Source organism: Podarcis vaucheri (assembly GCF_965113315.1).
Source record: "Podarcis vaucheri genome assembly, chromosome: 14".
Taxonomy (NCBI): Eukaryota; Metazoa; Chordata; class Lepidosauria; order Squamata; family Lacertidae; genus Podarcis; species Podarcis vaucheri.
The window spans coordinates 27249214-27380730 of NC_138752.1; the positions used below are offsets into that span (position 1 = coordinate 27249214).

The 131517-nt window shown below is 46.2% G+C and overlaps 2 protein-coding genes across 2 annotated transcripts in view; one reads left to right on the forward strand and one right to left on the reverse strand.

The window, feature by feature from the left end:
• The first annotated feature begins 59012 nt into the window (after positions 1-59012).
• On the forward strand, positions 59013-121147 carry SMAD3 (SMAD family member 3). Its single transcript, XM_082198701.1, has 9 exons — positions 59013-59604; positions 108054-108247; positions 108427-108561; positions 109576-109650; positions 112599-112649; positions 113646-113858; positions 114765-114902; positions 117647-117791; positions 120424-121147. The coding sequence occupies exons 1-9, from the start codon at positions 59399-59401 to the stop codon at positions 120545-120547; spliced, it is 1281 nt and encodes a 426-aa protein (XP_082054827.1). The 5' UTR covers positions 59013-59398; the 3' UTR covers positions 120548-121147.
• Positions 121148-130451: 9304 nt separating this feature from the next.
• Positions 130452-131517, reverse strand: part of AAGAB (alpha and gamma adaptin binding protein) — a 26391-nt gene continuing 25325 nt past the window's right edge. Inside the window, exon 10 of the mRNA XM_082198814.1 lies at positions 130452-131219. Coding sequence (XP_082054940.1) covers positions 131142-131219 — 78 coding nt within the window. The 3' untranslated portion in view covers positions 130452-131141. The remainder of the gene's footprint in view (positions 131220-131517) is intronic.

Below are 131517 nucleotides of genomic sequence, written 5' to 3' on the forward strand. Positions count from 1 at the left end.
CCTCCCAAATGGGTGGACTCGTGGTAATTCTTTACAATTGTGCTGGCCAGATGTTGGGGCACAAAAACATGGCTGTCTGGTCCTTCCTGGAGCGTTGCTCCTTCTTGGCTGGTCCACTGCTGTTCATCAAGGGTGTAACGTGGTTCCACATCATCTGGAGTGAGTTCTGGTACCAATATCAAAAGTTCTGGTGGTGCCTCTAAATTGGCTGGAGAACAAATGTCTACGTTGGGGGCGCTGCCTGCGGGCGCCCCTCCCATCCAATTCTTCACTGTGCGTAGAGATATCAGCCTCTGGAGTGATATCAGCAAGGCAGTCGTCACTGGAGGGGATCCTCAGGATGCTGAGACACAGTCCAATCTGAAGCAGCTTTCCTCCTTGAATGTAGTGGACCCAAGGGGTGGTGCCAGTGATCTTCACAGCTGTGGGTGTGGAGAGCAGATGGGCCCTTCCAGCACGGTTGCAGTGGTGCCTGGGACCAGTCTTATCCACACCTCGTCACTTGGCTCAAACTGGTCACGCAAGGAGTTCGGGCCTGGGTTGAGAGAGAGAATCTCGAGAGAGAGACTGTACATAATTGTTCAATTCCACATCTTGAGCAGGGATAGGTGAAAGCATGCACACATAAGGAACCGGTCTCCCAAACATCACTTCAAAAGGGTGACAAGTGAATACGTTTCAATGGGAGGCTACAGACTCTAAGCAAAGCCAAGGGCAACATGAACACCCAATTAGACCCTGTTTCTTGGGTCAGTGGTTTTTCAAAGTCCTTTTCATCCTTTCTTTTTTTTTTTCCAGAACTTTGGGGCCTATATGCAGTGCCTACCATCGTCCTTCTTCACTGGCAACAGTGGGGTGTTTCACTGTGATTGGCATTGTTTCAAGATTCCATGTTGAATCAATCGCTTCAAATGCACCCACTCCTTCAGCTGCCTGTCGTGGGATGGGGCATTGGTTTTTATCCTCTGCCCATAGTCCAGGGTCAACATCATGAAGCAGGCTAACAGGGAGGATTCCCTCCTCTTCTTTTACCATCATCAAGCACCAATGGTCTCTCAGGGGTATTTCTAAAGAAAACTCTCCTGCTGGTCCAGTTGTCATCATTACTTCCCCCATTGGTTGGAAGGAAATCTGGGCTTGTAATTTTGTTAACAAGTCTCGGCCCAATAAGGAATGGGACACTCTGGTATATACAAAAAAATTGTGCTGGACTACTTAGCCACCTAGAAACGGGGCCTTTTGTGATTTACCTGTGGCTCCAATTATATTAACCACTTGGTTTGTGGGTTTTGTTACAGGCACAGGTAAGACTGAGTGGGCAGCTCCCTTGTTCACCTTCTCCTACCTGTAATAAGGTAGCTAGGTTAAGGGCTGTGGTAACCTGAAACTTCAGGCGTGAATGTAATAACAGCATCTGGCACTTCCTCTTGGAGTTACACAGCTGGTGTCCTGTCCAAACGTGAATTTATCTGCCTTTGTGAATAGGGTGGCCACTGCCACAATCACTCTCATACGGGGGGGGGGGCAACCTCTGTTCTGTTGGGGTTTGCTTCTCTGACAAGTATTCGACAGGTTGCTGCCAATTTTCCAGTTTCTGGCATGAGGCTCCCTTGGCTACCCCCTGGTCTTCATCTGTAAACAGGGTAAAAGGCTTCTCGGGGTTTGGATGCCAAGCACTGGGGCTTGTTATAATGCCACTTTGAAATCCTGAAAAGCCTGTTGCTGTTCCCTCTCTATTCCCCTAGTTGACTCATGCAGGGGCCAAGCAATGCTTCTGTAGTTAGTAGTGAGTCCAGGGGATATTGTTCATCATCATAAGTGGGATTATAGGTTTTAAAAAAATCCCTTCAAACAATTTTACAATCTTTGCTGGATTCTCCTCAAAAGAGGGGTTCTGATTTCTTCAATTACAAACATCTGCACTTGAAAAGGGTATATGGTGTCTGTGGTGCCTTCGCTTGTCCAGCTGGGACAGGGGCTGGTGGATCATAAACTCTCCGAAGGGGCATTACTCCAGCTGCCTGATCCTTCCTGGTTTTCTCATACTGTCTGTGAGACATACTTTCTTCGCCGCCTGTCCCCTCTTCCTCTTCTTCCGTCTCACTATCTTCCTTCGCAGGTCCTCCTCCCCCTACACCAGCACCTCCCTGTGCTTCTTGATCTTGGCCTGGGGGGGTTGGAGGGGGCTGTTGGTGGAGTGTAAGGTGGTGGCTTAATCACTCCCCTCTCCTCATCTTCTGGGTCTTCTGACACCAGAGGCTTCACTGTACAAATCCTGTTCTGTGTGTTGCTGTCACAGTAAGACTTTAGCCATGGTAGATTCTTTTCTTTTACATTGGTCTTCCATGTAGAGATATAGGGGATCTGGTTTGGGTGGACATTTAATATATTTTGCCACAGGGGGTTGATTTGCCACAGGGGGTTGATTAATTGCAAATCAAAGCCACGCAGTTCCCTGGGTTGGCAAGTCCACCTCACATAAAGTTCTGAGTCTCTGTTCTTTTCAATTTGAATCCCCAAATCATCACTCTTCTCGTTCCTCCCTTTCTCCATCTTCGCCCAGGTCTAACAATGCATTGTCCACGGGATTGGGGGCTGGGCCATCTGTTCCCTGTGGCGGGGGTGGTGCCAGGGCTGTTGCCGGGGCATAAGGCGGTGGGGGCATTAAAACTTTATCTTCTTCCTTCTCTGAATCCTGGAGGACTGGGGGTTGTCCTCCTGTCTTCCTGACTGAGCAGATACGGCTGCCTGAGACTTTTGGCAGCATGACTTTAGCCAAGGGGGGGGGGTTCTTTTCCACATTGGTGTTCCACGTGGAAATGTAGGGGATTTGATCAGAACGGTCATTCAAAATGTCCTGATATTATGGATTAATGAGTTGCAAATCTAGATGGACGGCCAATTTATTCCTTTGGGTAGGCCAGTCTAATTCACAATGTCCTCATCTTCCCCTCATCAGCTTGAATCCCCAAAAGCCTTCCAAGTATCTGACATGCAACATAGCAATAAAGCCTTCCAAGTATCTGACATGCAACATAGCAATAAAGCCTTCCAAGTATCTGACATGCAACATAGCAACATACAACATACAAATCACATCAATATAATTTCAACATGTAACACACTAAACACACCAAATTAACTTCAGCATGCAATACACCAAAATAATTCTGACATGCAACGTGCCAAAAAAACACACACACAATTCCCTCTGCCCCATTCCCTTTCCCAAACCTTACTGGCGCCCCATTCCCTCTTCTGTTCCCAACTTCTGCTGGTGGCACTCTCCTGCACAAGCAGTCCCCTTTTATTCCTGGTGGCTGGCACTCTACTGCGCAACCAATCCCCTTATTCCTGGTGGCATTTTATTGCCTGTGGCACTGTACTGCCAACTACCAGGTGAGGCTGATCAGGCCCCTTCGCCCTTTCCATCGGGCCCCCTAGCCCTTTCCCTCGGGCTTACCTTTTTCCGCTGCGGACCTGTCCCCTCGGCGCCGTTCTGTCCTCTTATTCTCCCTCAACTAGATGTCTCCGCTCCAGGACGGTGTGGCAATCTCCCCCTACAAACTGGCAGGGTGTGCACCGGAAATGCGAACGCCGACTGGAGCTGTTCACCTTGTTGAGCCTGGCCCTCCGGTCCGTATTGGGGAGGGGGCTTATCCCGGACGAGCCCCCAGAAAGATGAAGCCTTATTTACCTAGGGATCCATCAGCCACGCCATCCCCTGGACCTCGGAGGGAACAAAAGTACCAGGAAATAAATCTTCTTTGGAGAAAAGAGTTTTATTTCAAATCTGTGCACAGAGACAATCTGTACCCAGAGACAACCAGCTGGATAGCTCCTGAGAATATTCTGGCTGTAAAGCAAGTCACTTCTGCACACTTTCTTATACCCGCAGACTTCCCCAAATCGGCTAGCAAATATTGCTTGCTAAGAACAAAATATTGCCTGCTAGACATTCCTGTCTTTCTTCCACCTCCTTGTACACGTGTCCTCTTTTGCTAGTTAAGCATTTCCTTCGTATCTCTTCCTTAAAAGCAGAAGTGAAGCAGGAAACATCTTGCTTGTGGTTTTTTAGTTAACAGCAGTTTCTGGCTAGGCAGGAAGCGACCTTCTGACCTGTAGCTAGCATCAGCAGTTCCAAATAGCTGATTAGGCAGGAAGTGGCCTCATGACCTGTCTGTTTTAGACTTTTGCAAATAACTGCAATTTTTGGGTTTGAGCTGTGTAACCATCCTAGCAGAGTGCAGGAATTTACTATGTGTAAATAATATCAACAGAATAAAATATTGAGAGAAACCTATCTCCCTTTAATAGTGAGTTAAATCAGTGGTCTGTCTAGCCCTGGATTATCCGCACTGTCTGGAAGCGGCTCTCCAGGATTGCAGACATAGATGCTGGGAATTGAAACTGGGACCTTCAGCAGGCAAGGCAGATGCTCTACCACTGAGCTATGGGCCTTCCTCCTTGGCAAACACCCACTGAGCTCCACCACCCTTCCAATTAGAAAGAAAACGGAGACATATTGACTGTTGCTGACACCCAGTGTGACAAAAGTCCAAGTGTTGGTTTTTAGCCGCACCAGATGTCTAAAGGGCTCTTTCCTCAAACTGTGTTTGTGACTCCCACCCACCCACCGTGATGCGTGCACTCTCTCTCTCTCTCGCTCTCTCGCTCTCTCTCTCCCCCCCCCCCCACTTTGCTTACCATGCTAATTTGATGCTCTGTTATTCTCTGGGGTGACATGGAGACAAATTTGACTCCAGCGTTACAATAACAAGTCATAAAAATTATGATTGCCAATATCTCGCAGGCACTGCCTCCTGAATAGTAAGATGAAGTGAATTAACAGCTTGAAAAATTGCCGGCGAGGGGAAGAGAGCAATGCTGTAAATGTTCGGATTATTTCCTCCGTGACAGGGCCGTGGTTTGTGGGCAGGCGGCTCAGAAAAGGGAGAGGGCTCCTGCTGAGCACCCACAAGAAACTTGGCTCCTGCTTCCATCTCTCAGCAAAAACGAGTGAAGTCCAAATCTCTTTGCTGTGAGGCAAGGGGGCAGGTGGAATCTCAGGCCCAGGGGACCTTTCAGACATGGCTACCTGGCGTTCAGAACACTTTCTAGGCCACAACCTTCACTGGTGCTTTTTTGCTGCTTTTGCCTGACTGAAATGCGTCCTTGAACTCCCAAATGCCTCTGGTTACATGGATGGAAGATAGAGAGGGATGTGTGAGTGCCTGTAGAAATCAGTCTGCTGTACAATTTTGCATACTTTGCCCCCACTTTTGCCTCTGGGCCTACCAACCACTGCTGCATGGCCTTCAGAAGTTTCCCAGAAGGGAAGGTGGCCCCCCCAAGCTGAAAGAGTTCTAGAAGAATTGGAGGCATTTCCTTGGCCCATTCTAGAAGAATTGGAGGCATTTCCTTGGCCCATCACCACCACTGCATCCTGCTGAACATTTGTTAAGCCCTTTCAAGTGTCCAGAGCATTATTTATTTTCTGTCCACACAACAACTCCATAAGGCAAGTCAGTATTATTATCCCCATGTTGCAGGTGGGAGAATGAGGGCTGAGGGAAGAGTGACTTGCTCAAAACCAGCAAGTGATTGGGTGGGCTGTAATACCTTGCAAGGTTCTTGAGCAGATCAAATGGGAGAAGTGAAAAGAAGGACCAACCATGCATTATTATTATTATTATTATTATTATTATTATTATTATTATTATTATTTATTAAATTTGTATACTGCCCTATACCTGTGGATCTCAGCAGGGTTCACATGCATGATGCCAGAGATCCTTGGATAAAGGTTGTGTTATATACTAGAGTAAGCAAATATCTCAGGGTGCATTCAGACTGTCACCATTTTCAGGTAGGATTCGATCGCAGACTGGCAAGTTCAGGTTGTGCAGTTAAAGTTGATTTGGTGCTCCTGCACAAAAATATCCACTCCCCTGCAAAACTGGTATTTTTTTTATGATAAGGTTAGTAATGGGAAAATGCACCGGAAAGTGTGGAATAACCCTTGCTTTGTCACAACCACCATCTAACCTCCCTGCAAACAAATCAGAATGAATGCTCAATAAATAGCTGGTGTCAGCAAACGGCTGTGTGCAAACTTTGTACAGACGAATCAGGTCGAATGCTCAATAAACAGGTTGTCTGGGAGGGAGTTTGGCCTGGTAGTCGATTTAGGAATATCAGTGCCAGAGCAGTGCAGGTCAGAGCATAAGAGGAGCCCTTCTAGGCACAGTCAGTGGCCCGTCTAGCCCAATAACTTGTTCTCACAATGGCCAACCAGATTCCCCAAAGGGAAGCCCGCAAGCAGGACCTGAGCGTAAGAGCACTTTCCCATTCTGTGGTTTGCAGTAACTGATATTCAGAAGCACATTGACGGTGGAGGGAGGACATAGGTATCATGACCAGCAGCCATTGATAGCCTTCGCCTCCATGAATTTGTCTTACCCTCATCCAAGATGGCGGCCATCGCTGCCTCTTGCAAGAGCAAGCTAACAGTGGAAACTTATATGTAAGCCAGCTGCTAGCTCAGTCCACAGCTCTCAAACCTTGTGCCTCTTGCTTACAGGACAAAAGCTGTGTGCCTTGTGCTGAGAGCCAAGAGACACCTTCCCTCTGTTTCCACATGAATTCACCCCCAGGATCATTCTGGGAGTTATCCTGGGCTTGCAGAACATTACATGTCAACAGAGCTGAACTTGAAAATAGGGAATACAATATAAAGGCATAAAATATTCATTCAGAAATTACAGATAACCACAAATTTTCTTGACTTTCTTTTTTTTTTAATATGGTACAGCCAATATTGGCCATCCTTCAGTCAGGATGTCAGTGTTCACAGCAGGTCCTCGAGTCAGGTATTCGGAAAGCATGGCTTGGTATCAACTTGAGTTGCCCCCCCCCCTTTTACTGCACTTGCTTCTGTGGGGTTGTCCCCACCCAGAGCCAGGCGAGGGTCTTGCCTGCTGCTGCTGCTCAACTACAATTCCTATGTGTGTGTGTGCCATTTTATCATTTTGCCTCAGGTGGCAAAATGCCTTGGGCCAGCCCTGGATGAACCAGTAGTCTGACTTGGTACAAGTTACCGTATTTTTGTCCCATAGGACGCTCCGTCCCATAGGATGCACCTAGTTTTTTGGGGGGGAAATAAAGGGATTTTTTTCCCTTTCCCCCCAAAAAAAACCAGGTCGGGAAACAGCGGGATGGTGGCGCTGTGCCTCCCCGCTGTCCCCCGAGCTTGTGGGGCTGGCCGATGTCTGCCCGAAGCGCGGGGAGCTCTATCTGCAGGCAGGCAGTGTGGGGAGCCCTGCGGGAACTCCCGCGGGCTCCCCAGGCTTGCTGATAGCTTCCTGAAGCCTGGAGAGCGAGAGGGGTCGGTGCGCACCGATCCCTCTCGCTCTCCAAGCTTTAGCGAAAGGACACACACAAATTTCCCCTTCATTTTTGGAGGGGGAAAAGTGCGTCCTATAGGGCGAAAAATACGGTAGTTCCCTATATTCCTATTTGCACTGATACTGCATACATGGAGCGGAAGGAGGGAGGCACGTGCTGCGATGCAGTTTTTGTTGCAGATGCTTTAATCTCTTCCACTGCTGCTTCCTTCCTGGAGCTGAGTCAGGTTCTGTTCAGTTGCACCTGTGCGACTTTGCAGTAACTTGCAAACTCTTCATTTCAGCAAATTACTCCGGCTAGAGCAATAGAAAAATACAGCTAACATGGGGGAAATAGAGTCTGCCTTAATTAAGTAGTTTTGCAATTAGTATTTGAGAGATGAGTTATGGACCTTTTGCCATCCTTGGAATCAAGCCACCAAGAAGATTCGCAAGAGCAAAGAAAAAATGTTAATGTGAGTGGCTGCTTGCTTGGGTTTCTTTTGCTTACACCCCTTGCTCCCAACCTGCATGGTGTCTGTGACAAATGGCAACATAAAAAGGATGGTCTCTTGAGAACCCAAGCCTCCACTCCCAAAAAAGGAGGCTGCTCAGTGCCTCTCTGTATGATTTACTGCTCTGGCTTGGCCTCCTTCCAGCCTGCCTCTGCAGCGGGGTTGTGCTCCAGCCATCTCTTTGCATCAAGGAAGAATTGATACCTCCTGAGATGGAAGCAAAATTACCTGTTCCTGGAAAAGCCTACCCTGCTGTCTCTCTGTATGAGTCACTGCTGTGGGCTGGCCTCCTTCTAGTCAGAACACTGACCCACAAGGGGTAAAACAGACTCCTCAAGGGGCAGATACCCTTCAACACTCTTGTCATAAAATGTTTTGCATCTAAATGTAGAATGCTTTCCCTTCATTTTTAAGAACGTTCTGACCAAATGATGTTTCTGGGCCTCCTTCAAAGTGCTGGATTTAACAATCTCTATATATCTAAAAGATATCCCCTTATATAGCCTGAGATCCTCTTCAGAGGTTTCCTGCTAAGTGAAGTGAAAAGGTTTATTACCATGGACAGCGCCTGCCCTGCAGTGGCCCCTCAGGTTATAGACCATCCCCCATAGAGAGGCCCTCCTGGAGCCTTCTTTAGGGTCGCTTCAGCACCTAGTGAACACTTTTCTTCTGCAAGTCCTTTTTTAAAAATTGCTACTTTCAGTGTTGTGAACCGCTGTTTCAAGCATATTTGCTACCTGCCCTTATTCTTCACTTTGACGGGAAACTTTTATGTTAGAATGTTGTGGTTTTAATGGCATTTAATTGTTTTATGCTGTGAACTGAGCAGAGAAGAATGCTATCATTATCAAACGCTCAATATAAATGAGGGAAAGGGCCTTCTTGGTGGCTGCTCCCAGACTATGGAGAAACTAGACTGGCTGCCTTCTGACATTCAGGAAACACTGGTTTAAAGTGACCAGGGGACGCCACCTCTCCTTCCACACTTAGCCATGTAGAAAAGGAAGCTCTGGTATCTGTAGCTGACGTTGTGGGGCAGAAACAAACTTATAACACACCCACAAAAACACAATAAGAACATAATTTGAACACAATGCGAACTTTAACTCGGATGCCTTTGCTCAAGAGACATTGCTGAGAGGAGGAGGCCAGCCAGTATCTGAGTTATGGCTTGTGTCGTTATGGCAGACCTGGCTGGCCTTGCTTGTGGAAGCAGATCTGAGGAAGACCAAGAGCCTTCCATAGGAGGATTTATTTTATTTTATTTTTTGCAAAACACGCCCAAGAGCCTTTCTTCCCAGAAAGCCTGTGTTTGTTCTACACATTTCTTGAATTTCTTGGCACTGATACTCAGTGGGCATGTACTATGCGGCATTGCATTGCAAGCTTAATCTCAAGGAGTGTTTAATGGCCCTCCATTAGAAATCATTTCATGCCTTGAGGGACTTCCGGGGTTGGCGCGATCTGGGAATGGCGGATTCCCTCCGAGCTCCGGAGGGAATCGGCTCAGCGGGGGACGGGTCTTTGCCGTGCCGGCGACACGGGGACCCTTAAAACCGCAGGCACGAAAGCCTGCGGACTGAAGACTCGGTGGGTGCCTTAAGCGCCCCCCCTGATTCGCAAAGAGCCTTTTTAAAGGCTGCGGAGGGGATACGGGGGGTGGCGTGGCACCGAGAGTCCATCGCTACCTCTGCTGAGCGAAGCCGCGAGCCATGACCGGAGAGCGCTGACTTCCTTCCTTGAAATTCGGCTGAGAAAAAGAACCCGTGAGTTAACTGAATTTGGATTCTAAGAATTTCACCTATTGAATTTGAGACGATCGGGGGATGTGTTAAAAGGAAGTCCGCACCCCCCCCTTGCAGACGATCCAGAGCAACGATAAAAGAACTAAGCTGGAGTGCCTACCCTGTAAAGGGTGAGTTTAAAAAGACAGTAACTTCCAAGATTTGGAAAAGAAATCTTTTTTTTTTTGAGCAGGAAAGAGGAGTGTTGGAAGGGGTATATTTCTGTTGTAAGCAACCCCCCCTCCCGGGCTCGGGAGTGTCCTACTTTGGAGCTGGGATAAGAAGAGCAGAGTTTGACAGCTGTCAAAGCTGTCAAACGGACTGTTAATAGTAGAAAAATTGCTACTTAAGACCCCTCTGGATTAAAAGGAGTTATAATTGAACTAAAATTGTTGGAAACAAAGAATCAATAATAAGACAGAGGACTGTTGGAGAAAAGAACACTAAGTAACCAGATTCCCTCTAGGGGGAAATCTGTGGAATTACAATGGCTGTGGATGGAAAGATACTGGGAGAAATCGAAAGGATGTTTTATTTGGTTGGAATCTTACAGGAACAGACTACGGCTATGAGTGAACAATTGATGACCTTGAATCCTGAAATAAGTAGTTCTGTTCAATGTAATGAGAACCTGGCTGAGAAAGAATCCACAGCTGAGCCGGAAATGATAACTAAAGAAGAGGAGAAGACAAAACAAGAAAGAGAAGAACTGAAATGGGAAAATATTGTCCAGAAGCTGACATCTGTGGAATATAAACAAGGAGACTATTGGACTGAACCTACCACAAATCTACGAAAGATCCAGAAGATGAAAGTGGAGGCCCTGGGAATTTATGAAATCAAGGAATTTAAAATAAAGAAGTATAATTGGAGCCTCCACATAGACTCTGACTTTGATTATGTTCAAAATTCATGCCTTGTGGAAATTCCTCAGCAGTTGCTTGCAAATATGGGAAGAGATTTTGGACTGATTGTGAAAGAACTCTTTCGAGACGTGAAGACCGACATAAAGGATTGCCAACTAGGCCGGCGGAGAGGGACTGAAAGAGATTTGAGAGCCTCGGACGTAAGGAATCCGGGCTAATAATCGCTATTTTGGACATGTTTTCGGAAGGGACACAAACCGGGGAAGGGAGGGAGGGAAGAATCTAGTTTCAACAACACTTAAGACTATGGGATTTAGCTAACAAGATTATTATTTAAGACAAAATGGGAAATCGTTGGAAGGGAACTGAGGTCCAACTTAGAATAAATTTAATCTTGCTTTTTATATATATATATATAAAGGACTAATATTAAGATGGATAAGGAAATGCCAATTTGCTGATACAAATTTGGGAATAGGGATGCAAGGGAGGGGGTGGGGGGGAAGTCAATGACCAGGGTTAGAAAATAAGTTTTTTCTGGAAACTATATATGTTTGTTGTTTTACTTTTCTGTTTGTTTGTTTTTATGTTTTTTGTGGTTTTTGTCTTTGTCTTTGTCTATATAAAATGTGAAAACCCAATAAAAATTTTATAAAAAAAAAAAAAAGAAATCATTTCATGCCTTGAGATGTGCCAGCTTTTAAGATTACAGCTACGGAAGACCCCGTCGTAATGGTGGAACGCAACTTGCTTGGGCAGCTGTGGGCCATCCATCAATTGCTGTTGTTTTGCTTCTGATGAAAAAGCGGGGTAAGTTCTTGATGGGCTTCCTGTCTAACCTTGAGTGTTGCTGGGTAAAACTATAATCCTTGGAGCCTAGACTCATGATGACTCCCCAGGAGTTTGCATGGCAAATCTTGGAAATCCTAGCAGGTGGGGAGGTGGTGTTATGGAGTCTACACAGTTTGGAAAAAAGCTCAACGCCTTCCTCACCTCTGGGAGATATAACACACACACACACAAACAAACACCACCACCATTCCTTTTCAGCCGTGTTTGATGCCCATCAGGACTGGTAGGGTGGAAAGGAGGGAAGCCAACAGTAGATGACACCAGAGCCAATGGCAGACAGAGCCAACTCAGTCTAGTTTTGTCCCCAACCTCTTCTGTGCTAAGTTTATACAGTGGTAGCAATGAGTCTAAGGTGGAGGAAGCTAACGGCCCCTGCCACCACCCTCTGGACAGGCAGGCAGATGATGGCTGGATGAGGGCAGGCTGTGAGTAATATGGCAGTGACCCATTCATTCAAATGGACCATCCTCCTTGTTCCTTTTTTGCTTTCTTCTGCATCCTGCTAGTGTTGCAAGTGGTCAGTTATACATGACATCTGCCTCCTGTAAATCTTCTTAAATGGGGAAGGGTTGTGGAGTACCTGTTTGCATGCAAAAGGTCCCAGGTTCAATCCCCAGCATATAGGGCTGGGGAAAACCCCTGTAGAGTTGCTGCAAGTCAGTGTAGACACTACTTACGTGCATGGACCAATGGTGCAACTCAGTATAAGGTAGCTTTCGATGTTCTCAGTAGCTGCATGGGATCTCGGCTGCTCCTGACAACTTCTGCAGCTTCCTAGTGTCATCTGCCAAATTTCCACCAGGGTAAGATAGAGATAACCATTGACTGCTTGGATGAGCAGATTTCAGACTCTACACAATTTTCTTTGTTTAAATAAGAACCTTAGGTCAGGGATGGGCAATCTGTGGCCCTTCAGATACTGCTGAACTACAGCTCCCATCAGCCTCAGCCAACATGGCCAGTGGACAAAGCAGATGGAAGTTGTAGTTCAGGAACATCTGGAAGGCCACCTAGTCTAGGTCCAAGTGTGAAACAGTGACATCCACAAGCAGACCTAAGCTTAGAATCAAAGAACAATGTGTCCCTGATCTCACACAGTTCTTCCACACAAAAATCCACACCTGGCCCCCCACTCCCATAAGTTTTATTTACTTCACAAGTGGGGGAACCTTTTTAGTTGTTGCACTCCAGTATCAGGGTGTCTTGAGCCGTACTGTTCTGAGCACAGAAGTTCCATTTTTATCTGCCATGGCTAGACCTACCCTCCACGAATGTGTCTCTGATCCTTTCTTTTCTGTATGATGGGTGTTCCTTTGCTGTGCAAATGGTCGCCACTTGCAAATACAGTGATGATTAATCTTATTTTTAATAAATTTGTATACCACCCTGTACCTGCAGGTTTCAAGGCAGTTTACAGGATAAAATCAGAAGATAAAACCACAAAATACATAATCAAAATAAAAACAAAACCAACCCAATAACCCCCTCCCCCAAACACATTCTAAAAGGGCATTAGATGTCAATCAGCCAAAGGCCTGGTTAAAGAAGAATGTTTTTGCCTGGTGCCTAAAGGTGTATAATGAGCACTGGAGGAGGAAGAGGAGTGTGGGGGAGCACACTGCCCCCAGCAGCGTGATCCCCAGGGTGCCATCGCGGCTGCCCCTGCCCCACCCATGCTGCTGGGCGCCCCACCCCCGGGATGCACTCCAGCCCCGCCCCCGCCTGCTCTCCACCCCACCCCCCGGTGTCGGAGCATGAAGCTCCACCACTGCAGGTGAGCTTCCCTGGAGAGCATTCTACAAATGGAGAGCCACTGCGGAGAAGACCCGTTCTTGTGCTGCCACCTTCCGGACCTCATGTGAAGCAGGCACACAAAGAAGGGCCTCAGAAGATGATCTCAGGGTCCAGGTAGGTTCATATGGAAGGAGGTGGTCCTTGAGGAGGTGATGGTCATGGATAGTGATGGCCCTTCTGTCATTATTGGCCATATCTGGCCAAGGCTACAAAAAATACAGTGTGTCTGGCAAGACCATTTTTGGATCAGATGTGTTGATGCAGGCAGTGAGCTTTTGATTAGCCACAGACTCACCTTCTTCTGTTAAAAATGGAACACTGATATTCGTGTGATTTCTACTCAGCCTGCCAGGTTCCCCGTCAAGGACGCACCTCCCAAATGCCTTGTCTCTGTTCTCGCCAATATCCAGGGATTGAAATGGCAGCATTCTTCAGTGTCTTCCTTGGGTTAGGCTGGATTTTGTTCCAACCTTATCGTTACTTAAACGAAGGCTGAGTGTTTGTGCGCGTTGTTAGCAATGGGTGATAGATGCCTTTGGGGAACCACGCATTCAATAACAACACTCCCCCTCCTTTCCTCCCAAAAAAAATTGGGCAAAAAGGAGGGTTGTTGTTGTTGTTTTTTAATGGGAGAGAGCATAACTGTTTGCAATTTGGCTATTCATTGTGTCTTTGGCATTTTATGTACTGCATTAGCCAAGGCAATTTCATGCATATGGATATAATGCATTAAGTAGAGGCATTTAAATATAGTGAAACTAATTTTATGATGATTAGTTGAAGGAAATCATTGCACTCGTATCATCTATATAGGAGCCAATTTGCATGAAAATGCCCAAAGTTGCTATGCCAACATTTTCGGCGCAGTCGGTCGGGGTCGTCTTCGTGTCAGGACTTTGTATTAAAAATCGGTCTCCAGTGCCAGTGTCTTTTAATTCATTGCAGGCTGTAGGCCATTTGCTCACAAAACGCTTGCAGTAAAACAAATGAATAGCTAAGATACTCATTTGCATGATTCCCATTTGAAAACCATTCCCCTGAAATTAAAGGAAGCCTGCGACTTTCGGTGGGGAAGATGGATGGGCAGACCAACCGTGCAATTAATATTTCTTTCGGCGTTCTCTTTTAAAGCCCTCCAAAGACTCGGAGCAACACATGCTGCCTCCCAGACAAATTGGGTCCCGTAACACTTCTAACGCGCTCCGTGGCAGCAGCAGCTTGCTCCAACACTCTTCCCCTTTATTGTCTCACTTACATTATGCAGTAATTAAAACTATTTACCATTCCTACTTATCTGCCATCTGCTGCTATTGAAGCTTCCCTTTCTCTATAAAGCCATCTTCAAAAGCAACAAGGAAAAGAGCAGATTCGGAAACAATTGGGACAGGAGGGGGACCGGGCGGGGGAGGGAGAAAAGAGGCTGCCCGGATCCTGGCGGCTTTTCAAAATAGGGAGGGGGGCTGGCTGCAGTGGCGCAAGCTGAGGCCTCATTCGACGCAGACCTGCTGGAGGAGGAGCTCCCACTGCAGCCCAGCTTATAAAGGGTCCACAAGGAGATGTTTCAAGCTTCTAATGAGCTCCTTTGCATCCAGCAGAGGTTTGGAAATTCAAGCCCAGGAGCCAAATGCAGCCTCTTTCCCTGGCCCTCCTCTCACAAGGCCACACCCCTGGCCAGAAATTGGCTTCTCTGGGTGGAGGATGGAGAGGGGCATTGCAAGGGCATTTCAGAACTAACCTGCTGGACAAAGGCAACGTTTGCATTGGTTGCTCTGCCCACTTTTGCCCCTGGTCCTGCCAATCACTGGCAGGTGGCCCCCAGAAAGTTGTTCGGAAGGTCATGTGGCCCTCAAGCCACAAAAAGGTCCATGCCGTATAGTGTGCTTGCTTTGTGTAGAATCATGGCAACAAGCTTGGTTCTGTAGCCCTTGGCAAAACTCTTTCTGAAACAGAATTTAACCATTGGATGAAGGGCAGTATAGATCTTTTTGAGATATCTATCATCTATCTCTATCTATCTATCTATCTATCTATCTATCTATCTATCTATCATCTATCTATCTATCTATCATCTATCTATCTATCTATCTATCTATCTATCTATCTATCTATCTATCATCTATCTATCTATCTATCTATCTATCTATCATCTATCTATCATCTATCTATCTATATCTATCATCTATCTATCTATCATCTATCTCTGGGCCACCCCCTGGTTTTAAGTAAAAAGGCAGGCAGCTGGTAGCTGGCTGAGGGCAGGCTGTGGAGAGTGAAACAGTGCCCCATCTGCCCAAATGGAACAGTGCCCACTACTGCTTTGCCCAATCTCTCCTACTTCAGATAGTTCTGGGGAGGAGCAAGAGCTGTGCATAGAATCATAGAATTGTAGAACTGGAAGGGACCCGAAGAGTCTTGCAGTGCAGGAAGCACAACTAAAGAAGCCCTAAGAGATGGCCACCCAACTGCTCTTTAAAAACCTCCAGTGAGGGAGAGCATGCAAGCCCTGGCTCCAAGTCCATGGGAGGTCTTGCTGCCCATATATTTTATATGCTTCTTCACCACGCCCAAGAAGGCTAGAAACCTGTTGGTTCAGTTGTTGATTCACAAAACATATTTAAAAATTATATCAAGCGGGGTCTGAGAGTCTCAGGGTGCTGACTTCTGTGGCTGATACCAAGCTGAACCAGCACGGAGAATATCAAGCAAACTTGATTTTTATTATTTCTTTTCTTTCTGCAGTGGAGAGCAGCACCTATATTGGTTGTTGCTCAGGTGTGTATACATTGTTGTGAGATGGGGGGGGGTTGGTCTGAATGACCTTGCAGAGTCCCTTTCAACCTAATCCCATTTGAATTCTAGGAGGGAGAGTTGAAACCTAGCCAGCAGGTTCCACCCAAGTACATCCATTGGCAGGCCTCTTTTTATTATTATCATTAAAAAATTATACACTGCTTGATTTCTTCTTCAAAACAAAAACCTCAAAAAAGTTTACAAAAAAGAATAAAGCAGTTAAATTTTCAGTAAAGGGTGTTTAAAACAACCATTTAAAACATTCAAAAAAATAATTAAAATCAGCAATGAGCTAAAAACCATGTCGACATTCTCCATACCTGGATAGGTTTGCCTAAACAAAAATGTTTTTAGCAGGGGCCAAAAAAAAGTACAGTGAAGGCACCTGCCTTATGTCATGGGGCATGGAGTTCCAAAGTGTAGGTGCTGTCACATTAAAATATTGAGTTCCTACAAGTACAGAACAAATGTTACATGGTACCTATAACAGTGCCAGTTCCTTTTGCGGGGTGGGTGTGGGTATGCTTTGTGTTTTACTTTTTATGGCGGGGGTTAGGAAGTGACTAATAAATATACAGTGGTACCTTGGGTTAAGTACTTAATTCGTTCCAGACGTCCATACTTAACCTGAAACTGTTCTTAACCTGAAGCACCACTTTAGCTAATGGGGCCTCCTGCTGCTGCCGCACTGCCGGAACACGATTTCTGTTCTCATCCTGAAGCAAAGTTCTTAACCTGAAACACTATTTCTGGGTTAGCGGAGTCTGTAACCTGAAGTGTATGTAACCCAAGGTACCACTGTAATAGGATAAATAACATAAGTATAGTAAACTGATGGCCAGCAAACCTCTGAACAGGAGGCCTCTTTTCCCTCCGTGCTAAATAGCCTTGCAATCCAAGGCCTAGGTGTAACACTCGGGCTTCAGTTTAGATTGGAACCAGACTGGGAAATACACATGCAATTTGCAAGAGTCAGATGGCACCAGTTTCTCACCCCCCACTCCTCAAAATCTGTTGAGGGGAGTGGTGAACTAAGGGACATCTGTGACTGTGTGACACTGCGTACCTCTTGCCTATGCTCAGCCTGTTTGTAAATAAACAGGGATCTTGCAAAAATGCCTGTAAATCTCCAGGAACCTAGAAGACCCTGCTGGATCAGGCCCATGGCCCATCTCATCCACCATCCTGTTCTCACAGGGGCCAACCCTGGATGTTTTGCCATCCTGAGGGTCGTTTCCAAAAGATCCTGCCTGAGAAATGTCTTTGCCCCTGTGGAGATGGTAGCACCGAAACAGCGGCACACGCCCTCCTGCCTTGTACTCTCTACAAAGACCTAAGGAACGAGATCATCACCCCACTCGTACTAACCATCCCAGGGCGCTCAATGGACCACTGCCACGATGTCCTTTCTTCTATTAGATCAAAATGAACAGATAACAGCAAAGGTTGCTAGCTTCATAGCAGGGGCAATCAGAATAAGGGCCACTAACTGACGACAGGGGCCAACCAGATGCCTGTAGCAAAGGAGCAAGCAGGTCCAGAGCACAAGAGCACCGGCCCCTCTTGCAGTTTCCAGAAACTGGTATTCAGAAGAAGAAGGGAAGAAGAAGAGTTTGGATTTGATATCCCGTCTTTCACTCCCCTTCAGGAGTCTCAAAGCGGCTAACATTCTCCTTTCCCTTCCTCCCCCACAACAAACACTCTGTGAGGTGAGACTGTGGGGCTGAGAGACTTCACAGAAGTGTGACTGGCCCAAGGTCACCCAGCAGCTGCATGTGGAGGAGCGGAGACGCGAACCCGGTTCCCCAGATTACCAGACTACCGCTCTTAACCACTACACCACACTGGCTCTCAAGAAGCATTGCTGCCTCTGGCAGTGAAGGCACAGCATGGTCGTCATGGCTACAAGCCATGGGTAGCCCTCTCCTCCATGAATTTGCCCAATCCTCTTTCAAATCCATCCAAGTTGCTGGCCACCACTGGCCTCCTGTGTTAGCAAATTCCATAGTTTCACTCTGTGCTGAATGAAGAAGTCTTTTCTTCTAGCTGTCCTGAATCTCCCAACATTCAGCCTCCTTGGGTGCTCACAAGTTCTTCTAGCTGTCCTGAATCTCCCAACATTCAGCCTCCTTGGGTGCTCACAAGTTCTAATGTTATGAGAGAGGGAGAAAAACATTTCTCTAGCCAGTTTCTCCATGCCAGGCATAATTCTGTAATCCTCTATCATTTCACCTCTTCCTCACTTTTTCTCAAAACTAGAAAGTCCCAAGCGCTGCAACTTTTCTTCGTGGGGGAGTTGCTCCAGCACCTTTATCATTTCAGTTGCCCTTTTCTGAACTTCTGAATCCAACCCTACAATATCCTTGTTGAGGTGATTCAAATGAATTTTGAAACCTGCCTACACCCTGCACCCCTGAATCCTCATTGCTGAGAGAAACAGGGTGAAGGTATGTTTCAGTCCATGCTAGGCCAAGGGGTAGTTCCCTTAGGAAGCTTCTGCTGAACCCAAAATTGCAGCTTTGTGAGGTGGCATGATATAATATATCCTGAACGTTTCCTGGAAAAAACCAGGACATCCCATTTTTTTATTGAGAGAGAATGGCAGCCATTTTGGTTGCTGTGATCTTGCACGATTCCTCGATTTGATTCCTCCCTGAGAAAGCATTTTTTTCAGAGCGGTGAGTTCACATGGTGCCCAAAATACATGTTTTTAGGTACCTGATTAAAAAGTGCTTTTGGGAGGCGGGGAACCGCATTGCGAAATTGCGTGAGGTCATGGAAGCTAAAATGGCCGTTGTGCTCTCGCAGTAGCAAACGGGAAGATGGTGTCCCAGATTTTGGCTTCAAAGTATTGGAGGGCATGTGTATACGTGTTTGAAATTATGCCTGGCACAGAGAAAAGTGAATAGAGACAAGTTTTTTCTTCCTCTCTCCTAATTCTAGAACTCCATTAAGCTGAATGGTGGAAGACTCAGGGCAGAGAAAAGAAACTCGCTCCCACAGAAAACAGAGATGGCCACCAACTTGGATGGCTTTAAAGGACAAATTCATGAAGGAGAAGGTGATCCATGATGATTGTGCTCTGCCTCTCAGGAGGCAGGAATGCTTCTGACTATAGTACCAGTTGCTGGAAAACATGTGAGGAGAAACTGCTCTTGTGTATTGCTCCTGTTTGTGGGTTTCCCACAGGCATCTGGTTGGCCACTGTGAGAACAGGATGCTGGCCTAGATGGGCCACTGGCCTGATCCAGCAGGCTCATCTTACGTTCTTATGTCTGTTTTCCAGACCACATGGAAATGTTGGCCAATATTTTGAGAGACATTAAGCACCCTTTCACTAACGGACTTTGTATCTGCTGTGAGGGGAGTGGGGTTGGAATTCTTAATACAAAGATCCCATTTAAAGTAAGCGGTGAGAATTATATGTAAAAAGAAATATTTTAGGTAGGAATCGAGTAGCAAATGATTTTTGGTCTCTGCGGGGAGAAATGAGCCATAACAAGTGCTCAATTCTATATGCATGTAATATTACCCTATGGTTCAAAAAGCTTTTAAATCACATAAATGCAGTTATGGGCCATTGTACAAAATAAACATTCCACTTGCGCTCTGGACTGTTTTTTAGTTCTTTGATCGAAAGTGATGCTTGTGGATTTTATTGCTCCGTAAATTAAAGCTGCTTTTTTGATTTGATTGAACTAAATTAAGCCTTCTGCTGCATTGGAAAATGACAATTACAAGGATATTTTTTGGCTGTGCTGCAGATAAGCAAATGGATTGGTCCCCTTTTAACAATCCTGCTAGAGCTGCGTCGAGGATTTCAATACCTATTTTAATTAAAACAAAGGCCTATGTAGCAGTAATGTATTCCTTTAAAGAGAGAAAACGCATGTCTTTTAAATCCGCTTTAATATGTCTTAAGGACTGCGTGATGGATATTCAAAGAGCTGGATTCTGACAAGGTATTTGGCGATTTCTGGATGCCTTCTGAATCTCCTTATTGCACATCTGACAGTCGTTCCATGCAGCCTCAGTCACATTTTTAAATAATAATTCGCAGACAGAAATGGGAGTGATCATTCAGACTCCCTTAAAGGCACTAGAAGCCTTTACTGCTTCCTCCAATCAAGTCTGAGAAACCTCAGTTGGTCATTGCAGGGCACAGCCCCCTCCGCTTGGTGGTTTTTTAATAGCAAGGACTGGTACAGTTTCTCCTATCACGAGAGAAGGGGCATCAGCAGCCTCTTCCCTTTGGTACAACTATTATCAAATGTAGCTTTGCTGTCCAATATTGAATCGGGCACTACTTCATACACCTCTTTGGAAGATGCTGTTCTTATAAAAAAAAGAATAAAGGGCATGACCTTGCCAATGTTAAGCTTTTTAAAATCCCATTAATTCTGGACATAAAAGTGTTCAAGGACAGCCCCAGATTAAAGCTTAATATTGTTATGTGTTTGGTGGGCAGGCTGTATGCAGAAGCCTTCTAACCCCTGGAGCGAGTGTTAAAATATAAGCCAGGCTAGCTTCCTATGTTGAGGTGATCACCTGGGTGATGGGCCATTAGGAGAATGAAGGAAAGGGTACTCTTTGTGAGACGACAGCTCAGAGGTAGTTAGAAGGACGAAACCTGAGTTTACACTTAGGATTTGGCAATGATGTAACCTAGAGGAAAAAGCAGCAAGCTGGAGAGAGATTCAGAGAGCCTCTAGCCGTGGCCCCCAGAAGGTTGGAATGTGGCCCTTGGGTAGATTAAGGTTCCCTGCAGCTGGCTTAGATCATCATACCCAGTGGCTTCCTTACCTACCCTCCCCTTCCTAACCTGAGGATGCTTCACCCAGCTAGGATTGTGTGTGTTCAGGCTTCAGAGACCTCTTCTGGTATAGAATCGGGTGTGTGGGTGTGTGCTGGGTGTGTGGTTTTCTTTTGGGGGGGGGTACAACATTGGCAAGCAGGATGGGCTAAAATTATTTTTTCTACTTTACTTCCCATCCAAAGCCTCAAGCAACTATTATATGGAACCCAAAAACAAAAATGTGGATTCTGGTATATTAGTATTAGTAATAATAGTATTATCACGATTACTATTACTATGGCCCCGGATCTTGAGTGAGTGAGAGGCTCCTCCTCTCAAAAACTGTGTCAGCTTTTAGAAGTTACATATAGCCCTCTTGGATTCTGGCCAGAGGTAAAACAAATGTCTGAGAAGGCAGGTACAGGAGGTTATATATTAGGCAAAGTGAAGAAGTCATCTCAGATAAAGGGCTCTTTAACCCCTTTCCAGCCTCAATAGGAACAGTAAAAGAGGCTCAGGCATAGTCACTCGAGCCCGGAGACTTTGGCTGCTCACTAATCCTTGGCTGCCCACTCCTTACCATTGCCTTGTATTCTGGCATATGCACAGGAATGAGCAGCCAAGCAAAGAATAAGGGCAAATGGCTCCACCAGTACCAGGGGTATATTTAAAGAGCCCCTTTCCTGTGTCCCAGCTTAGGAATCTTTTATTATTATTAATTTATTTATAAAAATTGCTTATGTACTGCTGTGTCATTAAATATATATATATAGCAAAGCAGTTTACAGCAATAAAAACATAAAACCACACAACAATAAAAACTATTAAAAGTTAACAATGGAGAGGAGCCGATGTGGGGGGGGGGGAAGGAGGCGGCACCCCACCAAAGGTGCCACGACAACAGCAGCAGCTGCCGCAGAAGGGGTGGTCAGTGTCCACCCCTCCACCTTGACCAGCTCCCCCAACTCGCCACCATGTCTGGGGTGCAATGTATGAAAGTGGCCAATGAGAGGCACATCAAGAGCATCACTCAGAGGGGGGCCTCCATCAGGCCCCGACACCCCAAGAGGAAAAAGCCGCCGTTGGCCCCTGGCTCCTGGCCCTCTTCATCTTCATGGTCTGCAGATCAGCCATCTTCCAGATTATCAAGAGCATTCGACTCAGAGGTTAATGGGGAGAAGATGGGATGCTTTTCCAACCACCGCCACCAATCCTCCTCTCAGGGAACTGTGGGATCTTTTCTGGACCTCCCAATTTACAGCCATGACAGTCTTCTTCTGCCTGCTGCCAAGAACCAGATCTCTCCCTCCCTGCCTGCTCTTGTGAGACCCCCCTAACCGATTCCCTCCCCACTCTCTATCCCTTGAGCTGTTGACCACTTCTGAGGGACGCTGGACTGAACAGGGGCGATCTGTCTTTTCTCCCCCTCACCTCGTGGAAGCGTGGGGCTTTTTCCTTTGGAACTGAAACAATGCATTGCAACAAGGAGGAAGGTCTACTGCCAGTTTGCAGTGTTTGGGGTTGGGGGACAGGCTGCAGAGTTGGGGAGGCTTGTTCCGGATCCCACATTCCTCTCAACCTGTTATCAACCTGCAGCTCATTCTCCCTCACCATTCCGGTTGAGCCGCTGAATAAATAAATAAAATCACCTTTGCCACACACACACACACACAAAAGTTAAAAATGGACATTAATTAACCATTGTGGAAGGATGCATTCTTAATAGCCCACACAGGCCTGGTAGACTAAAGAAAAAGTTCTCAGCAGGTGTTTAAAGTTGAAACAGAAGGTGGACGTGTTCAATCTCTCGTGGCAGAGTGTTCCACAAGATTTGGTCGATGACACTGAAGGCCCAGTTTCTTGTTGTCAGATGAACTTCACCAACTCAGGGAAGAAATACGTAAGAGTAACTCCCTGGCCTGATGGCAGTTGTAGTCCAAAACACTCCAAGGGCACTACATTGTAGAAGACTGTGTTAGGTTAGGGGCTTGAGTGGTTCAATCCTCTCCCTTCTTCTGCTTCCGAATTTCCTTTATTCCTACTCCCCACCCTCAAATGAAACCTTAGCATTCTCTGTGTCTCAACTACTCTTCCCCATAGAGATTTACAGACTCCACCCGATTTCTGGTCCCTGCTTATTTTCTCACTGCAGGGCAGAAAGGGAAACTGCCCACAGAAAACAGGAAGTTAATGAAAGATGTTAACACAGCTCTGAGCGGACAGAAGATTATCCCCCCTGCGCTACACACAAGCAGAACATCGTAGCAGAGCCAGGAGCCCCATGAACCTGGGAGCTCCATCTCCAGACAATGAGGTGAGTCACTCCAGCACTTCTTGTCTCTGGAACTTTGGAAAGTAATGGGAAAGGCATTGGATAGTGAGGGGTGAATGAATTACTAAGGGGAAGATGTGGAAGCAAATTAGGATCGATGCTTATTATCATGCAGCCATCCTGCTTAGTGAAGACAGGATATGAGCAGACCTCTGCATAAACTTTGTGCAAGCAAATCAGGATGAATGCTCAGTAAACAGGTCATCAGGAGTGTCCTTATGTCTTGCGATCTCACAGGTCTAGTTAGCCTATTTGAAAATTGATTCTTTTAATGTATAAAGTTACGGAACTTCAGCTACCTAGGGAATCTCCTGAACCTGTAAAAGCCATTAATTCTGGGTAGCTCCATTTCCCTCCAAACTGATTCCAAATGACCTCCCAAACTACAGTTCCCAGGATGCTCTGGGGTAAGCCGCGACTGCTAATGTGGTACAAAACTGGCAGGTGTTTGCAGTGCTGGGAGAGCAAAGGTGGCCTGCCATCCTGCCATCTCTGTAACTGAGAGACGCTGTTGGGAACAGATCAGGGACAATGGGGTTGCTACCTTTGCTCAGGTGGGGCGCGGGTGGCGCTTGCCAATCAGAAGGTCAGTGGTTCGAATCCCCGTGACGGGGTGAGCTCCCGTTGCTCGGTCCCTGCTCCAGCCAACCTAGCAGTTCAAAAGCACCTCAAAGTGCAAGTAGATAAATAGGTACCACTCCGGCGGGAAGGTAAATGGCGTTTCCATGCACTGCTCTGGTTCGCCAGAAGCGGCTTAGTCATGCTGGCCACATGACCGGAAGTTGTATGCTGGCTCCCTCGGCCAATAAAGCAAGATGAGCGCCGCAACTCCAGAGTCGGCCACAACTGGACCTAATGGTCAGGGGTCCCTTTACCTTTACCTTTGCTCATGACTCCTGCAGGAGCCTTCCCCAACCTAGTGCCCTCTCCAGCTGCTTCAAACTACAGCACCCGTCGTCCCCAACCAACACATCCAGCTCGGGTGCTGAGCTGGGACTGTGGGTCAGGACTTTCCTGCTGCTGAGCGAAGGAACTTGAGGAGCGAAGGAACCCAATCAAAACTCATTAAATGATTTCCAGAGATCATTTCCAGATATGCAGCTCCTTTACATCTCAGAGGTGGCAGGGAGGCCCTCAGGGCTTGTTATTAAATTAGAGCTATCAGATTCGCAGTAGGGTGTGGGGGGACATTGCTTGGGGGCGCCGTCTTCAATCTGCACACCCTCTCCAAGGGCTCCGGAAGGAAGGAGCACTACGGCTCACATGGAAGTTTTTCTGCTTGTTTGATTTATTTTGCACCTCTCTATTAAATAACTAATTATTTAACATCTTTTAAAGCAGGCAGGACACAAATGGCTGCTTTTAATAATATAGAAGCCCATTAGCTTCATTTACTGTTAATGTTAAAATAAACATGAGGCAATTTAGATATACTATTCCAATTTCACGGAAACTTTGATGTTTTTCTTCTTCCAGTCACATAATTAAAGGAAAAAACTACTAATGATATTAAGTTTGTACAGTGTTAATGACAGAAGGAAGCCACGGTCGAAATTGCAGCCATTAATATGGAAAAATAAAATATTTAACATGGGAGATGGATGAAAGCAATTTTAATAAACTAAAATGAGGAAAATTAATTTTGGAAACTTTCGTTGTTTGTAACATACTCCCGTTCGGTGACAAATCTTGTGTGTTTTTCCGCTCTAGGTTATTTATTGATGACCAGGAGATGCATCTTTAATGTTCTGCATTTATATTAAAGTCCAACCCATTTTCCATTTCATACTGGGTTTGGTGTGGGCCAAAACCTTTCCGGAGGACAAATTCATGTGTGGCTTCTGACATAACAAAGTTGCCCTGTCAGATTCTGGTGGTTGATATTCCTTTGATGACATCTCCATGTGCCCAGTTATTTACCATAAATGTCGGGGAACTTGTAAACTTTACAAACATAGATCTGGTGTGATAAGAAACTCAGCATCACCATGTGAGCAGCTAGTCAAAAGGAATATCTGTGATCTGAAATGATAAGGTGAAGCAAATATTACAATGATCAGGTGAGAGGGGCTCTCCAATAAGGAACTGACCATGGCTGGACTGGAGTCCTGGAGAGATTGCCTTGCCAAATTGAGTACAGTGGTACCTCAGGTTAAGAACTTAATTCGTTCTGGAGGTCCGTTCTTAACCTGAAACTGTTCTTAACCTGAGGTACCACTTTAGCTAATGGGGCCTCGCTATGCCGCAGCACGATTTCTGTTCTCATCCTGAAGCACAACAGCACTCTCCTCTCCTCCTGGTATTCAGACACATTCCTGCCTCTAAAAGTGGAGCCACAGCAAAGCCTTATTCTCCATGAATTTGTCTAATCCCCTTTTCAAGCCATCCAAGTTGGTGGCCATCACTACCTCCCATGGGAGCGAATTCCAGAATTCAGCAACATGTGAAAATGTTATTTCTTTCATCTGTCCTGAATCTGTCCAGCATTCAGGTTTGTTGGAAGCCCTGGCAGAAGAAAAATTTACCTATCTACTTCCTTCACGCCTTGCATAAATTTATACACAGCTTGCTCACTTTTTCTCTAAATCAAAAAGTCTCAAATGCTGCAACCTTTCTTCATAGGAGGGCTCACTGCATCCCCTTGATCATTTTTGTTGCCATTTCCTGAAACCTTTCCAACTCTACAATATCTTTTTTGAGGTGAGGCTCCAAACCAGAACACATGAGTGAAATTGCACGATAAATTGGCATAATGACATTATGATGTTGGCAGTTTTAATGTCAATTTATGTCCTGTGATCTCTAGTGTAGAATTCACTGGGTCAGCATCTTCATCGAGCTATCTGCTACGACTCCAAGGTCTTGTTCCTGGTTAGTCACTGCCAGCTGAGACCTCATGAGTATATATGCAAAATTAAAATTATTTTTGCCCTGGCATGCATCACTTTATACTTGTTTACACTGAGTTGCATTTACCAACTGTACGCCGGCTCCCTTTGCCAGTAAAGCGAAATGAGCGCCGCAACCCCAGAGTAGTCTGCGACTAGGACCTTACGGTCAGGGGTACCTTTACCTTTACAAAAGTAAAATTTACATGCATTACTCTGCCCGTGTTCTTCTCTGGCTCCGCCCACCAATGTCATGTGACTCCGGAAGGTTGCCCAAAGGGGAATGTTCCTCTTGGGCTGAAAATGGTTCCTCTACTTAGAACTAGTTATCTCTCTCTCTCTCTCTCTCTTTTTTTTTTTTTACCCCTCACCCCTGATCTGGGTTGGGGCTGCATTGGAAATGGAATGTGGTTTCTTCTTCTACCCCTTTCTTTACTTCCACCCAAAATTGCTTCACCACCCTGGCCTCCAGCAGCCATTTGCCCCGGAATGGGCTAGAGGACGGAGGAAGTGTGTCAAGGTCAAATGGAAGCCCTCTCCAAGCAGCGCGCAGGCATAGGTGTGCCTGTGTGCCGAGGGTGCGCTGTGCCACAGAGTCCAACAGACAGAAAGAAACCCCACAAGTGTGCATTTTTTTGCCTGGGATAATCTGCCCTCCAAGGCATTTTTGAAACATTACTAGAGGAACAGCTGCTGTCAGTTTAAAATGCAAATTTAATTTTCTTGTCTCAACGATCAATCGGAGATTGCCTGGAGCCTCAAGAGTTGGAAAAGGCCAGGTTCAGGTTCAGGCGCACAACTTGGAAACAGAGAGAGAGAGAGAGAGAGAGAGAGAGAGAGAGAGAGAGAGAGAGCACAATAGGCTGCTTCTAGAACTTACAAAAAACATTCTTTGCACTCAGAGCCCTCTTCTTCAGACAAACATTGCAAGCGGGTTTCTGTTGTCCAACTGCAGCAAGATCCTGGTGGAGGAACTGTAGGCCTGAACAGAGAGTTTCAAAATGAGGCCCCATTGGAACTTAGAATTCTGGTCTAACAATATTGGAGTTCCCGCAAAGTGTGTCATCCCAAAATCCACCCCACTCCACTGCTAAAGAGTTTTCACTTGATAAGTAATATTAATTTTATTGATTGATGGATTAAATATATATCTCACCCTTCCTCCCAAAGGAACCCAGGGCAGCAAACACTTCAGTGAAAAATCTATACAATTAAAAAGAAAAAACACAATTGAAAACATCTGAAAACATGTAAAGTGATGCTATATAGTCAACTGAATTTATTTATTTGTAAAAAGACTGAGGTGGTTTGGGGAATAATATATTCATATATTCACATATACAGATATACCTGTAAGTAATGGGGTCTTGGTGGACCACAAGCTTAACATGAGTCAACAGTGCTATGCAGCAGCAAAAAAAAGCTAATGCTATTCTAGGCTGCATCAACAGAAGCATAGTGTCCAGATCAAGGGAAGTAATGACACCACTCTATTCTGCCTTGGTCAGACCACACCTGGAATACTGTGTCCAATTCTGGGCACTTCAATATAAGAAGGATGCTGACAAGCTGGAATGTGTGCAGAAGAGGGCAACCAAGATGATCAAGGGTCTGGAAACTAGCCTGGAAAAGAGGAGACTGAGAGGATAGACATCTTCAGACATCTTAAGGGCTGTCACAAGGAAGAGGGAGCATGCTTGCTTTCTCCTACTGTTGAGGGTAGGACTAGAGGCAATGGCTTCAAGTTACAAGAAAGGAGATCCCGACTAAACATTTGGAAAAACTTTCTGGTGGTAAGAGCTGTTTGGCAGTGGAACAGACTCCCATGAAAGGTGGTAGACTTGGCTATTTTTTAAGCAGAGGTTGGATGGCCATCTGTCGTGGATGTTTTAGCTGAGATTCCTGCATTGCAGGGGTTGGACTAGATGACCCTTGGGTCCCTTCCAACTCTAAGATTCTGTTATTCTACCCCTTCAGCTTTTGACACCTTCCAGTCTGCTCCCTCTGACCACTCATCATTGTCCCACCACCAATCCCCAGGCTCTGAGCCTTCTTGCCTTGGTGCTTCCCCAGCCTGTTCTTCCCGCCGTTCAGTGGCGTAGCGTGGGTTGTCAGCACCCGGGGCAAGGCAAGTAATTTGCGCCCCCTAACCCGTGGATTTGCGCCCCCTAACCCATGGATTTGCGCCCCTAACCCTACCCCCCAGATGTTGCACCCGGTGCAGCCGGCCCCCCCTGCACCCCCCCACGCTACGCCACTGCCGCCGTTCCTCTACGTCCAACCAGTCCATGACATCATGCCACCTTGAGCTCCTTGGAGGAAGGGTGGGATGTTAAATCAATCAATCAATCATTTTGAAATGGGTCACTGGCCTACTTAGAATTTATCTTCACATTAAGCAGAATGGATGGCAGAATATAGGAACACATGATGTCAGAGCACAAGCAGTGGTCCACAGCAGCTTTCAGCAGCCTCCAGATGTTTTGGAATGCAGCTTCCATCAGCCCCACCTTCGTATGTTCTCACTGGTTCTCAAAGGCTACTGGATTAATGTCTTGATCGACTCAGGGTGACTTGATAATATAATATTATCTGGGCGGCTTCCAACAAAATATTAAAAAGAATACAGCGTCAGACATTAAAAACTTCCCTAAACAGGGCCGCCTTCAGTTGTCTTTTAAAAGTAAATTAGTTGTTTATTGCCTTGACATCTGCTGGGGGAGGGCGTTCCACAGGGCAGGTGCCACTACCGAGAAGGCCCTCTGCCTGGTTTCCTGTAATCTCACTTCTTGCAGCGAGGGAACCGCCAAAAGGCCCTTGGAGCTGGACCTCATCTTTACTTGTTTTGGAAGTTTTGAAGAGAATATCATGTCTTCGACATTCATATTTCCTCCAGCTCCTTTGTTATGCCAACATGTGGTGGGCCCCAGAGGGAGGGTGCCCCCATTTTTAGAAACAAACTGAATGGTTTGACTTTTTAATATGTAAAGTTTTTTTTAAATAAAAAAAAATCTCGATTCATTTATTTACAGGAAGTGATTAATTAATAAAATTATTCTCCCTGCTTTTATTCTCCCCACTATTAATTTGTGTCGCAGAGACAACCCTGGCGAGTTAATCGGAGCCTGCTGACAATAGCTAGCAATCAATTTTCCACACCCGAGTGCCATCAATGAATCACAGGCCCTACCTGGTGGGAGAGCCACCGCTGTTGTGCCACTGAGGCATTTAAGCGATAATCACGTCAAAGGGGGAAGAATATTAGGAGGGCCTTTCAGACAGGCCGGGAGATTGATAGGCGAACCAAAGGAAACACATTAAACAATTTAACTGTCTGGAAATCCACTATGATGAACATCCGGAGGTATCTTATTATCCGTTCAGTCTTGCTTGCCCTTAGTTAATTCTTAACATTTCTTTAATTTTGCTTAACTTACCAATATATATTTATATCTAGCAGTTCCACTAAAGGCTGTGGAGATCTTTGCCTACCACCTCTGAAGGTAGCAGCTCAGAACTCTTGGCTTTTGATAGAGCAGGTCTCAAGTTTAAATTCAAGAGGAGGCATCTCACAAAGCCCGTGTTCCAAATTCTCGTCCTTGTACAATATACAGGCTTGCTGGTCCTGTTTCAAAGTGAGAAACAATGCTCACTAAAGAAGTATCTAAAGCCGCTTCCAGAAGGCAAATAGCAGGTAGGAATGGTGAAGGAGTTGGGTTCAGTTCACAATTTCATGCAAACCTACCCGATTTGCTCTTGTGGCTAGCATTAGAAAGTTGCACTTCTCTGAATTTTGTCATACAATTTCCGCAACCAAATAATATGTACAAAAATGATATGTTAAAGGAAATTGCACATAAAATGCAATTATTTTGCATTTTGTAAGTTGCTTAGAAACTCCTTATACATCAGGTGATTCGTAGATATAAATAATAATATACTGAAAATTACATATTAAAAACACATTATATTGGGGAACACTATTTGCAATAATGTGTATATTAGGCAAAATCGCATACAAAAATCCGCATTTTATGAGAAAGCTGCACTAAAACATACTATGTAAACCACTTAGAGGTTTTGAGAATGAAGTGGTATATAAATCCTGTTAAAATAAATATATAAATCCAGTTTTCATGATGACTTTTTTAAAAAAGTAGATTGTTGTGGAAATGTGGCAAACTGAACACAAGACTAGAATAATGAGAGAGAAATCGAAACTGACAGATTCCCTAATGGGGTCAGCACACCTGATTGCCCATCCTTCATAATCATTTCACCCGGTTCCCTCCTTTGTTGATCCAAACCAACAGGCAAGATCAGCCAGCGCAGTCCAGAAACTGAGGTACAAAAATCACAGCAGTAGCATCAAACTGCCTTTGAAGGACATCCTGTTACGCTTCTGCTGCCAGTCTCTCCATCACTGGGAAATATCTACCATGAATGAGAAGTTAAGTAACTTCCTGCCTACATACAAATTTATAAAGTGCCTAAAATATTTCAGGTGCTGTACACAAATTTCAGAATTATAACTATAACTGTAAAACTTTGCAATAAAATTAAAGCACAAACGCATGACGCACGTTCAGCCTGCAAGCTTACAACCTACCTGATATGTTGCAAAAAGAAGGAAAGCAAATCCCAGGTATCAAAAGCTCCCAGTTACATCATGAGCCGATCACCAAGGAGGCAGGTTGTGACAGTTTGCTCCCAGTGCAACTGGAGCATTGGAGTGGGCCACCCTGTCCCACCTTTCCCACAAGGTGTCAGGTGGAGCAGGTACCAAAATTTGTCTCCTCGACCCTGAGACATGTTGCCAGTGCTGTATCCTGAGCATATTCCACAGCAATCGTTTCAAGTGTGGATGTGATGCATGTGTGCATTCCTGCATTGCAGGGGATCAGACTAGATGGCTTTTGGGGTATCCCTTCCAACTCTACAGTTTTGTGATTCTATGAAAATGTGACTTTAAAGGTTTCCCAGATGCATGGACACAGATGTTTAAAGAATGTGCTTTCAGGACAAGGGAGAAAAGTCACAGTTTAATGGGAACCTACCTAATTTGTAGGGACATGGGTGGTGCTGTGGGTTAAACCACTGTGCCGCTTGGGCTTGCCGATCGAAAGGCCGGCGGTTCGAATCCCCGCGGCAGGGTGAACTCCTGTTGTTCGGTCCCAGCTCCTGCCAACCTAGCAGTTCGAAAGCATGTCAAAGTGCAAGTAGATAAATAGGTACCACTCTGGCGAGAAGGTAAACAGCATTTCCATGCGCTGCTCTGGTTTGCCAGAAGCGGCTTAGTCATGCTGGCCACATGACCCGGAAAAACTGTCTGCAGATAAACTCCAGCTCCCTCGGCCTGTAAAGCAAGATGAGCGCCGCAACCCCAGAGTCATTCGTGGCTGGACTTAACTGTCAGGGGTCCCTTTACCTTTACCTTTTGCCTAATTTGTGCTTCTTGATGGGGCAGGGAATGCGCATTTGATTTTGTGAGGGCACTGTGTGTTTGTGTGCGTGTCCTTCATAGCTCTGCCTTTCTGTGTCCTTTGGCCAGCAGAAGAAATTTGCTTTTCTTTTTTTCCCCCTCTGTCAAAATCGCCCCCCGTTGACAGCTGTGTTTCCCCAACAAACAACTGTTCCCTTAAATATCTGAGGCTCCAAGTTAACAGTAATGAACTAACATCTGTCCAATCGGCAGCCTTTCCTGGCGCCGCCTCTGCCTCCGAACTGACTCTTCCCTAATGTTCACCAGATACTCGCAGCACCTGCTGCTCACAACCAGCCCAGCAACGCCACACTGGAAATCAAGAACAGATGTGCGGACGGGGTTTTGTTTTTTAAGAAAGGAAATAAATAGTCGATTGGTTTAATTGTGTTGGTAAGCAAACCGCTGCAGAGACACCTTTCTGGCACCCGTACTTAAGCATCCTCTTTCATGGCATCCAGAATTAACCCTTGCTTCCTGAGACATCTCCATTTGGGCTCCAAATAATTTAAACTGTAGCCAACATGGTGCCTGGTAGATGTTGCTGGAGCCTAAAGTCCATCAGCTCCAGCCAGCATGACCTACAATCCGGGATGATGGGAGCTGGAGTTCAGCAACATCTACTGGATTGGTCCCTCTGATTTAAACTAAGGTTGGCGCTCAAGGCAGGCTGTACCATTAGACAGAATGCACCACCTGTCTCAGATGCTGGGAGAAATGGCAATGAGTGGTTGGAAATCAGAGTTGTGGGGTGCCCTGAATCTCCTGAGCTAGCATACTGGCCTCAGGAACAGTGGAGGACACCATCCTTACATAGGAACAAAGGAATCTGTGTTACACTGAGTCAGACCATTAGCCCAACTACCTCAGTATTGTCTACACTGACTGGCAGCGGATCACCAGGATGTCCTACCTGGAGAGCCAGTGATTAAACCTGGGACCTTCAGCCTGCAAAGCAGATGCTCTAGCACTGAGCACTAGGCCTTCACCTTGCAATTCTTCCCATTGAAAGTGCTGAAACAAGGCAGCCACCAGTCTGGTTGGCTTCAGTACATGGAAAGTGGGTGGCCATCTCAGGCAGCAAAAGGTCTTGGGCCATTCCTGCTGGTGCTGCTCACACTTACAGCATCATTGGCTCCAGTCTGAGGGATATGGGCACCTCTTTTAAAAACGAAGGCATTCCTCTGCCCTGACGTTTCCGTGGGGAATGTTAGCAGAGTTTGTCCCTCATTTACTTTCCACAGATGAGGGAACACATCCTCTCTTAAAAGCAGAGCTGAAGAGACCTGTGGGACATCCCCACATGGCTGCACTAACGTCACTCCTCCTCGTGGGAAGGGTTGCCAACTGCCCAGAAAAAGATAGGCATGCTAGCTTGCTAATGTTTGCAGCTCAAGCTGCTGTTAAAGTCACAGGAGAAATGTCCCACAGAAAGCCCTGGGCGGGAAGAAAGGGGAAGCGGAGCAGAGCACAAGGGGTCTTGGTTTTATTTTATTTTATTATTTTTTAAAAGATATTTATTAAAGTTTTTAAAGTATAACAGTAAAAATGAAAAATAAAAAGAAACATACAAAATAAAAACAGTTAAAAAAACACATTGATTTTCCATAACATATCTTCCTTACACTTATTTCCCCGGACCTCCTCGTACCTCCCTTTTTTGTATTCCACTTCAGTTTGTTAGTTCAACAAATCCTTACCATTAAGCTTTTACCCTTTTGTAAACCTTTTTTCCTATCTCTCAAAGCATTACACCTGGAAACCACTTAGTTTCTATCCAACATCCTTCTAGCATTCATTAATTTTACAATATTTCTGTAAATAGTCTTTAAATTTCTTCCAGTCTTCTTTCACCGACTCTTCTCCCTGGTATCCCAGTCATTTCTGCCAATTCCTATTTTATTTTAATGCTTTGTTGCTCCCATGTCTAATCTTGCCACTTTCCAAAATTTATTTATTGGTGTGTGTTTTTTCTTTTTTATAAATCTATCAAAGAATAAGATAAAATCAGGATTTAAGGGTTTTCTGAGGACAGTGGGGGGCATGTGTGCTGTGTCCTGCTGGTGAGGTGGTGGTGGCACTCACCCCCCCACACATGCTTTGGGGGGATGGACCCAAAATGGGAGCATTGAGGAGGGTCAGTTGAGGGGTGGGAGTGAGCCTTGTCCCTATTTTCTCCTGAGGAATGTTGGAGAGTATGCAAGCTTACTTTTTTAAAACACACACATAGTCAAATAATTATGGTTGTGAAAGTGATACGCAATAACAAAATCAGACTTATAGACAGATGGCACTGTCTGTATAATAGTAGGAACATCAGAAGAGCCCGGCTGGATCAAGCCAATGGGCCGTCTAGCCCGGGATCCTGTTCTCACAGTGGCTCATTAGATGCCCATGGATAATCTGCAAGCCCAAGAGACCTCTCCCTCTAGTGGTTTCCAGCAACTGGTACCCAGAAACATTACTGCCTTTGACTGTGGAGGCAGAGCATCATGCCATCATGGCTAGTAGCCATCCATAGTCCTCTCCTCCATGAATTTGTCTAATCCTCTTTCAAAGCCATCCAAGTCGGTGACCATCACTGCCTCCTGTGGGAGCAAGTTTTATCGTTTATCTATGCACTGCGTGAAGAAGGACTTTGCTTTCTCCATCCTGAATCTTCCAGCCTTCAACTTCATAAGATGCAGATGAGTTCTAGTGTTATGAAAGAGGAACAAGAACTTTTCTCTACCCATTTTTTACATACCATCATGGGGATGTGTGTGGTACACAATCCATCAGGGTGGATGGTCTTTGTGTGTGAAGCTGCTGCTGCTGAAGAAGAACAAGGCTGTGCTCCCCACCCCACCGGCTCATCATAATGCCAGCCAGGCTTAATTTAACAATGGCTAGTAAATGCTCCTGTTCCAGCAATGAGACAGATGCTCAGAGGGCACTAAACCTCTTGCTGACACAAAGCAAATCTGAAAAAGTGGGGTTTTCATTGGGAAATGTGGCTTTCCTGCAAGAGAAGAGGTATGTGAGGGAAAGATGTCTGCATCTATCACAGTAAATACATGGCAATCAAGGGATGTTTGGATCCTGAGCAGCTACACAACCTTTTAGCGTTTTCGTATTGAAATGCATCTCAGCAATGTACTTCCATTGCCACAAGAGGGTGCACAAAGACTTAAAAGAACAAAAGCATCTGTTATTTTGGAAGGGTTTTTCCCCCGTTTGTTATTATGGTTATTTTTGGGGATGGAAGTTTGCACTGTTGCTGCTTTGCTTACAGATAACCATCCCAGCAAATTTTCCCAGGAGGGTAACTCACTCTTTGAAGTGATAGTAAGATGCTCACCTTACCGTTGAAACATACCTGTTGATATCTGTTCAGAAGTAGCTGTGTGTTCAGAGTGAATGGATAAATTGTAAATTTCAGTTTCTTTCAGTTCCTCATTTCTACCTCAGATTGCAATTTTAATTTCTGGAGTCCTCATGAAAATCCACTAGTGTTTAAATGTGCCTTTATCCTATTATACACATTTTTCTAAGCAATTTTACCAAACTCAGCTCAGCTTTGTATGCTGTTTTTCAATGTGTACATATTGAACATGCTTTTTCATAATATTTGCATTATTCTGCACATTTTCTGATTGAATAACTGTATCACAAAATTTGGAGAAGTGCAAGTTTCAAAGGATAGCTATGTTATTGGTTCCTGGGTCGGTTTGGGAAGCATGAATGAGGTAGGTCTCACATTGGTGTGAACCAAACCAAATTGGTCCTCCATCCATGCTTGCCAGTGTTGGAATCCACACTGAAACTGATGTCCGCCTGTCTTCTTGTTTTTCTCTTGGTTGACGCTGATCAATGGTGTTCAAACTATATCACATGTTGAGAGCAGTTAACTGGGGTGTAAGCATCCCTGGAACTCAGCTTACCCACCACGACCAATCTTCTCACAGTGCATAGAAAAGAGCAATCAAAATGATTAAAGGGATGGAGCGAATACGCTATGATGAAGGAAGGTTGCAGCATTTAGGAGTTTTCATTAAGAGAAAATGTGAGTAAGGGGTGACATGATAGAAGATTATAAAGTTATACACAGGGCCATCTTAAGCATATCCATCTTAAGCATATCCAGTGGTGCAAAGCTCCCTCCAGCGCCCTCCCCTTTTCCAGAGTTGTCGAACTTTTTTAGGGAGGCTGGAAGGCGACTCCTCCAGCATGGAAGAGGCGGAGGCTGGACATGGTTATTTGTGGGGCATAGGAATTCATTCATCTCCCCCCCCCAAAAAAAAATAATAATCCGGCCCACCACATGGTCTGAGGGATGGTGGACCGGCCCACGGCTGAAAAAGGTTGCTGACCCCTGGTGTAGAATCTACCCCATAGACAACATTGAGCCAGATGGAACAACGGTCTGACTCAATCCATTGCAGCTTCTGACTCTGCATAAGGCGTGTATCCTCCTTAACATCTCGGGTCTTGTCCCATGGGGAGGAAAGAAATGCCCAGCCAGTTGAAAATTGCTCATGAGACTGCCCACTTCTCGGCATCCACTTGGATGGAGAAGATAAGAAAGAGTGTGACGTGCAGGCTTGTTGCAAGCAAGATTCCGGCAGGACTCTCCACCCTGACGGCTTGTTTGATGGTCAGCCCCAGCTTGCGAAGACAGCGGGCTGTTCCTTCCTCCCTCCTTGGTCCAGCTCTGGGGTTTGCTTTTGCATGAAACATCCCCACTGCCCCAGCCTCCCACCGTTGCTCCTGCTGCTGCTTTGATCTCTTACCCAGGACCCCAGGAGGCAAAATATGCGGTTATCATTGGAGAGAATAATAAGGGAAGCCTTTGAGATGTAGGAAGTGTGTAGGGATGGCAGGGATAGGAGAGGAAGCCGGTGACTGAGGCCTTGTTTACACTGTCAGTTATCCTGAGCAAACACAATTGCTCACGCCTTGCCCCTCTCGGTGGAGTCCGTCATGAGGCATCGCCAGCTGAGGCCAAAGCCAGCTCAGAGCAGCAGAGTCCTCAGTTTATTAGAAGAGGCTTGACTCACTTCCGGTTTGTCTGTAGATGACTGGTAACAAAAGGTCCCCAACCTCTTTTTGTCTCTGGCACCTAAGATACATGTTTCTAAGACATTCTTCTTGTTGTTATCATTTGCTACCCTTCCTCCGAGGAGCTCGAGGTGGCATCCATGGTTCTCCTCATTATTATTATTTTATATTATAAATTTATGTATACCTCTCCTTTTTCCCTGACAAGACTAAGGTGGCTTACAGATAAAATTAAGAACTGCTAAAAACAGGGGTGAGGGGGAGAGAAACATTAAAAAACAAGTAAACTGGGATAAAATTTGAACTACATACATCTATAAAATCTATTAAAACCATACAAATGAATACCTTAAAAGCCAAGGTTCAAGGACAGAAATCTGGCTGAGTCTGGAATAACCTTGTGAAGTGAAAGGATAAGAAAGAGGGATTTATATCTAGATGCTAGGATAGAGATGATAAGGAAAACAGCAAAACAGGAAGACACAATGAGAGATAAAGAAGGTGCTGTGGGATTGGTGGAAGTCCATGTTTGTTTTTCTTTTTAATGTTTATATTATTAACTTGTAAGATATGGATTTGGGTTTGTTTTTTTGGTTTTTTGAATGATGGTTTTAGTGTTTTGTGTATTGTTATTTTTTGATATTTTTTGTGTTGTGTGGGAAAAACTAATAAAATTTATAATTAAAAAACACCCATACAAATAATTACAATAAAAACAACACAGCATCAGCCTTTGCATCAAAAGCAGTCAGTTCCCCAAAGCCTGTTAGAACAGGAAAGTGTTCACCTGCTGTCAGAAGGGCAGCAAGGAGGGAGACAGTCTAGCTTCTCTAGGGAGGGAGTTCCAACGTATGGGAGCAGCTCCCGAGAAGGCCCTCTCCTGTGTCCCTACCAAGCGTTTCCCACGTCACATTTCATTCTCACAATAACCCTGTGCGTAGATTCGATTGAGAATCAGTGACCAGCCTAAGGTCCCCTTTACCGAGTCAGTTTTGAACCATGGTTTTAGTGATTTTAAAGTTGCATTTTTACCTTGTTATACCCCTTTTGACTAAGCCGTGCCCCAATGGCCAGCACAGTCTAGTGGTTAGTGTCTGACTAGGACCTGGGAGACCAGGGTTCAAATCCCCATTGAATCATGTGGCTCTCTGGGTGACTTTGGGACAGTCAGGGCCTCTCCCAGGGTTGCTGGGAGAATTAAATGAGGAGCGGGAGAGCCTTAAGCTCTTTGGGGGGGGGGATTGGATCTAAAAGTAATAACAAATAAATAGATGGCATAGCACAGGTGTGGGGCAGGTACAAACCTAGCTCCACCTAAAGGCGTTTTCCAGACATTGCCAATCAGCTGATGGGTAGGGTCTGAAAACCCCTCTCCCTGAAAGCGCTCAGGTAATGCTGAGCAAGGTAATGCTGAGCTGGTTGTCGGGCCTTAATCAGCTGTCTTGCAGAGTGCTTCTCAAGTGGGTCTTGCAGAGTGCTTTTCAAGGGTCTTCTCAAGGAGGTCTTGCAGTTCTTCTCAAGGAGGTCTTGCAAGTGCTTCTCAAGGGGCATCTCAAGAGTGTCTTGCAGAGTGCTTTATAAGGGTTTTCTCAAGACAAGTTCAGGGATAAAGAGTCATCTGACATCATTGTGATGTCAAGCGATTGACAGGTGAACGGCCTGTCAAACTTCGCCAGCGAGGGATGGGGGAAATAGATCTTTCCTGCAGGTCAGATCCAGTGCGCCTGTGCCCTGCCTGCTGAAGAACCTTCCTCCATGTTTTGCCCCTTCATAGGAGCGACATGTGAAAAACGATATCTAAGGCTGAATTCACATGGCTGTTTATTCCATTTTCCTAAGTGTTGATTTCTGCATTAGTTTGAGCTTTCAGCTGACGTAAAAGTCACTTCTGGAAAACTAATGGAATTAGTTTAGAAGTTTAGAACTCGTTTCCACGTCATTTGGTTCCAGGAAAAAAATCCGTTTACAGACCTTTTTACCTGGAAAATTGTGGGAGTAAAGTGACAAAATCTGGAGCTGGATACTGACATGCAGTTCTTCCCTTCTGTTTTCCTAGGGGAATCATACTGGGAAACAGACGCAGGCACGTGCAGAAAGAGTTGGGGAATAGCAACCCTGTCCAATGATGTTCATTGCTGCATCACACCCCACCCCACTGGTGTGCATTAAATTTGATGCAACCTGCTGGTAGGTCAGCCCAAAAGCCACAGTTCCATAATGCAAAAGGTACTGCAGTGAGAAAGCAACAACAGGAAATGAGATAGTGGCACCAGTGTTATAATCGGGGAAACTAACACAATATTTCCCATGTCTGAATACACCTTCAGACTTAAGGCTCATCCAATGCATTTTGCTGCCCAATGCAAAGGGCGAGACGGCAACCCACCCACCCCTATTCCACCTACAGAAGTGAGCTGGACAGGCAGCAAAATCTTCCTTCCACACTTCTAGCTTAGTCGGTAGTGCATGGGACTCTTAATCACAGGGTTGTGGGTTCGATCCCCACATTGGGCAAAATATTGTTGCAGGGGGTTGGACAAGATGACCCTCAGGGTTCCTTCCAACTCTACAATTCTGAGATGCTACTAAAGTGGCCCAGGCACACCGTCCTCTCCTTCAGAATCTCTCTGCCACTCTCTTAGCAACGGCAGCCTGAGGAGTCTTGCTCACTTTGCCTAATGGCAGGACTGGCCCTGAAGCTAAAGGAGCATGAAAACGTGCTGCCCCCCCCTACCTGTAGCCTGCAGGCATGCCAGACAGGAACTTGGCTCTGGTGAGCCTATGGCCTGGCCTTTGTCCAGCCCAGCCTTTGCAAAGGAAAAAACAACTCTAGCCTCATAACTGAGCAAGGAAGTTGAAGCAGGGGTGCAGTGTCCTGATTTCAGGTGAATCATGGGGGCTGGTGTGTATCAGGTATTTTTCAGCAAAGGTGTGCCCCCCCTCCCCGTTCCGTCTGGTTCTTTCCCATGTGACTAATGGGAAACCTCTGATTTCTGCTATTAATAATGGTATTTGAGCCATATGTTCAGAGGCCCATCCGGCAGGTATTGTTGCAAAGAGCCACCTGTGACTCATTCTGGCTTCATCAGGTGGTGAGTAAAATCTGTTTGGCTGCGTGGGTGAGTTGCAGCACGGCTGCTGTAACAATTTGCATATGTCCGTGAGACAAACGGCCCTGGGATTCATCAGAGATCTCTTGGCGTTTCTCCCTCTTGCCTGCCAAACAGGAAAGAAGCAGCCAAGATAAATTCCAAGGAGTGGCTGATCCAAAATACATTAATTTGTCAACCCCTTCACCTCCCGCCCCCCTGCCCCCCCAACACTTGTACTTCCTGCAAAAGGAGGATATTACATGTAAATTAAATCAAACTTATTTTGACTCATAAATGTACATTTAATGCAACAGCTATGCATGAGCTCGGAGGCATTTTTCTGTTATATTTCTGCCTGTCAAACAAAGGAAGAATTTTTGCTGATCTCTTTATCTCTTTGCTGTTTGCTGCTTTAGTGAGATACGAGAACCAAAATACCCTCCAGAAATAAGCGCACATCCAACATTCTCAGTCTGCTAAAGCAGGACCCCTTGTGCTTAGTGGATGGAGGAGTTCAAACGTTGCACAACGAAGGGATACATTTAAAGCACATGACTCCCCCCCCCCGAATCCTGAGAACTGTAGTTTTCCCTTCACACACCTACCATTTCCAGCAGCCCTTAATGAACTACAGTTCCCATGCTTCTTTGAGGGGATTCATGTTCTTTAAATGTGTGTTGCATGCGCTTTAAATGTATATTGTGGATTTGCTCCTCCTGCCTCCATTGCAGCATCATTTCACACGCACAGGTCACATCCATGCTATGTGCATTTAAGCACATTTGAAGTAAATGACTGTAGTCTGTTAAGGATGCTGGGAATTGTAGCTCCGTGTGGGGTAAACTGTAGTTCCCAGGATCCATTGGGGAAGCTATTAAAGTGGCATCCATGTGCTTTAATTGTATGGTGTGGAAGTGGGGAACCGGCTTCAAGTCTAATGTCAGCATGTCGTAGTGACCTGGTCTGCTCCCAATCACCCTTTTTGCTCCAGTGTGGTGTAGTGGTTAAGAGCGGTAGTCTCGTAATCTGGGGAACCAGGTTTGCTTTCCCACTCCTCCACATGCAGCTGCTGGGTGACCTTGGGCCAGTCACACTTCTCTGAAGTCTCTCAGCCTCATTCACCTCACAGAGTGTTTGTTGTGGGGGAGGAAGGGAAAGGAGATTGTTAGCTGCTTTGAGACTCCTTAAGGGGAGTGAAAGGTGGGATATCAAGTCCAAACACCCCTCCTCCTCCTCCTCCTCCTCCTCCTTCTTCTTCTTCTTCTTCTTCTTCCAGGTATCTAGGAGATGCCATTTTAATCTCCCACACCATCCCCAACGTAGTGTGCATGTGATCATAGACACGTAAACACATGCATTTTCCAGCTGCAGCTCCATCGCACCCATACAAGAACACCAGTTGCAGCTTTGTTACACACACACACGCTCCACTGAAGATCCATTTTGCATGTGCACACACACACACACACACACACACACAATGTTTATTCCCTCATCATCAGGTGTTACTGTATTGGCCTGAATATGTCCTGCAGCCAATTGGAAACCGTGTAAGCCATGGCGGATGTTCAGCTTCCGAAAATTGTTCGAAAACCGGAACACCCACTTCTGGGTTTCGATCGTTCGGGAGCCGATTTGTTCAGGAGCCAAGGCATTTAAGATCCAAGATATGATTGTATAGCACTTTCAAAATATAAATGAAATCGACGGAATTTGAGAAGAAATATGCATAATACATTATATTCTGGGTATTATTTATTATCATCTTTATGCCTGGTCCCCACCCTCTTGCTGGGAGGTGTAGTTGGAGACGGGAAACTCCACTTTCACAGAGGCTGCTGGGATTTGTAGTTTCGGGTTGGCTGCGAGGTCTGCAGCTCCTGCGTTGCTCAGGAAAAGAATCAACTCTTTCTGGAGTCTGTGGGTTTTTTGCAGGGAGGTTGAGCTGCCTAAGGGAGGAGGCCAGCGGTGGCCATGGAGAGGCAATGGGATGTTCCTTTGCAGCAGCAGCCGCACTGGCTCATCCTCCTCCCTGAGCTCAGCAGTGCTCAGCTCCCCTCAGCAGGAGGGGAAATCGGGGCATTTGGGGGTCTAATCAGAAGGCAGCATGGCTTTTGTAATTCTGGGACCATCCCAGGAAAATCGGGGCAGTTGGAGGGTACATTGCTAATCTCTGGAATCGAACATTGGTTTTGCCAGCCTTGGCAATGCCGTTTAGTGAAACAGAGCAGCAGAGAAATGGGGAGGAAGGTATCCCTTGATAAGGGTGGGAGGATGATTTTGCTGCTTAAGGGCAGGATATCTGCTAGGGCTGCTCCAGTCTTCAGTCTCCCAGGCTGGGGATTATCCAACAGCTGCGGAAATGAAACCCAAGATGCAAGCATGGGCTGAATGGAGAATTTTGTGTCCTCATCCTTGAAGTAAAACAGATGTACATGGATATATGTACACATGCATATGTACAAAAGTGTGTGCACGCACATTTACTGCCTAGCCCATAGAGTGCAGATTAGCCTATTAGGGCAAAGGGTGCATTCCGCCAGCAATCTCTTATATTCCCAGAGGTGATGGAGCTAAGGGGAGCACTGCTGGATTTAAGAAGGCTGGTCTGGATAGTTCTGTAAACGTACCCAGCAGCTTTCTTGGGTTTTCAGGAGATTCTTCAAGGTTCCTGACAAGAGGCCCACACAGCGCCTATTGGAAGGTCTCCAGCTGAATTCTACTCCACAGGCATGTAAGCCTCCCTCAAGTTATCAGTTTCAGCTTCTCATTTTTCAAATCTTAAATTCACTTCTCCACATTTCCACATCAGTTTGCGCGTGCTCTCTCTTCATGAAAATTCTTCAGAATTTTAGGGCAAATTTCTCCTGATAAACACATTTGTAGGTGATTTTTCCTAATACGCACATTCACCACCCCCCAACCAATTTCCCTTAATATAACACATTTTTGTTACGTGTTTCTCACATATGCGTTTTTATGCACACTAACCCTAATATATGCATTCTGGTTCACATCACTTGGCAAAAGAAGTGCATTGCAAAATTTGGAGTAGTGCGAATTTTGAAGAATTGTTGTACTTTTGCTCACATGTTGTTTTGTGAAGTGCAAATTAGGAGGCTCGTCTTTAAATGTGGGTTGAATCTAAGGTGTTCCTCAGAGCAAAATCTGCACAAGGAGTCTTTTGATACTGCTTACAAGCAAGTGGGTGTTCTTGTTCCTTGACTGTCCCCTGAGCCCGAAGCTCCAGAAGGCAAGGTGTGTTAAACAAGGACCCCTTGAAAGCAACCTTCACTGAGGGAAATGCAAACAGGGGGACCTGTGTGGAGGGCAGAGGAGTGGAGGTTTCACACCTGGTGCCAGCAGAGACCACAAACGCAGCAAACAGCCATCCATGGGTGAGAAGGAGATACTTGGGACACGGTTTACGAGGGCTTAATATTGGCTATGTCCGGGAAATACTGGACATATGGCACCCCATCATAGAGAAACATTTTTGCCTGGTGCCTAAATGGAAGGTGTCCGATGAGCATCCCTGGGGAGAGCATTCCACAAAAGGGGAGCCACCACAGAAAAGGCCCATTCTCATGCTGCAACCCTTTGGGCCTCTCATGTAGGAGGCATGCAAAGAAGGGCTTCTGGTCCTGGCCCTTGAGGTATTGAGGTCCTGATACTTTAAGGCTTTGAAGGCCAAAGCAGGCACTTTGCTGGTAGTGCTATTATTTCTAAAAAATAAAAATGTTTAGGTGTGCTCTCATTTTGACGATTCACCGTGCTAGAGAAGAAACTAAAAATTCTTTAAAAAATAGTTTCTTCTCCCGATAGATTCACAAAATGTTCAGGGGTATGCGCCCCCCCTCCCCGAAAAAAAGCACTGGCTACATGTCACCTCCAGGATCAAAGATCGTTTGCCTCACAACCAGTCACTTGGAATACATTCCTAGAGTGGCTGGAGCTGCCCAGAGGAGCTGGGGAAACCCAGCCAGATGGGCAGGGTATAAATAATGAAGTTGTTGTTGTTGTTGTTGTTGTTATTTCACTTGTAAGCTTCCTGTAGGCTTCTGGTTGACCACTTTCAGGGTGATGAGAGAGAGAGAGAGAGAGAGAGAGAGAGAGAGAGAGAGAGAGAGAGAGAGTTTGGATTTGATATCCTGCTTTATCACTACCCGAAGGAGTCTCAAAGCAGCTAACATTCTCCTTTCCCTTCCTCCCCCACAACAAACACTCTGTGAGGTGAGTGGGGCTGAGAGACTTCAGAGAAGTGTGACTAGCCCAAGGTCACCCAGCAGCTGCATGTGGAGGAGCGGAGACGCGAGCCCGGTTCCCCAGATTGCGAGTCTATCGCTCTTAACCACTACACCAGATCATCACCCCTGTGTCATAACAAAAGGTCACTCTGATACTCTCCCTATTTCCAGGTTGCTAAGTTTAATCACATCACAGGAGTTTGTTTTGAGCTTGGGAACCATAGAGAGGTGGGTGAGGAAAACAAAAAAACCCAGTGTGTTTATTTTCTTAATTGTTTTTTTTTTTAAGGCAATTTCTGGAAGATTGAAATGTAATGTTGCTGTTGTTGGAAAGGCTCCAGGGTTTGGAAGCTTTTTTAAAAATAAAGAAAGGGGGGGTGGATTCGTTGCTCTAGGACAACTGGACGCTTTCATCTACACTGAATGCGGGAATACTAAAGTTATGGTACATACTTGAGCTCCCCGTGTAAAATAGCGACAGCCTGATGTTGCCCAGTGTGTATTTTTACATATGTATACCTCAGATCACCCCCCCCACGTAAGCAGTATAGAAATACCATTAAATAAGCAATTAAAAAATAATAAAATAGGTTTCACCCATGAAGAAACAGTGCAGTAACAGTGCACACCACTGCAGGATCTCAGCGCTATGGAAGGAGACTGCATTTGTCCGTTCAAGGAAAAAAGCTTCTTCATCATAGCAAAACACAAACTCTCTCTTTCCTTTTCTTTTTCTTTTTGGTGTGTCCGATGTATCCAACCACCCCCATTCCTGCATAGAAAGGCAATAACAAAAAGACTTCCCTTCTCACATCCTCTGCAATTGGGGGGATGGGTCCTGCCTCCCAACCACCCCCATGCCCCTGGCAGATCATTCTAACAAAAATAAGCATCCGATTTCAAAAGCACATCTGATTTTTAAAAGAATGCCCTTCTAACCTCCCATACTTCTTGTGAAATATAAACGAAAACACAGGCTGCCAAGTCCCGACTTGCACAGCCACAAACCTCGATTCCCCTTTGATGGCAAGGAAGGAAGAGCAGGACTTGTAAACCCAGCTCTGGGTCTCTGAGGGCCATGAGTAATGGAGGGCAGTGACATTCCCCACTGTTACCGGCCCTGCATGTGCCCCTGATCACATGTCATACTTTGACATGCGTGTAACATGCTTTATCATGCATGACGTCCTGAGATCTTGAGCCCAAAGTCTTGGCACATGCACTGTATTCCAAATACTAGGGAACTAGCAGGAACCACAGAGTTCTCAGGCTACGTCCACACTTTACATTTAAAGCACTATCCGGCCACTTTAAACAGCCATGTTTCCCTCAAACACCCCGAGAACTATAGTTTGTTAGAGGGGTAGACTTGTTAGGAGAACCCCCTTTTCCCTCAGAAAAATACAATTCCTAGAGTTTAACAATCAATCCCTCTCCTGAGGGAGCTCTGGAAATTGTAGCTCTGTGAGGGGAATTGGGGTCTCCTCACAAATCTTAGCTCCCTTAACAAACTACAGTTCCCATAATATTTTTTTTGGGGGGCATGACTTTTAAAGACATAGAATACGACTTTTAATGTAAGGTGTGGATGTGACCCCAGTTTGGGTCCAAGAGAAATCAATTTTAACTTAACAAGAGTCAAAATGGCTTCAGAGAGCAGAACAGAGCAGAGCCAAGGCATTTTCCTGCCTGAGGTGAAAGCCAAGATAGCGACCTTTCACATTCCATGTACAGAATCTGACCAGACTTGCAGTTGAATCTTACAATACTTGAATACCAGTGGTAGGGCAGTATACCCCAGTGTATCTGAGAGCAGCAAGCTAGCTTATGGGACACAACTGTGGGGGGGGGAGATAGTGGAGGTCAGATTACTGTCGACTGAGGCAGCAGGTTCACTCTCCCAAATAGTAGGGCTGGCTCTGTTGGAGAATATACAATAGTCATGCGGCTTGGATCACCACAATAAGATAATTACAGAGAGGGAAATGATTAGTGTGTGTCATAACCGTAGAAGGCTTTGCAAAAACAAAAAAAACAAAAACCACCTGCCTGGACCAACAGTTTCCACTTCACTTGTTTCTGAGTAGTGGTGCCTGGTGGGGTCTCTCAAGATTGGCTGGGTGAAGCGCAGGGAGACCCAACTGAAAGTGCAGGCAGCACCAATGCCAAGTAGAACCATCTAGAAGATCTCCATTGTCCTCTCTGCCGGGTTTTGCAAGGGCAGCCTTGTGTCCTGGGTCCCACTCAATGAAGAACTCAAACTCAAAGTGCATTCCCCCCCCCTTTTCATAATAACTTTTATTTGGTTTTACATATTTAAGTTTACAACCCTACCACCACACATCCAAAGTTGCAAGGTTCTCCCGAATCTCTGGACTTCCCATCTTCCCCTCGATGGCTTCTATCATTAAACCTTTTTCAACTGCATCTTTTTTTAAATAAACCAATTTTTTTTATATATAACTCCATTGTATCCATAGTTATTGTTACATTACAAGTGTCATTGCAATCTTGCTAATGTTTTCAGCTGCTTACAGTGGTCTTAAAGGTAAATTGTAAATTCCCCCCACTCCCTGTTAAAGTTTTGGTCTTCCTGGTTCTTGAGCTTTCCAGTCAGTTTTTGTCATTTCGGCATAATCCAACAGCCTCATTTGCCTTTCTTCTCTGGTAGATACTTTATCTTCTTTCCATCTCTGAGCTAACAAGCTCAAGGTGCATTTTCTACTGAACTCTTTAACGCTCTGGTAGGTACATAGGCAAAACACTGATCAAGGGCACAGCAGGTGCCCCACACGGCTACACGAATGAAGACGTTGAACGAACAACATTGATCCAGCAACAACATAGCCATTGCAACCCTGTTATAAAGGGAGAGGGTGGGCGACAGACGGTTTATACAGTGGTGCCTCGGGTTAAGTACTTAATTCGTTCCGTAAGTCTGTTCTTAACCTGAAACTGTTCTTAACCTGAGGCACCACTTTAGCTAATGGGGCCTCCTGCTGCCACCGCACCGCCAGAGCATGATTTCTGCTCTCATCCTGAAGCAAAGTTCTTAACCCGAGGTACTATTTCTGGGTTAGCAGAGTCTGTAACCTGAAGCGTATGTAACCTGAAGCGTATGCAACCCGAGGTACCACTGTATAACCTTTCCTCCAAGGAGTTCAGTGTGGTGTATATACTTCTCATTTTATCCTCACAACAAACCCTATGAGGTGGGTCAGGCTGAGAGGGAGTGATTGGCCCAAGGTCACCCAGTGAACTTCATGGCTGAGGGGGTTTGAACACTGGTCTCCCAGGTCCTAGTCCAAAACTCTAACCATTAGTGGAGCGTATACTACCGCCACTGGGGGTGGGTACATGAGGAGCCCCCCCCAAGGGGAGCAGGGCATGGAGGGAGCCCGGTGCACCCCTGCGTCATGCCTGACCTGGGAGTGGAGCTTCCACTCAGTGGCGTAGCGTGGGGGGTGCAGGGGGGGCCGGCCGCACCGGGCGCAACATCTGGGGGTTAGGGTTAGGGGGCGCAAATCCACGGGTTAGGGGGCGCAAATCCACGGGTTAGGGGGCGCAAATCCACGGGTTAGGGGGCGCAAATTACTTGCCTTGCCCCGGGTGCTGACAACCCACGCTACGCCACTGCTTCCACTGGCTGCGTTGGGCCGTCACAAGCAGAAGCTGTCTCTTGATGCAGTTTGCCCATGAAGGTGAACTTACCTGTCTATGAAAACTGCGTAGAGAGATCCTCCTTTTCTTACGGTATATTTTTCCGCAAGATGTTGGAGTACTAGGCCTTGGTCTAAAGTTGACTGATTTGCCCTGAAACCACTTTGTGCTTTTTTAAGGACATGTTCTCGCTCCATCCAATCCTCAAGTTTATTGCATAAGTGGGCAGCATATAGTTTACTGATAATGCTTAGGAGACTAACTGGCCTGTAATTAGCAGGGTCTGATCTGCTCCCTTTCTTGTATATCGGGATGATGATTGCTAGTCCCCAATCCTCTGGGATGGTAGCCGATTGATCTATGCTGGTGAACAGGGCAGCAAGCACTGGGGCCCACCAATCAACATTGGCCCTAAGAAGCTCGGGTGAAATATTGTCTGTCCCTGTTATAGGTAAAGGTAAAGGTAAAGGGAACCCTGACCATTAGGTCCAGTCGTGACCGAATCTGGGGTTGCAGCACTCAACTCGCTTTATTGGCCAAGGGAACCGGCTGTTATACCTAATTGCAAATTCAAATGTATCCCTATCGTGTTTTATGACTTCCTTGATATTGTATGCGGGCTGGAACTGGTCTGTGACTGAAATAATAAAATTCATTCATATCTGAAACTTTTCTGAAGCAAGATGTGAACCGAAATGCAGCCATCTTTCAAGATTTGTGCTTCTCTGAATTTTGCAATGCAGTTCTCCAACCAAGTAATGTTTACAAAAATGCATAGACTTGGGATAAAGTGTGCACCTAAATGAATAGATTAGTGAAAACAACATATGCAAAAAGCAACATACTGGGGACAATCCAAAACATGTACGTATCAGAAGAAATTTGCACTAAAATGCCAACGAATTTTCTTGGTAACCTCAACGACGACAAAAGATTCACAAACTGAGGAGGGAATGTGGAGAATGGAACTTAAGAATGGAAAAAGAAGGAACTGAAATTGCGAGATTTGCCCATCCCAAGATGCCAGTGAAAACAACCCCCTTGCAAATGTAACACACTCCATCCCCACCCTGCCTCTTCAAAGCTTCTGGAGGCTGACTCTGAAACTGTACCCCTCTGTGAGGCCTCTCTTTGTGCAAAGAGCAAGGCTGTGCACATGTGCAGAGAAGGGAGCGGCAATGCTCAGCCTACCTATGTTATCTCAAAGTCTCTGGCAAAGGCCGAAAGCAATGGCAAGATGAAAGCGCTGGATTTCAGGATTCAGTTTGAGCTGGACAAGACCAGCCCTTGCTCTTCTGCTGCCCTAAAAAGGCAAAGAGAAAGTGTCCCCGTGTGACCTGGGTGAGCCCCAGAAACTTCTGTGTACATGATTCTGCGAGGTATACTTTGCACTGGAACAGGGGGAGCTGCCTTAAACAGAGTCAGAACATAAGAACTGAAAAACAGCCTGGCTCCTGGCTCAGGCCAATGGCCTATCTAGTCCAGCATTCTGTCCTCCCAGTGCCCAACCAACTCCTCACAGAGCTACAGTTCCCAGCACCCTGAACAAACTACAACTCCCAGGATTCTCTGCGGGGAAAGCCACGTGCTTTAAATGTATAGGGTGTGCATGTTCCCTAGGTTGATTTTCTGCAGGAATGGGACCTGCAGGCATGTATGCCATGTTCTCCCTGCCCCATGCCACAAAGCAGGCTGCTTGCTCCTGGGGGAGCGACGGAGAGCACGCCAGGCTCTCTGGGCTGAGGCGAGAGCATCCGAATGTTTCTGAGAGCAGGATTTTCCACCCTCGAGGGGGCCTCTGCCTGCTTGGCATTTGAGAGAGCTCTGTCACATGCCCGGGGTTTGGATTTCAGCCTTCGCCCTTTTGGAAACAGCCATTTGCCGGCCTTGCAAGGCTCCCTTAGCCCCAGTGGTAGGGAAGGGAGATAATAACGCTCATTACTGAGCAGTCTGCTGCCTTACTCATGCAGAACTGGAATGGTGCAGTTGGAACGGAAAGATGATTAAGCCAAACCCCCACTGCTGGAGTCGCACAGCATCATCATAATTATTTTTGCAATGCTGATTGATTTGACAGGTTAACTTTTATGTAAAACCAGCCTTAGGGGCTCCAACCCCCCTCTTCTTTCTTTTTCTTTTAAAAATCCCACTGGGTGAATAACAGTGTTTTCCAGAGATTTGCATCTAGCAAAAGTGGAATATAGTTTACTTGAACCTTTTTCATTTATTTATTTTTTTGCTGGATTAAAAAAATAAAAATCTTTAGTGCATCCAAAAACAAAAGATCAGTTTGTGCATGCTCATTACCCCTTGCCACTTTTGAACCACCTTATCCTTATGCTTGTAAGAAGCTGCCTTTCAGAATCAGGCCAAAAGACCTGAAGTGAACATCTGGAAGCTAGCCAGAGTCTTCTGCAAAGCTCTAAAGCAGGGCATGAAAGCATTAGTCTAAGTAATCATCACAACAACTCTGTAAGGTAGGTTGGTTATGTTCATTCCCACAATTCCACATTTTGGGGATAGGAGAAACTGAAGCTGGCAGACAGAAACACAAGGTGCAGTCTTTTACAGAGTCAGGCCATTGACCAGTACTGTCTGCACTGACTGGCAGCAGCTCTATAGGGTTTCAGATAGGGGATATCCCTATCCTTACCTAGAGATGCCACCCATATTATTTACCCATAGGGGCTGTGTACATGCCATACATTTAAATCACACACCCCACCCCGAAAATAGAATAATGGGAACTGCAGTTTACTCCTCACAGCGCTACATTTCCCAGCACACCTAACAAACCATATTTCCCAGGATCTTTTGAGTGGCGTTTTAAATGTATAGTCTGCATGTGTTTAAACCTGGATTTATTATTTCAGCAGCAATTCTGATTAATAAATTAATTATGAGGAAGGAATCCATCTGGATTGAATTATGGGATGGCATTTTGGTGAGGACAGTGTCGTGCGGACATTTGCTGGCACGTGCAGGAAATCCACAATAAGCTTCCAGGTGCGTGCTATGCCAACTTTGTAAGTGTTTTAACTTTCCTTTGTTCCCCCTCAGAGCATATTGGGAATTGTAGTTTGCTGAGGGTGTGCTGGGAATTCTCTGGGAAAGATCCCTAGTCCCTCTCAGCAAGCTTCTGGTCTGGTGGTCCCTGAGGGAGATACAATGCTTTCTGAGAGTCTACAATGTAGATAAGCCTCGAGTCGCCACCATACTAGGACCACATAACAAGCAGGGCTTATTTGAGGCCTGGTCAATGCGTCAAGGTGATCTGTTGCTGACTCTGCTTCATAGAATCATAGAACTATAGAGTTGGAAGGGACCCTGAGGGTCATGTAGTTCAACTCCCTGCTGTGCAGGGAAAAAAGAAGAAGAGTAGAAGAGTTTGGATTTGATATCCCGCTTTATCACTACCCAAAGGAGTCTCAAAGCGGCTAACATTCTCCTTTCCCTTCCTCCCCCACAACAAACACTCTGTGAGGTGAGTGATCTGAGACTTCAGAGAAGTGTGACTGGCCCAAAGTCACCCAGCAGCTGCATGTGGAGGAGTGGGGAATCGAACCCGGTTCACCAGATTATGAGTCCACCACTCTTAACCACTACACCATGTTGGCTCCGCTCTTAATCACTACACCAGCTAAATAATCCCTCCTGCTCTGGGACTGGACAGAGGAGGATTGGTGGAGACCACCTCCCCAGCCTGACCCTTCCAGAGAAGAAGAAAACAGTACAGAATTACAACAGAGGCGTGAGGGAGATCACAGCTCAGAGGCAGATGAGGGGGAAAGATGGGAAATAATGGGAGAGAAGCACCAGAGGGAGGAAAGCTGATGGACCCAGTGTCTTTAGAAAGCATTTCAGACCCTCCTCTCCCAGAACCTGTTGAGCATTGAAAGTAGGAGAGCAGAGAGTTCAGAGGCAGAGGGAACTGCTCAGAACCCGTAGGGATGACACATGAAGGGAGAGAGGGAGGGGTGGAAACTCATTGGGGCAACACCATTTTTCCAAGAGGCTTCATTTCCGGGCCTCTCTCTGTGAATATTGAATAAAAAGCAGTTGGTAAGAACTTTTCCTTGTCTTATCCATTCCTGGTGACCTGCCGTGGGGATTGGATCCACTGCCACCTGACAGAGGGTAGGACTCGTATCAATGGCTTCAGGTCGCAAGAAAGGAGATTCCGACTAAACATTTGGAAAAACTTTCTGACAGCGAGAGCACTTCAGCAGTGGAACAGACTCCCACGAGAGATGGAGGACTCCCCTTCACTGGAGGTTTTTAAACAGAGGTTGGGTGGCCATCTGTCATATAATCATAGAATGGAATCTAGGTAGAATCTACACACATGTAAAAAAAATGCCGTGAAAATGCTTTATTTTAAAACGTTTTGAAGAATACATTGAATTTTTCATAGCTCACTGTCGCCATCTTGTGTCACATTTGTATATTGCACTTTGCAACACATTTAAAATGTTTTATTTGCAGCTGTGTAGCTTGAATCCCTAGTCCAACCCCCTGCAATGCAGGAATCTCAGCTAAAGCAGAGATGGCCATCCAACCTCTGTTTAAAAACCTCCAGTGAAGGAGAGTCCATCACCTCTTGTGGGAGTCTGTTCCACTGTCCAACAGCTCTTACTGTCAGAATGTTTTTCCTAAGGTTTAGTCAGAATCTCCTTTCTTGTCATTTGAATCCCTTGGTTTGGGTCTCACCCTCTGGGGCAGCAGAAAACAAGCTCCCTCCATCTACCATGTGGCAGCCATTCAGATATTGGAATTAATTATTATTATTATTATTTATATCCTGCTCTCCCCAGCCGAAGCCGGGCTCAGAGCGGCCAACAACAATAAAAGTAACACAGCATTCTAAATCAATTCATTTTAAAATCAAATCAGAATCAAATTAATGGCAAACATTAGGCCAGAGCTCTATGAGGACTACCAAAGGAAGGATTCAGACTGTGCCTTGGCCAAAGGCCTGGTGGAACAACTCTGTCCTATCACCTCTCAGTCTTCTCCAGGCTAAATATATACCCAACTCCCTTAAACGTTCCTCATAAGGCTTGGTTTCCAAACCATTAAAGCAAAACTAAGCACAAAATTCAGAATGACCACCTAAACTGCAACTCCGTCTAACATGTTCACAGCAGTGACTCTCTCCCTTCCTCAGAGCCTTCTGTCTCCATCCATACGGCCTCTTCATTCTCATTCCTCAGCCCCCTCAACCATTTCTCAGAAGGTTTGCTTTCAAGGCCCTTTATCACCTCAGTCGCCTTCCTCTGCACATGTTATCTCATGCATTTTTATTTTGCTTGGTGGGAGAAGAGGAGAGGGATAATTGAGGCTTCGGTAAATGATGATGGGAAGCATTCATCTAAGGTTTATTATGAGTGGGCCTGTTGAAATTAATGAACCTGACTAAGCTGGGTCTACTCTTGAGTAAAACTTCCGTTGAATACCTCCCATCACTACTGACCCAAGCCCCAATAACTCCTTCCCGATTCTCTCACCCAGTAAAATAAAAATGCAAAAATGTTCCTGGAATAGGAATACCCTTTTATCGGAGTCCAGCAGACTCAAGGAACAAAGAATCATTACAGACCAGTTTCGGGATAACAGGGCCCCATTCATAAAAATGAAAAGGGAAAAACCATATTTACTTGTTAAAATGCTTTGGGGCAGTTTGGTGGGTTGTGTGTGTGTTTCTTTAAACATTCGCTCGGATACGGAATGCCCAGTTCGAAAAGGAAAAGTGAAGATTTAAACAGATGTGTTCTGGCGAGGCAGTGGTGAGGACAAACATTAGAAGTACTCAGGAGGAACAGACAGTTGTGTGCGGAATTGGCTTGAGGGTTACGTAAGAGAACTCGGTGGCTGGGGAGCTGGGTGGGAGGAGACGACTGGCTGCCACCTTGCTTCTCCACCCCCTCTCGGCATCATCACCCTCTAGGTCACAGCTTTTTCCCTACCCACCACCTTTCGGTAAAAAAATAATAATATCCCATCAGCCGCTGGATCCAGCCTTGCCTGCCATTTCTTTCTTTTTTAAATAACTTTTTATTCAAAATTAAAACAAAACATATTATCCAGAAACATATCATCCTTATTCCCCCCATTTTTCCTCCCTCCCCCCACAGAACCCACCCCCCACCCCTGACTTCCCTCAGTTCCAGTCTTTGGTTTCTCTAAAAATGCTGTTTTCTGCATGTTACATAGTTGTATATATGCTCAAATTATTTAGCTGATTATTATCAATAAAAAGTTTGTGAATGTTTATTCAAAACCAGCCAAGGAGTCCAGTTCGCTTTGTTGTGTCTTCAAATACTTTGTAAAGGGTTCCCATTCATCTTTAAAATCACAGTTATCCTTGTCCCGTAGCTTGTATGTCAGTTTTGCTAGTTCTGCATAATCCATCAATTTTTCTTGCCATGATTATTTAGTTGGGGTTTCTTCAGTCTTCCATTCTTGTGCTATTAAAACTCTCGTGGCCGTTGTCGCATACAGGAAGATGTTTTTCAGCCGCTGGATCCAGCCTTCCCTGCCATTTCTAACAGAAGCCCTATTCCTTTTTCTCACCATTGGAAGGTGAGAAAACTCCCCGCCTCCTTTTCCCCCTGGGGAAGATGGTGTCCGGCCTGCATACACATCCTGAGTTTCTATGAATTTAGGAATGTTGACAGGGCCGACCCAGGACATTTTGCTGCTTGAAGCAGAACAGAAAATGGCGCACACCCCTGCCACCCCCTTCCTGCCACCTGAGGCAACTGGAGGCCGCCCAGAGGAAACCCCAGCACACTGAAAGAGGCGGATGGGGAAAAATGAGTCCGGAGAGGAGCGGGGGGGGGGGCAGAGGAGGAGGAGGAGGAAGAGGAGGTGGCAAACACAGGAAACAGTGAACGGTGTTGTTCCTTAGGGCCTAGATCTGCCACTCCTCCCAGCTGTCCCTAGCCTGCTGCCTGAGGCAACCGCTTCATGGAGCCTCAGGGGTGGGCCAGCTCCAAACATTGGGAGATGGCTTAAAACCGTCAGGAGGGCCCATCTAGCCCTCCTGTTTTATGCTGAGCAAGACCAATGGTCCCTCTAAGGGTGTGTCAGACAAGAGGACCTTTCCAGGCCTACCTGGAGATGCTGAGGATTGCACCTGGCACCTTGCGCCTGCAAAGCAGGTGCTCTCCCACTTTGCTATGGCCCTTCCCACTTGATAATACAGTTGTATATTTCTCTCAATTTTTGAGTTCTCTAAATCCTACCCATCAGCTTCCTCCATCCAGACAAGCAAGATGCATTACCAAGAGTTCAAGGACATATTCCAGCCAGGGTGTAATGCTGGACAGTGATGGGTGTGAGCTGGGGAGAGTTCCGGGGGCCAGATGGAAAGGCAGGGAGGGCCACATTTTACCCCCAGGCCTGAGCCCCCTCCCCAGGTATATAGAATTCAGTGTTCACTTGTGCCGCCCACATGTCTACCTTGTTTCAGTCGTTGCACTGGTGTATGGGGGGGGGGCGGATTTTGTTAGCTTAGTTGTTATGCCACTGGCATTGTGGGAACTCCATCAAATCCTAAAGCCTCTCAGCTGGCATAACTCTAGTATAGGATTGCCCCCAAGGAGGCTTTTAAAAATTAGCTAGACACATAAAAACATTTACTAGGATCTCATGGTTTTGTTATTACGGGACTGAGTGGCGCATGCTACCCATGAAAATATTATTATTTTTATTTCAATTGCTTTTCCAATACATAAACTATGGAGAATGGTGCACTTTCATCTCAACCTCCAGATCACAGACACTGACGCATATTAATATTTAACAAAAAATAAAATCTCTGGGTTAAAGAGCCTTCCTTCTAGTAGTTTGTTATTGGGGGTGTGTGCGCTGAAAAGCCATTCTCATCACTTAAAAGGGCACATTATTCGATTTACATAATCCTGAAGGAAGCTTGTAAGGCACCAGACTCTTATTGTGCCAGAAAAGGGATCCAGACCGTATAAAATTAGGACGACTCTGTCCTTTTCCTTTCGGTTATTTTTCCATTATGAGAATGTCCAAAACTCTTTGCCAGAAAGCAACCCTGTCTAGGGCTTTGGAGACAGATCTGTGGGTTTGCAGGTAGCCTTTGGAGTAATCCTAACACTCCCATAACCATAGAAAATTTACAAGCAAATTTTGTAGTTGAAATAGATTGGTGAGGAAGGTTCTGACCAGGCCAAAGCAAATGAATGAAAACAAGGTCAAAATCCAGTCTAATACATTGCGCAGTTATGGGAGCCACTCTTATCCATTAGCTGTACAATAAGGGTTGGCTACTAGAGGTTCAGCGGACCCCGTATGGCCACCAGGGGCTTAACCTCTATCGTCTAACATCGCCCTTGACCCCAAAGAAACTCACCCACCCAGTGCTATTTTTCTAGAAAAAGAGGGGCCAGAACTCACCATGAACGCCTCCCTCATTCTCTTATACAGTGGTACCTCGGGTTAAGTACTTAATTCATTCCGGAGGTCCATTCTTAACCTGAAACTGTTCTTAACCTGAAGCACCACTTTAGCTAAAGGGGCCTCCTGCTGCCGCTGTGCCGCCGGAGCACGATTTCTGTTCTCATCCTGAAGCAAAGTTCTTAACCTGAAGCACTATTTCTGGGTTAGCGGAGTCTGTAACCTGAAGCATATGTAACCCGAGGTACCACTGTAATGGCAATGGTGGCCACCTGAGAAATGTTGGAACTGAATTCTGGCAAGTTCTGGCTTTAAAAAAAGCCTTGCACCCACTCAAATCTGTGGGTTTGGAGTGAGCTTTCATCAGTATGCTCATGACACTCAGATTCTACTTCTCTTTTCCACCAGTTTCAAAAAGCTGTGCTGAATTGTTGAGAAGTGCTGAATTGTTGTTTGCGATCCGTAGTTGACTGGATGCAGGCCGAAAAAACAACAACTATCAACAACAACAAAGCTCAGTCCAGACAAGATGGAGGTGCTGCGGGTGGGCACATTATGCTATTGACTGGAGTCCTACTCTTTCTTAAGGTGAGGTTTGCAGTCACGGTGCTTTTACTGTAGATGCAACCAGATCTTCAGACACTCAATCGGCTTCTGTGGCGTAAACTACACCCCACCAGCTAAGACTATGTATATACCCGATACCTATAAAGCACATTTGAAGCACGTTCTTTCCCTCAAAGAATTCTGGGCCCTGTACAGTAGTTTGCAAAGGGTTGCCAGGAAATGGAACTCTGTGAGCTGCAAACTACAGTGCGCAGAATTCTTTGAGGGCAAGAATGTGCTTCAAATGTGCAGGGTGGGAATCACCCAATGAACCCCAAGAGCAGAAGGTTTGCATGAGGACTTCTGCTTAAGCAAAGGGGCTCCCACCCCTCTTTCTCCTATGCCTTCTACCTTCCAAAATTGGCTCTGGGTGGGTCGGGAGAACTCCCTCAGGTTCTTCCTCTGCCACTGACTGGCTGCGTGGCCTTGGTCATGTCACTCTCACCCGACCTTTCATCTGCTAAAATTGAAATAACAGAAGTCCCACCTCACAGGGTTGTCACAAGGGCAAATTGGCACGTGCTTTGCAAATACAAAGTATACATGCATCTATAAATGATAAATAGCATCAGGACTATTTCTTATCATTATTTATTTATATTTATTCATTACCTTTGTACCCTACCTTTCCTCCAACAAACTCGAAGTGGCACACATAGTACTTCCCCCTTTCATCCCCACAACAGTCCTGTGAGGTAGGCTAGGCTAGTGATTGGCTCAAGGTCACCAGGTAAGCTTCCTAGCTTAGTGGGGATTTGAATCCTGCTTTCCCAGGTCCTACTCTGACACTCTAACCATTGCACCGCTCTGTTTCTTTCCCTCTTCTTGCAATGAGTTCAGTGTAGCAAATAGGCTGGGTGTAGAATGAGCTATCCCAGCCAGCTGCAGTTTCCTTGAGTGCCCTGACTTTTCCGTTTGGAAAACCTGAGGGCAGGCAGGGCTACTCCATCTTTCTGTCCTTTTTTTAATTGATGTGAGCTGCTTGTCTGAAAAGCAGGATGAAAATATGGTAAAGAATGAAACAGTGAGCTATTAAGGCACCTTGCACACGCTCCAAGGCATGTTTGCTTATATTTAACACAACTCCAGCTCCCAGCTCTGGTATTCCACAGAGGCTTCAAGGCCAAAGGCCCTGGTGGGAAGAGGAATTTATTATTTTATCATAGATAATAATAATAATATTAATAATAATAATAATAATAATAATAATAATAATAATAATAGGCTTTGGTACTATTTATATTATTATTATTATTATTATTACCACCACCTCCTATTAGCACATCAGGCAGGTTCCTCTGTTATCTCTTCAGCACCTGTGAAAGACATTCCTCTAAAATATTTATCCTAGTTGGTCTCTGTCTTGGATCTGATTTAGCTTTATGTGTGTGCCATTTGCAGCTTTAAACTGTATGTATGTATGTATGTATGTATGTATGTATGTATGAAATGGTTTCGATATATGCTGTTGCTACATGTAACTGTTTTATATATATTTATTGATAAATAAATAAATATTGTATTGTAGATCACTTCCAGACACCTCATGGAAATGCGATTCATCAATGAAGTAAGTAAACATGACCTTTACACCTTAACTTTCCTCCAGAGCTGAAGGTGGCACAAACAGTTCTCTCCCCCCCCTCCTATCCCTTTAAACCTCAGAACAATCCTGTGAGGTAGATTTAGAGCTAGAGAGGTAGTGACTTACTAAAATGTCTCACCCAGTGAACTTTATGGCGGCGTGGGAATTTCTTGGAACTTAGGAGTCTCCTAGATACACTTTTAACTCGGTCGTTCCCAAAGTACTGTCCCCGTGGGAGGGGAGGGATTACTTGGGGAGAGCGCTAAGAGGCAAGGCGAAAGCTGCTATCCCTGGATCAAGTTCATCGATTTTGTTGAATTAGATGGCTTTAACTGGATTTTGAATAAATGTGCAACTGTTACTGTTTTGCCTTTCATTGTGTTACAATATTATCCTTCCATGGGCCGCGCAAAGCCAAATTCTGAATAATCCTTGTTATGGGGCAGGGGCGAGAGTTGATAGAACCAAGGGGGCTGACACCCCCCCCCCCGCAAAAAAAAGTTTGGGAGCCACCGCTCTAACCACTACGGCAACACTTTCTCTCCTGAATTTGTGGTTCTGAACAGCAGCCCAGGGAGGTTGAGACGCAGCAGGCAAAACCCCCGCCTCCGTCGGAACGGGGAGGTGGAAGGAAACTTTCCCCTGTTTGCTCCCCTTCCGCGCCGCCTGGCCTGTCCCGGGAGCGGCGTCCGGAGCGCCAGGGCCGCCGGCAAGCGGCCGCCCCCTCTTCCCGCCCCCTCGCTTCGCCTCCGGCGGGGGCGGCCCGCGTATTTGCATGAGACTCAGACGGGCTGCAGAGCGCGCGTTTTTACGCGCGCAAGAAAACGCAGCGAGGAGGAGGAGTTCGGGGAGGGCCCGGCCGACGCAGACGCTGCTCTCGCCGCCGCCAGAGGCGCCTTCGCGGAGGAGCTGGAGAAGAAGTCGGGAGAAAGTTTGAAGCAGCAGCAGCAGGAGGAGGTTGCTGCAGCAGCTGCGGCGCTCTCCTCGGCTTTGTCCCCGGGCCAAGCCGGCCAGCGGCCGCCCCTTGCAGCCTCGACCCCGACGCGCGCCGCCTTTGTGCAGCCGCTGCCGCCTGCTCTTCGCTGCTGCAGCCCGCGGGCCGCCGGAGCCAAGTTCGTCTGGTCGAGGGAAGTTGTTGGGTCTTTGGAGGCGCCTCTCTCGCTTTCTCTCCGTCGTTTTCCCGCCGGCTGGCCGGCGTCTCTCGCGTCTCCGTCTCTCCTCCTCCTCCCCGTCTGGGGCCGCCGGCGGCGCAGCCATGTCGTCCATCCTGCCCTTCACTCCCCCCATCGTCAAGCGCCTGCTGGGCTGGAAGAAAGGCGAGCAGAACGGGCAGGAGGAGAAGTGGTGCGAGAAGGCGGTCAAGAGCCTGGTGAAGAAGCTCAAGAAGACCGGGCAGCTGGACGAGCTGGAGAAGGCCATCACCACCCAGAGCGTCAACACCAAGTGCATCACCATCCCCAGGTGAGGAGAGGGCGTCTCTGGGCATGGGCAGAGTGCCGGCGTGCGGCCAAGGCGGGGAAGCAGGTGCCTCTGGGGTCCTGCCACACTTCCCGCTGCTTTTGCTTTTGGTTCCCCCTTTGAAACCTCTTCTGGTTAGGTTGGGGACCCCTTCCCCTCCTCGAACCACCTGGTGGCCCCACAGGAAACCACGCCGACCGGTTCTTCCGCAACGCGGCGAGGAAAGTGGGTTGCTAAGCGGGATCTCCGGCGTGTCGCTTGTAACCGTGCATTTGGACTTGGTCTTTTGCGGGGGTGGAACAATAGCAAAAAAGTGGGGGATCGGCTGTTTTTCCTCCTTGCCCCTGTGCAGCGCGTTAAGGCTGCGATCCGAGCACCCCATGCCTGGGAAGAAGCCCCATTGAATTCACTAGGTCCTCCTTCTGGGTAGACATGGTTAGGATTGTGCTGTGAGTTTTTAAAAAACTGGATCTGTCAGTCAGAATGAAAGGGTGGTGTAGTTCTTAGACCAGTGTAAAAGGCGTGGGATCTCTCCTTTATCCATTCAAGGTGCTGTGTATGCCACCTTTGCCAACCTGGTGCCCCCCAGTTTTAAACTACAACTCCCAAACACCTGGAGGGTGCCTGGTTGGGGGAGGCCGATGGAGCCTCTTGCGCACAGCTGGACACTTTGGGGACAACCTCTCCACACCTCGGAGCATTTACACATCCTTAAGGAGTTGGAAATGCAAGGAGAGTATCTACTGCTTTTTAACTTCAACCTGGGGCTCCCCATGCCAACTGCGGCTGGTGGGAATTGTAGTCCAAAACATTTAGTGGGCACCAGGTTGTGGAAAGCTGCTTTATAGTCTTGTCTTTGGAAGGTCAGCTCACCTGCTCAAAGTTCCATTTTGGCATTTTAGAAAGCCCAAGTGAGTGAGTGAGAGCGAGTGTTTTCATCCAGGCCTCCCAGAACACTTGCTGCAGCTGTATCCATGTATTGTTATTAATATTACCGTATTATTAATTATCTGCCCATCCCCATAAGGTCCAAGGGCAGCTTACAGCAGTTGAAGCACAGTGTTGAAAACAGTTCAAAGCAACTTGCAGTCGCAAGAGATAAGATGGGATGTACAGAATTGAAATGTCAATGAAGAGGCCAGATTCACATATATGGCAGTAGCTCAGCAGTAGAACATCTGTTTGCTTGGATGGCATCTCCAGGAATCACTGGGGAAAGTCCCCTGTCTGAAACCCTGCTCTTGATTGGCCGAGGGTCTGGACTGGTATAAGGCAGGTTTCTATGTTCCAAAACAAGGATGCAGAACTTGTGGGCCTCTGGGTAGGACTGAGGAGCGTGAAAGATCTGGTCTTCACTGGAAGCAGTTAGCAGTTACTTAAGCTCAGGCATATATATGAGGGAGGTACACCTTGATTTAGAAGCAGGTGTAAAGTGACTCATTTCTAGGTACAGTGGTACCTTGGGTTAAGAACTTAATTCATTCTGGAGGTCTGTTCTTAACCTGAAACTGTTCTTATCCTGAAGACCACTTTAGCTAATGGGGCCTCCTGCTGCTGCTGCATGATTTCTGTTCTCATCCTGAAGCAAAGTTCTTAACCCGAGGTAATATTTCTGGGTTAGTGGAGTCTGTAACCTGAAGCGTCTGTAACCTGAAGCGTGTAGGTACCACTGTATCTGTATGCAGGCAGCTAGACACTCTGATACAGGAAATCCCTCCCCTGTACTGGAAGTCAGGCTCATGCAGACCACCTCTGAGAAAGAAATAGAACCTCACTGTTGAGAAGTAGCATATCTTTAAGCATTCAATGTAGTGCTCCTCAGCAATGTCTGGATAAGTGATGGACAGTCTTGATCCATAGCAGCTCTTGTGTATCTCTTCCCTCACAACTCACAGAGGTACTGGTGGACTTGTGATTGCAGAATATTAATAATAATAAATTTTTATTTATATTCCTCCCTCCCCGGCCAAAGCCAGGCTCAGAGCGGCTAACAACAGTAAAAATAGCACAATTTACATAAAATCACAATTAATTAAAATACATTAAAAAATCAATTCAGAATCAAATTACTGTATTTTTTGCTCTATAAGACTCACTTTTTCCCTCCGAAAAAGTAAGGGGAAATGTGTGTGCGTCTTATGGAGCGAATGCAGGCTGTGCAGCTATCCCAGAAGCCAGAACAGCAAGAGGGATCGCTGCTTTCACTGTGCAGTGATCCCTCTTGCTGTTCTGGCTTCTGAGATTCAGAATATTTTTTTTCTTGCTTTCCTTCTCCAAAAACTAGGTGCGTCTTATGGTCTGGTGCATCTTATAGAGCGAAAAATACGGCAATGGCAACCGTTGGGCTCAAGAAGGTACTCGAGAACAGCCTCAGTCGTCTTGATGTCCTCTAGATGTCCTCTAGATGTCAGGGGCTTCAGCTTCTGCAGGCATGAGGCTGATGGGAAATCTAGCCCAAAACATTTGGAGGGCATCAGGTTGGCGAAGGTGCTGAAGAGCAAGGCCTTCCTTAACTTGCATTTGCAGAATACAGTAGGTGTGTTATGCAAACTGGGGAGCCTGCGGATATTCTGTTGGGGTCCGTGCATCCATATCTCGCTTACTTTCCTCTTCTGTTGGAAATAACAGCGTGAGTCTCTTGCTTTATTTCCGTTAGTGCCAAACGCTGGTGTTCCTTCCTCCTTCCACTTCTACGCAAAACACTTCACACGTAACTAACTGCGTTGAAACCAGCACAACTCTGTTTTCCAGGACTCTTGGTGGGCCCAGGCGACGGCAGCTCTTTCTTACGGGCAGTAACACCTAAGCTGAACAGGGTGGGGATTATTATATGGGCCAAGTAATTAATCATGGTTGTTATTTTGGCCATTCATTCTTTACATTCCGTGCGTGGCTGTCATTGCGTGTGCAGGCACACACCACTCATGTTTTGCACGCATGAGCTGGGAAGTTTGTAAAGTTTCAGAAGTGTCTTTGAGGGGTGGGAGCTGCTGTGCTTAGCGTTCTGTTATGAGGTTTTGCTGAACTGGAAAAACTGAGCTGTTTGGCAGCTTTGAAAATTTTCTTTTCTTTTGAGCTATAAGGCATGATCACTGCTTCTCCCTCTCTCTCATTAAAAAAAGGCTAAAGTTCATGCTATACAGTCCAGAAAGTCCTGAAATGGTGCTTTCTCTGTGTGTGTGTGTCTCTCCCCCTGTTTGTTTCCGTCCTTGCCTCCTGCTTTCCTAACGCTCTGTAAATGTGTGTCTTGGCTGTCAGAATGATTTAGTATGGAGTGGCTGGCTTGCACAAAGGGGCATCTGTTGCGCTTGGCCCCTCTGGGAAGATGGAGAGTATCGTGTAGGACTGAAATGTTTCTTTGTATGGGGCGGCGATTCCTGACATCCCCCATTGTTATTTCGCTTTATTTAATTGTTTTATGAAATGTAGGCCGCTTTTCCAGGATGTGAGTAAATCTGTTGTAAAATTTTAAGGAATCCAAATCAGTTTGTGGTGTCCTATGCCGGTAGGTTTCGGGAGGGACTACAGATGAGGCTGACCTCCTTCCTGCATCTTTTTGGGTAGGAAGTGTTCTCTGTGGAATTGCTTTGCTCTGGCCAGGGGTCTTGACTAACCACTTTATTTGTGGCTGAAATGGAATTGTCCCCTTTGTTCAAACTGGCCCATGACCTTGGTATGTGTGTGTTTTGCTCCCCTGTCAGGGATACTCTCTTTCTCTCTTGAGGTGTCTGGAGGTATTTGCAGTTCAGATGCTTTTCTCCAGAATACATACATTGCTCTGGATTGTAACTGGGAATCCAGCTGGGAGTGCCTCTGAGGCTTTCTGTAGTTGATCCCAGGGTGTGCCTAAGTTGCCACCGTGTGAAAAATGCTGTTGCTGCACCGCTTTTAACATGGGTGTACATGTATTATGCATTGTACGCTTCTGTGCCCAATTCAGAGTGCTGGTTTATTACAGTGTTTTACGGCTCATGACTCCAGTATTTTTCTGCAGTGCCTTTCCCAGTATGAACCTACCTGGTCCCTTAGATCTTCATCTGAGACACTTCTCCTGGTCCCTCTGAGGGAGGCTTGAAGGGAGGAGAAGACTTCTTCATTGGTGGTTCTCTGTCTGTGGAATGCTCTCCCCAGCAAGGTCCGCCTGCCATCTTTGTTGACATCCTTTTGTGTGGATGTGGGTGGCAGGGTGCTAATCTAGGACACAAGTCAGTCTGTGATATACAATTTGTAAGATACACTTTAAAGAACAAAAGCAAAACTAGAACCATGAGTTCCTCCAACCGTCACTGGAGTGCAAAAATAATTTTGAGCGCAAGAATTTGTTCTGAGGCCCAGAACTCAACTGGGCTCACATTTAAATTTTAAATTCTGGGTCTTCCTCCCTCTTCCCCTGGGACTTGACTTACTATGCTGCTGCCTTTGGAATAAAGGTAGAGCTTGTTTGTTACACTGAGACAAGGTATTTTTATCACACTACATGTGTTAAGTGGCTTATCTTTGCTACAGTATCTGTGTTATCTAAGCCAGTTTCGTCATGGGTGGTTTGTGCCCTCCTACAGTCAGTGCTCCACAATGCTGAGTTGTGCTCCACCAACCTGCTACTGTAGAAGATGTGCCTATTTGAACCTACATTTAGGCCCCAGTTACCACTGACTGTAATTGTTTGCATCTCATTGCCATTCAACTCCCACCTTAGGATTGTCTCTTGTATATACCTTCCAGCTAAGATTTCACTCCATGCATCTGGTGAATTGGGCTACAGCTGACAAAAGCTTCTTTGATTGTTTTTACTGCAAGAGACAAACCCAGCTGCCCCTCAGGAAATAATATAGACCAATAGCTGTCCGGCCTTTTCACATGCAGATCCACCTTTAATCCCAATATGCCCTGGTTACAGGCTGCAATGCACTTCCTTCTTACTGCTTCACTTTCTCATCTCTTTTTATCTCTGCCTGCTTTTTACCCACAGGGCCCAATGCCCTCTGAATTCTTGCAGTGGGCAGAAGGGCTGTGAATATGTAAGTACAGTCAAACTTCAGTTCCCAAACGCCTCCGTTTTGGAACGTTTCGGCTCCTGAATGACAAAAACCCGGAAGTAACTACTCCGGTTTTCAAACGATTTTCAGAAGCTGAACGGCTTCCAAGCCATGTTTTTCATTTCCCCCCCATTGACCAGCCCACTGATCCTCGGTTTTCAGACTTTCCAGAAGTCTTCTGGAACAGATTAAGTTTGAAAATCGAGGTTCCACTGTATTGTTGCAGGCTTCAAGAAAGCACCTTGATCTGTAGAGAGGTTGGGGAGGTGCCATAGCTCAGTGGCAGAGTATCTGCTTTGAATGCAGAAGGCCCTGGGTTCAAACCCTGGCAGCATCTCCAGGTAGGTCTGGGAAAGTCTCTTGTCTAGAACCCTGGACCTAGACGGATCAGTGGTCTTACTCTGAATAAAGACACTTCCTATATTCCTGCTTTTACAGTGTATGTGACGTTCAGTCTTGTAGCACCCTGAGACTTGTGGCGCTTCCAGACTGAGGGTTTTCCGAGTACTGCCTGCTCTTTGTTCTCCCACTGTAGAGGAGCATCCACACCATCCATAGTAATCAAATTGATTGATTGATTGATTGATTGATTGATTGATTGCCTGCCCTTCACTCTAAGGTCCCAGGATGGGTTACACAGCACTAAAAACAGTACAGGCGACTCTCCACTTAACGTGTGTTTGACTCGTGTGCGGCTGCATATATGCGCGGTGGCGGGAAATAAACAAATTGATTTCAAACTGCGGAAGGGCATGAAAAGGGTGTGAAAACTAGAATCATGAAAAGAGCGGGAGGAAATGGCTAGTAAGCGCTGCTGGTTTTTTAAAAGGCTTTTCAAGGGTTTCCAGAGGTTTACATGGTATGGACAGGCTTTTCAGATGGTGTTCCCCATTATATGCGTTTTCACATATATGCGCAGTACCTGGGGACATAACCCTTGTGTAAGTGAGTTGTCGACTGTATTAGAAACAGTTTAAAACAACGTATAAAGCACTCCCTATGCACATTTTAAGAACATGGCTTCTCCCCAAAGAATCATGGGAACTGCAGTTTCCCCCTTACACAGCTACAGTTCCCAGCACCCTTAACAGACTATAGCTGCCAGGTGTTTGGGGGGGGGAAGTCGTGTGCTTTAAATGTGTGTGGGAAGTGCTTTAAACGGTTGGTCTGGATCTGCCTAAAACTACATAGTTTTCCACGCAGGAAGAGGGTGGCGATGGCGGCTCCATCAGACGCACCGTTCGGATGGGGAGGTTGTGGTCAAGGTACAATATGGGCGAGGCAGTAAGTAAACCAGAAGAGAGCTAAATTTTCAGGGAATGTGGAGAATGCGTCCTGAGAGCCAGGCTAGGAAACGGTCACTGCAGGACGTACATTTGCTGGAGCCCTTTTGCCAAGTGGGTGGTGGTTCGCCTTGATTGAGAAACCGCTTCTCCAAAAATACAACGGAGTCTTGTGGAGTACCATTGAGTGTATTGCTAGGTATCAGTTTATAAATTTGGATTCTGCAGGTAGATGGGCTGAAACTGTACACACACCATACCGTTAAAGGACATTGAAAGCAGACACAGACACACACACAGAGAGAGAGACACACATATATGTCCCAGGAGTTGCTGTTTTTTAAATGTATGTTGTGTGCAGCCTTGCTACTAGGATCTGGAGAGTTTTGGCTTCTAGGGACAGCCTGATTAAAATGTGTTCTTGAACTTTCACCATAGTGATCTTGGCTTTTGGTCGAGAGTGGAGGGAGTCTGCAATTTAAAGAAATCTTGGGTATTGCTGCGACTGGCTCTTTTTGTTTCAAGAAACAAACATTCTCCAAAGAAATGGGTGTAGTTCTTCTATGAACACAATGGGCCTAGTGACTTAAAAATAAATCTCTGTGCTTTGGGAATTGCCCAGAGTGTTCTTTTGCTTCCTTTACGCCTTAGCTGAGTCCTCAGAGTCATTCTATTGACTTCTGTGGTTAGATAATTAAAGTGGGATAATGTGTAACAATGCAGGATTAATGATGCCTGATGAAGTCCTTACTGTCTGTGTTTAAATGTAGATACCTTGCAAGTGCCTTAGGAGAATGATAGTGGCTGCAAGCACAGGGTCACAGCAGATACTGTATATTAATTTCTGCAGTAAGAATGCAAGTTGGCAAAACCGTTCTTTTTTTATTCATGGTGAAGTATCAAAGAGTTGAAACATTTCCAGTGAGGGGAGTAATAAAAAACTGTGGTTAGGGAAATCTATAGAGCCTTGGATTTTGGATTTTGTAACCCCAGGGAATCATTTCTGTATTGACTAGGGCTGTTGTACACACCATCCATTGAAAGTACCACCCAAGAAATATGGGAACTATAGTTTACCCCCTCACAGAATGACAGTTCCTAGAACCCTTAACTACAGTTTGGATGATTGATTGGCAGGTGGAATGTATGGTGTGTATGGGGCCTTATACGCAATGGGATTTCTGCTCTACATTACAGAAGATTCTGGGGGTGTTTTAGGGAGCAAAATGTTCTGATTTTATTCTCCAATAATTATGTTGAGCCCAAATCAGCTCATGATAATAAAATAATAAAAAAGAGCATTAAAATGAGCATTTAAGATTTACATATCATATCTATAGGCACAATAGTATAACAATAATTCAGTAAACAAATAATGCAAACTAGTAATAATTCAACAACAATTAATCAGAAATGGCTCCTGATTTCCAGCCCCGTACCAGATGACATAACACTGAAATTCTTTTTAAAAAATCAAACCCAAACCCAAACTCTGTCTTCAGCAGTATAACTGCTAAGAGTCTGTTGGGCACAAACCCTTACGAAGGAGACAGGAGATAGGTCTAGACTTGCCTGTGCTCATCCACCTCTCTGCCCTGGTGGGACTTACAGCATTTCCACTGTGAAATTTTGCACAAAATCTGCAAGATAGATATAGATTGCAGGACTTCTGGATCGTCCAGATAAACAATTTGTCCTTGCCTGCTTTTATGTGTTGGATTAAAAATATAAAAAGGGAGAGGGGATTCCAGTTCAGAGGTGTTTGTGTTGATTGGCCGTGAAAAGCTGGAGACAGCAAAGAAGCATTAGAGCACTGGTAGAATGTGGGTGTCTGGATGAGGCTCTCCTCCCTTGAACTTTAGCAAATGCTTGCTATAATCACACTTTTGCTTAAGAACATAAGAAGAGTCCTGGTGGGTGAGACCAGAGACTCACCTAGTCCAGCATCCTGTTCATATTGGCCAACCAGATGCTTTATGGGAAATCTGTGAGCAGGACCAGAGAGCAACAGCAACACTTTCCCCTCTTGTAGTTTTCAGCAACCGGGATGCGGGTGGTGCTGTGGGTTAAACCACAGAGCCTAGGGCTTGCCGATCAGAAGGTCGGCGGTTCGAATCCCTGTGACGGGGTGAGCTCCCGTTGTTTGGTCCCTGCTCCTGCCAACCTAGCAGTTTGAAAGCACTTCAAAGTGCAAGTAGATAAATAGGTACCGCTCCGGCGGGAAGGTAAACGGCGTTTCCATGTGCTGCTCTGGTTCGCCAGAAGCGGCTTAGTCATGCTGGCCACATGACCTGGAAGCTGTACACTGGCTCCCTCGGCCAATAAAGCAAGATGAGTGCCGCAACCCCAGAGTCGGTCACGACTGGACCTAATGGTCAGGGGTCCCTTTACCTTTAATCACGTCATACATAGCCTTATCCTCCTTTGCAAGTTTGCCCAATTCTCTTTTAAAGCCATCTGAGTCAGTGGCCATCACTGCCTCTTCTGGGAGCCCCTTCCATAGTTCTGCTATGCGCTGTGTAAAGAAATTATTTCTTATGTCTCTCAGCGTTCCGTTTCATTGGATGTCCTCAATTTCTCGTTTTTATAAGACAAGGAGAAAAAGCTTTTCTCTACCCACTTCCTCAACTTCACGCATAATTTTAGACACTGCTATTGCGTTGCCTCTTCCTCTCCATTTCTCTGAATTAAACAGCCCCCAAAGTTGTAAACTTTCCTCTTAGGAAAGGTTGTGGATGCTGGACTCTTTGGCCTGCATTCTTCCAACCGGATTATGATCTCTTGGGGAATTGCAAACAGGAAGCCGAGAAGAGCAGGAGTCCATTGCTAACACCTGTGTGTCTTGCATCTCCTGGTAATATGTTGGGATGTTTTTGGCACCACACAGCTATTGGAGGCAAAGGGATGAGAGAAGGGCTGTGCACCATTTTAAAGATGGGAAGAAGGGCCTTCAGGGCACTTTGCAGTGGAAAGAGGGGCAAGGGGGGGTTTGATAAATTCACAGTAGCCTTTGTCCACATGGTGCCCTCCAGATGTTTCTGACTGGAGCTCCCATCAACCTGTGTTGCCTGGGGCAAATGGGAGTTGTAGTCCAGAATGTCTGGCGGGCAGCAGGCTGGCAAAGGCTGGTTTATAGCTTTGTAATGTTCATTGCAGGGTATAATTTTCCTAGTGTGACTCCCATAAACTATATTCAAAGATAATTACGGAGTTCATTCTTCCTTGTGCTGTAATATTACAGAGGACCTCTGCGTGCGCTATCTCAGTAATAACAACAGCCCTTTGAAGGTGGCTAGTATCTTTCCTCAAATTGAGATAAGGGGCAATGAGAGGGCAGTCCCTTGCTTGTGGGTTAGCTACTGCGCTCGTTTCAAGGTTTTGTTACTTGTGTAAAAAGCCCTGTATGATTAAGCACCAGAGAATCTGCAAAGCTGTATCTCCCCCTGGTTGCTCAGATCTGTGGCTGAAGATTTGTTGATGGGGTCCCTACAGTAAAGCATGCTGCTACTAGCTTATGGGCTTTTAGTGTTGTGGCAGCAGCCCTATGGAATGCGCTAGATGTGAAGTGATCCCCAGCACTGTGATCTTTTTGCCATTTGTTGAATATTTTTCTCTTCTCCTAAGTCTTCCTGGATTAGTCCACTCACGGAATCTTTTCTTTGATTCATAATGCATGACTGCTCACATGGTGATGAGATTCTTTGTAAGGGTATGAAATAAAGAGGGCTGGTGGTGCCTGTGAGTGTGAGGGCCTGGCTGTATCCTGATGATTGTGTCTTTGCTTATTAAGCCAAGATGCAAGCCTTTTGCCCATGCAATTAGCGCCTTCACTCCTCCCTTTACTGTGAGCCATGTTTAAGCTGGGAAGTCTGTAATTAATCATCAATTCCCTGAAAACTATGGCTACCAGCTTTGGAACATGCCATGAATAAAACAAAGTTTTGCTCCATGGCTTGTTCTGAATGGGCAATAGTAGTTTCCCTGTAGTTTCTCAATTCAGATGGAACAGTAAACTATGGCTAATTAGAGATTTGCTGGTTTAATGTTTTTCATGTGAGGGGAGGATCAAAGGAGCTGGTTCATATTTCAGCTTAATAAGGAAATACAGCCATACCTTGATTTTCGAACAGCTTGGTTCTCTAATGTTTTGACTCCCGAATGATCGAAACCCGGAAGCGACTATTCCGGTTTTTGAACGTTATTTTGGAAGCCGAACACCTGACAGGGCTTCCACAGCTTCTGATTGGCTGCAGGAGCTTCCTGCAGCCAATCAGAAGCCGCGCTTTGGAAGGCTAATGCTTTGGAAGTCGAAAGGACTTCCGTAACGGATTCCCTTTGACTTCCAAGGTACAACTGTACTGGCCATAGCAAACCATTGGCTAAGTCTCGCATGCTATAAAAATAATGTAAACAGCAGCAGCAGCAGCAACAACAACAACACCAACACCCAATGTAAAAAGGAAGTGAGATGACTCTTAATTGCTGGGAATCACAAGTGGGGAGAGCAGTGGTGTTGCACTCAGGTCCTGCTTCTTGTCAGGTTTCCCACGGGCATCTGGTTGGCCACTATGAAAACAGGACCCTGGGCTAGGTGTCCTCTGGCTTGATCCAGCAGGGCAGTTCCTGTGAGCCCCAATTGTGCCTGGTTCAAAGATCAGGATCTTCCCGAAGGGACTTAATATTTATTGCTTGTTTTCCAGATGCATCGTTTTAACAGTCTTTAAATGCAGGGAAGGCAGCTGACTTTGGCTTTTAGTTGAAAACATCCTTTTTATAGTTAGCTATGTGCCACCTCTGGGCACGCCTTAGCATTCCACAGATGTTTGGCGGTAAACCTTAACCAGTCTTCATAATACTGCAGCATTCATCTCTGTGGGCTCCTTGCATGCACACCCCATCTCCCAGGCCATTTTTGACGGATTGCTTATCCATCACTCAGCTGTGATCTGCTATGGAGCCGCTTTACCCTGGAGCAAGTCTACCCTCTCTGATATTTTCTGCTTCCTTTATTTCTCTCTCGTGGTTATGTCTTATCCTTCCTCTAAGAAACTCAGGGTGGTATTAACAGCGTTATCCAACTTATGCACTCACCTGTCCTGCAAGGCAGGAGAGACACTGGCCGACCCAGTGTTGCTTACTGAACTTCATGGAATCTGGATGGTTGGAAGAAGAGTTTGGATTTGATATCCCGCCTTTCACTCCCTTTAAGGAGTCTCAAAGCAGCTAGCAATCTCCTTTCCCTTCCTCCCCTACAACAAACACTCTGTGAGGTGAGTGGGGCTGAGAGACTTCAAAGAAGTGACTGGCCCAAGGTCACCCAGCAACTGCATGTGGAGGAGCGGAGACGCGAACCCGGTTCCCCAGATTACGAGACTACCGCTCTTAACCACCACACCACACCTGTCCCAAGGTTCCCATTTTGCCTGTTGCTCCTGAACATCCACAGTTGGTTGCAAATGCAGGGGAGAGGAATTTGGCTTTGCTCGCAGGGCATAGGGCAGTGATGCACAAATATAGGATGGGCAATACCTGGCTTGACAGCAGTACATGTGAAAAGCAGCTACGGTTTTTCTTTCTTTCTGCGTGGACCCTGAGCTGAAAGTGAGCCCCCACAGTGTGATGCGGCTGCTAAAAAGGCCAGTGCAATTCTTGGCTGTATCAACAGAAATATAGTGTCCAGATTAGCTTTTGTCATCCTGGTTGGTTCAAGTGCTTAGATCTACAACTTCCATCATCCCTAACACTTCACCATGCTGCCTGGAGTCATGGGAATTATAGTCCAAAATGTATGGAGGACACCAGATTGGGGAGGTCGGATCCAGATCCTAAGAAACACTTTTCTACTTTGGTAAAACCTTACCTGGAGTACTGTGCCCTGTTCTGGACATAGCAGTCTAAGAAGGATCGTCATCTCTCAAGGAAGGAGGTCATGCTCGCCAAAGGGCAATGTCATACTTGCCATGGTGAGTGGTTGAAATCCCTCCTTCCCTCCTTGTGTCAACTGAGTGTGCTGTAAAACATAGTCTCTGACTCCTCTTCTGCCGATTGCAGAGGTTCCTCAATGGACACAGAGGGCTTAAAACCCTTCCTTGAACATTTTTGGTTTGTTCTTGTTGCTAAGCTCTTGTTAGCTCGGAAGCTGTGGCTCCTGCATATTGGATATGGGGAATATTTCTCTCCAGAGGAGTACAGCTGTTGCACATGTGGAACACGATGTGAAGCCAAGAAGGATGAAACCCGACTCCTTCCCCCACCTCTTTCTCCTCACCCTTAATGAATTTTCTGGGCAAAAGGTATCCCATTTCCAGTAAGTTCCTGCCCACTTACTTGAATTCCTTCTTTTTTTATTAAAAAAATAATAATGTATACTCTCTTTATACCCCCACCCCACTTCAGCAATCCATGTGGTTTACTGTTCTGCCTTACAGTCAGATCTCCAATCCCAAGACCTTGGAAGTCACAGGTTGAAATGTTGAGTTTTGTAACTTTTTGCCTTCTATGTCCAGTTTTTGTTTTAACCTTGGTTGTAGCAGTTGCTGTGGAACAGTGATCAAAACAGAAGCCTAGAAAGCTGTAGGTTTTATTTATTTTATTTCGAAAAGGGCTTTGTTTATATTATTATTGGCTATATCACTTTTAAAGTTAACACACACTCACATAGTTGGTTTTTTCTCCCTCTGCTCCCCTCTCCTTTTTATTATTTATTTATTTATTTATTTCATAAAATTTATCCCTTAAATGCTCAACAGTGGAACTGACTACTTCAGAAGGTGATGGGCTCTCCTTTGATGGAGGTTTTTAAGCAGAGGTCAGATGGCCATCTGACAGGTATTCTTTAGCTGTCATTCCTGCATTTCGGGGTTAGACTAGATGACTCTTAGGAGCCCCTTCCACTTCTACAATTCTGTGTTTCTGGGCCCTGAGCTGCCTTGATGGGGGCTGTTTTGGCCTGATGGGTCGTATAAAACTTGATAAGCAAATGAATAAATGTCTAGGCAGGTAATTCACGCGTCGTCCTTAACAAATTACCTAGTGTGAGGTTTGCTTTTCCTTGGCATCCTGAGCCAGCTCTGAGCCTTTTTCCAGAGGCTTCCCCGTCTTACCTACCCACTTTGAGCGCTGCCGTTTTGTAAGAAGAAGTAGAGAGTTGGGTGTGCCACACTTCCGTCCATGCACACGCTCCTGCACACAGTCACAGATTACAAGCCACACTTAGGGTGTGGCTCTGGTCTGCAGAAACACCTTGCCTTCAGGGTTTGCCTTTGTTAAACAACTGCGCTTTCTAAGCCTCCTGGATCCGGATCTTGGAAAAAGCCCAGATTTTGCAAGTTGCAAGGGCCCTCTGGCCCTTGTTTGTTTGTCAAGTGATTCACTTTCTGATATCTGGGAGAACTTCCCATCAGTGATGTGGGAAGCTTTTATTAAGGGGCTGAGTCACTTTGCTGCTTTTTGCTGAGTGTTCAGGCTTTTGAGTCACGGCTTGGCTCGCTGATGGATGGATCAGCCCTTCTTGAGCTAAGCAAAGTGCAAGTAATATCAGCCTTTTGAAGGGACTTTGAAACAGTAAAACCTTTTGCTGGCCAAAGAGGGCAATTTTATCTTGGGGTGGGGGGAATGATGTTTCTTAGCCACTTTTGCTTTGGCTGAAAGGGGGAGAAATGAATAAACAAATTTGCAGAAGTTAATACAGTATCGGCAGACAGATGCAAACTTTAAAATAATTATTATAATGTAACAACTTGCAGAATTGCCTTATGCCATATGTTGCGCACTTGACCACTTTGATCTGTGAAACTGACATTGTTACAGCTGCCACACAATACTCAGGTTGTAGTTTTAAGAAATTGTTATTTTGATGTGGCAGCAGCTATACTTTGCAACATCTTCAGTGTACTCTTTTTGACACCTGCTTAAAACATTTCAGAGACTTAGATATCGACAAGTTTTAATCTCCTTTCCTGTTAATTTTAATGACCTTTTAAACATTTTTAATTACTTGTTTTTGGCTGTTATTTTAAGTGACAGTATTAATATTTCTTGCAAACTGCTTAGAGGTGTTGTTGTTGTTATTGTTGTTTTACAACGAAGCTGTGTAATTTAAATAGAAATATACAACATTCCAGGGAGCAAGACAGTGAGCAAGTGACCTAAATAGACCTTCTTGGTCTGCTATGCAGGTTTTTCTAAGTGTTGATGGGCAGCTTCAAGGGTCTCCCTTCTCAGGGGTCTTTATCTTTAAACTGGACAGCCCTTCAGTGCGGGGCTGCTTTCTGCAAAATAGGATATGTTGGTGCTTCATTCCTGAGTCATTTTGAAAACCACTTATTAGTTTTGTTTCCAAACTTCTTATATCCCTTTGTAAGCCACCCTCATCCTGCATGATGGGATTGCATGTAAAATCTGAATAAATAAGTCACCCAAGAGTAGCTACAGTGTTAGACTCTGTTGGGGTGACCTGGCTACAAATCTCTGCTGAATCATTGCACATTCAACAAGCATACAATTTGTGCACCTGCATACACAAATAGTTGGGCTGCACGCCTCAACAAGTGTGCACTCTTTCGCATAAACACTAGTACATGTGTAGAGATGGGTTTATTGGGTTGTTTTTTATTTTATTATGTGTTTTCTGTTTTTATATTGTGATTTTATTTGGTAACCACCTTGAGACCTGTGGGTATAGTTCGGTATACAAATGTAATAAAAATAAGTAAATTGCACCTCTGTTCAGTGTGGTGTGTGAACAAGCCTAATAAGCCAGTATTCCTGGTTTATCAGGATCAAGCATTATGCTGGTGCAAGCTGACCAATTGCTCCTGCTTCACTCCTCTTCCTGCTCAAGTGGGGTAAATAAACAAGGAAGATTTTGCTTGCCGCTACCTTTGAACCCGGGATCGTGCCTTGTTAGGGGTCAGCATATCCCGATCTCTGATTCGGTTGTCACAGCTGGTTTATCTGGCTCAGACCTGGGTAGCAGTTGCTTGTCCACAATAAGCCACATTACTGGACTCGGTTGAGATGACCTGACTTATTACTGTGTGCTACTTATTACTGTGGCTGCTATCTGTTGTCTCAACCTCTCTCTTGGGGTGGTCCAGAGGATAAAATGAAGAGTGTGATCCTAGGTGTGCAATATTGAGTTCTTTGACCGAAGGACAACTACAAATTTGAGAGCCAGGGTAACTAGACCTGGTGACTGGACCAGCCTTAGTGAGGTCTCATGGTCAACCCCCTTTCTGCCTTCTGCTGTTCTGTGACAGAAGCCCCAAGACTCCCAGCCAGCTAGTGTTATCTGTGTCTTGTAAGGATTTGACTTGCCTTCCTCTAGTAGGTTGGTGTGATGTAGTGGTTAAGAGCATTGGACTAGACCTGGGAGACCAGGATTCAAAGCCCCACTTGACCATGGAGCTCACTGGATATCCTTGGGCCAGAGCCAGTGTGGTGTAGTGGTTAAGAGTGGTAGACTCGTAATCTGGTGAACCGGGTTCGCGTCTCCCCTCCTCCACATGCAGCTGCTGGGTGACCTTGGGCTAGTCATACTTCTTGAAGTCTCTCAGCCCCACTCACCTCACAGAGTGTTTGTTGTGGGGGAGGTAGGGAAAGGAGAATGTTAGCCGCTTTGCGACTCCTTCAGGTAGTGATAAAGCAGGATATCAAATCCAAACTCTTCACTCACTCTCAGTCTAACTTACCTCACAGGGTTGTTGTGAGGATAAAATGGGGAAGAGGAGAAACTCTGTACATGCCACCTTGAGCTCCTTGGAAGAAAAAAGGGATAAAAATACAAAGATGATGTTAAAAAGCATTCCACCCTACCAAGATCACAGATTTGGGGCTGATGGGTATCCTCTGTCTTTTGGTAGCCTCCAACACTCTGCCTCTCAACTACAGTTTTCCCTAGTGTGGTGAGTTGACAACAACTTTCAGATTTTTATTTTTAAGACTAACAACAAGCAAGACTTGCTTTCTGCAGAGTTCTCTTTGGGGTAGTGGTGGAAGGGAGTGTATTGTTGAGTCAAGTACTTATTGCCAAGGTGAATTTAGGACAGGGACACATTTTCTCTCCCCTCCCCACGCCTGCACAAGTGAATGTTGAGATCCCTGGCCCCAGGGCATTGGCTTGCCTCAGCAAGCTTTGTGTACTGTGTCATCACTTTTCAATAGCTCTGGAGTTACTCTCCTCCCCTTCACAGGCATTTGATTTTAGCTTATGCAATGCTCACCATAATAACATCCAGGAAGACTTTATAATTATTGGAAATACACTTTGCAGACAGTGGAGGTTGGGGCGAATGGGGCCCTGCCCTGCTAATCTCTGTCTGTAGCTCAGCCATCCCCACCCTGCCTTGCTCCCTGCTTACAACCAACCCAAAGGGTGGCACTGCCCTCCCCCCCCAAGAGTTACAGTCCCATCCTCCTGGAAAAAAACCCTCAATAAACATTGACTTCATTAATCCCAGGGTTATTATCACTGTGCATTAGTTGCCCTACTCACTCCTGTGATGGTTTCAAAGAGGAAATGCTATGCAAATACAAAACGATTGTTCACTGTGCCAGTCCTGTGGGTGAGAAAGTGTGTTTTTAATAATTCGTGAACGTCTTTGCCACTTCAAAAGAAGCAGGACATTTCTGAGTATGGTTGTGAGTCAGTAGGATTTAAAACCTGCCATCTGGGTTTTACGTCCATGAGTAAACAAATTCGTGGAAGCTGGGTCTATTGGCCATAAGAACCAAGTGGAGCCTCCTTATTCATGGGCAGTATACATGGGGAAAACAGGTAGTGGGCAGGAAAACAAGCAGCTGGTACTGGAAGTAGAATGCTGGATTAATTGGACTTGATGTCATGGGCGGGCTGGACACAGCACAGAGGAATGGTGGGAGGCACCAGCTGGGGAAGCCCAAGGGGGACTGGCAGTGGGACAACAATGAGTAATCAGAGGAGGAAGCCTGGGAGGAGGAGGTGCCAGAAGCTGAAGAGGTAACAGGCTTTAGTGAGCAGGGAGAGTCTGTGGCAGAGAGAAGTCCAGAGGCAGAAGCAGGGGAGGAGGGAGGCCAAGAGGCAGAGACGAGCCAGGATGGTGAAAAAGCCAGGGTGTCTCCCCCTCTGGACAAGGAGGTTTCCCAGGACCAGGAGAGGTATGAAGTGGGGAAGAGCAAAGACCAGGCACGCCGGCATAGTATGACATTGCTTGGGAAGGACCTAGGAGAGGAGGAGACTTACCGTAGGCAGCTGTGGGAAGGCAGGGACTTTCAGTCTCCACAATTGCTTAATAGGGACAAGACGTATCGAAGAAGAGTTGCTGTGCTCATTAGGCCTGGCACTCCTGAGCAGACCTTGTTCCTTCTAATGAAAACTTAACTAGCTCGCTCCTGACACTTGTTTGCTCAGTAAGTCATGTCACCAACCCCAACCACTGTACAGTGGTACCTTCAGGTTACATATGCTTCAGGTTACAGATTCCGCTAACCCAGAAATAGTACCTCGGGTTAAGAACTTTGCTTCAGGATGAGAACAGAAATCGTGCTCCGGTGACACAGCAGCAGCAGGAGGCCCCATTAGCTAATGTGATGCTTCAGGTTAAGAACAGTCCTCCGGAACGAATTACAGTGGTACCTCGGGTTAAGTACTTAATTCGTTCCGGAGGTCCGTATTTAACCTGAAACTGTTCTTAACCTGAAGCACCACTTTACCTAATGGGGCCTCCTGCTGCTGCTGCGCCGCCGGAGTACAATTTCTGTTCTCATCCTGAAGCAATGTTCTTAACCTGAAGCACTATTACTGGGTTAGCAGAGTTTGCAACCTGAAGTGTATGTAACCTGAAGTGTATGTAACCCGAGGTACCACTTTAAGTACTTAACCCAAGGTATCACTGTACTGTGTCTTAGAACACTGATATTGCCCCTTGCTTGCACAGTTGGAAGACAGAGAGGGGTGTGTATAGAAGCTAGCCTACCGTACAAAGCTAACAATTGCATTCATTGCTTCGCCCGCTTTTGACCACCACAGGCATTTATTCCCTCACCTCTGGGCTAAATGATGGTTTAGTGATAAAGTACAGCCCACAGTTTCGCAGCCTTGAAGCTGGCTTGGAGTTGTAGCATAAATATGCCCTTCCCTCTCCTTTCCCCACCATTTTAGGATCCCTTCCTTCTCCAGTGACTTGTTAGCTCAGCTGGGGAACAAATGCCTTTGGCTAAGAGCAAGGTTCACATCCTTTACATAAGCTTTTTTCTATATAATTATATTAAATGAGGACTGCTTTCTGGCTTTGGGATACTGACTGTGTGTGTGTGTTGCGATGAGTGTTCAGAAACTGTTTTTCAATAGAACGAGAAAGATAGGACCTTACTGGCCAGTCAGGTTGGGGTAGAAACAGAGTGAAATGCTGAGGGATAAAAGTCCAGTTTATAGTTGTAGCTCCTAACCTCCTTTGCTTTGTGATTATATATATATATATATATATATATATATATATATATATATATATATATATATAAAAATGGTTCCAAAGCAGTTGAAAACCATCTTTTTCTGCAAGCATAATAAATGAATTTTTAAAAATCCTAACGGGCTCAACCCCCGTGGAAACATTGCAGAAATAATCCTTGCTCTTCCTTAAGGGGAACTTGCAGCTGCCTCTTTTCAATCTCCAGCTCTGCTTGCTTTTTATTCGGGCTCCTTCCCTGCATACTCTTCTTCCCCTTCGCAGCTGTTCATGGCTCTTCCAGAGTGCAGGGTCTTTAAATGTTTGGGGCCGGGCTGGGAGGCTTTTTCTCTGGGGAAGGAGCGAGGGCCCTGGCTGGGCTGAGCGCCAGAAGTGCTGCTGCTGCTGCTCCCCTCCCCCACCCCCTGGATGAAAATTTCACTGCGGCCTGAAGTTTTTCTGTGGCAAGGTTGACTCTCTACTCGTTGCCTGAGGGAAAGGAGCTGCGTTGATTTCGTGCCTCAAAAAGCATTTGAGGAAGGGCCATAACTCAGTAATAGAATCATAGAATTGTAGAAGTTGGAAGGGACCCCGAGGGTCATCTAGTCCAACCCCCTGCAGTGCAGGAATCACAGCTGAAGAATTCCTGACAGATGGCCAGCCAACCTCTGCTTAAGAACCTCCAACCTTAAGAACCATCTGAGGTGGTTGGGGACACTGTCAAGCAGCTCTCAATGTCAGAAAGTTCTTCCTAATGTTTACAGTGGTACCTCGGGTTAAGAACTCAATTCGTTCTGGAGGTCCGTTCTTAACCTGAAACTGTTCTTAACCTGAAGCACCACTTTAGCTAATGGGGCCTCCTGCTGCCACTGTGCAATTTCTGTTCTCATCCTGAAGCAAAGTTCTTGACCCGAGGTACTATTTCTGGGTTAGTGGAGTCTGTAACCTGAAGCGTATGTAACCTGAAGCGTATGTAACCTGAGGTACCACTGTAACCCTTCTAAGTTGCTCCCAGAGCTCCCCACTTCACTTTGCATAGAAAGAAACCACACATTTGGTAAGTTTAAAATGGTGTACTTAAAAACTTTTCGAAGGTCAGATTCATGAGTTTTTCCATACAGCAGTGAGAAAACACAGGCAGTTTCACTTAGGTAACAAAAAGTGATAAATGTTTCTATGTTATCTGCATAGAAACACAAAGATGGCTTGCTAAAGCCACACAGTCTAAGCTTGGAGCATTCTGTGTAGACATCCTTACTGGTCACTTGGTGGAAAAGAAAAGGAATAGTGGGAAGTGGGAGAACAAAGAGGTTTAGTAACCCTTCCTCCCAAGGTAAGGGTGTGTGACCTAGCTAAGCCAGGCAGGGCAGCTTACTCTATGGTCTTAACCCCTTCATGCATAGATTAGTGTTAAGGCATGTTGGTTATATGAGGCTGATCCCAAATGCAGAAGGTCCCAGGTTCAATCCAGGGGGCATCTCCAGGTAGCGTTGGGAGTGTCTCACATCTAAAACTCTGAAGAGCCACTGCCAGTTAGTGTGGATAGTACTGAACTAGATAGACCAATATGATCTGACTCAGTACAATAATAATAATAATAATAATAATAATAAATTTTATTTATATCCCGCCCTCCCCAGCCGAAGCCGGGCTCAGGGCGGCTAACAACAATAAAACAGTACAAAGGTACAACATAAACAACATTCTAAAATCATTCATTATAAAAATTAATTAATTCAAGCCACTAGCAACCATTGGGCCAGAGCTCTGCGAAGATTGCCGAGGGAGGGAGTCAGGCTGTGCCCTGGCCAAAGGCCTGGTGGAACAGCTCTGTCTTGCAGGCCCTGCGGAAGGATGTCAAGTCCCGCAGGGCCCTGGTCTCTTGTGACAGAGTGTTCCACCAGATCGGAGCCACAGCCGAAAAAGCCCTGGCTCTAGTTGAGGCCAGCCTAACTTCTCTGTGGCCTGGGACCTTCAAGATGTTTTTATTTGAAGACCGTAGGTTTCTCTGTGGGGCATACCAGGAGAGGCGGTCCCGTAGGTACGAGGGTCCTAGGCCATATAGGGCTTTAAAGGTTAAAACCAGCACCTTAAACCTGATCCTGTACTCCACCGGGAGCCAGTGCAGCTGGTATAGCACTGGGTGAATGTGATCTCGCAGCGAAGACCTCGTAAGGAGTCTCGCTGCAGCATTCTGCACCCGCTGGAGTTTCTGGGTCAGTCTCAAGGGCAGCCCCACGTAGAGCGAGTTACAATAATCCAGTCTGGAGGTGACCGTCGCGTGGATCACAGTGGCTAGGTCAGGGCGAGAGAGGTAAGGAGCCAACTGCTTAGCTTGGCGGAGATGGAAAAATGCCGCCTTTGTTATAGCTGCAATCTGCGCCTCCATGGAAAGGGAGGTGTCGAAGATTACACCCAAACTCTTAACGGACGGTGCTGGCACTAATTGCGCCCCCGCAAGAGATGGGAGTTGCCCCCCCAATCCCATATCGCCCCGTCCCAGCCACAGGACCTCTGTCTTCGAAGGATTTAGCTTCAACCGGCTCCCACGTAACCATCCAGCCACAGCTTCCAAACATCTGGTCAGTGTGTCTGGGGCCGAGTCAGGATGGCCATCCATCAACAGATAGAGTTGGGTGTCATCGGCATACTGATGACAACCCAGCCCAAAACTCCGAACAAGCTGGGCGAGGGGGCGCATAAAGATGTTGAAAAGCATTGGGGAGAGTATCGCGCCCTGAGGTACTCCACACACCAAGGAGTGGCGCGATGACAATTCCCCCCCAAGCGCCACCCTCTGTCCCCGACCAGAGAGAAACGAGCGCAGCCATTGAAGGACTGTGCCCTGGATCCCCACGTCGGTAAGGCGGTGGTCCAAAAGTTCGTGATCGACCATGTCGAAAGCTGCTGATAGATCTAGAAGAATCAGCAGCCCTGACCCGCCTCGATCCAGCTGTCTACGAAGGTCATCTGTTAGGGCGACCAGAGCCGTCTCGGTCCCATGACCAGCGCGGAAGCCAGACTGGAATGGATCCAGAGCCAATGTTTCATCCAGAAACCCACCAAGCTGTTCAGCAACCGCTCTCTCAATCACCTTACCCAGGAACGGAAGATTCGAAACCGGGCGGTAATTGGATAGATCTAAAGGATCTAATGATGTTTTCTTTAAGAGCGGGCGCACCACTGCCTCCTTCAGTTCCCCTGGGAATGTCCCCGTGCCAAGGGACAAATTGATGATATCCCCCAGGAGGGCCCGCACCTCGTCTGGACACGCTCTAATCAGCCAAGACGGGCACGGGTCGAGAGGACAAGTGGTGGGCTTTCCAGCTCGGAGGAGTCTGTCCACATCGGCTGGGGATATCTGGTCGAAGTGGTCCAATACTGGACCCGAGGACAGTCGAGGGGCCTCCAGTTCCTTTATTGTATCCAAATTGGCAGGGAGGTCATGGCGGAGCGACAAGACCTTCTCCGCAAAAAAGCTCGCAAATGCCTCACAGCCGTGTGTCAATTTGTTATTTAAATTTGGCTGTCCCTCAAGGGACGTTAAAGACCTGATTATGCTAAATAATTGCGCTGGGCGAGAGCTAGCGGATGCAATGGAGGCCGAGAAGTATGACTTCTTAGCAGCCTTCACCGCCATCTCGTAGGTTTTCATAAAAGCCCTATAAGATGTTCTTGAGGCTCCGTCACGGGCACCCCGCCATACTCGCTCTAGCCGTCTGAGGTCCCGCTTCATTTTCCGAAGCTCCTCGGTAAACCAGGGAGCCCGGTTTCTGCGGGGTCGCAGAGGGCGCTTAGGTGCGATCTCATCGATGGCTGCCAGGAGCTGGGCATTCCAGCCCTCAACAAGCTCAGTCAATGAGTCGCCAGGGGGAGCAAGGTCCCGCAAGGCTTGGCGGAATCTCTCGGGGTCCATCAGCCTCTGCGGGCGAGCCCAAATTGGCTCGCCACCTAAGCAGGGTGGGGGTGGAAAGTCAATCCTGGCTTTCAGAGCGTAGTGATCAGACCATGGCACCTTCGTCGGAGGAGACATGATCACATCTATACCGACGCCAAAGATCAAATCCAGCGTGTGGCCTGCTTGATGTGTGGGGCCCGAAACAAACTGGGAGAGCCCTAGTGTCGCCATGGAAGACACCAGGTCCAGAGCCTGTGAGGAGGGAGTGGCATCGGCATGGATGTTGAAGTCCCCCAATACCAATAGGTTAGGGAACTCCAAGGCCCAGCCGGCCACCGCCTCCAGCAGGCCTGACAGGGTGGCTGCTGGTGCGCTAGGTGGCCGGTACACCAGCCAGACAGCCAAGCTCTCCTCGGAGCCCCACACTAGGCCAACACATTCGATGCCGGGGATCGATGGCGATGGTAGAGCCCTGAAAGGACAATCTTCCCGGATTAATAATGCCACCCCTCCCCCCCGGCCCACAGTCCGCGACTGGTGGAGGACAGAGAAACCCGGGGGCGCCATCTCTCGTAAGGTAACTGTTGCCCCTTCGCGCACCCAGGTCTCCGTCACACAAGCCAGGTCGACCCCCTGCGAGATAAAGAAATCTCGCAGGGTGGCGGTTTTATTGCCTATAGACCTGGCATTGCACAGCACCAGTGACGGAGGTGAGTAATCCTTGCTCACCCTACCCTCGTCCCTCGGGATGGGGCGCAGATTGGAAAGGGTACGAGCGTATCCATATCTCGATCCCCTTCGCCTGTAACATCTGCCCCCACCGCCATACCTCCCTCGCCCCTCCACGGTAGCAATCCCAGGCCTCATAGTGGCCTCCATTGATGGCAATTAATATTATTCTTTCGCAGCCTAGAACAATAAAACCTTAAAACAGTAAAAACAAAAAACAAAAACAACCCAGAAAACAATACAACAATACAAACAAAAACTGCAAAAATTACAAATTCATCAAAATCTAACAAATTCCCCAGCCCACCCAAACATCCATCCCACCCCATATATAGAATCGAAAAGGAAAGGAAATATTAAAAAGGCAACTTCCTCTGTGTATTCCTCCCTCTCTCCTGGTTGACCCCTGCCAGTTAGGATTTTTCTGGCTTCAATGCGCATCACTCACATTGAACACCATTTTGCCCTTTTACTGCCCATTCATCAATCTAGTGTGGCCTCTTTTTGAGCTCTAAACAATCCCTTATCCCCTTTTTTACCCATTTCATTGCATTTATATCCCAGCTTCTTCCCCAAGGAGCCTGAGGTGGTATACATGGTTCTCTTCCTCCTCATTTAATCCTCACAACAACCCTGTGAGGTATGTCAGACTGAGAGAGCCAGTGACTGGCCCACCCAAGCTTCATGGCCAAGTGGTGATATGAACCCTAGTCTCCCAGGTCCTAGTCCAGGGCTCTCATCACTGGCTGTCTTTTTGTTCCCATTTAAATAATTTTGGTTCTGACTTCAAACGAGCAGCCTCGTTGCTGCTTCACCCAACTCCACATCACTTATGGCTAGTGCAGATCCTTTCTGTTTCCTTCCCTTTATTTATGGATTAAAAATAATGGCAGGGGGTATGTCTGTCCCAGACCCTCAGTGCTTCGCAGAGCTCATTATGCTCCTGAAAACAACCACCAGCATCTAAGCTTGCTTATTTTTGGTGGAAGGCTTTTCGGAGGAAGAGGCAGAGAATACTCTTATTTTTCCCCCCTTGTGGAAGCTGTCAGGTGCTGCCGTTCTAGAACGGCAGTCTGCTCAAGGTCCTTCAGTGGGAAGAAACGGGACTCTTTCAAAGGGACTCTTGTTTGCTCAGAATGGGGAATGCAAAAGGCATGTTTTGGCTTGACTGTGGGGGCGTCTTGTTGAGTTTGCAGCACCTTCCTATGGATTGAACCGTTTGTATGTGTGTGCACGCAAGAAAGTTCTGAGGTTTTCTCCTTCCCTCAATACTTGGATAGAAGAGCGCCTTGTGTCTTTCTTCCTGGTGGATTCTACCCCACAAACCAAACGAAGAAGTCACCTACATGGTCTTTGCTGCTAAAAACAGCTCGAGATTTTCAATGGGAATTATGTGGTGATTATCGGTTTCTGGATTTTGCTTGGAAGCCAATGACATCAGTCAACAATGTAGAACAGCCTTCCCCTAACTCAGTGGTGGCGAACCTTGGCACTCCAGTGATGCCCTCCAGATGTGTTGGACTACAAATGCCATCAGCCCAAGTATCATACATTGGCGGTCTAGTTTAGACGCTCCGTGCAATTAGGAACTTGAGAACTCCTGATTTGTGTGTAGTGCATCAGACATTTACTCTGTGTTTGTGAGTGGGGCTGGGGTGTGTGTGATATATATATATATAGCTGGCCATGATTCTGCTCCCTCCTCCCCACAGTTGCAAGGATGTTGGAAAGAGGCCCCCCCCCAAAAAAAAAACACCACTGGCCTTTTATCAAAGTATACACATGGAAAATGTTTGTGTGCTTATGTGCGACGAGTGAGCAGAATCTTTGATGCTTCTCTAGGAACCAAAGCAAGCAATGCTACCTAGTATTGTGGGAGGTAGCTCATCTTTATCAGGATCTTAAAAAGGATAAAAAATAACTCTGCTGTAAATGTCAACTAAAACCCCCATAGCGTCAATTTATGTGTGTATTTAAAACAAATCTCTGCGGGATTTGTACAACCTGATCTACAGGGTGGGGGTGGGGGGAAACCCCTGCTGCTGTTGACGTGTTTATGTGTGTACATATGTTGCATGTTTAAAACAGTGTGCTTCCTCTTTCAAATTCAAGCTTCAGTTTTTGGTCAGATTGTGCCTTCCTGCCTGGCAAACTTTGTGGTAAATATGCAGTTTCTATTTTTTTAAGGCCCCCAGAAGCTGAGCCCTTTTCTTTCTTTTTCCACTCCATATCAATTGATCAGGCAGGCTGTACTCTGTGTTTATGTTTTGTTTTAGGTTTGGTTTTTTTTTTAAAAAAAAACCCTTGTGTATGTACAGTAGCTGAGTTCTGAAAAGCTGCGTAAATGAAGGAAACCTTCCTGTATTTGTTTTGTTTTGCATCATTTGTTCTGCTTGAGCTTTTGTTGTCAGGAGGGCCCGGAAGAAAGTCTTCAAGCATTTTCCTACTCTCAAGCTTGCATTTTTGCTGGGAAGGGGGAGCCAGAGTGCAGCAAGCCAGCCCTAAGCCATTTGGTGGAGTAGGGAGTCAAACGTGGGTTGTCTGTGCCCTGGAGGAGGAGGAGGAGGAGGAGGAGGAGAGAACTCATCGCACAGAATCTTTCCAAACCCAGATTAATTGTTCAGTACATCTAAGCCAGACTTTAGCAAGCTGGAGCTCTCTGAATGCTCTGGCCTATAACTCTCACTAGTCCTAGCTGGAATGGATGGGCATGTTGCGGGCTACTACATCATGCCCATCACTACTACATTTATATCCCACTTTTTTTTCAAAGAGCTTGATTTGGCGTGCACACTTCTCCCCCTCTCCATTTCATCCTCTTAATAATAATAATAATAATAATAATAATAATAATAATAATATTTTTTTATTTATACCCTGCCCTCCTCAGCCAAGACTGGACTCAGGGCGGCTAACAACCAATAATAAAAATAAGTTGATTAAAATACAACTTAAAAAACAAGATTAAAATACAACATTAAAACATTAAGATGCAGCCTCTTCACAGGAGGAGAAAGGAAAAACAAAAGAGGGGGAGGGAATCAAATTGATTCTAAGCCAAAGGCCAGGCGGAACAACTTTGTCTTACAGGCCCTGCAGAAAGAAATCAGATCCCGCAAGGCCCTGGTCTCATGAGACAGAGCGTTCCACCGGGCCGGAGCCTGTGAGGTACCAGGTTAGGCTCAGAGGCGGTGACTGGCCCGAAGTCACCCAGGGGTGTTCATGGCTGAGTGGGGTTTGAACCCTAGTTTCCCAGGTCCCAGTCTGATATTCTAACTGCTATTTCATAGAATTATAGAGTTAGAAGGGACCACAATGGTCATCTAGCCCAACCCCCTTCTGCAATGCAGGAATCTTTTTGCCCAGTGTGGGGCTCAAACCCACAACAGTGAGAATAAAGAGTCTCCTGCTCTACTGATCTAAAAATTTGCTCCTTTTGAGTGAATTAAGATAACCCAAACTGTGTCTGCTGAGGCTGTGTGTGTGTGTATGTTAAAAAACTTGCGATAAGAGTAGTTTATATATGGTCACAGGACAGTTAATACTACAGTGTTTGGAATGGGAGTCTCTTATTAGATCATAGTTTAAATCCTGGCCAAGCATCTCATGCAGACGGTTCCTTAATCATTCACTCCTGGCTGAAAGACAGCTCAAACGATTACGTATTTGCAGAGCTTGCCAAAGGAGTCCAATGGGCAGAGTGCTGAATATATTCCTTGAAATCCTAGATCCCAACTCTTCCCTAGCTATCCTGTGCTCATTGTGTGGTCTTGGGGCAAGTCGCTATCTCTCTGACAGTGGACAAGATTCGGACTCTTAAATCAACTTGGCACACTGGTTTCAGGCCAAGAGTATCACATGGCACGAAGCTTCGTGTGCTTCTTGCAGATGTCATCTGTTTAAGTGAGCTCTTCTTCATCACCCACTTGCAATTTTCTGGCAATTGGTGTGCTCCAAGCCGGACCATATATGGAGAGGCAAAGTGGGAATGTCCTACGGAGGATGTATATGCCTTGGCCTTTCTTGTCTTGCTTGTCTTTTCTGGAGGTGGCGGGACCGGGACAGGGCTAAGTTTTCCATCCTCTGTTTATTAAAGATGTGTTTATTGAGTTTTCAGAAATAACCATATACAAAGAAAAGAAACAGTAAAGAAACAAAGAACAGCGACTTCATGCAGCACTGAAGGTTCAGAGCACTTTTTCAGACATCATAATAAAATTCTGCGTAGGGACGTTTAGTAAGTAAGTGTCACCTATTGATAAAAGGTAGCTTCACCTTATAGAGGCATGGTATCATTTTCATACTCTTTGTATGTGTGTGGAGTACGGAACTTTCTCTGTTTACTCCCTGAGTAACAAGAGTAGCAACTAATAACTGGTGTAGGACATTTTTACCAGTTCATAACGGTAGCCACAAGGCAAGCTCTGATGCTGGAAATGCAGGACAAAAAGACAACTCCAGGGCCAACTGAAGGCATTTTACTACTCTGTGCCCCTGCACACCTGTTGCTTCAGGCAGCCATTTTACCCTGCCCAATGATAGGGCCGGCCCTGTCCCCCAATCTCTTACAGAAGTGCTTTAACTTCCCAAGTTTCCAAAGCTGCGGCTTTCAACTGGCAGATGGGGACCCACACCTAGGATCTGGTAGCTTTGTTGTTGTGCTTTTTTATATGCATTCTCATTCTAAACCTGTCTACTCAGAAGTAAATGCCATTGAGCTCAGAGGGGCTTACTCCCAAGTGAGTGTATCTAGCACTGCAGCCTTACTTGTAAGCAACTTTGTGTGCAATTCAAGTGAGAGAGTTAAAAAAAAAAAGCACAGTGAAAAATATTTTAAATAAATAAATCCTTATGCAAGGGTGGAGACGAGACAGATTTCCCCCTTCAGAATTGAAGGTTTTTTGAAAAGGCAGATCTATGCTGGACACGGACTCAACTATCCACACTGATTTTGCATGCTTGTGATGTGTTTGCTAAGGTGTGTTGCACCAGTGGTGGCACAGACATCTTTCGGCAAGGGGCGGCACTTGGAGATAATGGAGATAAAACAATGCATAGGATAGAATTGTTCACAGCATGTCCTGTGGGGGTTGCATTGGGGCTCACAGTGGCTACTGAGATAGACGGGGGAAAGGCGAGTTGTGGCTTTAGGGGCTGCTCAGTCCATCTGCTGGCTTGTTGCTGTCCTACAATCAAGCAAGTCAAGTTTATAACCCTCTTGTTGGTTTTAAAGGCCCTTCAGAATCAGCTGCCCACTCTGTGTTTTTATGGTTCACTTGGAGTTTTATTGGCACTCTTAAGATTGGGTAAGGCCTTTACTGTTTCCATCCTTGTGAGCAGGTCCCTCTTCCCAGGAAACACTGGAATTGTAGCTCTTAGGTGAGAATAGGGGGTCTCCTAACAACTCTTAGCACCCTTAACAAACTATAGCTCCTACAATGGGGGGAAGCCATGATTTTTTCACAGTGGTATCACAGTGTTTTAAATGTATGATGTGAATGTGGACTCTGTCCAGTTGCCATCTTTCTGCTGGCCTTGGGAGCATGGACTATACTGCAGCAGAGATCTGGGCCATTCCTTACATTGGTCATATACCACCAGCCATTGCAAGAGGGGCAGGGGCAGGTCTTCAATCCTCTAGTTGTTTGTGTGGATTTACGGTAATAATCCCATTCTGCCACTTTTTAATTCTTGAACCTACTAATAGATAAGTGTGGGTGCAAATTCAGTCAACGGAAGCTACTGTTTAAATTAGGCTTTGCCAACCTGGTGCCTTCCAGATGTTTTGGACTACAACTCCCATCAGCCCCAGCTAGCGAACATGTTGGCGTTGTTGTCCAAAGCCTCTGGAGGGTTCCAAGCTGGCAACGCCTGGGTTTACTTGTTAAAATATTACAGTGGAAGAACATAATTCAGGCTTTTCCTTTCTTTCTACCCCACTCCTTGGATGGGGATTAAACCAGCAACTCCCAGCCCAGCCAAATAAAGCGCAGAATTGGGCCTGGGGGTGAAGTTTAGGCCTTCCTTAGCAACCAGCCTTGGGGAGCACACCATGACCATAGAGGACGCTGTAACTATGGCGACTGGCTGTGCAGGGACTCTCTCTTGGGCCAGAGACTTAACCTTTAGTAACCTTTGTCTGCGTCTCATGACTGGAGGGAGGCAATAAAAGCCCTCTCCCTGAGATGAGCCAGATGGAGCCCCTGAAGGGAGGGGGATGCGGCCCCTTCTCTCGCAACCGCTTTTTGCATCCTTCTGGAAATAGGACGGTGGGATCAAGGCCTGACCTTTTTGGAGGAATTTGACTTTGTGCTCCATTTTTGGTACTGGGGTCGTGTTTTGGCATGGACAGAGCCCCTGTCATCCTTGAACTTTAATATAAAGACACAGCCCTCAAAGTGAAGCAAAAGAGAGGGGAGACTTTCACTTCTTCTTTATGAGAAATCTGAGGCTTGGTATAACAACAACAACAACAACAACAACAACAACAACAACAACTATTATTATTTATACGCCGCCCATCTGGCTGAGTTTCCCCAGCCACTCTGGCGGCTTCCAGTCGAGTGTTAAAACAATACAGCATTAAATTTTAAAAACTTCCCTAAACAGGGCTGCCTTTTAGCACATTCCCCATCCCAAAAGAATGTTGGGAACTGGGGTTTGCTAAGGGTGCTGGGAATTGTAACTCTTTGATGGGCAAACTTGTGTTTCCAGGGTTTTTTGCGTGTAGCAAGGGATGTGTGTACACAGTCTGAGTTGGGTCCAGTCTTCGTGCTAAGCATTTCTACCTGTGACTTTGCTGGATTTCCCCTTTCCTTTTCGAAAGGTTCTCCCACCCCAGTGCTCCACTTGATAAGGCCTCCAATCCACAGCCTGCGCTCTCCTTTTGCATTAATTCAACAGAGTTTCTGTGCTGTACAGAGTTCAAGCGAGCTCACGACAGCTTTGCCCTCCCTCGGTCTTCTGGTACATCCTTCCCTCTAGAGGTTTATAGGCCAGAGTTGGTCAGTGAACAGCTGGGATTGGGGTAGATCTTATGTTAAAACAAATGTAGACCTTAAAAGGAAAAAAAAGTATGGGATCCAACTATTTATTGGACTGTTTTCATTATCGTAACGTCATTTGTATGCCACCTTTCTGCAAATGCCCAAAGCGTCTTACGACGAAGAAAAAAGGAACGCATCTCAAAATCAACTATTGCAAGAGCAATTTGGTAATATAATAAAGCAACAACATACAGTAATAACAAATATAACAACATGCAAAACCCCCACATTTCAGTACTAAATATATAACAAGATTGTATTAGCAACATTGCACCCCCTGGCATTAGCAGAAATAACAAGGGAGCTTGACAGTTTCATCTTCGTCCTTATTATAAGGCTTCCAAAGGCAGGGAGTGGGGTGTCTGGAAACCCCTCCATGATGCATGACTTATAAATTGTTGGTTAGTTTATACGTAATAAATAAATATTCAGTAGAGTGTTTTGGTGGAATGAAGTTTTTAAGAAGTTTTCTATTTATTTTTATTTAGTTATTTAGCCAGATTAGCAATATTTATACAGTGGTACCTCTGGTTACATACTTAATTCGTTCCAGAGGTCCGTTCTTAACCTGAAACTGTTCTTAACCTGAAGCACCACTTTAGTTAATGGTGTCTCCTGCTGCCGCTGCACCGCCGGAGCACGATTTCTGTTCTCATCCTGAAGCAAAGTTCTTAACCCAAGGTACTGTTTCTGGGTTAGCGGAGTCTGTAACCTGAAGTGTATGTAACCCAAGGTACCACTGTATACTGCTTAATCAAAAAGGGTTGTAGCTCAGTGGTAGAGCACCTTTCTTGCATGCAGAAAGTCCTGGGTTTAATCCCCAGCAGCTCCAAGTGGGGTTGGTAAAGTCCCTTGCCAGAATCCCTGGAGAGCTGCTGCCAGTCAGTGTAGACAATACTGAGCTAGATAGACCAATGGTCTGACTCGGGCAGCCTCTAATGTGCCTCAAATAAGTGTCTTGAGTAGTTTACATAAAATAATATAAAATGTTCATTTAGAATGGTGATTAAAAACAAACATTAAAAAGAGAAAATTATAAAAATATAGATAAAATCAACAGAAGAAGAATAGATGTTAAGAATGAAAAGGAAAACAAGGGGCATATGGCTTTTGCCCATCTAAAATATGCTTGCTTGCCTATGAGTAGGGTCACAAGAAGCCCAGATTGCTGGAACTGAGTCTATATCATTGCTAGGTGGGTTTGGTTCACTGAAAACAAAGTGTGGGCAATAGTTGGTGGTTTGAGGAGGATGAGGCACAGTACTGTAGGGTTTCCGTGTAACCAAGAACACCATCTGTGAGGGAAGGGACTGCTAGCCACGAGTCTGAAGAGGTTTGAACTGACAAGGTTTATTTTGTTTTGGAAAGGGAGGTTAGTGTTTTGCTTCATGCTTGCAGTAGCTGGAAAAGTAGTATACTCCGAGTGAGAGTCGAAGTCACAACGCCACTATTGCATTGCGTTTCTTGCTTTCTTCTTTTTGCACCCCAGACCCATTTATTTTAATGGGGCTGATTTTTCAGGAGATAAGTGGAAAGTGTGCAGGAGTTGTGCATGGAACGGCTCTTCTACATCTTGCACTCAGTGGAATCTCTAGAGGAGGTTCTGTTTCTCCTGGCTTCATATTGTTTTGTAAATTCAGGTAAGCAGGCTGTATTATGCTGACTACAAGCACAGTCATATCCAGGTGCTGCTGTCCTGTAGTGGTTAGCATGTTGGACTAGGACTCAGGAGATCAGAGTTCAAATCCACATGTTGCCTTTAAATTCACATGATAACCTTGAGCCAATTGCAGCCTCTCAGTGTAACCTACCTAACAGGATCATAGGAACCAACTCCTAGGGGCTGAGGAGTCTTCAGCCCTCCCCAATAAAATATTTGAGGGGGCCAGGCCCTCCCAAAGTTAATGGGCATTGTCATTCAAATGGTGTTTGTGTACCGCATATGTGATCGATTATGCAGAGTACAGCTTACTTGTACCCCTCAATATTTTATTCAAGTTGGCACCCCTGAACAGGATGGTTGTGATGTGAGGGTAAAACGGGGAGGGGGGAAACCACAAACGCTGCAGTGAGCTCACTGGAGGAAAGATGAGATATAAATGCAAGGATACATAAAAAATAATTGCATCCGGTTAAATTTCACCAAGGGCCTGGTTTGGGAAATTTGAGTTTGTCCAATAGGCAAAGATACCTCCAGTCTACTATGCCTATAAATCAGTTATCAGAGAAAAGCTAAGCCCCACCGAATTATGTAAGACTTACCGTATTTTTCGCTCTATAACACGCACCCAACCATAACACGCACGTAGTTTTTAGAGGAGGAAAACAAGAAAAAAAATATTCTAAATGAAACAGTGGATGTATGATTTTTGTGGTTCATGCTGTGGCCACAGACATGTGATCTGACAGTGAGTTTGGAGTAGCCCAATGCAAAAATCCTGAGGATCTATGTGGATCCATGCTTTGTAACCACGTTTTTGCACCACTGCGACCCTAGGCAACAGTGGGTGCGTGATTTTTTTGGTGCAGGCTGTAGCCATGGACATGCTATGTTATCTAATGGTGAATTTGGGGTGACCCAGTGCAAAGATCCTGTGGATCCATGCTTTGTAATCACGTTTTTGCACCATTGCAGCCCCAGGCAACAGTGGGTGCGTGATTTTTTTGGTACAGACTGTAGCCATGGACATGTAATGTGATCTGATGGTGAATTTGGGGTGACTCAATGCAAAAATCCTGAGGATCCACGTGGATCCGTGCTTTGTCACCACGTTTTAAATGGGGAGGGAAGGAAAGCAAAAGTCCCCCCCCCCTCCAAGCCAGACAGGATATACGAAGTATGATTTCGTTTTTATTTACGGTATATATATTTTTGCCACCTCTGTCACTGCAACCTTTGCTCTGTGCTTGCACACTTTTGGGCAATAGGGCATGTAACACACTTTTTTTCATCTGCCAAGATAGTTGATATACAGCATATAAATCCAGAGATTTCCATGTCTCACTCTGCAATCTAGCCTGCTGTTACTTACGAGCAGGGAAGCAGGGTTTCTCTTCCAAACAAGCATACTGTCTCCCTCCAGCAGTACATTGCTTGGAGAAGCTGTAATTTGGAGGGGGCCTGGGGGCAGGGCTCTCTGCTTTTGGAAAAGAAATGAGAAACCTACCATTGTAAAGCAAAAGTCGTTCCCCACCACCACCACCCAAGCCAGCCCCCCCCCTCTCTCTCTCTCTCTCTCTCTCCCACCTGCATGCTTTTCGGCTGCCTGCGAGTCCCTAGAGCACGGAGAGGAGGAAGTGGTGGGCTGGAGCCTGCACGCAGTGTGACTAGGGAAGATTAGAAGGAAGGACGCGATCCTTTCCTTAACCCTCTGCTTGCCAGGAGGACAGGGGATTTCCTGCTCTTTGTTGAGTTTGAGCAAACGCAGCAACTGAAGCGGGCGGGCAGTAAGACCCTGAGGCAGAATGCAGGAAAGCTTCTGCCTTCCCTCTTCCCTCCGCCTGCCCGCCCGATCTTATTTTTGCCTATTTTGCCCCTGCGCTCCGTGAGTCAGCTCCAGGGACCACACATTCGCTCAATAACACGCACAGACATTTCACCTTACTTTTTAGGACAAAAAATCTGCGTGTTATAGAGCGAAATTTACGGTATTTTGAGCAGATATGGTCAGGATTGCACTAAAGGAGGGTAGATCATTGGGGGGGAAATGCCTGTGTGAACATGTAAACCTCTCTCCAAAAGGGAGCAGAAACCAACTGTAAAACTCAGTGGCTTCTAACATCAGCTATTGGCTTTTGAAGCTCTTTTTGGAAACTTAACTTCTGGGTGTGGGGGAGAGAGACAGCTACTGCTCAGCTGCGGACAAAGTGAAATTGCTTTGGTGCTTTATTGGGTGCTGTCCTGAAAGAGTGAAAGAATCTGGCCTTAGAATAACACTTTCTCTCCTTCGGCCTTGGAATATCTCTCTCTCTCTCTCTCTCTCTCTCTCTCTCTCTCTTGTGTGCATGTGTACAGTTCATAGAACTGCAGAGCTGGAAGGGACCCTGAGGGTCATCTAGTCCAACCCCCTGCAATGCCAGAATATTTCACCCAACATGGGGCGTCACCTGTGTTACTGCTGGTCCAGTCTTCATTCAAATGATATTTCTTGTCATGCAGGACAGGGGTGGGCAGAAGGTAGATTTTGGTCTACCAATAGATCTCTGCACAATCTGCAGTAAATTTGCAAGGGTTCCTGATTTCCAATTGTTTAATTATAGCAACAGGGGTCAGCAAACTTTTTCAGCAGGTCCACTGTCCCTCAGACCTTGTGGGGGGCCGGACTATATTTGGGGGGAGGAATGAACAAATTCCTATGCCCCACAAACAATCCAGAGGTGCATTTTAAATAAAAGGACACATTCTACTCATGTAAAAACACGCTGATTCCTGGACTGTCTGTGGGCCGGATTTAGAAGGCGATTGGGCCGGATCCAGCTCCCGGGCCTTAGTTTGCCTACCCATGAACAACACAATGTCTTTTCCCACCTAAGTGAGGCTGTGGAACTGTCAAAAGCAAACCAGGAAAGGACTTTTGTGTGAAAGGACTGTGAACTCAGTTCACTTCTGGTTACAGGGAAATGCATCTGCCAAATGCTGGTGCTAACTGGGAGTTGATCCCCAGGGTTTTTCCTAGCCCTGCCTGGAGATGGAATCTAGGACCTTCTGCTTGCAAAGCAAGTGCTTTGATTCCCATTCCTATATCTATTCTCTGTTGGTTGAACAAGGATCAGAGTTGGTCCGGACCCTCCACAGTCACTGATGCACCATATTTTTCGCTCTATAAGACGCACCAGAACATAAGACGCACCTAATTTTTGGAGGAGGAAAACAAGAAAAAAATAATATTCTGAATCTCAGAAGCCAGAACAGCAATAGGGATTGCTGTGCAGCGATCCCTCTTGCTGTTCTGGCTTCTGGGATAGCTGCGCAGCCTGTATTCGCTCCATAAGATGCACACACATTTCCCCTTACTTTTTGGGAGGGAAAAAGTTAGTCTTATAGAGCAAAAAATACGGTACTTCCTCCTCTCCCTCTGTCTGTCAGTCTATATCTATTTTTGCTGAGCTGGGTGGTGAAAACCAAGACAGCTGGCATCTATCGTGTCGTGGCTATAAATTAAAAAGCAAACAGTTGTACCTGATTTAAAACTGGCTTATGTTTTGTTAGTGCTCCCTGTCACTGTTTGGAGGTTTGCATTGGATTCTATTTATATGACTTCTAATACAATTTGTAACTGTACTAGAACACCCTTCTCCAACCGGGTGCCCCCCAGATGTTTTGGATTGATGGGAGTTGTAATCCAAAACAACGGGGGGGGGGGGAAGGGGGCACTTGGTTAGGGAAGGCTGGAGCTTCACGGAGACTGGCTTGCGCAGAATAAAAATAACACAAAACTGTGTGTCTTGAGCGCAGCTGTTTCTACTTAGCTGAGCGAGTAGAAGGGGCTGGTGATCTCACTTCCCTCCAAGCCTCCTGTGTAAGCACAACACTTGGAAAACCGCAGTGAAGTTTCCTGAGCCGCAGAGGCAGCAGCTAGAGAGCATTACCCGATATTGTAGCCCTTGAGGTGGAGATTGCGTAGCTGTTCATTCAGCCTCTAGAGGAAGCTTGATCCACACAGTCAGCTGATGGGGCAGTCAGTGGGTGGAAGGAAACTACATCTCTTGTTTGACTAGATGCTGACCCCTTTCATGGAGCAGGGTAAGAAGTCTTCTTGGCTTCTGATAAGAATTGCCTTTGCGGAATCCGTCTGGTTTCCAGTAGGCTCCAGCCAGAGGCCTCTGGAAGGTCCCAAGCAGGGCATAGAAGATGCTATCTGCATTGTTTGCCCTCCTCTGCTTCCAAATGCCTCTGCTGAACACAAGGTAGTTCTCATCCCCACACATTTGTCTTAACAGCCTTTTCTTAAAAAAAGAACCCCACCCAAACTGACCACTAGCCACATGTGCATCATTTCACACAACACAGCAGTGGTTTTCTAAGTTTGCTCTGAGCTTAACTGCCCACCATTTTCACTGCGCGATTCTGTCAGCAATGATATTCGTAAGAAGGAAGCTAATCTCAAATCTGTATTAATCTCACTTGCATCATATTGATTTATTCACAGCAGGGAAAGTGGAAAATGAAAATCTTGGCCCTCTTGCTGTTATGTAACAGCATTTTCATTAAATGAAAATTTAATGGCTTGGTCTTTGTCTATGGCAAAATTCCCTAAGCAGCGAAAACGTCCTGCCTCTGTGGAGAGTAATGTGCCATTAATAGAAGGGACAAACTGGCTTGAAGTCGTAACATTTCTCAAAACATTTTATTTTTGGTGCAAATATGATTGGTGGTTGAGCAGCCGTTGCTGATTCTAAGACCTCATCACAACGGGCACTTTGTTCTTCGGGCTTTTGCAAAACTCACCTCAGATCTGGAGCTCTGGAAATCTCTTTAAACATCAAATGTGTCTTCCGTTGGGCCTCTGTTGACCAATAAAATTGTCCCTGGCAGTTGCTGGAAAAAAGAAGACTTAAAAGCCCATTCTGCTATAGTTAAGATGATACAATACTGTACTACTTTGCTGTTCTCAAACAAAATAATGTTTGAACCAGGCCCCCATTAACCATTTTAAAGGGTTTTAAATTAGTGCCATTAAAGAAAAGATTTCTTTTTTAAATCATCATTATTTTTATGGTGCTTTGCAGCCTATGGAAAAGTAATGGTGTGTGAAGGTCCACAGAAATGAGCTGGGTGGTGGCAGTGCCTGGGCTTTGCCCCTGTAAGTTTCTGGGTTCAACTGCAGTCCTTGACATCTCCGGTAAAAAGGCAGCAGAGATGTGAAAGATCTTGGAGAGATGCTGTTGGCCTTGAAAAAAGTTTCCTGGGGAGGTTGTGTGTTATTCTGGAAGTAGATATTTGGCAAATGTGAAGAATGAACTGACATGTCTTGCATGAGTTGCAACCATGCCTTTAAAAAAAAATGTAAAGTATTTTGGGGCTGTTTTTCTGGACAAATGCACATTCAATCTAAAGATAAAAATAGTACTAAAACTTTAAAAAACCAAACACTTCAGATTAACAACACCTGACCTGAAAAGAGTTGTTAAAATATTTTTCCCTCCCTTTGTCTTCAATGATTGTTTTTACAGGTACTGTAAGGATGGGAAGAGGGAAACGGGTGGCGCTGTGGGTTAAACCACAGAGCCTAGGACTTGCTGATCAGAAGGTCGGCGGTTTGAATCCCCGCGACGGGGTGAGCTCCCGTTGCTCGGTCCCTGCTCCTACCAACCTAGCAGTTTGAAAGCACGTCAAAGTGCAAGTAGATAAATAGGTAAATGGTGGGAAGGTAAACGGCATTTCCGTGCGCTGCTCTGGTTCGCCAGAAGCGGCTTAGTCATGCTGGCCACATGACCCTTCCCTATCAGCCCCGATCAGGTAGCTGGCGCAGAAGAGAGCTGTAGTCCGAAAAATCTGGAGGGCAGCAGATTGGTGAGAGCTGCTTTAGATGCAGAGGGAGGTATATGCTGATTTGGGCAATTTGCAATGAAGCTGTACCTTTCTGCAGTTAGCTGCCTCTTTTTAGTTTGCATCCAGTAACTGAGTTTTGAAATGGAAGTCTCAAAAATGAAATCCGGTCCCAAAAGTCCGCTTGGGCTGGAACAGAACAATCTGTGTCTTAAGACAGACTGTAATACCAGTGAGTGTGAAATGCTGTGTGCTGGCGAAGACGGAAAACAATCCATTTCAAGTTACCTTGTTCAAGAAGTAGGATCTGTCTGCATCTGCCGTTTTTGGGCATGTTTTATCTTGTGCAGAGCCATCCATAGCTGATGTTGTCAAAACCTTATCTTGTCTTTATTCATGTTGCATTTCCAGATCCCAGATCCCCCCACCCCCACCCCACCCCGGATTTCATGAAACTGGAGTCAGATGCAGGTCAGCACGAAAGACTCAGGGCTCTGCTGTCAGTGAAGTTAACTCTTTATTCAGGGAAATGGCATATAACTTAGCAACCCTTCCCAGCAGGTCTTGCCCCTGGGGAGGGGAGCTTGTCGCAGCAGGAGTGGGAGAGTCCCTGGATTCTTCAGCAACCTCTTGATCCGTGTCCTCTGCTTCAGCCTCGGAGTCTGAACTGCTCCCTGTCCTATGCTCCTCCTGCTCAACAAACCCTGTTGCCTCCTTCCAATCTTCTCCCTTTGACCTCTCACCCATGTCCCACCACCAATCCCCTGGCTCTGAGCCTTCCTCCTCTGAGGTTTCCATTGGGGATTCCCCGGCTGGTGCCTCCCATCACTCCTCTTCATCCAGCCAGTCCCTGACAGCCAATATAAATTTAACTTTGTTGCTTGGATGTCCCGCATTTATACCCTGCCTTTCCTCCAAGGAGCTCAATGGATGGCCATAATATTGTTCACCATTTCATCCTCTCAAGAACCCTGTGAGGCAGGCTAGGCTATGCGACAGTGACTGGCCACCTAGTGAGCTTCATAGCTGAGCTGGAATCTGAAACCTGGTTTCCCAGGCCCTAGTACAGCACCTTTAACCACTACACCGCATTGCCATGTAACTATTATGTAGGCTAGCAGGCCCATCCCTTTTTGTGAACTTGTCTGCAAGGCTGCCTTTATAATGATGCCACTTTGCACTCTCAAGGCTTACTTTCTTGAGAGCTGGAAGATTTACAGGGGCTTAGTTTGTCCGGGCTGTTTTATATAGGCAGCACCAATTCTAAATTGAAACCACGTCCATTTCTTTGCACGTTGGGAGGGACTTGTGTTGCCTGATCTCTGCACAGGCTCAGCGGCTGGTTAACTGAATGCAGCTTGAATACGGTGTAAAACGTTTCATGAGCTTGAGACAAGCTAAAGTGCAGAATCAAGAACAGAAGGGTTTGTAAATGGGAGGAATTGGGAACTGGAATAAAGAAAATAACAGCAAGAGCTTCGGGCCCTTTCTGGAACATAATGTGTTGTTTTGGGTTTGTGATTGAAAAAAAGAGGGGGGAAAGACTAGTTGGAAGGTGTTTTTCCGCCCCTCATGAAGCAGACGTTTGGGGGTGCGGGCTTTCTTAGTAAACAGGCTTACTGCTGTGGTGAGGGGGCGAGATTTGGTGTCCCATATGTGCATTTTTGAGTGAGCTAGCTGATTTTGCCGAGGGGCATGTGGGTGTCTTTCAGAGGGCCGAGTGGGTGTGCAAAGCAAAGTCCTTAGTCACAGGCAAATGTGGGGTTTGGAAGAAGAGCTCTGTGTCTGTCTTCCTTCCATCTCCACCCCCTAAGCAACATTTGTGCAGGTCGCTTTCATCTTGCCACACACTTGGGAGCCCTGCAGAAAAGCACATCCTGCTCTCAGACTGGCAGCAATGAATAGAAGCCCTATCTTCATCTTCTGAAGTGGTTGAAATCTATGGCTTGCTTCACACAGGTTTGTGTCGCTTGATGTCAGGCAACGAGCTGCATGTGTGAATGAGCCATTGCACATCGATTGCCACAAGTCAGGATACCCTTTGCTTTATTGCTTGATGTTTTCTCATAAATTGAGGGCTTCTCAATTGAGTTGGTTCATCCATTCAGCCGCAGCTCAGTTGGTTAAAGCCATCACACGTACAGTAACCCAGTGATGTAGGACCATGTGGCCACGCTTTTGTTTTTATTTCTGAAGATTTTAAAAGCAAACATGCTTTTCTGGCCTATGCATACAGGGAAAGGAGATGAAACTAAAGTGGTGGAGACCAGGGGCGACAGAATGACTTATACCTCCTGGGAATTGCAAGTGGGGGGGGGAATGGCATTTTAAAAACGCTGCCTTATGTAATTCCTCCTTCCCAATTATAAATTTCTGCAAGTGGAAAACCAGTATTGGTCCTCTCTTGAAGTGACATGCAAAGGTTGAAATTCAAAGAACACAGTATATGGCAAACTTACCCATTTAAAGCAATGCAGTGTACACCAAGTTGCTCGTGCACAGTGGAAAATATATATGCCTTTCCTCCATCAAGGTGAAATGAACACCAAAGCACAGCCAGTAAAAGTCAGGCTGTTATTGTTGTCCAAATGCCTGGGAAAATAAATCCATTTTGCCTGGCACTGAAAAGGTGAGAGTCTGAACCAGACAAGCTTCCCTGGGGGAGAGCAATTCCATAAACGTGTCTACGACAGAAAAGGTCCGTCCTCTTGTTGCCTCCCACTCTAGGATAAGTCACACAGAAAAGGGTCTCTGATACTGATCTTGGGGTCTGAGTAGGTTCATATAAGAAAGGCAGCCCTGGAGGTATTGGGGTCCTGAGTCATGCAACTTAAGCTAAACTTAGGGTGCATTCTCTCTGTTCAGTTGGGGTGTTGACCTTCCACAAAAGCTAATGGTTGGATGGACAGATGGTAGGCTGATTGGTTGGATGGATGAATACTTTAGTGTGTGAATCTTTGATTTACTGGTTGCCAGTGAAAAGTCAACAGTGGAAGAACCAAAGAATGAGAAGGGAGCTACTTGCAAAAATGTTAATACTTACCAGCCAATCTGCACCTCTTCCTCTCCCCTTCCTTCTGTTCAAGGAGTCCTCAGGTATTTGTAGTAAAGCAGTGGGTGGATGATTGGGACTCTTCATGGGAGTCTTGAGTCAACCTTCCCCAACCTGCTGCCCTCCAGATGTTTTGGACCATGACTCCCATGAGCCTGAGCTAGCCAGCAAGTGTTTTTCTCTGGTTTCTGTGTCTTCTGTTGAGCAGCTGTCCCACCAGTTTGCTTGTGGCACCAGCTTCTCTGCCAAGATAATGTTCCCTCTTTCTTCCCCCCCTATTTATCTTGTTTTTCCCTGTTTTTATTAATGGTCATATTTGCAAGAAAACCAAGCATGATGAGCTCAGTCCTGGCTGTCTCTCTCTTTCCTCACATCTCTCTCACTGTGATGTCATTTGGATGTGCCAATATGCAGTTGTGAAAACCTTGCTCGAGGGTTAGTTTTTTTTAGTTGTCCAGCACACCTAGTGTTGAAAGTAACTGCTTGTCTCTGGATGGTATTTTATACCAATAATTGCTTGCCACATTAGGAATTGCAAGCAACTTGCAAAACTTTTAAGGACATAAAGTGTAACGTAAAATTGAGAAAGAACAGCATGTTATATAAGGAAAACCATACAGTAACCCATAAAGAACAGCAGAATTTTCAGCAACAAAAACATATAACCAATAAACAGCAAAATCATCTTCTTTTTTTTACTAGTAATCATCATCTGCTCACCCCACGCCTAGTAACATTATGAGTGGATATGACGCAGAGTAGTCTTAGGCAACCTGATGTCTTCCAGATGTTTGGGACTACAGCACCCATCAGTCCCAGATAAAACTGGGAGGGGGCTGGAATACATGGTACCTCAGGTTACATACGCTTCAGGTTACAGACGCTTCAGGTTACAGACTCTGCTAACCCAGAAATAGTACCTCGGGTTAAGAACTTTGCTTCAGGATGAGAACAGAAATTGTGCTCCGGCGGCATGGCGACAGTGGGAGGCCCTGTTAGTTAAAGTGGTGCTTCAGGTTAAGAACAGTTTCAGGTTAAGAACAGACCTCCGGAACAAATTAAGTTCTTAACCCGAGGTACCACTGTAAGTACTTAACCTAAGGTACCAATGTGGAGTGTCCTGAAAGAAGGTATGGCTGCTTGGAACACTAAAAAGGAGCATTCCGTACGGCAAGATCTTGTTGGATTTCCCACTTCTATGAAAATACGAATAAATTAAATCCAGGAACAGTATTCCTATTCCATGTCATCAGGTCCAGGCTTGTGTGGAAGGGGCTGGATGCCTTTTGTCTTTCCCACCTCGAGATGTCAAAATCCTCTTGGCTGCTTCTGTGACTTCTGTTCAAGAGGGAGCACCCGTGGCCTGATAGCTTTTGTGTTGGTTTTCAGATGAGCAGGGTTGCAAATGAGATTTTGTCTTTTCTGCATCTCTGGGAAAATGAGAGGCTGCAGATGTCGGCAAGTAATCTTTGATAACCCTGCGTTGCGTAACGCGGTAACTTTCAAAAACACCTTATCAGGTCCTCCATCCTCTCCCTGTACTTTTTTTATTTGCGTTCTCAATCTGTTTATGGAACTGGGTTTTCTTTCTCTGCCGATGGTGACTCATAATTAAGGAAGTTGGAGAGCAATAAACTCGACTCTGTTGTCTCTCCGCTGCCCTTTTCACCTTTCCTTTCCCCCGAGAAAGCCGTGTCAGTCACGTCCCCCTCAAGAGGCATGAACGTTTTGTGCACACACACACCCTTCTTGTGGAAACTCTGAGGGTGTTTCAGTAAGGACAAGAAGGGAAAGTCTTGTTGTTGTCAGGTGCATCGGACCCCACCCCTCAACGTGGGGAAGGGGAGTCTTTGAGAGCCTCTCCTGGGACGCAGCGTGCAGCGGGTGAGCAGGAAATGATTCACCCTGCGCTCGCTCGTTAGCAGCTTTGAACGAGGTCAGCGAGAACTGGAGGGCTGGACACCCAGAAGGGGAGTTGGTTCCAGGTCTCAAGAAGTCCCAGTTTTGTCGTGGGGAGAGACGGGGAATGTGACATGTGCTTCCCCCCATGCCTTATTTATTATTTGAAAGGTGTGCAGCTTTTTTTGAGAACCGTGCACCACAAAGCAGCTCACCACGCAAAATGCAATCGGCACCGGAGTTCAAATACAACTCAAAACTGTTTGGAATGTCGGTTCCATAACACTAGGAGGCTGACCACCAGAGCAGAAGTAAATTAAAGCACTGGCGACAATAGAACTCTTCCAGACCCTGGCAGCAGAGCCCTGGCTTTATATCTTTATTTCAAGTGGCAAAGGCCTCAGGGAAGGCCTAGGTCTTAAGGCCCACTTAAAAGCGCAGTGGATGGGGCCTGCCTGCCTAAGCCATGGGGAAGGGCCATACCTCAGTGGCAGTAGCACCTCCTTTGTATGGAGAAGGTCCCAGGTTCAATCCAGGTGGGCGCAAAGCACTTTAGAGACAATACGGAACAGGATGAACCAGTGATCTAACTTGGTATCAGGTAGGTTCCTGTGCTCATTAGGAGCATAGGTGTTATGTCACCTGCTTTGCATGCTACGTAAGGTCCCAGGTTCAGTCCTGGGTAGGGCTGGCGAAACCTCTACTTTGAAACCCTGGAGAGCTGCTGCCAGTCATGTAATACCAAGCCAGATGGACGGATGCTATACGGATAGCGTCTTGTGTTCTTTAGCACTCAGATTCTATAGTTGTGGGGCCACCGTTGTGAAGGCCCTGTTACAAGTCTTTGCTCTGTGTGTGTGTTATCCACATGCATGTGATTGTAAATAGCCCTAGTTGAACTGCTTTTTGGGGGGAGGGGGCAGGAGTGGTGTAGCAAATGCCACTGAACCCCTTTGGGGGAAGTGCATGGTTTGGGGTGTACAAAATACAAGCCCGTAGGTTGGTCCCCCGAAAGTCACTCTCTTGCCTTCTCACACATGCCACAAATACCAGAACCAGAAGTATATCAGTGGCCTGAAAAAAATCCTGGCTTCCTTGCCTGGTTGCCCTGAGGAGGTTTTGCTCATCACAGGTGACCAGCTAGAATGATGTAGACTGCAGCTGGTGGGCCCTGGGACTGAGAGGGCTTGGACGGTCACCTCTATTCTCTCGCTTTCTCCCCACCCTCAGTCCCCAAACCACAAGGCCAGTTGGATAGCGAGCAACTTAAGAGGATCTCTTTTGGTCTCTTCTGTGTGTACAGGCATCCTTCCTCCCCCCCCCCATCCCTCCCTCTCATCTGCCCTTCTAAAGCAGAGTCTGGTGTGAGGGGGCTGGCAAACTGGGTTTCATGACTAGATGGCAGATTTTCTCCAGTCCTGGGAGTGCTTCTGTAATTGGCAGCGGGGGGTGGGTGGAATATATTATTTAGTATTTGGCAAAAATGGGCCAATCCAGTCATAAAACCGCCTCAGGAAGAAAGTACAGGTCTGGATTATTCATCAGATGCAGAAGAACTTAAAAATATGAAAACCTCATGGCTTTTTAAACTACCTCTGTGTCTCTGAATCTGCAGGGATGGGCCTGTTAACAGACTCAGAAGAACTCTGTAAGAGGAATAACTCAGACCAAGGAGAACTTTGCCCGCACAATAATGGTATCCATTGACCTTATTCCAAGTCAGACCATTGGTCAGTCTAGGTCTGCATTGGCCTAGCTATGGCGTAGGGTCATAGCTCAGTGATAGAGCATCTGCCATGCATGCAGAAGGTCCCAGGTTCAATCTTCAGCATCTCCCAAGTAGGGCTGAGAATGTCCCCTGCCTTGGAGAGCTGCTGCAAGCCAGTGTAGACAATACTAGGCTAGCTAGACCAGCAGGCTGACTCTGTACAAGGCAGCTCCCTCTGTTCCTAATTGTCTACACTGACTGGCAGTTGCTCTCCAGTCTTTCAGGCTGCGGTCTCTCCCAGCCCTGCCATGGAGGTGCCAGGATTGAACCTTGGGACCTTCTGCATGCCAGGCAAGTGTTCTACCACTGAGCCAAGGCCCTTCCCCAAATAGGCAACAGTACTTTGACAATGTGCAAATTCAAGTGTTGTGCTCTGTCTCCTGGTGACCTTCTTGGACCAGAGTTGACTGTCTTTATTTTAAGCCAGCTTTTGCCAACCTGGTGCCCTCCCTCCAGATGTGTTGGACTGCAACTCCCATCAGCCCTAACCAGCACAGTCATCTGCTTTTGGGAGCTGATAGGAGCACAGCCATACTGGCTGAAGCGGATGTGCACCAGGTTGACAAAGGCTGCATTAAGCAATTCCTTCTTCAGCACGCCAGAGAATTTCCTTGACATTCTGCTCTCTTCCTGTTCTGATGAAACTCCCTGCTGGATCACGTAGGGTGTTGAGACGTGAATGAATTGGTATGCCTGGAATCGCTGCTTCTTTTTCAAAGGAGTGTTTAATTTAGCAGTATGAGACTCACGACTCCAGTGGATCTGGAATGAGGATTATTAGCTTACTCACCAAAGTGCTTTTGAGATGAGAGGTCGTTCTCTCTCAATTTGCATAGATTGGTCTTTGCCATGCTGAAATTGAATCACCAACCGCACTCACTGCAACAACCTGGAAGATGAAAGGAGGAAGGCAGGGAGGAAGGGGCAATGGAACCTTTTTAAAGAAAATGATGTAGCCACATGTTGGTTTGCCTTGTGCTGAGTCGCCTAGCTCAATATTGTCTGCCCTGACTGGCAGCAGCCCTCCAGGATTTTTGTGAAAAGAGACTTTCATAGCCCTATCTGGAGATGTTGCCAGGGATGGGACCCTGGGGCCTTCTGCAAGCAAAGCAGATGCTCTACCATCTTCCACCTGAACAGCTTTCAAGGAAGATTAGACAAATTCATGGAGGAGAGGGCTATTGTTGGCTACTAGCCAGGATGGCTATACTCTGCTGCCACAGTCAGGGGCAGCAATGCTTCTGAACACCAGTAGCTGGAAACCACAGGAGGGGAAGAGGGCTCTTGTGCTTGAATCCTGCTTGCTGGTTTCCTACAGGCATCTGATTGTCCGCAGTGAGAACCAGATTCTGGACTTAGATGGGCCATTGGCTTGATCCAGCAGGCTTGTCTTATGCTCTAGAGCAGTGCTTCCCAAACTTGGGTCTCCAGCTGGTTTTGGACTATAATTCCCATCATCCCTGACTACTGGTCTTGCTAGCTAAGGATGATGGGCGTTGTAGTCCAAAAACAGCTGGAGACCTCAGTTTGGGAAATGCTGCTCCAGAGCTACAACCCTTCTGCCGTGATTGCCCAGGTGTAGATAATGGATGGTGCTCTTGGTTGCCTTGCAATTCCCTCCCTGGAACTGTTGGGTGCACTTTCTGGCAGACCAGCTCCTTCTTACTCCTCGGCCTGCCCACAAAGTGTATCCCTGCTTCTCCCTCCCTCTCCCTCTCCCTCTCTCTCTCAATGCAGATCCAGCTATGTTCCTTCATCTGGTTCATGTTGGTTGGGGGTCAGCCCAGAATAACTGAGCTGGGCTCCACCTTCCCCTGTGTGTCATAGACAGCACTGCCCACCTCCATCTCTTCTTGCCCAGACACAGCTCAGAAGGGCGGAGGATGTTTGGGACGTTTGCTTGGGTTCGGTTTTAGCCTATGAGAGCAAACTTTAAAAAGTTCCTGCCACAGGAAATGGCAGTGCTGATGCTGGACGGAGCTGACCACCGTTGCAACCTTTCATGGAGGAGCTTGAGTAGGAAAACAGGGCTCTTGCCAGTCAGCCATGGGCGTGGGAAAGCTTCCCAGCTGGCACCGGTTTTGTCCCAAATAAATGGATCTGGTGTGCTGGGGAGGCTGTTTAAATGGTAGGTAAGGAAGCGGCACAGTAGGGCGTTGGCAGAATTTGCGTCCACTTGCAATTGGCCACTGTGTTTGTGCTGGCTTGGACCTTGATGGCTGACTTATTAAAGAGCCACTTGGAATATGGCTTCGATTGTAATTTTAATCCTGGCGCAGGAGGCGGGGGGAGTGAAGCAGAGCCGAGAGTAAGGATTGGGGAGAGATTTCGTTCAGTTCAGATTTAAAGATGCGCCTGATTTTGCTGATTTGGAATACGTTGTATATACTGTCTTGATTTTCAATAAATTACATGATTTTTTTTTAAAGCTGAACCAATGTTGTGCTTTTCAAAACAATAGGCAAACGATGAAACACAGCCATCTTTTGAAACTTTGCACTTCTCTGAATTTTGTAGTGCTGTTCTCCAGCCAAGTAATGTGTACAAAAATGCATATACTTTCAAATGTGCTTGAAAATGCATTATGTTGGGGGGGGGGAATTGCTTGCAAAAAGTGTGTGTATTAGTCAAAGCTGCATATAAAAATATGTTTATTGTGAGACATTCACACTAAAATGCCGGTGAGATTTCATGAGAACTTTTTTTAAAAAATTGTGAATTGTTGTGGAAATGGGGAAAATTGAATTTAAGTTTGGAAATAGAAGGAGCTTGGAAAAATGAGATTAATGGATTTTGGCATGACTGAGATAAGCCACCTTTCTTGCCTTCACCTGCTTCCTTGGCTTGGCCTCCTTAGAAGACCCTTGTTTGCCATGGTTCTGTTTCCACCTCTTTTGGAATAGCCTCTGTTGAGTGCAGGGAAGGGATGCTTGGAGGCTTCTTCACCTGGGGGAATTCTCTGCCAGTGTTCTACATTCCTCTGCTTTTAAACCAGGAATCCTCTGTGGTTCACTTCCAATCACACGGTGCATTTTAAAAACAAAAATTATTATGAAGCTTTCTGCAAAAGGTGTCTCATGTTGCAAGAGCTGTAATTTTGCTACAGGGAAGAGTTTTATAACCTCAACATTTCAGATGTGTGTTTTTTTTAATCATTTAAGAAACTTTATATAATTTAGTCTTTAACTGTACAATACCAGGGAAAATAAATAAATAATGGAGCGGAGATTTCCAGCTCAGAGTAATCTTAATTTTTGCATGTTCCTTGCAGTTTTGTTGTTACTGCTACTTTCTAAATGTTTGCATCCCTTTGCTCTTGTGTTTTTAAAATGCCCTCCCTGCTGTTAATCTGTTCTGTACAGAGAGTTGGGAGAAACACTTTAAAAATTCAATGCGTGCAAGCGTGTGAGAGTTATAGAGAGGAGTGCCTAAATAATAGTGACAGGCAAGAATACAGAAGCTTAATAGCCCGTTCTTTCGTTCTTGGGGTGATGTGCTTCCTGCTTACCCCTTCTTGGCTGTACATGCTAAAGTAAATCTCTTGTAGGCTGGATCTAGGTGCAGTGGTTATTCCTTCTTCCTTGATTTTTCAGGAGAGCAAGATCGAAACATCTGGTTGTCCTGTTCTTCCCACCCCGCTGGTGAACAAAATGGGCAACAGTGCAGTGCCATTCTGCCGATACATTAATAACCAACCAACTTGTCTCTGTGGATTCATTTCCTTCTAATTGCCATAAGAGTCTTCTATTCAATAGGGAAGAACTCTCAAACCAAAGCCCTCTGCCTTTTCCACTTCTAATATTGCCTTTTCGTTTCCAACATTTCAGATCGCTGGATGGCCGGCTGCAGGTATCCCACCGAAAGGGTCTCCCTCATGTTATCTATTGCCGGCTCTGGCGGTGGCCAGATCTTCACAGCCACCACGAACTGCGAGCCATGGAGATGTGTGAATACGCCTTTAACATGAAGAAGGATGAAGTCTGTGTGAATCCGTATCACTATCAAAGAGTGGAGACACCAGGTAGTATAACGGGCCTCTGTTGTTGTTGTTTTAATGTTTGTGTAGAAGGCTGGGACACTGGAAGCGAGAGCAGGTGGTGGAATTGAACCCACCATTGTACAGGAATTGCACCCAATATTGCTGACCTTGTTGTTAGACTTCTTGCTGACATTTGCTCCTTGGCTGTCTTACCTCTTCAGTGCTACCTCCAGTATTGGTTCCGAGGCATACAGAGATCCCAGCTGAGTTTCCTCCACTGGATGATTATAGCCACTCCATTCCAGAGAACACTAACTTCCCAGCGGGCATAGAACCTCAAAGCAACTACATTCCAGGTATGGTATGCTTTGCCCCAACAGAAGTGGTGTGCGGACCCTTTTCGTTGGGTGGATGGAATTACAGCTTAGGTGCTCTGTTGGCGAGACCAGAGGTGACCAGGCTCAAGGCCTGGGAGATCTACATTGTCTCCTTTGACTAGAACCACCCGCTCCCCAGGTCTACCAGACCCAGGTACAAAAATAATGGTGAGCTGTGAATTAAGCAACAGATGGTGGTATCCAACTCAAGGATTTCTGCTTGTGCGATGGGTGTGTTACTCAGTGTCACTTTGGATTCAGCCCAGAGTGCCTCTGAGCGCATGATCAGTCCAGGAATTTGTGATCAATACCAGAACTAAGAACCAGATATCCACGTCTGGTGCCCCTCTAACGCCTGAGTATTCTCTTTCAGCCACCTGGTCTGTTGGGGGTGGGGAGACCTTTTCAGTTGCTGCTATTGTCATTAAATAAGTAAATGTTGCTAAGCAGCTGGGAATTGGAAATCCTTGCTTTGATCTACGGCAAATCACCCCAAGATCTTCCACTCGGAACACATTAACATTTCTGCTTCTATGTGTCGCCAATCTACCTATATCGAACGGAAGTAACTTTAGCATTGAAGGTTGTCGCCTCAGGGCTTTCAACTTCTTGTTCCTTTTCTCTTGCTTCCGAGCAGAGAGAGAAAGAGCCTGTGTGTCTTAACTCATTTTCCATTCCCAGTGAATAAAGGAGCATGGGGAAGGAGGTCTTCTGAAAATTAACTCTGGAGTCTAGAGTGGGCTCAGGATAAGGTCCTCGTAAGTCCTGGACCTTAGAAAAGCCTCAGTTGACCCGTCTGTAAAAGGGGAAGCTGTAGCTACTGATCTTGCAGCATTTACTCTAAGGAGGTGATGGATTATAAAGTTCTTTTCGAGACATTGGACAAGGGCAGCATTGTTTATAAATAAGTGCTCATATTTCCTGAATTTTGCTTGATTTTTATGACAGCTCTGTTTCCCCCCCCCCCGTGCCCTGCCCCCTACCCACTTGCAGAAACACCCCCTCCTGGTTATCTGAGTGAGGATGGAGAAACCAGTGACCATCAGATGAACCATAGCATGGATGCAGGTACATCACGCTGGAAATTAATATGTGACATTTGATGGAATTGTGCTCATCTCTCTTGTCATTTTAGTAGAATAATCTACCAGAGTTTGAAAACTCCTTAGAAGGGATCTCTTTCCCAGTCTCTTGTATATGGGGGTATATGGGGGTAGCATGGAGCCACATATTCCTTGGTCATGTTCATTAATTTCAAGAAGTCCAAGTTAGGTCTGTTAATTTAAATGAGTTTACTTGGAGGAAATCCTGCCAACCTAGCAGTTCGAAAGCGCGTCAAAGTGCAAGTAGATAAATAGGTACAGCTCCGGCAGGAAGGTAAACGGCATTTCCATGAGCTGCTCTGGTTCGCCAGAAGTGGCTTAATCATGCTGGCCACAGGACCTGGAAGCTGTACGCCGGCTCCCTCGGCCAGTAAAGCGAGATGAGCGCCGCAACGCCAGAGTCGGTCACAACTGGACCTAATGGTCAGGGGTCCCTTTACCTTTACTTGAGGGAAAACCTAGCTGAATTCCACCCACTGCCCCTTTCCCACCTGGCTTGGAGTCTTCCATATCTCTTTATTTATTTAGGCTGTCATTCAAACCCCTGATTCATCATGCCTAGAGGTGGGCAGGGTAGTAGTGGAAGAAGGGACAGAGATCTCTTTCTGCCCAGCCTGGACAGCTCCACCAGCCTATGCCCATGGAGTGATGCTGGCATCCCTCCTCTGGCATGCAGTTCTCAGTTCTGCCTGTCAAAGGTGTGGAATCCCACTGGCAGAAGCCCCATATCAGGGCACTGAGGAGACAGCATCATGCCTGATCTGGGCCTGATTGCTGCACCTCCTCCAGGCTGGCACAGCATCCTCCCCATCTCCATTTTGTCCTCCTAACAACCTTGCGTGGTTAGGTTAGCCTGAGCAACAGTGACTGGTGCAAGGACACCAAGTGAGCTTCATCGGCCGAGTGGGGATTTGAACCCTGGTCTCCCAGATGCTAGTCCAACACTCTGACCATTACACCACCTTGGCTCCACACTTCTTTCCATTTACAGCTGAAGAGGAAGGGAAAAGTTGGGGAAACACAAGGGCTGGTCAAGGGAGAACTGGCGAGTTGGAAAGAGAGAATGGGACAATCCACGCCAACACCCCTGCCACGTATCGTTTGCCATCTCCCTTGCCATAGCTGGGGCTGAAGAATGCTTGTGGGTTTCTAAAAGGGGAATGAGTGACACATTTATCGTCTTTTGCCATAAGCACACAGGTGGGAGGAGGCCGGCGTGGGACTGCTGGTAGGCCTCACGCTCAACCCTCTTTGGTCCAACACCATTGGTGTGTGCAATTATTGGCTGTGTGGTCGGTGTCTGTCTGAAACGCTATACGGCGCATGCCTTCAGGGCCATAATTATTTGAATTGGCTTTGGCTTTGAATGTACCCTTGGAATGCCCTGTCCGTGTGGGAAAACATCTAGGTTTTTTTTTTATCCGTATCTTTGATTCCTAAAACTTTATTTGAAAACAGATGTTTCCCATGCAAAATACAAAGGTAGAGGGGACGTGAAGAATGGCTCTGGCGTCAGTGGCATGTGCTCATGGAACTGACATGCAGCAGGTGTCTTGGTCCATGCCATATGGTGAAGGCTTGAGCCTCTAGTGCAGCCTTTTCCAACCTGGTGGACTCCAGATGTCTTGGAGTGCAACTCAGCTGTCACCTGGGATCAGCCATTCAGTCCTGGGGAGAGATGGAAGGCAGAGTTCAGTCCATCAGCTTTGCCCAAAGACCAGCTCCTTCAGGCACCTCCTGCCCCTGAGCTGTGCCAGCTGGTCATTGTAAGAACAGTTTAAGAACTGGTGCCCGAGTCTGATGTTTTATTGGTCCCTCTTCCCTCTCTGTCCTTTTTTCCTTGTGTGTCATTAAAAAAAATTGAACTGCAAGCCTGTCCAGACAGTGACTGTCTCTTGTTTTGATTGCTGTATGTATGAGACCAGGGCCCTGCAGGATCTGATTTCTTTCCGCAGGGCCTGTAAGACAGAGTTGTTCCGCCTGGCCTTTGGCTTGGAGCCAATTTGATTCCCTCCCCCCCATTTTCTTTTTTCTTTTCCTTCTCCTGCAATGAGGCTACATTTTAATATTTTAATGTTCCATTATTTTAATGTTGTATTTTATTTTTGTTTTTAAGTTGTAATCATTCATCTTGTTTTTATTATTGCTTGTAAGCCGCTCTGAGCCCGGCCTTGGCTGGGGAGGGCGGGGTATAAATAAAAAATTATTATTATTATTATTATTATTATTATTATTATTAAGCCACTTGAGAAGCCTTTCTTGGCAGAAGAGCATGGTGCAAATGCCCCATCTCGCTCTCTGATTTCAGACAGAAAGAGGGTAGCCTCCTTGCAGTCTCTTTGGGCATGGGAAGCCCACTAGGCCAGTGATGGCCAAACTTGGCCCTTCAGCTGTTTTGGGACTACAGTTCCCATCATCCCTGACCACTGGTCCTGTTACCTAGGGATGATGGGAGTTGTAGTCCCCAAACAGCTGGAGGGCCAAGTTTGGCCATCACTGCACTAGGCTTTAGGCAGCAGAAGGAGCAAGTACAGTCCCCGCTGGCTGCCCTATAATCTGCTGGCAGGCACCACTTTCAACTGCAGGATGGTGCCCTGCTCTCCCTGTGCCAGCAGTGTCACCCACCCACCTGCTGAAGGGGCAGCAGTGGGACCCCAGGTAACTCCCAGTTAGAAGTGCCTCATGAATTCTTCTTCAGACTTGCCCAAGAACTTCCTCAAGCGATTGTTGTGGATATGAATGTCATCACTATTTTAAAAGCACTATAGTAGCGGTATCAACTTAATTCCTACATTGCATGGGGAGGGTTGGTCTAGATGACTCTTTAGGTTCCTTGCAACTCTAGAGTACTAGGATTCTTCTTGGGCAGATAGTATCTTACCATAATTGTATCTTCTTTCTCTCCCCACCCAGGTTCTCCAAATTTATCTCCAAATCCAATGTCCCCTGCACACAACAATCTGGGTAAGGACGGTGCTGCTTGGGCTTTTTTGAAATTCACATAGAGGTGTTTCGGGGATGGCCTAGGCAGTGATATGAAGCCGGTGGGTGGGGCACCTAACAGGGAAATGTCTTGCAAAGGCAAGCCTTGGTTTGTTTTAATAATTAGTTTAAGGCTGGATTTGAAAGAAGGTTCTGACTGCATGTTATGACTTAACAGAGAATTGCATGAAAATGCTCTGCAGGTGGTATTTAACACCTGTTAAACTGACCAGAATGTTTAGATCTAGGCCAAACACCTGTTGGAAATGTGGGGAGGCAGAAGGCACAATGATCCACATGTGGTGGAACTACAAAAGAATTAGAGAATTTTGGGAGATAATCTACAACAAACTTAAAAAAAATGTTTACATGTTCATTCCCCAAGAAGCCTGAAGCCTCCCTGCTAGGAGTAATGAGCAATGAAATCTGAAAGAAATTTAGGAGAATTTTCATGTATGCTACAGTAACAGCTAGAATTTTAATCACAAAGGGTTGGAAAGGAGATGCTACCCCATCCAAACTAAATTGTCAAAACAAAATGTGAGAGTATGTAGAACTGGCCAGATTATCAGCAAAGTTTTGAGAAGTTACTGATCAAAAATTTAATAGAGAGTGGGACGTGTACAGAGTTTACTTAAAAGAACATTGCAAAAACAAAAATCTGCTCGCAGGCTTGGATTGACTTTCTGCGTGTAATAAGATAATTTGATAAAATCAATGTAATTGAAATAACCTAGAAGAGACAAAGCTTAGTGTTTTGTTAAAGAATGGAGCTTGGGAACCACAATGAGGGGATCGGAGGTCATGTGGAAACCAACTACAAATTGTTACCTACAACAAGCACTAATTATGGAATGAATGTTTGTTTACTTTTTACTTTTTTCTTTCTGTTGATTACTTTGTGTTGTGTAGTTTTTAAAACCAATGAAGCATTAATATTTGCTCCTCTCAAATTTTCACTCCTCTCATTTCTTGCAGATCTCCAGCCAGTCACTTACTGTGAACCTGCCTTCTGGTGTTCCATCTCCTACTACGAGCTCAACCAGCGTGTCGGGGAAACTTTCCATGCGTCGCAGCCCTCCATGACTGTGGACGGCTTCACTGACCCTTCAAACTCTGAGCGCTTCTGCCTCGGGTTGCTGTCGAACGTCAACCGCAACGCAGCGGTGGAGCTCACCAGGCGACACATCGGTAGCGTCTCTTGCCTTGTTGCATCCGAGGAGAGTTTGGTGGTGGAATTTGGTGGAGAGTTAGGACCACAGGAAGCCAGACTATCCTCCACCAGGGCCAAGGCTTTTTCAGTGATGGCTCTGACCTGGTGGAATGCTCTGTCACACAAGACTAGGGCCCTGCAGGACTTGATCTCCTTCCGCAGGGCCTGTAAGACAGAGCTATTCTGCCTGGCCTTCAGTTTGAATTAGCCTGATCCTCTATTCCCTTTTCCCTTTCCTCTTCTATGAAGAAACCCTTTCTGGGACCCCACATTTAAATTCTTCCCTGGTCTCCTTCTGGCCCTAATAGGACCAACTTGGCCAGTTAGCCCTGGTGATCATTTGATGTCTACTGACTAGGTTCCCCCTCCCAAAAAAATGACCCCTGAATTTTAGAATTTTATTGATATTGAAGCTGCATTTTATGTTTTATGCTGTTTTTAAGTCACATTTTAATCAATGTTTTATATTTGCTGTTAGCCACCCTGAGCCCGTTTTTTAAACCAGGAAGGGTGGGGTATGAATAAATAATAATAATAATAATAATAATAATAATAATAATAATAATAATAATAATAATAATAATAATTTGGCTGGGCCACCCACCCTGGGCTACCTTGGAGGCTGGCCGTGAAAATTAATTATGAGCAACCATGTGATTTATTGGGGGGGTGGGGAAGGCAGGGATAAAATTTAAACACCTGATTTCCATGCTGGGTAACATACTAAGTGTTTCATCTAGCCCAGCATTTTGTCTGTCTGCAGGTGCCCCCAGGATAGCTTCCAAGCCATTTGAGAGAGAGAGAGAGAGCCATTGCTTCCAAATGTGTCCTTCCTTGCCTTTTGACTGCTTTTGCCCTGACTTTGCTGCCCTGTGTTTTCCTAGGGAGAGGAGTGAGGCTATATTACATCGGAGGGGAGGTGTTCGCTGAGTGCCTTAGCGACAGTGCCATTTTTGTCCAGTCTCCTAACTGCAACCAGCGCTATGGGTGGCATCCGGCCACTGTGTGCAAGATCCCACCAGGTAACTCACGAGTGGCTTTTCTCCTTTGCTGCTGCTTGCCTGCCACTATGTCTTTTGTCCCTGTGAAGGCCCCATCCACCAGCTGCCATGACTTTTGAAACCCTGCAAGGGAGGAATAGATGTGGTCTGTTTTTGGTGGATGGGAGACAAGTGCCAACCCTTACCTGTAACCCTTGCCAGCTTTCTGAGCAGGGCTGTGTCCATGCTACCCAAACTACAGCATTTGGGGTGCAGCACCCACTGCCCCAAGAACTCTCATCTCTTGGAAGTGCTATCCACCTCTCCAGAACAATTTTCACTGACCAAGTTTCACCAGTTTTCAAGCACAGCCAAGTTCTCCGGGTCCCCCGTGGATGGGTCAATGGCAGCTGTCCAAACAACATTGATGGGGAAGTCTTCTCCAGCACAAGAGCCCACCATGTCACCAACTCCGCTTCTGGGGAAGAAGTCTCCCTTTTTTGCGGCAATGCAAATATATTAATTCTGCAAATCTTCCACTTGAACACAGGTCCTCAAACCGAACTTATTTTGCTCCTTAACTGGGCTTTCATGGCAAAGTCCTTCGGAACAGCTTTCCTCAAATTTGTGCCTTCCAGGTGTTTTGATCACTGGGAGCTGCAGTCCCAAACATTGGGAGGGCACCAGCTTGGGGAAGCTCCTGTACCGTCGGATTTGTAGAAAGAACTTGACAGGATATATTCTAGGGATTGCAGTTTCCCCTTCATTTGCCTTCTGACCTCACTATCAGAAGGCTGTGCTTGTGTGTGTATCTGTAGGCGTTGGCCTGAGCTTGTGCCTAGATCAGCAACTCTGCGCCTGCCAAGACTTGGGAGTTCATCTGGTTGGGGCGCTGAGCAAAACGCGGCTACGCTGTCATGTGTTTGACAGCCGACAGGAAAAGTTTTTTATTTTCCTGCCTCCCTGTGCTCCAGAGCAGCTGTGAAACTTTTTTTAAAGAGAGGGAGTTTTAGCTCGCAGCTGGGCCCGTGCATCAAAAACTTGGACTTCGGAGGAAGGAGCTCCTCTGAACGTTGAGTGGGTGACTAAGGGAGTGAATGGTGTTTTGTGTTTGTTAGTGTGCATTAAGAACTGACTGTGCAGCTTGCTACCAGAACTGAGCGCAGGTGCTTCCGCCATGATGCTGAGAGCATCTTCTTCTCCCAGGCACCCCCAGTCTCCACCTGGCAATGGGCGGGGGTGGAGGCTAACCTCCATGGGGAGGGATTTGGGTCTTAGGCTGCAGCATCATTTACTGCTGGGCTGGGCAGACTTCAGGCTTAGAATGCAAAAAAAAAAAAAGAGCCTGCTGGATCAGGCCAATGACCCATCTGGTCCAGCATCCTGTTCTCACAGAAGCCAACCACATGCCCCAGAAGGAAACCCACAAGAGCAGTGTTTCCCAACCTTTTTTGGGCAAAGGCACACTTGTTTCATGAAAAAAATCTCGAGGCACACCACCATGCCAGATGGGGAAAGGTCACTTTTTACTTATGTAAAAAAAAAAAAAAAATAGTAACAGCATAGAAGGTAATGGTTAGGCTAGCATCCCTCTTCCAAATATGCTAGGTTTTTATTTGCAGGGACTGTTCTACATGGGAAAGCATTCAGCACTCTCATTCTCCCATCTGCCATCTGAATTGGTACTATTCTGGGTCAACTTTCTCTGCTGCATGTGTAGATGAAAATGGCACCAAGTGTAGGGGAGGGGGCAGAACAGGTTTCAGATACAGGATATTAAGCATACATGTACTTCAGATTGAACTGGTTGCTTGCTTTGCAAGTTTTCATTTCCCAAATGACTGCCTTGGCAAGCGCAATACCTACCAGGCTCAACGCCGGTCTCGCACTGCCGCTTCCCGCGCTCTCAAGAACCCGGGAGGAGGAAGGCATGAAGGGAATCCCGAAGGCGCGAAAACCTCGTGCATGCGCAGGCCTTCCGCCTGCGACAGTCCAGTAGGCCGGCCGAAGCGAGCGGCGATGGGATGTGGGAGGGAGCTCGCTCGCCGCCCCGCGTGTGCCTATGTGGGGCACGTTACAGCCCCGTGACGTCAGCGCCACGCAGGCAGCCAGGCAGGCAGACGGCGAGAGCCCCGCACTGGGCGGCCTCTCCTCGCCGCCGCCGCCCCGCCTCTCGCCGCCCGACTCGCCCGCCTCCCTCCCACGGCACACCAGGCAACGTCTCGCGGCACACTAGTGTGCCACGGAACACCGGTTGGGAAACACTGCACAAGAGGACCTGAGCATGAGAGGTCTCTCCTTCCCTCCTGGGGTTTCCAGCAGGTGGTATTCAGAAGCATTGCTGCCTCTTGATTGTGGAGCATAGAAGTCCTTTCTTTTATCTGCCCTGAATCTTCAAACACTCTTCCTCTCCTGTTAAAATGGCAGGGTTGGGGGTTTTTTTGGAGGGGAGGGGTGGAAGCGGGGAAGAGAATAAGCACGTTGCATTCTTAGTAAATATTACAAGGTTATGGCTGGCATTTTCAGGGTTATCCCCTCCCTCCTCTTTCGATCAAGGGGCTCATCTTCCTGACCTTGCAAGGGGTTTGAGGCAGGTGTCTGCAGGGTGGTGCCTGCCATTGTGTTCACTGCCCTTGCTGCCTTTCTTACAAAGTTCTGGCTTGTGGAGGAGTGTGTTGTCACATCTCATTCAGCAAAACAAAAACAAAAAAAAATCAAATCTGTCCATGTGTCTCCACATTTCAGCAATTGCATGTTGACATTTGCCCTGGTCTTGTCTTCAACAGGTTGTAACTTGAAGATTTTTAACAACCAGGAATTTGCTGCCCTTCTGGCCCAGTCTGTGAACCAGGGCTTTGAAGCCGTCTACCAGCTGACGAGAATGTGCACGATCCGAATGAGCTTTGTCAAGGGCTGGGGGGCCGAATACAGGTCAGGTCCTCGTTGTTGTTGTTGTTGTTGTTGTTGTTGTTGTTAATGAATCCATACCCTGCCTTTCTGCAAAAGTACACAAGGCAGCCTGCAGGAGACTGGCAACTGTACAAAACAAAAGTAAAATCTAAAGGGGGGGGGGCTGACTCTAAAAAGCAAAACAGACTAGCAAGCAAAACCAGCAGCAAGATAACGCAAGATCCATTAAGACAGGCGGGCCCCGAAGTCCTGTTGTGCTGTCAAAACAAGGCAGCTCTGTATGTGGTGCTGGGTGGCTAGAAAAGAGGGGAGAATTGTCCAAATCTCACTTTTATGTGGGGGCTGACTCGGCTTACATGCCCTTGAGAAAGGGGAGCTGTGGGAGGGAGGGGACATCAGTGCAGGAAATCCTGCAAGCTTCTCCATTGTGGATAAGGAAAAGATGGCTGAATTTTCCTGGTTGGGGCCCTGGTGGTGATGTAGTGTCAGGGCCCCTTCTGTTTTAGCTGCTCAATCCATCTCGCATGGGGACTGTCTTCTCTCTCTTCTTTTTAATCCATTGTATGGGGGGGGGGAGGGTAGGTAGCTAACTTGTGGCCCTCCAGGTGGTGTTAGACTACAGCTCCCATCCTCCCTGACCACTGGCCATGCTTGCTGAGGCTGATGGGAACTGGAGTCCAGTGACTTCCGGAGGGCATTGCATCGATCACCCCTGCTCTGCACGTTTAGAGTTGGAGTCTAGGGGACTAGGAGATGGAAGGAATCTATTCTGAGATTGGAGATGTTAATAAGAGTGTGGTGCTGATAACCCCAAGGTTGCAGGTTTGATCCCCATAGGGGCATAGCTGTCAACGTTTCCCTTTTTTTAAGGGAAATTCCCTTATTCCGAATAGGATTCCTCGCAAGAAAAGGGAAAAGTTGACAGCTATGCATAGGGGACAACTGCATATTCCTGCATTGCAGGGGATTGGACTACATGATGCTCAGGGTCCCTTCCAACGCCACAATTTTATGAATTATTTCTAAGTAAGCAACTTTTGTGCACCATGTGAGAGGTGAGAGTGTTTTCAGTTAAGAACCTAAGAGCCTTGCTGGATCAGACCAGTGGCCCATCCAGCCCAGCAGCATCCTGTTCTCAAAGTGGCCAACCAGGTGCCCCCATGGGAAACTCACAAGCAGGATCTGAGCGCAAGAGCCCTCTCCCCTCCTGCGGTTTCCAGCAGCGAAGACTCAGCAGCACTACTGCCTCTGACCACGGAGGCAGAGCGTGGCCATCGTGGCTAATGGCTACTGCTTGTACACCCCCTTGCTAGTAACTCTGGGGGAAAAGACGTGGGGATTGAACACAGCCTAATTCTTGCTTGGTTGAAGGTGCTGTGCAGACAGGATCAAAGCCAGGAAGATTCTTAAATGGCATTCTGGGTCCCTGTTCCTTGGTCTTCTTCAAGAGAGGGCTCCCCATCAAAGTCTCCTTGCAGCTGCGCCTTTGCAGGCCTCCTCCTCCTCCTCCTCCTCCTCCTTGCAAGTGACTGGAGATGAAGCCCAGAGCCGAGGCCTCTCGGGTTACCCCCTTCAACTTCTCCAGATGTCTGGAGTCTATTTTGTTTTGAAACCAGCTTGCTCCCTCCCTCCCTCCCTTCTTGCCGACTGTGTTTCGTCTTGGCCGAGGGCCAGGGCTCTTAATGAGATCCAGATGAGTGGGTTGCATTGGGTGGGGAGGGACTGGCTCTCATTCGGGGATGGTGCTCCAGTCCAGAGTGCCTTTTGCTCTTGGTGCGATATGGCCGCTGTCCTCCAGTGAGTTAACTTTGGCATCGCCAGGGTTGCTGTGTCTAGTTGGGTCTCTGTCCCAGCGCAAAGCTACCCCCACTTCCCAAATCATTTGCCTTTGCTGTTTTTGCTCTTCAGGCTTTTGATTTGTACAAAAGATGTGCTTTAGGGAGCCATGTAGCTGCACAGAATGAGCTTCCCATTCTGTCCCCACCCCCTCTCTAAGTCAGTGGCTTGGGAATGGGTGTGGTGATTCTCTTTGACAATTACAGGGTAGCCAAAATAGGTTTTGGGTTGTGCTTGCAGAGACAATGGAGGTCTTCTTAACACCTGCAAAGCTTCCTGGGAGGGTTTACAGCTCTACAGGGTTCAGTCTTTGGACTCTGGCACACAAACTGGCATCCTGAGAAACCCCTTCCCTTTTTATTTTGTTTTTAAGTATAAGCTTCTAGTCTTCAAGGCTATGGACAGGGGCTTACATGTGTGTGGGCAGAGGGGCAGCTAAAACCTTCATGTAGTTCTTTGTCAAGTCTGCACAGTTGGAGACCCACCCAGTGAAATATTGCCTGCCCTCCTGCCCTCCATGTCTCAAACTTACCTCCTGTTTCTGTCTCCCTCCCTTAGATTGCAGAAAAGGGGGGCTGCCCAGCTGTTGAAAGGCCACGCAAGTTCTGGGGGCTGTGCAGGGCTGCCTCCCCTCCCCCCTGTTGAATAGTAGAAGCCGAACAAGGGGGTGCACACTTTAAAATATGCAGCTCTGGAACTGACACAATCTGTACTGGTTGCAGAATTCCTGGTGGAAAACTTTGATAGCTTCTCTTGCGATTTTTAGTGTGGGGAGCACATAGCCCTGATTCTCATTCTTCCTTCTCCTCTTTTCTAGGCGGCAGACGGTCACAAGCACTCCCTGCTGGATCGAGCTTCATCTGAACGGCCCCTTACAGTGGCTAGACAAGGTCCTGACCCAGATGGGCTCCCCAAGCATCCGCTGTTCCAGCGTGTCTTAAAGGAGCCTGGAAGCAGAAGCCTAGACTTGCAAGCGGAATCTGTTGTAACTCCTGGCAAAGGGCAACCTAAGTCAGTCCCTCACCTGAGAATTTACCTCTTTGTTTTTTAAAAAGAAAACTTATGGATCGCGTTGAAAACGAGCATTTAGGGTTCGCTAGTGACGTTGTGGCCGACAGTCTCTTGAGGCCCGATGCCACGTAGAGATGGCTCCTTCCTCTCAGTGAAAGATTTTGCTCTGGCGCTGCTTGAACGAACAGAGGTTTTGCCGTTGCAGTGCCTCGTGGACCTGGCCCAGACAGTTGGCACTTCAGTCGTAGAGAAATTTTGGACTATGGTAGAAGATGTTTTGACACACGCTGCCAAGTGTGAGTTCCAGTGAAGTGGAGCAAGACTTGCGACTTCCCTTGCAGAGGTTCTGCAGTTCACGTCGGATGTCCACAGATGCCCTTGTCAGCAGTTCTCAGAACGGGGGAGAGCAAGGAGAAGGGCCTCTTCTGTCTGTCTCTATCCTCTGCCATCCCACCGCCAGCCTGGCCGCTTCACTAGAGGACATCCAGCTTGGGAAATGGGTGGCAGAGGGACTGCTTTTACATTCCTTTTTTTTAAAAAAAGCTTTTGCTTCTGTGCCTGCATTTCCGCCTGCCAGGCCCATCCCTGTTAGACCATTTGAAGGAATGGTGAGGAAAGGGTAAGGAGAGAGTAGCAATTCAATGAAGCAGCATTGCCCCAAGCTTACAGATATTTCACTTCTTGCAGTGTGGAAGGCCTGATTTATGCTGTAGTTGCAATGATCTCAGAGGTGGTATTATGCACAACATCACCACATTCCACTTCAGTGTATATTTCAGTGTTCCTTCTCTGTCACAGGGAGATCTTGTTGATTTCCCTCTGATTTCCCCATTAACCTATTTAACTTGTGGGTTGTCCTCACAATGTGCTGCCTTAACTAACTTGTTTTAAAGGCTCTGAAAGTTCATTAGGGGAGTCTTGGGGAAAGGGAGCTCAGCAGTCTCGTTTTAATGGGCTGGCAGTCAAAGGCTCATCTGATAAGGGAAAAGAGGTGCTAATAATAAATGCATTTTGGACGAGGGCAAGAGCAGTGTGTGGTAATCAGTGTGAACTGATCAAGAAATGTGAGATTACCAGTGCCCAGCCAAGACCTGTTGCAGGTACAGGGGAATGTACAGGCAGTTAAATCTCCCAGTTCTAGGATGATTTGCAAGAGGCCCATCGCAGCACTTAAAGCCGCTGTCATTGAGCTGTTGCTCTGATGAAGGTAGTGAACATATTTTTAATGACTAAAGGCTACCTTCCTTAGTAGTTCCTGAGAACCCTATTTGAGACACCTTGTGGCCACTGTAAGATGACTCAAGGAGCTGCTTAAAATATGCTAAATAGATTTTCTGCCTTTGCAGCATAGTGGATTTGCAAATATCTGTAAATGCTGGTTTGAAGATGCCTTTTCTGTTTCACATATTGAATTTGGTTGGGTATTTGTCAAATCTAGGAGGAGCCAAACTATCACAAAGCTCCACTGCTGTTAATGGGAATACGCAAGAACCAGATAAGCAGCCCTTTGTCAAAATGGACAGACCAGTCTTGGCAGTAACAGAAATTGGGACCGTGAGGAGCATTATTTTTAGCCCAGCTATGTTTGTTACTGAAATATAATTGCCAGGTGCACCCTGATTACTGGTGTTGCGCTTGTTCAAGGTGTTTTTGCTCAACAAGGCATTACAGAATGGATGGGCAACTTCCTGGATCAGGGAAATTCCTTTCTTTTCATCTACTGTTATTTGCCCAGTAGACACAGATATATGTGACACACAGAAAACAAAGTAGTCCCACTAAGTTCAATGGGACTACAGTGGAACCTTGGGTTATGTACCGTCCTCCTTACGAGTGCTTTGGGTAACGAGCTCCGCTAACCCAGAAGTAGATGCCCCTAGTTGCGAACTTTGCCCCGGGAAGCAAGCGGAAGTCGCGTGCCGGCGGAAGTCACACACCGGCGGCACGGCAGCAGCAGGAGGCCCCATTAGCGAAAGTGCACCTCATGTTAAGAATGGTTTCGGGTTAAGAATGGACCCCCGGAACGAATTAAGTTCATAACCGGAGGTACCACTGTACTTCGTAGTCTGTGTCCCATATATTGGTGTGCTTAAATACCTTTAGGATCTGGTACCTGCTAAGCTAGGGACATAGGAAGCTGCCTTAATACAGAATCAGGTCATTGGTCCATCTTGCTCTGTGTTGTCTACACGGCTTAACTCTCCAGGGTTTCAAGCAAAGTTATCTCCCAGCCCTTTCTGAAGATGATGGGGATTGAACTACAGAGACGCTCGACCATGGAGCTTGGGACCCTCCCCCATTTATAACTGGATGGTGTGGTCTTTGTGGATTTGCCGTTTGTACATACTCTGCCGTTGGGGGAATGTTTGTTGTCCCTTTTGTATACAGACTCCCATTTTAATTCACAAACGATTAGCAAGGTAGATGAAACCTCAAAATTCAGAAATCCACCTTCTAGCATACACACATTCATCTCATCAGGCTATTGAGGATCCACACACACTCAGTTTCCTTCTTAGGTCTCTCATCTCTGTAGACAAATTGCATATACCCCAAGCACGTTTGATAAGCCGACCTGTGCCTCTTTCCTCATGTGAAACGTGCCACATGAACACACTCACTACCAAGGAAGGCTTCCAGTCCCTAATGCCCAGCAAATGATTATGCATGAGAGAGATTTGTGCTGTTTCCCATATTGGAGATGCTCCTCTTCACATGTCCCTCCAAGTTTCAGCATCTGATGGAGGGAGACCCCCTTTCTTATTTATCAAGTGTCATCAGAAATGCAAGACATGCAACTGAAACCAATGGGGGTGGAATGGTTTCTGAAAGATGTGGTTAATATGCCTTGTATCCAAATAGTAGAATTCAAAATCACAGCATCTCCCCCCCCCATTGAGTTTCTCAACATAGGAAACTGCCTTATACCAAGTTAGACCATTAGCTCAGTACTGTCTGCACTGGTTGGCAGCCGCTTGCCAGGGTTTCTTGCAGGGGGGGTACCAGGTTGCATCTGGGGCCTTCTGCATGGCAGCAGATACTCTGCCACTGAAGTGGGTCCCTTTGCCCAAAGCGTTTTACACGATTACATGCTACACTATAAACTTCTGCACTATAAACTGTTGTTTTCATAATAGATATGCACGCCTCCCGAGTTAGACTGTTTAGCTTTTTAATAAAGTGAGGTTTGTTTTGTTTTGTTTCTAGATATAAGGTGGAATTCAGGCAAATGTACTCAAGTGCACTTAACTTCCTCCGAATTGCATCCTTAGTACCTTGTTCCATAGGCCCCTCGTGCCTTGCCAGATAGCAGTTAGGAAGAGGAGCTGCAAAATGGGGGACTCAGCTATAGCTTCCCTCCCCACACTCCCCTTGTGGACCTTCTCCCCCTCCTTTCCTCCCTCCTCTCATTGTGCCTCACTGCATGTGAAAAGGGCTTGTGCACAATGGGACCAAGGAAGGAGCCAGAAATGGCTGCAAGGAGGATGACATCCTGTGTTTCAGCTGTGGTTATTTTGGAGAGACTGGCAGGCAGTACCATAGCAAGTCCCGTTTCCCTGCCCTCCGTGCCTGCCAGGGCTTCCTTATTCTGTCCTACAGACAACGACACTGCTCTATGCATGTTTTGCAAATCCTCTTCCGCAGGTTAAAAGTTAATAATGTCACCTTAGATGCTCTGTTGCAGAGCTCCTCGGATCCCAGACTTGTCATGCCAAGAGCAAGAGGGTTTGGCAAGGATATTGCCTTCCTCGGAGGTTTTTAAATAAGTTGGATGGGCATCTGTCAGGGATTCTGTAGCTGTGATTCCTGCATTGCAGGGGGTTGGACTAGATGACCCTTGGGTCCCTTCCAGTTCTATGATTCTGTGTAAAAAGCCACCAGCCTTGCAATCTCCTTATTCTGGCTGGAGCTGCACATCACTAGCGTCTTAATTATGTCACACAATTCTGATCTGGTTTTGAGTGGCACAGATGTTTATTTTTATACTGAAACAGCCAACAAGCCCTAAAGCTGGGTATATGTTACTTTGTAGAAGAGCTTTGCCCAACTTAAGTGGTAGTTTGGTCCAGATGGTCAGATGAAGCGCAAGGTTATTGTTCAGTACTGCCCACATTATAAACTTTTGTTTTTAGTTGCTCCCCACCCCCTTTTCCCTGTCTTGCAGTGTCCACAGGTCCACCTCCTACACTGCAATGAAGGGAGATACCATGTGCTGGGAGCAGGGCTGTGGCCACATGGGAGGCTGCTGTGGAGAACTTCCTTCTACTAGTCTTTACTCTCTGTCCCCATTTGTCTTAAATATGCTTCTTTATTGACACTAATTAAGAGGGAATCATAAAGCACTTGAGCCTTGCTTAATGTAGCCTGTAACTTCCATTTGCCATGCTTAATTTTCAGAAAGAGAGAGGCTCCATCAAATAAAACTCTGCGCATGCTCAGAGGCACCCTCCTGTTTACAGTGATGTCACACGCTCCTGGCATTTCACCTTGGTTCCTGGGGCTGGGCCCTGGCTCCAACGAAGCTCTGCCTCCCCTCCCCCAAATGCCAAAAGGGTGACTGTGATTATATGGCTTTTAAGAAAAATATTTTTAACTTGTACAGGATTTTGATATGTAGCACTAGTGTATGCTATTAGATCTATACGTGTACCCATACTGGAATCTGCTCTTTTTTTAGCTGTACTCCTCAGCCTCTGTGCAAGGAGTTTTGGGTATCTTGTTAACTGGTTATCGAGTCACTAGCTGGGTCTTTGACTCTTACACATGTGTTTCTTTACCATGGCTGCTGGCCGGCACACCCAGGTGGCCTTGACTGATATGTGTGTGTGTGTGTGTGTGTGTGTGTGTGTGTGTGTGATTGACTGATGAAACTGTTTTTCGTTTTAATTAATGTATTGAATCAAGTTGCAATGTGTATTATTTTGCATCTAGCTTACTGTAGAGAAGACTCTCTCCCCTGCCCCAGTCTGGTTGCCCTCCAGCTGCTTTTCGACTACCAACCTCCAGCATGGAGGAGGCTACCAGGTCCAGGGAAGCTGCTGTAGAGTTTTAAGGCCTGTGCGATCAAATGTTAACTAGCAGGAATCACTTGCAGGAAGGATTGGAAAATGGGTCTGCGGCTGGCAGGGCACCTCGACAAAAGGCAGTGTGTTAGAAGATGGAGGAATGATCTGGAAGAGGCTGGTTTAAGCCGAGCATTATGAAAAGTTGGGGGGGAAACTGCTCTGAAGCAACTCTTAAATCTACCTACCTACACCTAATGGCAGGTTTTGGTGCAAAAGGGATGATAACTGCAAAACACTCTCGCTCCTGGGGCTTTAGCAGTCCTGTGTGGTAGGGAACATGCCAGTGGTAATATCCTAACTCATAACTTTTCTAGGGTAGAGTGAGACATTATTAGCCCTCCCCCCTTCTCTTTTTGTAGGGTAGTCCAGTTTGAGCCACAGGGTTAAAATTGTTAATATAGCTTTATAGATTTCCATATTTATGTAACTTCTTTCAGTAGTCGAGATTGGACCAGGTATTTAAATTTGTCCGAAAAGGACATTTTGGGGTTGAAGAGTTGAGAATTTCATTTGTGTGTGGGGAGGGGGGTTGTACTTAAAATACAACCACCTGATGGAGCTGGATTGGAAAGTAAAAAAGACCCCTATCCAGCCCGAAATTAAGCACTTTACAGCCCACTGATAGCAGTGGGAGAGTTAAGTGAATGACTAATCTCTTCCAATTATATTAGTGGGGAACGTACTTAATGTTTGGCTGGATCATGCCCACAGTAAACCCACCCCCTCCCGCCCACCAGCCCTATTATGTTGTGTTTGATAAGTGGCATATAATTTTTGGTACAAGACACTGAGTGGTATTAGGTACCCTCCGTTTTCAATGTGCTAGAATTGAGACCTATTGAAATGGAAAGTGGTTGGGTCACTATGCCACTCTGGTGCCCTCCTGATGCTTCGCACCACAACTCCCATCAACCCCATCACTCTATGGCTATGCTGGCTGGGGCTGATGGGAGTTGTAGTCCCAGATCCTCTGGAGGGCCCCACATTGGTAAAGGCTGCTTTGCATATGCATTCTCCTGCTTCGTTAGTGGTTAACACCTTCAGATGGATGAGCTGTTACTTGTAATGCTTTCAAGTATCCAGAGCCTGAAATGGTTTGGGTTTTTTTAAGTACTATTATCATCAGTGAAACATATATGGAGTAAATAGTATGGTTTGCCTTTCCACCTCTGTTCCCCTGCAATCAGTAGCTGCTCATTTCAGGAGACTGCCGTGTTCTTCAAGCATCTTCTGTCTTTAGATGGAGGTAGCTCAGCAATCAGTTCCTTGAAAAAAGTGTTTCTCTTGCAATCTGGTCTGCATCCAGTATTTGCTTTTTCTCTATTTTATACCTGAGGATTATGTATTAATGAACCTTTGCTTGTCATCTATGGGTCTTTAGTTTATTAAGCTTATTTTTATTAAAAGCCTGTAATATCCATGTCCTCTTCTTTCTTATATGAAACTTGTACAATTCTTTTTTTTCCAGGGGGTGTGTGTGCTGGTTGTTAAATCTATAATGATCCCTTCTTAGGAGGGTACTTGCATTAAAATAACACCTACATCAGTTATGGGGGCAGCACCTTTGACGAAAGCTATCTGCAGTGAGCTGATAGCAAACTGCAGGGTGCTTAATAATCCCTCGTGCATAGTGAACACTCTGGGTGCATGACTCTGCAAGTAATTCAAATGAGAGGTTGGTCAGACAGAACCATCCCTTCTGTTTTATAAAAACTTAATGGCAGTCTTAGCCGCCTTCCCCTGCCATAGGCATTGTGATCCTGGGGGTGGGAGGTCCTGTAATGCACAACAGAAGGTACCAAACGGATCAGGGTAGTTCACCTGTGGCCCTCCAGATGCTGCTTGAATGAAATTGTGACTAGCTCTTGAAATTTCAATATACTGGGGCATGACATATTTTGCCCAAAAGAAAGCCACGCAAATAGTTAGGCTTACCATATTTTTCTATGTATAAGACACCCCCATGTGCAGTGGTAATTTGGGTTACATATGCTTCAGTTTACAGACTCTGCTAACCCAGAAATATTACCTTGGGTTAAGAACTTTGCTTCAGGGTGAGAACAGAAATCGTGCAGCGGCGGCGCAGCGGCAGCAGGAGGCTCCATTAGCTAAAGTGGTGCTTCAGGCTAAGAACAGACCTCCAGAACAAATTAAGTTCTTAACCCAAGGTTGTTGTTGTTTAGTTGTGTCCGACTCTTCGTGACCCCATGGACCAGAGCACGCCAGGCACTTCTGTCTTCCACTGTCTCCCGCAGTTTGGTCAAACTCATGCTGGTAGCTTCGAGAACACTGTCCAACCATCTTGTCCTCTGTCGTCCCCTTCTCCTTGTGCCCTCAATCTTTCCCAACATCAGGGTCTTTTCCAGGGAGTCTTCTCTTCTCGTGAGGTGGCCAAAGTATTGGAGCCTCAGCTTCATGATCTGTCCTTCCAGTGAGCACTCAGGGCTAATTTCCTTAAGAATGGATGCGTTTGATCTTCTTGCAGTCCATGGGACTCTCAAGAGTCTCCTCCAGCACCATAATTCAAAAGCATCAATTCTTCGGCGATCAGTCTTCTTTATGGTCCAGCTCTCACTTCCATACATCACTACTGGGAAAACCATGGCTTTAACTATACAGTGGTGCCCCGCAAGACGAATGCCTTGCAAGACGAAAAACTCGCTAGACGAAAGGGTTTTTCGGTTTTGCGTTGCTTCGCTAGACGAATTTCCCTATGGGCTTGCTTTGCAAGACGAAAACGTCTTGCGCTTTTTTTTTTAAGCCGCTTGAAGAGGCGCAGTTGCGACAGACCGTGCTTCGCAAGACGAAAAACATCGCAAGATGAAAAGACTCGCGGAACGAATTATTTTCGTCTTGCGAGGCATCACTGTACGGACCTTTGTTGGCAAGGTGATGTCTCTGCTTTTTAAGATGCTGTCTAGGTTTGCCATTGCCTTTCTCCCAAGGAGCAGGCGTCTTTTAATTTCGTGACTGCTGTCACCATCTGCAGTGATCATGGAGCCCAAGAAAGTAAAATCTCTCACTGCCTCCATTTCTTCCCCTTCTATTTGCCAGGAGGTGATGGGCCCAGTGGCCATGATCTTCGTTTTTTTGATGTTGAGCTTCACACCATATTTTGCGCTCTCCTTTCACCCTCATTAAAAGGTTCTTTAATTCCTCCTCACTTTCTGCCATCAAGGTTGTGTCATCTGCATATCTGAGGTTGTTGATATTTCTTCCCGCAATCTTAATTCCGGTTTGGGATTCATCCAGCCCAGCCTTTCGCATGATGAATTCTGCATATAAGTTAAATAAGCAAGGAGACAATATACAGCCTTGCCGTACTCCTTTCCCAATTTTGAACCAATCAGTTGTTCCATATCCAGTTCTAACTGTAGCTTCTTGTCCCACATAGAGATTTCTCAGGAGACAGATGAGGTGATCAGGCACTCCCATTTCTTTAAGAACTTGCCATAGTTTGCTGTGGTCGACACAGTCAAAGGCTTTTGCATAGTCAATGAAGCAAAAGTAGATGTCTTTCTGGAACTCTCTAGCTTTCTCCATAATCCAGCGTAACCCAAGGTACCACTGTATAAAACAACCCCTATTTTTTTTAACCCAAAATTAAGAAATTAAGTTGTTTAGCTTTTTGGGGGGTGTGGGGGAGGTCACTTCCAGCAATCACTCACCCGCCACTGCTGATTACTTGCCACAGCCACTGCCAATCGCACACCATGCTGTAGCCGCCAATCGTCTGCCCGCTCACCACAGCCAATCGCCAGCAGGCTTTGCCGCAGCCACCAATCACCTGCCCGCTCACCGCTGCCAATTAACTGCACGTCCCCCCTCTGCATTCGTTATCCGTATGTAAGACGACACCCAATTTTTGCCGGTTTTTTTTAGCAAAAAGCATAGTCTTATGCACGGAAAAATACAGTATTTAGTTTATGACCCTAAACTTATTCCTCACTGTCTATAATGCCAGGGTTCAAGATTTACTGCTCATGGATAACAAACTTTATTCAGCCCATTTACAGCACACAAAAGAAACACGAGGTACAATAGGCTTTCACTGTGGGTTTTCCCATTAATGTCTAGATCACCATCTACGGGGGAAATCCCCCTGCATAAACCCCTCCCCACCCCGGTGATAAAATGCTGAGTAAGAAACCAACCAAGGCTTTCCCTTATGCAGGGAAATATCAATGGATTGTGGTCTTCGTTTACTTCAAAAGCAGAAAAGGAAATGCTGGTGCTTGTGCAAACTCAAGTTTTATGCTGTTTCTATCCACACTTTGTTTGCACCAAAAGCAGTTTAATTCTTCCTTTGCTGCAGTGAATTTAATCCTATATCCTGCCATTGCTTGGTCAGAGATAAAATTCCCCTCTCCTGGGGGATTGCATACAGAGCTTTTGACCCCAAGTGGCTACACTTGAAGGCAGAAATCGAGAAAATCTCCATACGTGTAGGAACTCTTGACTACAACAGTGACACACTAATCCTGCTTTCTGGAAGGAGGTGGGCACCACACTCACTCATACACTACTACAGTGACATGAGAGCCAGACAGACTAGCTGTGGTCCTCAAGCCTCTTGGTTGGACACCCTCTTTCTCTTCTCCCACCTGCCCCCATCTCTAGTAGCAAGATGCTCCCATCATTTGCCCTAGAAACTGCAGAAGTAGCTGCCCATCCACACTCAGCTTCATTCACCTTGCCCAGTTACTTGGGAGCTGGTACACAGGGCAAGGAAACTGGTGCTTATAAAATACTACAGGACTGTGCAAGCCTTTCTCCTGCCTGTTTACTGCTGCACCTACATTTTCAGCTGCCATAAGAGGAATTGGGGGGGGCGGGGTTGGAGGTGGGGATAGGACAGGCAGGGAACATTTTCAAACCATACCTTTCTCATGCCTATTGTGATGACAAAAAGTTGATAAATATTCAAAAAGCATTTTGCCTGTGCGAGTACCATTTGGTCTCAGATTTTCCCATCATGTACAAGTACATCCAGAAATATCACTCCCCCCCCCCATCCCACTAACAAAGGCTTGCTGATTATTATCTGCCCCGGCCCTTGGTCTTGGTCTCTCCTTTGAAATGATGGCAAATGAAAAGATGTGCATGTGCGGAGGTAAACAATACACAAATGAGAGTTTCACAAAGAGATGTTTTACAGCTCTCTGCTGGGGTTGGGTAGGGACCATGATTTTTTCTTTTCTTCCAGAGATGCAATAGCAACACATCTGCTGCTTCATTGACTTGATAGTTCCCAGGTTCCCGTTGACAGATCCAGGCAAGGAAACAAACAATGGGGCCATCCACGTTTCAGTGTGTTGGAACTGAGCAAGGAGTCGGTCTTTCTCCAGCCGCTGCTGCACCCAATGCAAAAAACTAGGCCTTTCGTCAAAGAAAAATCGCTATGGCAGCCAACAATGGCTGGTACGCAAGAAACAATCCTCGTCACAACATACAGGCCTTAGTTGTCCTCGTCGGAAGACAAGCCTTCAATCTCATCTCTGTCTCCTCCGATGGCCATCCAGAATGCTTTGGCAACCTACAATTCAAGGGTTACCAAGACAAGTTAAAATCTCAGGAGATGGCCACACTCCTGCAGCAGATGATGATGATGATGATGATGATGATAAGACATTTTATTTATACCCCGCCCTCCCCGGCCAGAGCCAGGCTCAGGGCAGCTAACACCAGTAAAATTACAATAATTTTTTTTTTTTAAATACCAATTTAAAATACAAGTTAAAATATAACTTAAAATGCAGCCTCATTTTAATAGTAGCCCATAGATCAAAACCATAAGGGGAGGGAAACATAAGGGTCAGACAATCCAAACCAAA

Bases quoted from the DNA above. Each gene is read 5' to 3' on its own strand.
- SMAD3 (XM_082198701.1), top strand. From the start codon at position 59,399: ATGTCGTCCATCCTGCCCTTCACTCCCCCCATCGTCAAGCGCCTGCTG. The intron at 108,248-108,426 runs GTAGTATAACGG...TTACCTCTTCAG, and splicing joins TCAAAGAGTGGAGACACCAG to TGCTACCTCCAGTATTGGTT. The intron at 113,859-114,764 runs GTAGCGTCTCTT...GTGTTTTCCTAG, and splicing joins GCTCACCAGGCGACACATCG to GGAGAGGAGTGAGGCTATAT.